This window comes from Engystomops pustulosus, chromosome 4, assembly GCF_040894005.1.
Source record: "Engystomops pustulosus chromosome 4, aEngPut4.maternal, whole genome shotgun sequence".
In the NCBI taxonomy this organism is placed as follows: Eukaryota; Metazoa; Chordata; class Amphibia; order Anura; family Leptodactylidae; genus Engystomops; species Engystomops pustulosus.
Window position 1 is genome coordinate 5,205,617 of NC_092414.1, and position 144,179 is coordinate 5,349,795.

The following is a 144,179-nucleotide window of genomic DNA, read 5'->3' on the forward strand; positions in this document are numbered from 1 at the left end:
CAGGCTCCTGACCAGATGCCAAACTCATCCCAGTTCTTTTTAGGAACTGCCACCAATTCGCCATACCTGTTCAGCCAGGTCATAATATCCATGCATGAAAGTGACTCATAACATGTTAAAACGGTCACTTTCTTGACCTCATTTTGACAGGACACCGCTTGCACAGCGAAATCCAGCCAGCCGGGCTCATTGCGCCCCAGCTCATAATTTGACCAAAAGAGCTCAAGGCCCTCCGGCCGAACAAAGCTGATGTCAAAAATGGGGGTGCCATAGGGATGTATCAAGGCAAAGATGTCAAATGCCTTGAAGTTCATCTTCAGAAGGAGCTCTACTACTTTTGCCCTCGGAGGGCACTCATCACCGCCCCTCCAGCAAAGACGAATCACGGCCGACCCCTGGCTTGAGACAGTCCCATTCAGTCCAGCATCCATTTTTTGTCCTCCAGGAGGATCGGGTTCCTTTGCCCTATCTACCCCTTCACACAGCGGCAACCGCTTAGCAGCTGCCACAGGTTCCAGGGCAGCCGGAGCACTCACAGCGGGCTCTAGTGCCAGGCCGCCCCCCCCTCTCACTAAGGGACGGACCTGAACACCAGAACCAGAACATGCCGCGCCCGCCGCCGGGCCGCCCTCACTGTTCGGCCTCATTGCCGATGTCTGCCCCACGCCACCTTTGCTACCACAAGCAGAGATGACGTCTGTTGCCATTAGCGATGCCACAGGTTTTATCTTCACACTCCCTTGCTCAGGGTCCACAACAGAACTCGAGCTGGGCCGGGAAGTGGGACTCGCACAACGGGCCTTCCCTGCCGCTGGCGGGGGGTGCACAGGGTGGGGTACATACTCCAGTCTCGCCTCCTCTCTGGCCGAGAACTTCTTAGCCTTGATCCTCATTTTCGTCTCCGGTCCCAGATCATCACCAAACGCCAAGTTCTCCATATGGACCGGAGACTCGAGGAGGCAAATCTGCGTCATCAGCCTCCCACCCTGGCCGCTGGTGTCATCGTCCCCCTCACCGGCCTTATGCACCCACCAGTCCTGGTCACCCCCGTGAGCACTAAGCTGTGAGGCTGCTCCAGAAGGAGCGCTGCTGGGTCCTGCCACCTCACCTCCACCTGGGGCCTTTCGGCGTCCTCTGCTCTCTGGCTGCGACCCGCGTGGAGCTGCACTGCTGCGACTCCTCTCCGATCTTCTGACCGCTGCTGGCTTGGCCGGTTGTTGTGTCTCTCCAGCTCCCGCCGGCCTAGTCCGGGAACTGGAGGCCTTGGACTGGCGTCCGCTACTCGTTCCCAGGACCTGCACTCTCCCTGGGGAGAAAATACAGGCCCCGGCTGCTCTGGGATCTCCTGGATCTCACTCACACACAGAGCACCTGGAGCAATCAGAACCAGAACCACACCCACAGGCTGAGCACTTCCTTCTCCTGTATAGATGGGCAGTGCACAGTACTACTTCTCCTGTATATATATACAGTGCACAGTACTACTTCTCCTGTATATATATACAGTGCACAGTACTACTTCTCCTGTATATATGTACAGTGCACAGTACTACTTCTCCTGTATATATATACAGTGCACAGTACTACTTCTCCTGTATATATGTACAGTGCACAGTACTACTTCTCCTGTATATATACAGTGCACAGTACTACTTCTCCTGTATATATGGGCAGTGCACAGTACTACTTCTCCTGTATATATATATACAGTGCACAGTACTACTTCTCCTGTATATATATACAGTGCACAGTACTACTTCTCCTGTATATATATACAGTGCACAGTACTACTTCTCCTGTATATATATACAGTGCACAGTACTACTTCTCCTGTATATATGTACAGTGCACAGTACTACTTCTCCTGTATATATATACAGTGCACAGTACAACTTCTCCTGTATATATGTACAGTGCACAGTACTACTTCTCCTGTATATATACAGTGCACAGTACTACTTCTCCTGTATATATGGGCAGTGCACAGTACTACTTCTCCTGTATATATGGACAGTGCACAGTACTACTTCTCCTGTATATATATACAGTGCACAGTACTACTTCTCCTGTATATATACACAGGGCACAGTACTACTTCTCCTGTATATATACAGTGCACAGTACTACTTCTCCTGTATATATATACAGTGCACAGTACTACTTCACCTGTATATATATACAGTGCACAGTACTACTTCTCCTGTATATATGTACAGTGCACAGTACTACTTCTCCTGTATATATACAGTGCACAGTACTACTTCTCCTGTATATATACAGTGCACAGTACTACTTCTCCTGTATATATGGACAGTGCACAGTACTACTTCTCCTGTATATATACACAGTGCACAGTACTACTTCTCCTGTATATATACACAGGGCACAGTACTACTTCTCCTGTATATATACAGTGCACAGTACTACTTCTCCTGTATATATACAGTGCACAGTACTACTTCTCCTGTATATACACAGTGCACAGTACTACTTCTCCTGTATATACACAGTGCACAGTACTACTTCTCCTGTTTATATGGGCAGTGCACAGTACTACTTCTCCTGTATATATACAGTGCACAGTACTACTTCTCCTGTATATATATACACTGCACAGTACTACTTCTCCTGTATATATACAGTGCACAGTACTACTTCTCCTGTATATATACAGTGCACAGTACTACTTCTCCTCTATACGTGCACAGTACTACTTCTCCTGTATACGTGCACAGTACCACTCCCCTGGCTCTGGATGTGAGCAGTCGCTGGTCTGTGTTAGTTTCGTTTCTCGGCTCAGCTGCTGCGGCTCCTCCTCTCTGCTCGGATCTGTGTCTGGTCTCTGATTCGTTGCAGTGTTCTCTTTCCCTACAACTGAACAACAAACGTCCTTTACTGGAGACTCCGGAGCCCCGGGAACATGTCGGACCCCACAGTCACCGCTTTTGTGACCAAGATCTTGTGCTCACATGGAGGACGACTGTCCAAGGATCTTCTGTCCGGATATCTGGATCTTTCCCGGGAGCAGATTGAGCAGATCCTGGAGGATGAGCCCCAGAAGTTCCCTGTGGTTGGGGATCTGGTTCTGGCCCGGAGTCCAATAAGGATCTGCCCCAAATATCTGAAGAATGAACCTGAGGATGAGTGCGACAAACTGCACCTATGTAGATTCTATATGCGGGGCAAGTGTAAAAGGTCAGTTACATGAAGGTAATGTATAGAGCAGGAGGAGGAGGAGGGTGACCCGGGAGTAATGTACAGAGAAGGAGGAGGTGACCCGGGAGTAATGTACAGAGCAGGAGGAGGAGGAGGGTGACCAGGGAGTAATGTACAGAGCAGGAGGAGGAGGAGGAGGGTGACCCAGGAGTAATGTACAGAGCAGGAGGAGGAGGAGGTGGGTGACACGGGAGTGATGTACAGAGCAGGAGGAGGAGGAGGGGGGTGACCCGGGAGTAATGTAAAGAGCAGGAGGAGGAGGAGGTGACCGGGAAGAAATGTACAGAGCAGGGGGAGGAGGGTGACCCGGGAGTAATGTACAGAGCAGGAGGAGGAGGAGGAGGGTGACCCGGGAGTAATGTACAGAGCAGGAGGAGGAGGAGGGTGACCCGGGAGTAATGTACAGAGCAGGAGGAGGAGGAGGAGGGTGACCCGGGAGTAATGTACAGAGCAGGAGGAGGAGGAGGAGGGTGACCCAGGAGTAATGTACAGAGCAGGAGGAGGAGGAGGGGGGTGACCCGGGAGTAATGTAAAGAGCAGGAGGAGGAGGAGGTGACCGGGAGAAATGTACAGAGCAGGGGGAGGAGGGTGACCCGGGAGTAATGTATAAAGCAAGAGGAGGAGGGTGACCCGGGAGTAATGTGAGTCCATAATTTTGGGTAACACTGGGTCCGGTCAGTCCTATGTCTCGGGTAACACTGTGGCCGGTCAGTCCATAGTTTCGGGTAACATTGTGGCCGGTTGTTCCAATGTCTCGGGTAGAGCAGGAGGAGGAGGAGGGTGACCCGGGAGTAATGTACAGAGAAGGAGGAGGAGGAGGTGACCCGGGAGTAATGTACAGAGCAGGAGGAGGAGGAGGGTGACCAGGGAGTAATGTACAGAGCAGGAGGAGGAGGGTGACCCAGGAGTAATGTACAGAGCAGGAGGAGGAGGAGGTGGGTGACACGGGAGTGATGTACAGAGCAGGAGGAGGAGGAGGAGGGTGACCCGGGAGTAATGTGAGTCCATAATTTGGGTCCGGTCAGTCCTATGTCTCGGGTAACACTGTGGCCGGTCAGTCCATAGTTTCGGGTAACATTGTGGCCGGTTGTTCCAATGTCTCGGGTAACACTGGGGCTGGTCAGTCCATAGTTTCGGGTAACATTGGGGCCGGTGACTCCATAGTTTCAGGTAACACTGGGGCCGGTCAATCCATAGTTTCAGGTAACACTGGGGCCGTTTAGTCCATAGTTTCAGGTCACACTGGGGCTGGTATGTCCATAGTTTCGGTTAATGCAGGGGCTGGTCAGTCCAATGTCTCGGGTATTTCTTGGGTAATACTGGGGCTGGTATGTCCATAGTTTCGGGTAACATTGGGACCGGTGAGTCCATAGTTTCGGGTAACACTGGGGCTGGTGTGTCCATAGTTTTGGGTAACACTAGGGCCAGTGAGTCCTTAGTTTCGGTTAACATTGGGGCCGGTCAGTCCAATGTCTCGGGTAACACTGGGGCCAGTCAATCCATAGTTTTGGGTAACAGTGGATCCGGTTATTCCAATGTTTCGGGTATCACTGAGGCCGGTCAGTCCATAGTTTCGGGTAAAACTGGGGCCGGTCAGTCCACAGTTTAGGGTAACACTGGGGCCGGTGAGCCCATAGTTTCGGGTAACACTGGGGTCAGTGAGTCCATAGCTTTGGATAACACTGGGGCTGGTCAGTCCAATGTCTCGGCTAACACTGGGGCCGGTCAGTCCAATGTCTCGAGTAACACTGGGGCCGGTCAGTCCAATGTCTCTGGTAACACCGGGGCCGGTCAGTCCAATGTCTCGGGTAACACTGGGGCCGGTCAGTCCATTGTCTCGGGTAACACTGGGGCCGGTCAGTCAAATGTCTCAGGTAACACTGTGGCTGGTAAGTCCGATTTCTTAGGTAACACTGGGGCCGGTGAGTCCATACTTTTAGGTAACACAGAGCCACGGGGCTTTGGTTATTCCAATGTCTCGAGTGACACAGGGGCCAGTGAGTCCATAGTTTTGGGTAACACTAGGGCCGGTCCAATGTCTCGGGTAACACTAGGGCCGGTCAGTCAAATGTCTCGGGTAACACTGGGGCTGTCAGTCCATAGTTTCGGGTAACACAGGGGCCGGTGAGTCCATAGTTTCGGGTAATACAGGGGCCGGTCAGTCCATCGTTTCGGGTGACACTGGGGCCGTTGAGTCCATAGTTTTGGGCTACACTGGGGCCAGTGAATCCATAGTTTTGGGTAACACTGGGGCCGGTCAGTTTAATGTCTCGGATTAGACTGGGGCCGGTGAGTACAATATCTTGGGTAACACTGGGGCCGGTCAGTCTTATTTCCTGGGTAACACTGGGGCCGGTCAGTCCATAGTTTCGGGTAACATTGGTGCCGGTTATTCTATAGTTTCGGGTAACACTGGTGCCGGTGAGGCCATAGCTACGGGTAACATTGAAGCTGGTTATTCCAACGTCTCTAGTAACACTGGGGCCAGTGAGTCCATAGTTTTGGGTAACACTGGTGCCAGTCAGTCCAATGTCTCGTGTAACACTAGGGCCGGTCAGTCCAATGTCTCGGGTCACACTGGGGCCAGTCAGTTCAATGTCTCGGGTAACACTGGGGCTGGACAGTCCTATTTCTTGGGTAACACTGGGTCCGCTCAGTCCATAGATTCGCGTAACATTGGGGCCGGTCAGTTCAATGTCTCGGGTAACACTGGAGCCAGTCATTCCATAGTTTCGGGTAACACTGGAGCTGGTGAGTCCATAGTTTCGGGTAACAATGGGGTCGATGAGTCCATAGTTTCGGGTAACACTGGGGCCGGTGAGTCCATAGTTTCGGGTAACACTGGGGCCAGTCAGTCCATAGTTTCGGGTAACACTGGAGCTGGTGAGTTCATAGTTTTGGGTAACACTGGGGCTGGTCAGTCCATAGTTTTGGGTAACATTGGGGCCGGTCAGTCCATAGTTTTAAGTAACACTGGGGCCGGTGAGTCCATAGTTTCAGGTAACACTGGGGCCGGTGTGTCCATAGTTTCGGGTAACACTGGGGCCTTTCAATCCATAGTTTCGGGTAACACTGGGGCTTGTGAGTCCGTAGTTTCGGGTAACACTGTGGCCGGTGTGTCCATAGTTTAGGGTAACACTGGGGCTGGTGAGTCCATAGTTTTGGGTAACACTGGGGCCGTTCACTCCATAGTTTTGGGTAACAACAGGGCCAGTGAGTCCATAGTTTCGGATAACACTGGGGCCGGTAAGTCCATAGTTTCGGGTAACACTGGGGCCAGTCAGTCCAATGTCTCGGGTAACACTGGGGCCGGTGAGTGCATAGTTTCGGGTAACACTGGGGCCAATTATTCCAATGTCTCAAGTAACACTGGGGCTGGTGAGTCCATAGTTTCGGGTAACATTGGGGCCGGTGAGTCCATAGTTTTGGGTAACACTGGGGCCGGTCAGTCCATAGTTTTGGGTAACACTGGGGCCATTGAGTGCATAGTTTCCGGAAACACTAAGGCCGTTCAGTCCATAGTTTCGTGTAACACTGGGGCCAGTGAGTCCATAGTTTCGGGTAACACTGGGGCCGGTCAGTCCAATGTCTTGGGTAACACTGGGGCCTGTGAGTCCAATGTCTCAGGTAACACTGGGGCAGGTTAGTCCTATTTCTTGGGCAACACTGGGCCGGTCAGTCCAATGTCTCGGGTAACACTGGGGCCAGTCAGTCCTATTTCTTGGCCGTTCAGTCCATAATTTCGCGTAACATTGGGGCCGGTGATTCCATAATTTCGGGTACACTGGGGCCGGTCAGTCCACAGTTTCGAGTAACACTGGGCCGGTCAGTCCTTAGTTTCGAGTAGCACTGGGGCCGGTGAGCCATAGCTTTGGTTAACAGTGGAGCTGGTGAGCCCATAGCTTCGGGTAACAGTGGGGCCGGTTATTCCAATGTCTTGAGTAACACTGGGGCCGGTGAGTCTATTGTTTTGGGTAACACTGGGGATGGTGAGTCCAATGTCTCGGGTAACACTGGGGCCGGTCAGTCCATATTTTTGGGTAACACTGGGGTCGGTCAGTCCTTAGTTTCGGGTAACACTGGGGCCAGTGAGCCATAGCTTCAGTTAACAGTGGAGCTGGTGAGCCCATAGCTTCGGGTAACAGTGGGGCCGGTTATTCCAATGTCTTGAGTAACACTGGGGCCGGTGAGTCTATTGTTTTGGATAACACTGGGGACGGTGAGTCCAATGTCTCGGGTAACACTGGGGCTGGTCAGTCCATATTTTTGGGTAACACTGGGGCTAGTGAGTCCATAGTTTCCGGGAGCACTGGGGCAGGTCAGTCCAATGTCTCGGGTAACACTGGGGCTGGTCAGTCCATTTTCTTTGGTAACTCTGGGGCTGGTCAGTCCATAGTTTTGGGTATCACTGGGGTGCATCATTCCATAGTTTCGGGTAACACTGGGGCCAGTGAGTCCATAGTTTCGGGTAACACTGGGGCCGGTGAGTCCATAGTTTCGGGTAACACTGGGGCCGGTCAGTCCATAGTTTCGGGTAACACTGGGGCCGGTGAGTCCATAGTTTTGGGTAACACTGGGGCCGTTCACTCCATAGTTTCGGGTAACAATGGGGCCGGTGAGTCCATAGTTTCGGATAACACTGGGGCCAGTGAGTCCATAGTTTCAGGCAACACTGGGGCCAGTCAGTCCAATGTCTCAGGTAACATTGTGGCCGGTGAGTCCATAGTTTCGGGTAACATTGGGGCCGGTGAGTCCATAGTTTCGGGTAACACTGTGGCCGGTGAGTCCATAGTTTCGGGTAACATTGGGGCCGGTGAGTCCTTGTTTCGGGTAACACTGGGGCCGGTCAGTCCATAGTTTTGGGTAACACTGGGGCCATTGAGTGCATAGTTTCGGGTAACACTAAAACCGTTCAGTCCATAGTTTCGTGTAACACTGGGGCCAGTGAGTCCATAGTTTCGGGTAACACTGGGGCCGGTCAGTCCAATGTCTCGGGTAACATTGGGGCCGGTGATTCCATAGTTTCGGGTACACTGGGGCCGGTCAGTCCACAGTTTCGAGTAACACTGGGGCCGGTCAGTCCTTAGTTTCGGGTAACACTGGGGCCGGTGAGCCATAGCTTCAGTTAACAGTGGAGCTGGTGAGCCCATAGCTTCGGGTAACAGTGGGGCCGGTTATTCCAATGTCTTGAGTAACACTGGGGCCGGTGAGTCTATTGTTTTGGGTAACACTGGGGATGGTGAGTCCAATGTCTCGGTAACACTGGGGCTGGTCAGTCCATATTTTTGGGTAACACTGGGGCTAGTGAGTCCATAGTTTCAGGGAGCACTGGGGCCGGTCAGTCCAATGTCTCGGGTAACACTGGAGCCAGTCAGTCCAATGTCTCGGGTAACACTGGGGCTGGACAGTCCATTTTCTTTGGTAACTCTGGGGCTGGTGAGTCCATAGTTTCGGGTATCACTGGGGTCCATCAGTCCATAGTTTCGGGTAACACTGGGGCCAGTGAGTCCATAGTTTCGGGTAACACTGGGGCCGGTGAGTCCATAGTTTCGGGTAACACTGGGGCCGGTCAGTCCATAGTTTCGGGTAACACTGGGGCCGGTGAGTCCATAGTTTTGGGTAACACTGGGGCCGCTCACTACATTGTTTTGGGTAACAATTGGGCCGGTGAGTCCATAGTTTCGGATAACACTGGGGCCAGTGAGTCCATAGATTCGGGCAACACTGGGGCCAGTCAGTCCAATGTCTCGGGTAACATTGTGGCCGGTGAGTCCATAGTTTCGGGTAACATTGGGGCCGGTGAGTCCATAGTTTCGGGTAACACTGGGGCCGGTGAGTCCATAGTTTTGGGTAACATTGGGGCCGGTGAGTCCATAGTTTCGGGTAACACTGGGGCCGGTCAGTCCATAGTTTCGGGTAACACTGCGGCCATTGAGTGCATAGTTTCGGGAAACACTAAGGCCGTTCAGTCCATAGTTTTGTGTAACACTGGGGCCAGTGAGTCCATAGTTTCGGGTAACACTGGGGCCGGTCAGTCCAATGTCTTGGGTAACACTGGGGCCGGTGAGTCCAATGTTTCGGATAACACTGGGGCAGGTTAGTCCTATTTCTTGGGTAACACTGGGGCCGGAGAGTCCATAGTTTCGGGCAACATAGGGCCAGTCAGTCCAATGTCTCGGGTAACACTGGGGCCGGTGAGTACAATGTCTCGGGTAACACTGGGGCCAGTCAGTCCTATTTCTTGGGTAACACTTGGGCCGTTCAGTCCATAATTTCGGGTAACATTGGGGCCGGTGATTCCATAGTTTCGGGTACACTGGGGCCGGTCAGTCCACAGTTTCGAGTAACACTGGGGCCGGTCAGTCCTTAGTTTCGGGTAACAATGGGGCCGGTTAGCCATAGCTTCAGTTAACAGTGGAGCTGGTGAGCCCATAGCTTCGGGTAACAGTGGGGCCGGTTATTCCAATGTCTTGAGTAACACTGGGGCCGGTGAGTCTATTGTTTTGGGTAACACTGGGGACGGTGAGTCCAATGTCTCGGGTAACACTGGGGCTGGTCAGTCCATATTTTTGGGTAACACTGGGGCTAGTGAGTCCATAGTTTCAGGGAGCACTGGGGCCGGTCAGTCCAATGTGTCGGGTAACACTGGAGCCAGTCAGTCCAATGTCTCGGGTAACACTGGGGCTGGTCAGTCCATTTTCTTTGGTATCTCTGGGGCTGGTGAGTCCATAGTTTCGGGTATCACTGGGGTCCATCAGTCCATAGTTTCGGGTAACTTTGGGGCCGGTGAGTCCATAGTTTTGGGTAACACTGGGGCCGGTCAGTCCATAGTTTTGGGTAACACTGGGGCCATTGAGTGCATACTTTCGGGAAACACTAAGGCCGTTCAGTCCATAGTTTCGTGTAACACTGGGGCCAGTGAGTCCATAGTTTCGGGTAACACTGGGGCCGGTCAGTCCAATGTCTTGGGTAACACTGGGGCCTGTGAGTCCAATGTCTCAGGTAACACTGGGGCAGGTTAGTCCTATTTCTTGGGCAACACTGGGCCGGTCAGTCCAATGTCTCGGGTAACACTGGGGCCAGTCAGTCCTATTTCTTGGGTAACACTTGGGCCGTTAAGTCCATAATTTCGCGTAACATTGGGGCCGGTGATTCCATAATTTCGGGTACACTGGGGCCGGTCAGTCCACAGTTTCGAGTAACACTGGGCCATTCAGTCCTTAGTTTCGGGTAGCACTGGGGCCGGTGAGCCATAGCTTTGGTTAACAGTGGAGCTGGTGAGCCCATAGCTTCGGGTAACAGTGGGGCCGGTTATTCCAATGTCTTGAGTAACACTGGGGCCGGTGAGTCTATTGTTTTGGGTAACACTGGGGATGGTGAGTCCAATGTCTCGGGTAACACTGGGGCCGGTCAGTCCATATTTTTGGGTAACACTGGGGTCGGTCAGTCCTTAGTTTCGGGTAACACTGGGGCCGGTGAGCCATAGCTTCAGTTAACAGTGGAGCTGGTGAGCCCATAGCTTCGGGTAACAGTGGGGCCGGTTATTCCAATGTCTTGAGTAACACTGGGGCCGGTGAGTCTATTGTTTTGGATAACACTGGGGACGGTGAGTCCAATGTCTCGGGTAACACTGGGGCTGGTCAGTCCATATTTTTGGGTAGCACTGGGGCTAGTGAGTCCATAGTTTCAGGGAGCACTGGGGCAGGTCAGTCCAATGTCTCGTGTAACACTGGAGCCAGTCAGTCCAATGTCTCGGGTAACACTGGGGCTGGTCAGTCCATTTTCTTTGGTAACTCTGGGGCTGCTCAGTCCATAGTTTTGGGTATCACTGGGGTGCATCAGTCCATAGTTTCGGGTAACACTGGGGCCAGTGAGTCCATAGCTTCGGGTAACACTGGGGCCGGTGAGTCCATAGTTTTGGGTAACACTGGGGCCGTTCACTCCATAGTTTCGGGTAACAATGGGGCCGGTGAGTCCATAGTTTCGGATAACACTGGGGCCAGTGAGTCCATAGTTTCGGGCAACACTGGGGCCAGTCAGTCCAATGTCTCGGGTAACATTGTGGCCGGTGAGTCCATAGTTTCGGGTAACATTGGGGCCGGTGAGTCCATAGTTTCGGGTAACACTGGGGCCGGTGAGTCCATAGTTTCGGGTAACATTGGGGCCGGTGGTCCATTGTTTCGGGTAACACTGGGGCCGGTCAGTCCATAGTTTTGGGTAACACTGGGGCCATTGAGTGCATAGTTTCGGGTAACACTAAAGCCGTTCAGTTCATAGTTTCGTGTAACACTGGGGCCAGTGAGTCCATAGTTTCGGGTAACACTGGGGCCGGTAAGTCCAATGTCTTGGGTAACACTGGGGCCGGTGAGTCCAATGTTTCGGATAACACTGGGGCAGGTTAGTCCTATTTCTTGGGTAACACTTGGGCCGTTCAGTCCATAATTTCGGGTAACATTGGGGCCGGTGATTCCATAGTTTCGGGTACACTGGGGCCGGTCAGTCCACAGTTTCGAGTAACACTGGGGCCGGTCAGTCCTTAGTTTCGGGTAACACTGGGGCCGGTGAGCCATAGCTTCAGTTAACAGTGGAGCTGGTGAGCCCATAGCTTCGGGTAACAGTGGGGCCGGTTATTCTAATGTCTTGAGTAACACTGGGGCCGGTGAGTCTATTGTTTTGGGTAACACTGGGGACGGTGAGTCCAATGTCTCGGGTAACACTGGGGCTGGTCAGTCCATATTTTTGGGTAACACTGGGGCTAGTGAGTCCATAGTTTCAGGGAGCACTGGGGCCGGTCAGTCCAATGTCTCGGGTAACACTGGAGCCAGTCAGTCCAATGTCTCGGGTAACACTGGGGCTGGTCAGTCCATTTTCTTTGGTATCTCTGGGGCTGGTGAGTCCATAGTTTCGGGTATCACTGGGGTCCATCAGTCCATAGTTTGGGGTAACATTGGGGCCGGTGAGTCCATAGTTTTGGGTAACACTGGGGCCGGTCAGTCCATAGTTTTGGGTAACACTGGGGCCATTGAGTGCATACTTTCGGGAAACACTAAGGCCGTTCAGTCCATAGTTTCGTGTAACACTGGGGCCAGTGAGTCCATAGTTTCGGGTAACACTGGGGCCGGTCAGTCCAATGTCTTGGGTAACACTGGGGCCTGTGAGTCCAATGTCTCAGGTAACACTGGGGCAGGTTAGTCCTATTTCTTGGGCAACACTGGGCCGGTCAGTCCAATGTCTCTGGTAACACTGGGGCCAGTCAGTCCTATTTCTTGGGTAACACTTGGGCCGTTAAGTCCATAATTTCGCGTAACATTGGGGCCGGTGATTCCATAATTTCGGGTACACTGGGGCCGGTCAGTCCACAGTTTCGAGTAACACTGGGCCATTCAGTCCTTAGTTTCGGGTAGCACTGGGGCCGGTGAGCCATAGCTTTGGTTAACAGTGGAGCTGGTGAGCCCATAGCTTCGGGTAACAGTGGGGCCGGTTATTCCAATGTCTTGAGTAACACTGGGGCCGGTGAGTCTATTGTTTTGGGTAACACTGGGGATGGTGAGTCCAATGTCTCGGGTAACACTGGGGCCGGTCAGTCCATATTTTTGGGTAACACTGGGGTCGGTCAGTCCTTAGTTTCGGGTAACACTGGGGCCGGTGAGCCATAGCTTCAGTTAACAGTGGAGCTGGTGAGCCCATAGCTTCGGGTAACAGTGGGGCCGGTTATTCCAATGTCTTGAGTAACACTGGGGCCGGTGAGTCTATTGTTTTGGATAACACTGGGGACGGTGAGTCCAATGTCTCGGGTAACACTGGGGCTGGTCAGTCCATATTTTTGGGTAGCACTGGGGCTAGTGAGTCCATAGTTTCAGGGAGCACTGGGGCAGGTCAGTCCAATGTCTCGTGTAACACTGGAGCCAGTCAGTCCAATGTCTCGGGTAACACTGGGGCTGGTCAGTCCATTTTCTTTGGTAACTCTGGGGCTGCTCAGTCCATAGTTTTGGGTATCACTGGGGTGCATCAGTCCATAGTTTCGGGTAACACTGGGGCCAGTGAGTCCATAGCTTCGGGTAACACTGGGGCCGGTGAGTCCATAGTTTTGGGTAACACTGGGGCCGTTCACTCCATAGTTTCGGGTAACAATGGGGCCGGTGAGTCCATAGTTTCGGATAACACTGGGGCCAGTGAGTCCATAGTTTCGGGCAACACTGGGGCCAGTCAGTCCAATGTCTCGGGTAACATTGTGGCCGGTGAGTCCATAGTTTCGGGTAACATTGGGGCCGGTGAGTCCATAGTTTCGGGTAACACTGGGGCCGGTGAGTCCATAGTTTCGGGTAACATTGGGGCCGGTGGTCCATTGTTTCGGGTAACACTGGGGCCGGTCAGTCCATAGTTTTGGGTAACACTGGGGCCATTGAGTGCATAGTTTCGGGTAACACTAAAGCCGTTCAGTTCATAGTTTCGTGTAACACTGGGGCCAGTGAGTCCATAGTTTCGGGTAACACTGGGGCCGGTAAGTCCAATGTCTTGGGTAACACTGGGGCCGGTGAGTCCAATGTTTCGGATAACACTGGGGCAGGTTAGTCCTATTTCTTGGGTAACACTTGGGCCGTTCAGTCCATAATTTCGGGTAACATTGGGGCCGGTGATTCCATAGTTTCGGGTACACTGGGGCCGGTCAGTCCACAGTTTCGAGTAACACTGGGGCCGGTCAGTCCTTAGTTTCGGGTAACACTGGGGCCGGTGAGCCATAGCTTCAGTTAACAGTGGAGCTGGTGAGCCCATAGCTTCGGGTAACAGTGGGGCCGGTTATTCTAATGTCTTGAGTAACACTGGGGCCGGTGAGTCTATTGTTTTGGGTAACACTGGGGACGGTGAGTCCAATGTCTCGGGTAACACTGGGGCTGGTCAGTCCATATTTTTGGGTAACACTGGGGCTAGTGAGTCCATAGTTTCAGGGAGCACTGGGGCCGGTCAGTCCAATGTCTCGGGTAACACTGGAGCCAGTCAGTCCAATGTGTCGGGTAACACTGGGGCTGGACAGTCCATTTTCTTTGGTAACTCTGGGGCCGGTGAGTCCATAGTTTCGGGTATCACTGGGGTCCATCAGTCCATAGTTTCGGGTAACACTGGGGCCATTGAGTCCATAGTTTCGGGTAACACTAAGGCCGTTCAGTCCATAGTTTCGTGTAACACTGGGGCCAGTGAGTCCATAGTTTTGGGTAACACTGGGGCCGGTCAGTCCAATGTCTTGGGTAACACTAGGTCCGGTGAGTCCAATGTTTCGGATAACAGTGGGGCAAGTTAGTCCTATTTCTTGGGTAACACTGGGGCCGGAGAGTCCATAGTTTCGGGCAACACTGGGCCGGTCAGTCCAATGTCTCGGGTAACACTGGGGCCGGTGAGTACAATGTCTCGGGTAACACTGGGTCCAGTCAGTCCTATTTCTTGGGTAACACTTGGGCCGTTCAGTCCATAATTTCGGGTAACATTGGGGCCGGTGATTCCATAGTTTCGGGTACAGTGGGGCCGGTCAGTCCACAGTTTCGAGTAACACTGGGGCCGGACAGTCCTTTGTTTCGGGAAACACTGGGGTCGGTGAGCCATAGCTTCGGTTAACAGTGGAGCTGGTGAGCCCATAGCTTCGGGAAACAGTGGGGCCGGTTATTCCAATGTCTCGAGTAACACTGGGGCCGGTGAGTCTATTGTTTTGGGTAACACTGGGGACGGTGAGTCTAATGTCTCGGGTAACACTGGGGCTGGTCAGTCCTATTTCTTGGGTAACGCTGGGGCCGGTGAGTCCATAGTTTCGGGTAACACTGGGGTCGGTCAGTCCATATTTTTGGGTAACACTGGGGCTAGTGAGTCCATAGTTTCAGGGAGCACTGGGGCCGGTCAGTCCAATGTCTCGGGTAACACTGGAGCCAGTCATTCCAATGTCTTTGGTAACACTGGGGCTGGTCAGTCCATTTTCTTTGGTAACTCTGGGGCTGGTGAGTCCATGGTTTCGGGTATCACTGGGGTCCATCAGTCCATAGTTTCGGGTAACACTGGGGCCAGTGAGTCCATAGTTTCGGGTAACACTGGGGCCGGTGAGTCCATAGTTTCGGGAAACACTGCGGCCGGTCAGTCCATAGTTTAGGGTAACATTGGGGAAAGTCAGTCCAATGTCTCGGGTAACACTGGGGCCGGTCAGTCCATAGTTTTGGGTAACATTGGGGAAAGTCAGTCCATAGTTTTGGGTAACACTGGGGCCGTTCAGTCCATTGTTTCGGGTAACATTGGGGCCGTTCAGTCCATAGTTTCGGGTAACACTGGGGCCGGTGAGTCAATAGTTTTGGGTAGCACTGGGGCTGGTGAGTCCATAGTTTCGGGTAACATTGTGGCCGGTGAGTCCATAGTTTCGGGTAACATTGGGGCCGGTGAGTCCATAGTTTCCGGTAACACTGGGTCTGGTCAGTCCAATGTCTCGGGTAACACTGGGGCCGGTCAGTCCATAGTTTTGGGTAACATTGGAGAAATTAAGTCCAATGTCTCGGGTAACACTGGGGCTGGTGAGTCCATAGTTTCGGGTAACACTGGGGCCGGTCAGTCCATAGTTTCGGGTAACACTGGGGCCGGTGAGTCCATAGTTTCGGGTAACACTAGGGCCATTGAGTGCATAGTTTTGGGTAACACTGGGTCCGTTCAGTCCATAGTTTCATGTAACACTGGGGCCGGTGAGTGCATAGTTTTGAGTAACACTGGGGCCGGTAAGTCCATAGTTTCGTGTAACACTGGGGCTGGTGAGTCCATAGTTTCGGGTAACACTGGGGCCGTTCAGTCCATAGTTTTGGGTAACACTGGGGCCGTTCACTCCATAGTTTTGGGTAACAATGGGGCCAGTAAGTCCATAGTTTTGGATAACACTGGGGCCAGTCAGTCCATAGTTTCGGGCAACACTGGGGCCAGTCAGTCCAATGTCTCGGGTAACATTGTGGCCGGTGAGTCCATAGTTTCGGGTAACATTGGGGCCGGTGAGTCCATAGTTTCGGGTAACACTGGGGCCGGTGAGTCCATAGTTTCGGGTAACATTGGGGCCGGTGAGTCCATAGTTTCGGGTAACACTGGGGCCGGTCAGTCCATAGTTTCGGGTAACACTGGGGCCATTGAGTGCATAGTTTCGGGAAACACTAAGGCCGTTCAGTCCATAGTTTCGTGTAACACTGGGGCCAGTGAGTCCATAGTTTCGGGTAACACTGGGGCCGGTCAGTCCAATGTCTTGGGTAACACTGGGGCCGGTGAGTCCAATGTTTCGGATAACACTGGGGCAGGTTAGTCCTATTTCTTGGGTAACACTGGGGCCGGAGAGTCCATAGTTTCGGGCAACACTGGGCCAGTCAGTCCAATGTCTCGGGTAACACTGGGGCCGGTGAGTACAATGTCTCGGGTAACACTGGGGCCAGTCAGTCCTATTTCTTGGGTAACACTTGGGCCGTTCAGTCCATAATTTCGGGTAACATTGGGGCCGGTGATTCCATAGTTTCGGGTACACTGGGGCCGGTCAGTCCACAGTTTCGAGTAACACTGGGGCCGGTCAGTCCTTAGTTTCGGGTAACACTGGGGCCGGTGAGCCATAGCTTCAGTTAACAGTGGAGCTGGTGAGCCCATAGCTTCGGGTAACAGTGGGGCCGGTTATTCCAATGTCTTGAGTAACACTGGGGCCGGTGAGTCTATTGTTTTGGGTAACACTGGGGCCAATCAGTCCAATGTGTCGGGTAACACTGGAGCCAGTCAGTCCAATGTCTCGGGTAACACTGGGGCTGGTCAGTCCATTTTCTTTGGTATCTCTGGGGCTGGTGAGTCCATAGTTTCGGGTATCACTGGGGTCCATCAGTCCATAGTTTCGGGTAACACTGGGGCCGGTGAGTAAATAGTTTCGGGTAACACTGGGGCCGGTCAGTCCATAGTTTCGGGTAACACTGGGGCCGGTGAGTCCATAGTTTTGGGTAACACTGGGGCCGTTCACTCCATAGTTTCGGGTAACAATAGGGCCGGTGAGTCCACAGTTTCGGATAACACTGGGGCCAGTGAGTCCATAGTTTCGGGCAACACTGGGGCCAGTCAGTCCAATGTCTCGGGTAACATTGTGGCCGGTGAGTCCATAGTTTCAGGTAACATTGGGGCCGTTGAGTCCATAGTTTCGGGTAACACTGGGGCCGGTGAGTCCATAGTTTCGGGTAACATTGGGGCCGGTGAGTCCATAGTTTCGGGTAACACTGGGGCCGGTCAGTCCATAGTTTCGGGTAACACTGGGGCCATTGAGTGCATAGTTTCGGGTAACACTAAGGCCGTTCAGTCCATAGTTTCGTGTAACACTGGGGCCAGTGAGTCCATAGTTTTGGGTAACACTGGGGCCGGTCAGTCCAATGTCTTGGGTAACACTGGGGCCGGTGAGTCCAATGTTTCAGATAACACTGGGGCAGGTTAGTCCTATTTCTTGGGTAACACTGGGGCCGGAGAGTCCATAGTTTCGGGCAACACTGGGCCGGTCAGTCCAATGTCTCGGGTAACACTGGGTCCAGTCAGTCCTATTTCTTGGGTAACACTTGGGCCGTTCAGTCCATAATTTCGGGTAACATTGGGGCCGGTGATTCCATAGTTTCGGGTACAGTGGGGCCGGTCAGTCCACAGTTTCGAGTAACACTGGGGCCGGACAGTCCTTAGTTTCGGGTAACACTGGGGCCGGTGAGCCATAGCTTCGGTTAACAGTGGAGCTGGTGAGCCCATAGCTTCGGGAAACAGTGGGGCCGGTTATTCCAATGTCTCGAGTAACACTGGGGCCGGTGAGTCTATTGTTTTGGGTAACACTGGGGACGGTGAGTCTAATGTCTCGGGTAACACTGGGGCTGGTCAGTCCTATTTCTTGGGTAACGCTGGGGCCGGTGAGTCCATAGTTTCGGGTAACACTGGGGTCGGTCAGTCCATATTTTTGGGTAACACTGGGGCTAGTGAGTCCATAGTTTCAGGGAGCACTGGGGCCGGTCAGTCCAATGTCTCGGGTAACACTGGAGCCAGTCATTCCGATGTCTTGGGTAACACTGGGGCTGGTCAGTCCATTTTCTTTGGTAACTCTGGGGCTGGTGAGTCCATGGTTTCGGGTATCACTGGGGTCCATCAGTCCATAGTTTCGGGTAACACTGGGGCCAGTGAGTCCATAGTTTCGGGTAACACTGGGGCCGGTGAGTCCATAGTTTCGGGAAACACTGCGGCCGGTCAGTCCATAGTTTAGGGTAACATTGGGGAAAGTCAGTCCAATGTCTCGGGTAACACTGGGGCCGGTCAGTCCATAGTTTTGGGTAACATTGGGGAAAGTCAGTCCATAGTTTCGGGTAACACTGGGGCCGGTGAGTCCATAGTTTTGGGTAACACTAGGGCCGTTCAGTCCATTGTTTCGGGTAACATTGGGGCCGGTGAGTCAATAGTTTTGGGTAGCACTGGGGCTGGTGAGTCCATAGTTTCGGGTAACATTGTGGCCGGTGAGTCCATAGTTTCGGGTAACATTGGGGCCGGTGAGTCCATAGTTTCGGGTAACACTGGGTCTGGTCAGTCCAATGTCTCGGGTAACACTGGGGCCGGTCAGTCCATAGTTTTGGGTAACATTGGAGAAATTAAGTCCAATGTCTCGGGTAACACTGGGGCCGGATGAGTCCATAGTTTCGGGTAACACTGGGGCCGGTCAGTCCATAGTTTCGGGTAACACTGGGGCCGGTGAGTCCATAGTTTTGGGTAACACTAGGGCCATTGAGTGCATAGTTTTGGGTAACACTGGGTCCGTTCAGTCCATAGTTTCATGTAACACTGGGGCCGGTAAGTCCATAGTTTCGTGTAACACTGGGGCTGGTGAGTCCATAGTTTCGGGTAACACTGGGGCCGTTCAGTCCATAGTTTTGGGTAACACTGGGGCCGTTCACTCCATAGTTTTGGGTAACAATGGGGCCGGTGAGTCCATAGTTTCGGATAACACTGGGGCCAGTGAGTCCATAGTTTCGGGCAACACTGGGGCCAGTCAGTCCAATGTCTCGGGTAACATTGTGGCCGGTGAGTCCATAGTTTCGGGTAACATTGGGGCCGGTGAGTCCATAGTTTCGGGTAACACTGGGGCCGGTGAGTCCATAGTTTTGGGTAACATTGGGGCCGGTGAGTCCATAGTTTCCAGCAACACTGGGTCTGGTCAGTCCAATGTCTCGGGTAACACTGGGGCCGGTAAGTCCATAGTTTCGGGTAACACTGGGGCCGGTGAGTCCATATTTTCGGGTAACACCGGGGCCGGTGAGTCTGATGTCTCATTGTAGTTATCTCTTTACTATTAGTCACTGATTCCGTATTTGTTGTTGCTGCTGATAAGATTAACCTGTTCCTGACTGGGGCACACACTGGATTCAGAGATAATTTTTATTTTTTCACTTTTTTGATTTCTCTCATCTGCAGGTTCTGCCATGAAGTTTTTTCTTGCACTTTTCTTTTTTTTCTGGGTCCTAAGTGTTAGGGTCCAGTTATTTCATACTGTAATTACTACATACTAATAACTGCACCAAGTACAGAAGCAAAGGCTGAGATACATCCGCTCCACCATATCACATATTTCTTCTGTTTCAGGTGTCAGTTCTCCCATGACTTTTCATCCAATCACAACCACAATGTACTAAAAGCCAATGAGATCAATGGACTGAACGAAGAAGAGGTGAAAGTTCTCCTGCTCCAGAATGACCACCAACTGCTGCCAGAGGTAAGTACTACCAAACACAGCAATGAAAATACTGCCCCCTATGTACAGGAATATAACTACTATAATACTGCCCCCTATGTACAGGAATATAACTACTATAATACTGCTCCCTATGTACAGGAATATAACTACTATAATACTCCGCCCTATGTACAGGAATATAACTACTATAATACTGCCCCTATGTACAGGAATATAACTACTATAATACTGTCCCCTATGTACAGGAATATAACTACTATAATACTGCCCCCTATGTACAGGAATATAACTACTATAATACTGCCCCCTATGTACAGGAATATAACTACTATAATACTGCCCCCTATGTACAAGAATATAACTACTATAATACTGCCCCCTATGTACAGGAATATAACTACTATAATACTGCCCCCTATGTACACCAATATAACTACTATAATACTGCCCCCTATGTACAGGAATATAACTACTATAATACTGTCCCCTATGTACAGGAATATAACTACTATAATACTGCCCCTATGTACAGGGATATAACTACTGTAATACTGCCCCCTATGTACAGGAATATAACTACTATAATACTGCCCCCTATGTACAGGGATATAACTACTATAATACTGCCCCCTATGTACAAGAATATAACTACTATAATACTGCCCCCTATGTACAGGAATATAACTACTATAATACTGCCCCCTATGTACAGGAATATAACTACTATAATACTGCCTCCTATGTACAAGAATATAACTACTATAATACTGCCCCCTATGTACAGGAATATAACTACTATAATACGGCCCCCTATGTACAGGAATATAACTACTATAATACTGCCCCTATGTACAGGAATATAACTACTATAATACTGCCCCCTATGTACAAGAATATAACTACTATAATACTGCCCCCTATGTACAGGAATATAACTACTATAATACTGCCCCCCTATGTACAGGGATATAACTACTATAATACTGCCCCCTATGTACAGGAATATAACTACTATAATACTGCCCCCTATGTACAGGAATATAACTACTATAATACTGCCCCCTATGTACAGGAATATAACTCCTATAATACTGCCCCCTCTGTACAGGAATATAACTACTATAATACTGCCCCCTATGTACAAGAATATAACTACTATAATACTGCCCCCTATGTACAGGAATATAACTACTATAATACTGCCCCCTATGTACAGGAATATAACTACTACAATACTGCCCCCTATGTACAGGAATATAACTACTACAATACTGCCCCCTATGTACAAGAATATAACTACTATAATACTGCCCCCTATGTACAGGAATATAACTACTATAATACTGCCCCCTATGTACAGGAATATAACTACTACAATACTGCCCCCTATGTACAGGAATATAACTACTACAATACTGCCCCCTATGTACAAGAATATAACTACTATAATACTGCCCCCTATGTACAGGAATATAACTACTATAATACTGCCCCCTATGTACAGGAATATAACTACTATAATACTGCCCCCTATGTACAAGAATATAACTACTATAATACTGCCCCCTATGTACAGGAATATAACTACTATAATACTGCCCCCTATGTACAAGAATATAACTACTATAATACTGCCCCCTATGTACAGGGATATAACTACTATAATACTGTCCCCTATGTACAGGAATATAACTACTATAATACTGCCCCCTATGTACAAGAATATAACTACTATAATACTGCCCCCTATGTACAGGAATATAACTACTATAATACTGCCCCCTATGTACAAGAATATAACTACTATAATACTGCCCCCTATGTACAGGGATATAACTACTATAATACTGCCCCCTATGTACAGGAATATAACTACTATAATACTGCCCCCTATGTACAGGAATATAACTACTATAATACTGCCCCCTATGTACAAGAATATAACTACTATAATACTGCCTCCTATGTACAAGAATATAACTACTATAATACTGCCCCCTATGTACAGGAATATAACTACTATAATACTGCCCCCTATGTACAGGAATATAACTGCTATAATACTGCCCCCTATGTACAAGAATATAACTACTATAATACTGCCCCTTATGTACAGGAATATAACTACTATAATACTGCCCCCTATGTACAGGAATATAACTACTATAATACCGCCCCCTATGTACAGGAATATAACTACTATAATACTGCCCCCTATGTACAGGAATATAACTACTATAATACTGCTCCCTATGTACAGGAATATAACTACTATAATACTGCCCCCTATGTACAGGAATATAACTACTATAATACTGCCCCCTATGTACAGGAATATAACTACTATAATACTGCCCCCTATGTACAAGAATATAACTACTATAATACTGCCTCCTATGTACAGGAATATAACTACTATAATACTGCCCCCTATGTACAGGAATATAACTACTATAATACTGCCTCCTATGTACAAGAATATAACTACTATAATACAGCCCCCTATGTACAAGAATATAACTACTATAATACTTCCCCCTATGTACAGGAATATAACTACTATAATACTGCCCCCTGTGTACAGTGATATAACTACTATAATACAGCCCCCTATGTACAAGAATATAACTACTATAATACTTCCCCCTATGTACAGGAATATAACTACTATAATACTGCCCCCTGTGTACAGTGATATAACTACTATAATACTGCCCCCTATGTACAGGGATATAACTACTATAATACTGCCCCCTATGTACAGGAATATAACTACTATAATACTGCCCCCTATGTACAAGAATATAACTACTATAATACTGCCCCCTATGTACAGGAATATAACTACTATAATACTGCCCCCTATGTACAGGAATATAACTACTATAATACTGCCCCCTATGTACAAGAATATAACTACTATAATACTGCCCCCTATGTACAAGCATATAACTACTATAATACTGCCCCCTATGTACAGGAATATAACTACTATAATACTACCCCCTATGTACAAGAATATAACTACTATAATACTGCCCCCTATGTACAGGAATATAACTACTATAATACTGCCCCCTATGTACAAGAATATAACTACTATAATACTGCCCCCTATGTACAAGAATATAACTACTATAATACTGCCCCCTATGTACAGGAATATAACTACTATAATACTGCCCCCTATGTACAGGAATATAACTACTATAATACTGCCCCCTATGTACAAGAATATAACTACTATAATACTGCCCCCTATGTACAGGAATATAACTACTATAATACTGCCCCCTATGTACAAGAATATAACTACTATAATACTGCCCCCTATGTACAAGAATATAACTACTATAATACTGCTCCCTATATACAGGAATATAACTACTATAATACTGCTCCCTATGTACAGGAATATAACTACTATAATACTGCCCCCTATGTACAGGAATATACCTACTATAATACTGCCCCCTATGTACAGGAATATAACTACTATAATACTGCCCCCTATGTACAGGAATATAACTACTATAATACTGCCCCCTATGTACAGGAATATAACTACTATAATACTGCCCCCTATGTACAGGAATATAACTACTATAATACTGCCCCCTATGTACAAGAATATAACTACTATAATACTGCCCCCTATGTACAGGGATATAACTACTATAATACTGTCCCCTATGTACAGGAATATAACTACTATAATACTGCCCCCTATGTACAAGAATATAACTACTATAATACCGCCCCCTATGTACAAGAATATAACTACTATAATACTGCCCCCTATGTACAGGAATATAACTACTATAATACTGTCCCCTATGTACAGGAATATAACTACTATAATACTGCCCCCTATGTACAGGAATATAACTACTATAATACTGCCTCCTATGTACAGGAATATAACTACTATAATACTGCCTCCTATGTACAAGAATATAACTACTATAATACTGCCCCCTATGTACAAGAATATAACTACTATAATACTGCCCCCTATGTACAGGAATATAACTACTATAATACTGCCCCCTATGTACAGGAATATAACTACTATAATACTGCCCCCTATGTACAGGAATATAACTACTATAATACTGCCCCTATACATAGTAATATACTGTTACGTTGCCTCCTGTAGGTGTGTAGGAGTTATGTACGTGACATGTGTGATGGCGGTGATGGTTGCCGGCGGTTACATGTTTGCGGTTTCTTCATGCGTGGAGAGTGTAATCGTCGCTCCTGTAATCGTTCTCACAATCTTCTGGAATCCGCTTCTAGTTTGTTGATCCGCAGCTTTTGTATTCCGGAGATTTCTGTACAGAACTTCCAGATGATTTGTACAGTGATACATAATGAACGTCTCCAGACATTGAGGGACGAGGGAAATAGGAAATACGAGAAGGGGAACCCTGGAGAAATGAAGGGTCAGGGGAGAGGAAGACCCCGGAATAGAAGGAGAGGAGACTCTCAGGACCAATCCCGGAACAGGAGCCGAGGAAGACAAGAAGATGAAGCAGGTATGGACTCAGCATATATTGAAGCATTATATTGTATTCATGTAAAGGGCAGCTCCTCCAAGAGTAGAAGGTCCTCAAGTAGACCTTAAGAGGTCATCAGAGAAACCTGTTAGCCGTCGTGATGACTCCTGGTCATAGTTGTCTTCTCCATTCTATGTTTTACTAAAATACAATGAATTTTAGGGTCCAATTTCCGAGGCAGATCAAGCAGCCGTCCAATGTCAAGGAATGGGGAGAGTGACGACGATGATGGCCAGGAAGAACCTCAGAAATCTCGGCTTGAGAAGTTGATGGACGACTGGTTCGATGTTGGCCCTGCCCAGTCAGATGACAGAGGAGCTTCTGACCTGGACTGGATGGCCAGAAAGGCCCGTGTTCTCCAGCCCTTCAGGTCTTCTGAAATGCACCACCCAACATCAACTGTATCTGCATCCAAACCTACACACCCGGCATCTTCATCCAAAGTGTCTCCTCATCAAGGTACTGCTCACCCCAAGTATCTATTGCTGTGAAAAATGTGTATGACCCCTTATGAATCCATAATTTCATCCACAGGGATCCCAGAAGATCTCTCACTTTCTTCAGCCGCCACTCTGCCTTCCACTCCACCAGTGGACTCTGGTTTAGTTAAGGTCCAACCAAGACAATCTACTGGAGGCCCTAGACCAGTAACACTGCCAATGAAAGGTCCATCACTGTCTGAATCTATAAAGCCAGTGTTCTCTCCAGCCATGAACCTATCCACGCTTCCATCCGCACCATCTACAAGATCAAGTAACGTTCCTGATCTTCAAGGGAAATCAGTGACCACCTCACGTGTAAGCCCACCCACCGGCAAAACAGCTGCCACCATCCAACCAGTTACCACCCCAACACCAAGTCCTTGCAGTGCTTCATCAGGATTGTATAGCAGATTGGATGACTATCCTGTGAAATCTCCTAAACATGTGGCCACCCTCAATCTGAGCCCACCCACTTCCACCATCAACCGAATACCCTCCTGGATGGCAAGTTCTTCCATTGCTAATCCGACATCTTATACCAGATATGTTGACTCTTTTACAAAAGATCAGTTTGCGTCTTCTGAGAAGTCAGTGACCACCCCGACCCCAGGCCAGTATAGCATAAGGTCAGTGACCACCTCACGTGTAAGCCCACCCACCGGTATAACAGCTGCCACCATCCAACCAGTTACCACCCCAACACCAAGTCCTTGCAGTGCTTCATCAGGATTGTATAGCAGATTGGATGATTATCCTGTGAAATCTCCTAAACATGTGGCCACCCCCACTCTGAGCCCATCCACTTCCACCATCAAACCGATACCCTCCTCTATGGCAAGTTCTTCCATTGCTAATCCGACATCTTATACCAGATATGTTGACTCTTTTACAAGAGATAAATTTGCTTCTTCTGAGAAATCAATGACCACCCCGACCCCAGGCCAGTATAGCATAAGGTCAGTGACCACCCCAACCCCAGGCCAGTATAGCATAAGGTCAGTGACCACCGCACCTACAAGCCCATCCAATGCTCAACCAATTGCCACCATCAAACCAGTGACATCCACTGCAGCAAACACATTCAGTGCTTCATCACAATTATACTCCTACCGATTGGTGGATTCTCCTAGACAAGGTTCATCAGTTTCTCAGATAAAACCAGTTCATCCCTCCATCTGCTCCCAACCTGTACCTGATGATAAACCTTCAAAGTCTGATTTTCTGGCTGTGGATGGAGCGACCAGTGCATCACCAAAGACCAGTAAGTACATGTTGTATATAGTGTGCACCTCACAGTACAGAACTCATAAGGAAGTCCCACACGGGTCCATTGTGTCATGACCATCACTTTTGCTTATAACTTGCCTTGCACATATGAGTAATATTCCCCAGTTAAAGGGGTTTTCTCATACTTACAACCAGATCTACAAGTGTCCAATCAGTAAGATGCTGAGATGTTGTCTTCCTCTCCACGTGGCAGCTGAGACTAAATCAAGTTCATCCCTTGGTCATTTCTGGTTGTCATCTCCTGTGTCACAGTTGCCATGTTGTACATGGCGTCATCATCACCGGTAGATCGTATTACTGCTAGACAAGGTCATGCCTCATAGTTAGATAACCCTAGCTCATACTTGATGGATGGGTTACATGTCCTTAGCACAAATCTGTGGAACATCATCAAAAAAATTGTAAGAACAATCCAGATTCCACATCGTTCTGCAAATCATGGGCCACCAAGACAGATATGAGGGTCATGTGAGGGCATTTTACCACATAGACCTCTCTAGATCTCTTCCCTCGTCATAGGGTCCAGGATGGACACCGTTGACGTGGTCAGGTGAAGGGGATGAGTTGTTGATGACATCATATGATGTTCTTTTTGTGTTTTCTCCTCCAGCGGAGCAGAACAAAGATCCAATGATCTGTCTTTCTCATCTATGGAAATACTGCAAGTTAGGAGGTAAGTGTGTCCCCGGGAAGTGATTCTGAGCAGGAAGGTCTTGCTCACTCCATTGGTTGGCTTTCTATAGTAATGTCCGGTTCTCCTTTATGCGCAGAGTCTTGCCCGGACATGCATTACTACCTGCCGTACCGTTGGCAGATCTACAAGGGCTCTAAATGGGAAGACCTTTCCAATATGGAGGAGATTGAGAAACACTACAGCGACCCAAAGGTTGACAGGTACGGGTCATCCAGAACTTTGTATTAGGAGTCACTGTCTACTCATTACACTTCTGTGACTACTACGCCCTAAGTGTTGACTGAAGCTTTATCTTGGGTGGGGACAATCATCAGCCAACTCCTCCTTCTCCTAATCTGCAGGTCCTTATTGATTGACTTTCTGACTATGACATCTGGCCTGCACCGCGTCCGTCGCCTCTCCACCACGTCATCAGTCATGAAGCCGCCGGATTATGTTCTAACCACCGAGTGGCTGTGGTACTGGCAGGATGAACATGGCGCCTGGACAGAGTACAGAAACTCTGTAAGTTGGCATCTAGTCATGGGTGATCACAGGGTGCAGAGGTTCTGGTCACTCGAGCTGGAGATACTCTGCCCCATATAATGGGACTCAATATATTTTGCGCCTATAGAATGTAAAACACATGAGCCTCTCCGTGTCGTCCTCGGACCTGGAGAACGTGTATCTCGCCGATCCCACCGCGGTCATCACCTTCAATGTTGGCATCCAGGACTATGAACTCAACTTCCAAGGTACGGCATGGACAATGGAGGGATAAGTAGCAATGTGGGGTCCAGGACATATCAGAAAGCCTCTCAAGGGGAGGCCAAAGTAGACGTTCCTTTAAGATCTGGACAAAACCCCCCATAGGAGAGTGATGTGAACCTATCCCAAGATGTCAGGTCCCCCCATAACTATTGTCTTATTTTCAGAGATGAAGCAAAGAAGCCTTCTGTTCAAGGCAGAGAAAAAAGTGCGGAGAAGACCAAAGTTTCTGAGATGTGAAGATGTGAAGTTACTGAGGGGAAGGTAAGAGTGTGAGATTGCTGTTCCTGATCTGGTACCAGGTGGCGTTGGTCACATTTTCACCCTACAACATTTTGATTTTTTTCAGCACAAACCCATCAGTGGCAAAGCCGAGCAAAGAGGAAAAAAACCCCTGTGTCCTCTGCTGAGAGCCCGGGGGAGGAAACCCAACATGGCTCCCGAAAACCGCTGTGATTATGCCAAAAATTCCGAAGTTTCCTTGTGGGGCCTGACCACATGATTAGGAACATGCAACAAATAGGGGGGAATGTATCTATAGTGTATCTAAATGTCTTGCATGGACCCCCTGTCATAGGCCAGCGAGCACATATCCCATCCACACCAGCAGGGGGCTCAGCAGGGTGGAAAGGATGAGGCTCTTCAGGGGGATGAGCCGGGAGCTCTGCAGGAGGCTCTGCAGGAGGGTCAGCAGGAGGATCAGCAGGAGGATCAGCAGGAGGCTCTCCAGGAGAGTCAGCAGGAGGCTCTCCAGGAGGGTCAGCAGGAGGCTCTGTAGGAGAGTTAGCAGGAGGCTCTGCAGGAGGCTCTTCAGGAGGCTCTTTGGGAAGCTCAGCAGGAGGGTCAGCAGGAGGGTCTGCAGGAGGGTCTGCAGGACGGTCAGCAGGGTGCTTATGAGGGGGTGAAGCAGGCGCTCAGTGGGGAGCTCAGCATGTAACCCGACAAGGGGCTTAGAAGCAGGCTCATGGAGCTTAGCAGGGGCTCAGCAGGGGTCAGCGGGGAGCTCAGCACGTAACCCAACAAGGGGCTTAGGAGCAGGCTCATGGAGCTTAGCAGGGGCTCAGCAGGGGTCAGCGGGGAGCTCAGCACGTAACCCAACAAGGGGCTTAGGAGCAGGCTCATGGAGCTTAGCAGGGGCTCAGCAGGGGTCAGCGGGGAGCTCAGCACGTAACCCAACAAGGGGCTTAGGAGCAGGCTCATGGAGCTTAGCAGGGGCTCAGCAGGGGTCAGCGGGGAGCTCAGCACGTAACCCAACAAGGGGCTTAGGAGCAGGCTCATGGAGCTTAGCAGGGGCTCAGCAGGGGTCAGTGGGGAGCTCAGAAGGGGGACAGTGGGGATTTCAGCAGAGGATCTGTGGGGGGCTTAGGAGGAAGCTCGGCAGGGGGATCTGCAGGGAGCTGAGCAGGGGAGCTCTGCAGGGGGCTCTGAAGGCAGCTTAGGAGCAGGCTCAGCAGGAGATCAGTGGGGAGCTCTGCACGGAGTTTAGGAAGAGGCTCCGTAGGGGATCAGCAGGGAGCTCAGCATAGGAAACTGCATGGAGTTTAGGACAAGGTTTAGCAGGGGGTCAGCAGGAAGCTCAGCAGGGGGTCAGCGGGGAGCTCAGAATGGGGTCAGTGGGAAGTTTAGCAAGTGATCTGCAGGGGGCTTAGGAGGAGTCTTAGCAGGGGATCTGCAGGAGGCTCTGCAGGGAGTTTAGGAGGAGGCTCTGCAGGGGGTCAGTGGGGAGCTCTGCAGGGGACTCAGCGGGAGGTCATAAGAAATTTAAGTGGGGAGCTCCTGGGCCATTCCGCCTGGATTATTAAACACCCCCGTAGACTGACGCTGCTGGTTAGGAAGCTGCTGTATTACATCTTAGGAGATGTAGTATATGATATTGTGCTGCGACTGGAGACATGGCACATCCCCATGCACGCTGCGCTGGCCCTGAACACGAGGTGGCCGTAAGAAGAGATGTAACTGCAGAACGGTGAATGCAGCTCTACGTGTTACTGTATTGTCGTATATTCTCCCTCCGCGCTATAGATCTGGTGTTGGGGGTTGTGTTCTTTATCTGTAATGTCCTGGGGTGTAAAAGACGTCTCATCCTGGAGGTGAGGATTAGTGATGTCATCAGCGATGGTGCCATCATGTGATTGGGGTCTCCTGCTGGATCCCTTACACTACACTCCAGTGGGCACCAGGCAGCTCCCGGTTCTGCTCTAGCGCCTCCTCTGGCTGGGGGGGTTTTCTGCTCTCGTATGTCTGGACCCTGGTCCAACTTTTGTGATTATCGCCCTCCTGATCCCCATCAAGTCCCAGACAGGGAACAGGAGGGAACAGTCTGAATATGTACAAGGAATCAGGATTCGCTTGGAATCAGTAACTTGTGAAATATCGTCCAGCGCCGGCTCCTTGTGTGGGGTCTGTGTGGAAATGACAGAAGATGAAGGAGATTTATGGATTCCTCTTCCAGAGGAGCTGACAATCTACTTCCTTTTTCTCACACTCTACTAGGGACAATGTCGTAAATGGAAGGTATCGGCTCTGGGCCCTGCTTGGCTTTATAGGCACGAGCCATGACCTGTACCATGGGGGGCACTGACCTGCCCCTCCACATGAGGCTACGGATGGGTTTATAGGCGGGAGCCATGACCTGTACCATGGGGGGCACTGACCTGCCCCTCCACATGAGGCTTCGGATGGTTTTATAGACAGGAGCCATGACCTGTACCATGGGGGGCACTGACCTGCCCCTCCACATGAGGCTTCGGATGGGTTTATAGGCAGGAGCCATGACCTGTACCATGGGGGGCACTGACCTGCCCCTCCACATGAGGCTTCGGATGGGTTTATAGGCAGGAGCCATGACCTATACCATGGGGGGCACTGACCTGCCCCTCCACATGAGGCTCCGGATGGGTTTATAGGCAGGAGCCATGACCTGTACCATGGGGGGCACTGACCTGCCCCTCCACATGAGGCTTCGGATGGGTTTATAGACGGGAGCCATGACCTGTACCATGGGGGGCACTGACCTGCCCCTCCACATGAGGCTTCGGATGGGTTTATAGGCGGGAGCCATGACCTGTACCATGGGGGACACTGACCTGCCCCTCCACATGAGGCTTCGGATGGGTTTATAGACGGGAGCCATGACCTGTACCATGGGGGACACTGACCTGCCCCTACACATGAGGCTTTGGATGGGTTTATAGGCGGGAGGCATGACCTGTACCATGGGGGACACTGACCTGCCCCTACACATGAGGCTTCGGATGGGTTTATAGGCGGGAGGCATGACCTGTACCATGGGGGGCACTGACCTGCCCCTCCACATGAGGCTCCGGATGGGTTTATAGGCGGGAGCCATGACCTGTACCATGGGGGGCACTGACCTGCCCCTCCACATGATGGGGGGGCGTCTTCCTTGTCATGTATGATACATGTTGTAGCTTGTATTCTGCTAAACACTGGAAATGAATAAAGATTTCCAATGAGACAGACGCCAATGCCTATTACTATATGCGGACGGGACTTCCTTGGACGTGACGGGCTCTGAAGGTGTTGACTCATTGGGATCTGGGGCATCAGATAAATAATAACTCACATGATAAATTCAGGAGCTTCTCTCGTGTAACCAGTGATCCCAACACAAAGGGGTCAGAACGGCCAAGACGGTAACATTTCATTGATACGAACAATCTGCATCTCTCTGTCCAATGATGGGGGTAATGTTTTTACTTGCGTCATACTTAGCAGTCAACTATCCCTCATCAAGGGGTAGACTAGCTAAAAGTAGCAGGATCATGGAACAGACTGAAGACACAGAGACAGTGGGTCCTGAGACTAAACACCCTTTCCAGCTGTCCCTGCCTACTTACCCAGCCCAACCTATGTAAACACAATAAGGTCTTATGATCAGTGATCACAGCAATTCCACCCCTATAAGTTTATTCTCCTCCATCTTGCAGCTAAGTGCAATGAGAAGGACACTTTGACCCCCAAGTGCAACTATTTACATTCGAAAATACAAGACTATGCAACCCCAACCATGGAAGACCAAAGAACCCATCTGACCTGCATGGATATCTAAGGAGTCTTGAAACTATCTCTACCCCCTTCCCGGCCTTACAGGAAAGTAGGAATGAGGATTCAAGTTTAACCAAATCCAGGCCTAGATCCGAGATCAATACAAAATCACTAAAATTAGCAGCAGAATCACTCAGAGCCTGTCCAGACACAGACTTATTTCCAAGGCACAAAGAAACTGGCATTTTGGGCATTGCCTCAGAAGATACCCCCGAGTTTCCAGCAATGACTTTGGTGCTGAGCAGCCCATCAACTAGCAGGCAGCCCCTTAGCCACCACAGGCGAGTCCTCTATGGGCACGACATGTGACTCTGCACTATAATAGCAGGTTTACACATCCAGACACCACTACACACAGGAGACAGGGCTAGGGAGAGGTGGCTGCTCCTCATAAGGTGAGTCAGAAATCAATGATTGCCCTTTTCAGGGTACTGAGGGAGAGAAGGGTGCTGTGATTAGGGACAGGTGGAAATCTAAAATAATTGCCCTTTTTAGGGCACTGTGAAGAGCTGCCATTTGTTGTGGGCGGCACGGTGGCGGAGTGAGTAGCACATCTGCCTTGCAGCACTGGAGTCCTGGGTTCGAATCCCACCCAGGTCAACATCTGCAAAGAGTTTGTTCTCTCCGTGTTTGCGTGGGTTTCCTCCGGGTACTCCGGTTTCCTCCCACACTCCAAAAAACATACTGATAGGTTGTTTAGATTGTGAGCCCCATGGGGACTGGGACCGATTTGAAATGCTTTGTGCAGCGCTGCGTAATCTGTGTGCGCTATATAAATAAAGAATTATTATTATTATAGCGCAGGATCAGACTTATTGCTATCAGCATTTAGTACAACATTCAGTAATTTCTTAAAAGCCCCATCTCAGTATAGTTTGCAGTTCCAGCAACATTTAGCAAATCTTTAATTGGCAATCTCAGTATGTTTGTGTTTACAGAAAAATCTTAAAAGCGCTGCCACAATAAACTTTACAGTTCCAGCAGAACCTTAAAGGACCGGTCACAGTACAGTTTGCAGTTCCAGCAGAATCTTAAAGGACCGGTCACAGTACAGTTTGCAGTTCCAGCATAATGCAGTTTTAAGTTAAAATACCAGTCTTAGACCTATTTGTGTCAGTGTAACTTCACACTACCAGTTTTACAAGTATTTGCGTCAGAGCTAACTTAATCTATCACTTTGCATCACACAGTGCTACATGGTAGTGCCGGTGCTGTTATCTCACCTATATACTCACACGGTCCTGCAGGTTTTTTACATGAGGAAAGTAGGAATTAAGGGACAGGGATGTGGCTGTGCTGCTGGTGCTGCAGGGAGAGGACGTGTTCCATCTCTGGCTGCCCTAGGTTCCTCTGGTGCAGGTAGGTGCCAGGGTATGAGGTGTGTACTGTAGGCCCCAATAGGCCACAAAGTTGTGGCACTGGTCAATTACATGACAGACGGTGCAGCAACTTACCGCCTTCATCGTCAGTTGGAAATGCAGAACCTCCACATCACCCCCTTCAAAATAGCAAATCTGAATAAGCCACAAGTCATGCAGTGGTCCGTCCTGCTGTACGATGATTCTCCTAGCTGGGAATCTGTGGTCCATCCACCTACTCCGGAAATAGCGATCCAAGATTCCCAATAACTTGTATTGGAGGATGAGGATGTAGTGGGTGGTGGACAGTCAGAAGAGACCTATGATGACGATGACACACAACTGCCAATGGCTGTGGATTTCTGCGATGAGCAGATGGAGAAGAAGGACAGTGGTGAAGACTCAGTAATTGAAGAAGCGAGGGCTGATGATGAGGTCCTAGACCCGACACGGGTAGAAGTAAGTGATACTTTACAGAAAGCGGTGGTGCTCAGGAAGCCACTGTCACAATTTACACAGAAGCAGGAAACCATGTAGATAGAGCAGCAAGAACTAGGGAAACGAGGAAGGGAAAACTGTCCCGTACTGTAAGGCTAAGCTAGTCCTTGCATGTGGGTGATAGGCAGCTTCCCAACAGGTACTGAGGTCTGGTAAACTAAATTTGGGCTCTACTAGCGAAAAGATTGCTGCAAGAAACTTGGAGAATTAGCAATCCCAGCATGCACACAGACACACAACCGAGACGGAATACAGGTAGGAGGGCAATAGGGAGGACAGGAATAACGGGAAACAACCATAACAGATACACAAGGCACCTATAATTACATAAACCCAGACAAAGAACAGACAGGAAAGTGGTGAGTGACTAATGGAGAACAGACAGGAAAGTGGTGAGAGACTACAAGAGAACAGACAGGAAAGTGGTGAGTGACTACAAGAGAACAGACAGGAAAGCGGTGAGTGACTACAAAAGAACAGACAGGAAAGTGGTGAGTGACTACAAGAGAACAGACAGGAAAGTGATAAGTGACTACAAGAGAACAGACAGGAAAGTGGTGACTACAAGAGAACAGACAGGAAAGTGGTGACTACAAGAGAACAGACAGGAAAGTGGTGACTACAAGAGAACAGACAGGAAAGTGGTGACTACAAGAGAACAGACAGGAAAGTGGTGAGTGACTACAAGAGAACAGACAGGAAAGTGGTGAGTGACTACAAGAGAACAGACAGGAAAGTGGTGAGAGACTACAAGAGAACAGACAGGAAAGTGGTGACTACAAGAGAACAGACAGGAAAGTGGTGACTACAAGAGAACAGACAGGAAAGTGGTGAGTGACTACAAGAGAACAGACAGGAAAGTGGTGAGAGACTACAAGAGAACAGACAGGAAAGTGGCGAGTGACTACAAGAGAACAGACAGGAAAGTGGTGAGTGACTACAAGAGAACAGACAGGAAAGTGGTGAGTGACTACAAGAGAACAGACAGGAAAGTGGTGAGAGACTACAAGAGAACAGACAGGAAAGTGGTGAGTGACTACAAGAGAACAGAGAGGAAAGTGGTGAGTGACTACAAGAGAACAGACAGGAAAGTGGTGAGTGACTACAAGAGAACAGAGAGGAAAGTGGTGAGTGACTACAAGAGAACAGACAGGAAAGTGGTGAGTGACTACAAGAGAACAGACAGGAAAGTGGTGAGAGACTACAAGAGAACAGACAGGAAAGTGGTGAGAGACTACAAGAGAACAGACAGGAAAGTGGTGAGAGACTACAAGAGAACAGACAGGAAAGTGGCGAGTGACTACAAGAGAACAGACAGGAAAGTGGTGAGTGACTACAAGAGAACAGACAGGAAAGTGGTGAGAGACTACAAGAGAACAGACAGGAAAGTGGCGAGTGACTACAAGAGAACAGACAGGAAAGTGGTGAGTGACTACAAGAGAACACACAGGAAAGTGGTGAGTGACTACAAGAGAACAGACAGGAAAGTGGTGAGAGACTACAAGAGAACAGACAGGAAAGTGGCGAGTGACTACAAGAGAACAGAGAGGAAAGTGGTGAGTGACTACAAGAGAACAGACAGGAAAGTGGTGAGTGACTACAAGAGAACAGACAGGAAAGTGGTGACTACAAGAGAACAGACAGGAAAGTGGCGAGTGACTACAAGAGAACAGACAGGAAAGTGGTGAGTGACTACAAGAGAACAGACAGGAAAGTGGTGAGAGACTACAAGAGAACAGACAGGAAAGTGGCGAGTGACTACAAGAGAACAGACAGGAAAGTGGTGAGTGACTACAAGAGAACAGACAGGAAAGTGGTGAGAGACTACAAGAGAACAGACAGGAAAGTGGTGAGTGACTGCAAGAGAACAGACAGGAAAGTGGTGAGTAACTACAAGAGAACAGACAGGAAAGTGGTGAGTGACTACAAGAGAACACACAGAAAAGTGGTGAGTGACTACAAGAGAACAGACAGGAAAGTGGTGAGAGACTACAAGAGAACAGACAGGAAAGTGGTGAGTGACTGCAAGAGAACAGACAGGAAAGTGGTGAGTAACTACAAGAGAACAGACAGGAAAGTAATGAGTGACTACAAGAGAACACACAGGAAAGTGGCGAGTGACTACAAGAGAACAGACAGGAAAGTGGTGAGTGACTACAAGAGAACAGAAAGGAAAGTGGTGAGTGACTACAAGAGAACAGACAGGAAAGTGGTGAGAGACTACAAGAGAACAGACAGGAAAGTGGTGAGTGACTACAAGAGAACAGACAGGAAAGTGGTGAGAGACTACAAGAGAACAGACAGGAAAGTGGTGAGTGACTACAAGAGAACAGAGAGGAAAGTGGTGAGTGACTACAGGAGAACAGACAGGAAAGTGGTGAGAGACTACAAGAGAACAGACAGGAAAGTGGTGAGAGACTACAAGAGAACAGACAGGAAAGTGGTGAGTGACTGCAAGAAAACAGACAGGAAAGTGGTGAGTAACTACAAGAGAACAGACAGGAAAGTGGTGAGTGACTAAAAGTGGCGAGTGACTACAAGAGAACAGACAGGAAAGTGGTGAGTGACTACAAGAGAACAGAGAGGAAAGTGGTGAGTGACTACAAGAGAACAGACAGGAAAGTGGTGAGTGACTACAAGAGAACAGAGAGGAAAGTGGTGAGAGACTACAAGAGAACAGGCGGGAAAGTGGTGAGTGACTACAAGAGAACAGACAGGAAAGTGGTGAGTGACTACAAGAGAACAGACAGGAAAGTGGTGAGTGACTACAGGAGAACAGACAGGAAAGTGATGAGAGACTACAAGAGAACAGACTGGAAAGTGGCGAGTGACTACAAGAGAACAGACGGGAAAGTGGCGAGTGACTACAAGAGAACAGACAAGAAAGTGGTGAGTGACTACAAGAGAACAGACAGGAAAGCGGTGAGAGACTACAAGAGAACAGACAGGAAAGTGGTGAGAGACTTCAAGAGAACAGACAGGAAAGTGGTGAGTGACTACAAGAGAACAGAAAGGAAAGTGGTGAGTGACTACAAGAGAACAGACAGGAAAGTGATGAGTGACTACAAGAGAACAGACAGGAAAGTTGTAAGTGACTACAAGAGAACAGACAGGAAAGTGGTGAGTGACTAATGGAGAACAGACAGGAAAGTGGTGAGTGACTACAAGAGAACAGACTGGAAAGTGGTGAGAGACTACAAGAGAACAGACAGGAAAGTGGTGAGAGACTACAAGAGAACAGACAGGAAAGTGGTGAGAGACTACAAGAGAACAGACAGGAAAGTGGTGAGAGACTTCAAGAGAACAGACAGGAAAGTGATGAGAGACTACAAGAGAACAGACAGGAAAGTGGTGAGTGACTACAAGAGAACAGACAGGAAAGTGGTGAGTGACTACAAGAGAACAGAAAGGAAAGTGGTGAGTGACTACAAGAGAACAGACAGGAAAGTGGTGAGAGACTACAAGAGAACAGACAGGAAAGTGGTGAGAGACTTCAAGAGAACAGACAGGAAAGTGATGAGAGACTACAAGAGAACAGACAGGAAAGTGGTGAGTGACTACAAGAGAACAGACAGGAAAGTGGTGAGTGACTACAAGAGAACAGAAAGGAAAGTGGTGAGTGACTACAAGAGAACAGAAAGGAAAGTGATAAGTGACTACAGGAGAACAGACAGGAAAGTGGTGAGAGACTACAAGAGAACAGACTGGAAAGTGGTGAGAGACTACAAGAGACCAGACAGGAAAGTGGTGAGTGACTACAAGAGAACAGACAGGAAAGTGATGAGTGACTACAAGAGAACAGACAGGAAAGTGGTGAGAGACTACAAGAGAACAGACAGGAAAGTGGTGAGAGACTTCAAGAGAACAGACAGGAAAGTGGTGAGTGACTACAAGAGAACAGACAGGAAAGTGATAAGTGACTACAGGAGAACAGACAGGAAAGTGGTGAGAGACTACAAGAGAACAGACAGGAAAGTGGTGAGAGACTACAAGAGAACAGACAGGAAAGTGGTGAGAGACTTCAAGAGAACAGACAGGTAAGTGGTGAGTGACTACAAGAGAACAGAAAGGAAAGTGGTGAGTGACTACAAGAGAACAGACAGGAAAGTGATGAGTGACTACAAGAGAACAGACAGGAAAGTTGTAAGTGACTACAAGAGAACAGACAGGAAAGTGGTGAGTGACTAATGGAGAACAGACAGGAAAGTGGTGAGTGACTACAAGAGAACAGACTGGAAAGTGGTGAGAGACTACAAGAGACCAGACAGGAAAGTGGTGAGTGACTACAAGAGAACAGACAGGAAAGTGATGAGTGACTACAAGAGAACAGACAGGAAAGTGGTGAGTGACTACAAGAGAACAGACAGGAAAGTGATAAGTGACTACAGGAGAACAGACAGGAAAGTGGTGAGTGACTACAAGAGAACAGACAGGAAAGTGGAGAGAGACTACAAGAGAACAGACAGGAAAGTGATGAGAGACTACAAGAGAACAGACAGGAAAGTGGTGAGTGACTACAAGAGAACAGACAGGAAAGTGGTGAGTGACTACAAGAGAACAGAAAGGAAAGTGGTGAGTGACTACAAGAGAACAGAAAGGAAAGTGATAAGTGACTACAGGAGAACAGACAGGAAAGTGGTGAGAGACTACAAGAGAACAGACTGGAAAGTGGTGAGAGACTACAAGAGACCAGACAGGAAAGTGGTGAGTGACTACAAGAGAACAGACAGGAAAGTGATGAGTGACTACAAGAGAACAGACAGGAAAGTGGTGAGAGACTACAAGAGAACAGACAGGAAAGTGGTGAGAGACTTCAAGAGAACAGACAGGAAAGTGGTGAGTGACTACAAGAGAACAGACAGGAAAGTGATAAGTGACTACAGGAGAACAGACAGGAAAGTGGTGAGAGACTACAAGAGAACAGACAGGAAAGTGGTGAGAGACTACAAGAGAACAGACAGGAAAGTGGTGAGAGACTTCAAGAGAACAGACAGGTAAGTGGTGAGTGACTACAAGAGAACAGAAAGGAAAGTGGTGAGTGACTACAAGAGAACAGACAGGAAAGTGATGAGTGACTACAAGAGAACAGACAGGAAAGTTGTAAGTGACTACAAGAGAACAGACAGGAAAGTGGTGAGTGACTAATGGAGAACAGACAGGAAAGTGGTGAGTGACTACAAGAGAACAGACTGGAAAGTGGTGAGAGACTACAAGAGACCAGACAGGAAAGTGGTGAGTGACTACAAGAGAACAGACAGGAAAGTGATGAGTGACTACAAGAGAACAGACAGGAAAGTGGTGAGTGACTACAAGAGAACAGACAGGAAAGTGATAAGTGACTACAGGAGAACAGACAGGAAAGTGGTGAGTGACTACAAGAGAACAGACAGGAAAGTGGAGAGAGACTACAAGAGAACAGACAGGAAAGTGATGAGAGACTACAAGAGAACAGACAGGAAAGTGGTGAGTGACTGCAAGAGAACAGACAGGAAAGTGGTGAGAGACTACAAGAGAACAGACAGGAAAGTGATGAGAGACTAAAAGAGAACAGACAGGAAAGTGGTGAGAGACTAAAAGAGAACAGACAGGAAAGTGGTGAGAGACTACAAGAGAACAGACAGGAAAGTGGTGAGAGACTACAAGAGAACAGACAGGAAAGTGGCGAGTGACTACAAGAGAACAGAGAGGAAAGTGGTGAGTGACTACAAGAGAACAGACAGGAAAGTGGTGAGTGAATACAAGAGAACAGACAGGAAAGTGGTGAGAGACTACAAGAGAACAGACAGGAAAGTGGTGAGTGACTACAAGAGAACAGAGAGGAAAGTGGTGAGTGACTACAAGAGAACAGACAGGAAAGTGGTGAGTGACTACAAGAGAACAGAGAGGAAAGTGGTGAGTGACTACAAGAAAACAGACAGGAAAGTGGAGAGTGACTACAAGAGAACAGACAGGAAAGTGGTGACTACAAGAGAACAGACAGGAAAGTGGCGAGTGACTACAAGAGAACAGACAGGAAAGTGGTGAGTGACTACAAGAGAACAGACAGGAAAGTGGTGAGAGACTACAAGAGAACAGACAGGAAAGTGGCGAGTGACTACAAGAGAACAGACAGGAAAGTGGTGAGTGACTACAAGAGAACACACAGGAAAGTGGTGAGTGACTACAAGAGAACAGACAGGAAAGTGGTGAGAGACTACAAGAGAACAGACAGGAAAGTGGCGAGTGACTACAAGAGAACAGAGAGGAAAGTGGTGAGTGACTACAAGAGAACAGACAGGAAAGTGGTGAGTGACTACAAGAGAACAGACAGGAAAGTGGTGACTACAAGAGAACAGACAGGAAAGTGGCGAATGACTACAAGAGAACAGACAGGAAAGTGGTGAGTGACAACAAGAGAACAGACAGGAAAGTGGTGAGAGACTACAAGAGAACAGACAGGAAAGTGGCGAGTGACTACAAGAGAACAGACAGGAAAGTGGTGAGTGACTACAAGAGAACAGACAGGAAAGTGGTGAGAGACTACAAGAGAACAGACAGGAAAGTGGTGAGTGACTGCAAGAGAACAGACAGGAAAGTGGTGAGTAACTACAAGAGAACAGACAGGAAAGTGGTGAGTGACTACAAGAGAACACACAGAAAAGTGGTGAGTGACTACAAGAGAACAGACAGGAAAGTGGTGAGAGACTACAAGAGAACAGACAGGAAAGTGGTGAGTGACTGCAAGAGAACAGACAGGAAAGTGGTGAGTAACTACAAGAGAACAGACAGGAAAGTGGTGAGTGACTACAAGAGAACACACAGGAAAGTGGCGAGTGACTACAAGAGAACAGACAGGAAAGTGGTGAGTGACTACAAGAGAACAGAGAGGAAAGTGGTGAGTGACTACAGGAGAACAGACAGGAAAGTGGTGAGAGACTACAAGAGAACAGACAGGAAAGTGGTGAGAGACTACAAGAGAACAGACAGGAAAGTGGTGAGTGACTGCAAGAAAACAGACAGGAAAGTGGTGAGTAACTACAAGAGAACAGACAGGAAAGTGGTGAGTGACTAAAAGTGGCGAGTGACTACAAGAGAACAGACAGGAAAGTGGTGAGTGACTACAAGAGAACAGAGAGGAAAGTGGTGAGTGACTACAAGAGAACAGACAGGAAAGTGGTGAGTGACTACAAGAGAACAGAGAGGAAAGTGGTGAGAGACTACAAGAGAACAGGCGGGAAAGTGGTGAGTGACTACAAGAGAACAGACAGGAAAGCGGTGAGAGACTACAAGAGAACAGACAGGAAAGTGGTGAGAGACTTCAAGAGAACAGACAGGAAAGTGGTGAGTGACTACAAGAGAACAGAAAGGAAAGTGGTGAGTGACTACAAGAGAACAGACAGGAAAGTGATGAGTGACTACAAGAGAACAGACAGGAAAGTTGTAAGTGACTACAAGAGAACAGACAGGAAAGTGGTGAGTGACTAATGGAGAACAGACAGGAAAGTGGTGAGTGACTACAAGAGAACAAACTGGAAAGTGGTGAGAGACTACAAGAGAACAGACAGGAAAGTGGTGAGAGACTACAAGAGAACAGACAGGAAAGTGGTGAGAGACTACAAGAGAACAGACAGGAAAGTGGTGAGAGACTTCAAGAGAACAGACAGGAAAGTGATGAGAGACTACAAGAGAACAGACAGGAAAGTGGTGAGTGACTACAAGAGAACAGACAGGAAAGTGGTGAGTGACTACAAGAGAACAGAAAGGAAAGTGGTGAGTGACTACAAGAGAACAGACAGGAAAGTGGTGAGAGACTACAAGAGAACAGACAGGAAAGTGGTGAGAGACTTCAAGAGAACAGACAGGAAAGTGATGAGAGACTACAAGAGAACAGACAGGAAAGTGGTGAGTGACTACAAGAGAACAGACAGGAAAGTGGTGAGTGACTACAAGAGAACAGAAAGGAAAGTGGTGAGTGACTACAAGAGAACAGAAAGGAAAGTGATAAGTGACTACAGGAGAACAGACAGGAAAGTGGTGAGAGACTACAAGAGAACAGACTGGAAAGTGGTGAGAGACTACAGGAGACCAGACAGGAAAGTGGTGAGTGACTACAAGAGAACAGACAGGAAAGTGATGAGTGACTACAAGAGAACAGACAGGAAAGTGGTGAGAGACTACAAGAGAACAGACAGGAAAGTGGTGAGAGACTTCAAGAGAACAGACAGGAAAGTGGTGAGTGACTACAAGAGAACAGACAGGAAAGTGATAAGTGACTACAGGAGAACAGACAGGAAAGTGGTGAGAGACTACAAGAGAACAGACAGGAAAGTGGTGAGTGACTACAAGAGAACAGACAGGAAAGTGGTGAGTGACTACAAGAGAACAGACAGGAAAGTGGTGAGAGACTACAAGAGAACAGACAGGAAAGTGGTGAGAGACTTCAAGAGAACAGACAGGTAAGTGGTGAGTGACTACAAGAGAACAGAAAGGAAAGTGGTGAGTGACTACAAGAGAACAGACAGGAAAGTGATGAGTGACTACAAGAGAACAGACAGGAAAGTTGTAAGTGACTACAAGAGAACAGACAGGAAAGTGGTGAGTGACTAATGGAGAACAGACAGGAAAGTGGTGAGTGACTACAAGAGAACAGACTGGAAAGTGGTGAGAGACTACAAGAGACCAGACAGGAAAGTGGTGAGTGACTACAAGAGAACAGACAGGAAAGTGATGAGTGACTACAAGAGAACAGACAGGAAAGTGGTGAGTGACTACAAGAGAACAGACAGGAAAGTGATAAGTGACTACAGGAGAACAGACAGGAAAGTGGTGAGTGACTACAAGAGAACAGACAGGAAAGTGGAGAGAGACTACAAGAGAACAGACAGGAAAGTGATGAGAGACTACAAGAGAACAGACAGGAAAGTGGTGAGTGACTACAAGAGAACAGACAGGAAAGTGGTGAGAGACTAAAAGAGAACAGACAGGAAAGTGGTGAGAGACTAAAAGAGAACAGACAGGAAAGTGGTGAGTGACTACAAGAGAACAGACAGGAAAGTGGTGAGAGACTACAAGAGAACAGACAGGAAAGTGGTGAGAGACTTCAAGAGAACAGACAGGAAAGTGGTGAGTGACTACAAGAGAACAGACAAGAAAGTGGTGAGTGACTACAAGAGAACAGACAGGAAAGTGGTGAGAGACTACAAGAGACCAGACAGGAAAGTGGTGAGTGACTACAAGAGAACAGACAGGAAAGTGGTGAGTGACTACAAGAGACCAGACAGGAAAGTGGTGAGAGACTACAAGAGAACAGACAGGAAAGTGGTGAGTGACTACAAGAGAACAGACAGGAAAGTGGTGACTACAAGAGAAGAGACAGGAGAGTGGTGAGAGACTACAAGAGAACAGACAGGAAAGTGATGAGAGACTACAAGAGAACAGACAGGAAAGTGGTGAGAGACTTCAAGAGAACAGACAGGAAAGTGGTGAGAGACTACAAGAGAACAGACAAGAAAGTGGTGAGTGACTACAAGAGAACAGACAGGAAAGTGGTGAGTGACTACAAGAGAACAGACAGGAAAGTGGTGAGAGACTACAAGAGAACAGACAGGAAAGTGATGAGAGACTACAAGAGAACAGACAGGAAAGTGGTGAGTGACTACAAGAGAACAGACAGGAAAGTGGTGAGAGACTACAAGAGAACAGACAGAAAAGTGGTGAGTGACTACAAGAGAACAGACAGGAAAGTGGTGAGAGACTTCAAGAGAACAGACAGGAAAGTGGTGAGTGACTACAAGAGAACAGACAGGAAAGTGGTGAGTGACTACAAGAGAACAGACAGGAAAGTGGTGAGTGACTACAAGAGAACAGACAGGAAAGTGGTGAGAGACTACAAGAGAACAGACAGGAAAGTGATGAGAGACTACAAGAGAACAGACAGGAAAGTGGTGAGTGACTACAAGAGAACAGACAGGAAAGTGGTGAGAGACTACAAGAGAACAGACAGGAAAGTGGTGAGTGACTACAAGAGAACAGACAGGAAAGTGGTGAGTGACTACAAGAGAACAGACAGGAAAGTGGTGAGAGACTACAAGAGAACAGACAGGAAAGTGGAGTGTGAATACATGAGAACAGATAAACTTCACAGAATTTCTCACTATAGACAAAATAACAAGCTACTAGGAATGTAAACGTTCCTACAGGACAGATCCAGAGATTCGCTGCAGATACAACAATACCTGGCAATAACTGAATGACAAAAACAGCCTGCAGGGTACCCCCGACTGGATAGGGAGGGTGCACTCTGACTGGGGGTGTCCAGGAGTTGCACTTAAGAATTTTTGAGGCGTTTGCACTTTAAGGGGTGTAGTGCTCAGTTGTTGGGTTCTCCTCCCCCTCCCTGATGTTTCCCCTCCCCTTGGGTTTATAAGCTGGCGCCTGGGCGTGCTGCTTCCTCTTGCCCGCGTCACCGGTGAAGCTGTCCCTCCCTCCCTCCCTACAGTTACTGTTTGGTGTTTTTGATGTCTCTCTTTTGTATTCCATACTGTGAAGTCACAGCTGGCGGTAAAAAAGGAAGAGATTGGTGGAGATTTGAGAGATGGAACGAGATTTGCCCGGAAGACGCAGTGTTGGCCGGGAGTCCGGCCGAGCAAACCGCTTCGGGCAGCTGCGGTTTTGGCACCAGAATGAACATCATAACAGTGCCATTTAAGTTTTGGAGTTTTGTTAAATTGTTAAAATAAATAGCTGTGACCTTTTTACACCCAACAGGAAGCCTCATTGCCTTTTATTCTGGTGGGGATGTTTGTTAGAGTTTATAACTCTGTTTTATATTACGGGTCTGTTTTAAAGTGCCTTATGGGGAAATTTAATGTGTTCAAGTTTACTACCTCCCAGTCTATCATGGAGCCCGGCCGCTCCTCATAGGATGATACAAATTACCACAGCTGAAACCTAAACACCCCAGCAGGTAATGCAGAAATACCAATAACAAAACTTCACAGGAGGGGGAGACTGCACAGGAGGAGGAGACTGCACAGGAGGAGGACACTGCACAGGAGGTGGACACTGCACAGGAGGAGGACACTGCACAGGAGGAGGACACTGCACAGGAGGAGGAGACTGCACAGGAGGAGGAGACTGCACAGGAGGAGGACACTGCACAGGAGGTGGACACTGCACAGGAGGAGGACACTGCACAGGAGGAGGACACTGCACAGGAGGAGGACACTGCACAGGGGGAGGACACTGCACAGAGGGAGGACACTGCACAGGAGGAGGAGACTGCACAGGAGGAGGACACTGCACAGGAGGTGGACACTGCACAGGAGGAGGACACTGCACAGGAGGAGGACACTGCACAGGGGGAGGACACTGCACAGGAGGCGGAGACTGCACAGGAGGCGGAGACTGCACAGGAGGAGGACACTGCACAGGGGGAGGACACTGCACAGGAGGAGGACACTGCACAGGAGGAGGACACTGCACAGAGGGAGGACACTGCACAGGAGGAGGAGACTGCACAGGAGGAGGAGACTGCACAGGCGGAGGAGACTGCACAGGAGGCGGAGACTGCACAGGAGGCGGAGACTGCACAGGAGGAGGAGACTGCACAGGAGGAGGAGACTGCACAGAACGAGGAGACTGCACAGAAGGAGGAGACTGCACAGGAGGAGGAGACTGCACAGGAGGAGGAGACTGCACAGGAGGAGGACACTTCACAGGAGGAGGAGACTGCACAGGAGGAGGAGACTGCACAGAAGGAGGAGACTGCACAGGAGGAGGAGACTGCACATAGTCCAGACTAAACTACTTTTGAGAAGTCAGTGCCATTATACACAGCATTGACACTTAAATGCGCACCTTTGGGGTCATTTACTAAGGGCCCGATTCCCGTTTTCCCGACATGTTTACCCGAATATTTCCGATTTGCGCTGATTTTCCCTGTATTGCCCCGGGTTTTTAGCGCACGCGATCAGATTGTGCCGCATTGGCGCCAGCATGCACACAACGGAAATTGGGTCACATTTACTTACCCGGTCCATTTGCGATCCAGCGGCGCGTTCTCAGTCGAGGATTCGGGTCTGCTGGGATTCACTAAGGTAGTGCGCCCGATGTCTACCAGGTGTCGCTGCTGCGCTGAAGTCTGTCGGAGTTCAATGGAGTTCCCCATCTGTTGCTGGGTGCAGGTAAACGCGTGTCAAGCGACACTTTTTTTTTAATTCCGCAACTTTTCCGAATCCGTCAGGTTTTCCGCCGGCCACACCCCTGATTTCTGTCGTGTGCATGCTGGCGCCGATGCGGCACAATCTGATCGCTTGCACCAAAAACCCAGGGAAATTCGGCACAAATCGTAAAAATTTGGGAAACCCGACGAAATAAAGCAATTCGGGCCCTTAGTAAATGACCCCCATTATATAAACAAAATATACTTGGTGGGCATAGATGCACTAATGTGATCAGTGATGTATACGTTTATCATTGTTACTTATATAAATGACTTGTATTTGGTGATGAGTTTTGGCCGCTGAGTTTGCACTGGGTTTCACTACACAATGGGGCAGATTTACTTACCCGGTCCATTCGCGTTCGAGCGGCGCTTTCTCTGCGCTGGATTCGGGTCCGGCCGGGATTCATTAAGGTAGTTCCTCAGCCGTCCACCAGGTGAAAAGCATTGGAACGCGCTGGAGTTCACCGGCTCGGGCTGAGTGAAGGTAAGTGCAAGCTCCGCAACAGATTTTTTGTTTTAAATGCGGCGGTTTTTCCGAATCCGTCCGGTTTTCGTTCGCCAGCGCGTTCCTCCTATGGAGGAGCTCTAGCTTCTCTATGGGAAGGAAAAGGGTCAGGGTTTTGGTCTAATTGGATCCGGATGAATCCCTGGATCACATGGTACCAAACATGACCCATTTGCTATGTTCCCATTCAGATATTTATATCTCTGTGTCCAAGAAGGCTAGAACCTATTTAGTCACAGCCACACGATATCCTGGCTATGCAGATTCCAGAACTATATCTGGTTTTGGGCTGAGATGGTCCATAACTAACATATTGGGACTTTTATGACCCTTTGTCTGAAAGTGTAAGGAAGCCTCGGTGCCTCGGAGCCTGGGTGCCTGGGTGCCTGGGCGTCTCAGGAAATGTATCATCCATTGTTACTAAAGTTCTGTACACGACTATGTTCTTGCAGAAAATGATTGGCCGTCGTAAAGATAAATACAGGGGAATTTCCAGATTATTGGTGAAGTTTCACTTTCTACATCGTATAAGGTGAGATTGTTCCACCCAGAACATGTGACGTGAAAACTTCTGGAGCGAGAGGAAGCAAAGAGAACAGCGAAACCATGAGATACTGAGCTGCTCTGACTTATTCCTCGGCAACTGAGAAGTTGGTCCTCAGTAATGGACAGAGCAGGAGGTAAGTGACCCGGGAGTAATGTACAGAGCAGGAGGAGGAGGAGGAGGGTGACCCGGGAGTAATGTACTGAGCAGGAGGAGGAGGAGGGTGACCCGGGAGTAATGTACAGAGCAGGAGGAGGAGGAGGGTGACCCGGGAGTAATGTACAGAGCAGGAGGAGGAGGGTGACCCGGGAGTAATGTACAGAGCAGGAGGAGGAGGAGGAGGGTGACCCGGGAGTAATGTACAGAGCAGGAGGAGGAGGAGGAGGGTGACCCGGGAGTAATGTACAGAGCAGGAGGAGGAGGGTGACCCGGGAGTAATGTACAGAGCAGGAGGAGGAGGGTGACCCGGGAGTAATGTACAGAGCAGGAGGAGGAGGAAGGTGACCCGGGAGTAATGTACAGAGCAGGAGGAGGAGGAGGAGGGTGACCCGGGAGTAATGTACAGAGCAGGAGGAGGAGGGTGACCCGGGAGTAATGTACAGAGCAGGAGGAGGAGGAGGAGGGTGACCCGGGAGTAATGTACAGAGCAGGAGGAGGAGGAGGGTGACCCAGGAGTAATGTACAGAGCAGGAGGAGGAGGGTGACCCGGGAGTAATGTACAGAGCAGGAGGAGGAGGAGGAGGGTGACCCGGGAGTAATGTACAGAGCAGGAGGAGGAGGAGGGTGACCCGGGAGTAATGTACAGAGCAGGAGGAGGAGGAGGAGGGTGACCCGGGAGTAATGTACAGAGCAGGAGGAGGAGGGTGACCCGGGAGTAATGTACAGAGCAGGAGGAGGAGGGTGACCCGGGAGTAATGTACAGAGCAGGAGGAGCAGGAGGAGGGTGACCCGGGAGTAATGTACAGAGCAGGAGGAGGAGGAGACCCGGGAGTAATGTACAGAGCAGGAGGAGGAGGAGACCCGGGAGTAATGTACAGAGCAGGAGGAGGAGGGTGACCCGGGAGTAATGTACAGAGCAGGAGGAGGAGGAGGAGGGTGACCCGGGAGTAATGTACAGAGCAGGAGGAGGAGGGTGACCCGGGAGTAATGTACAGAGCAGGAGGAGGAGGAGGGTGACCCGGGAGTAATGTACAGAGCAGGAGGAGAAGGAGGGTGACCCGGGAGTAATGTACAGAGCAGGAGGAGGAGGAAGGTGACCCGGGAGTAATGTACAGAGCAGGAGGAGGAGGAGGAGGGTGACCCGGGAGTAATGTACAGAGCAGGAGGAGGAGGAGGAGGGTGACCCGGGAGTAATGTACAGAGCAGGAGGAGGAGGGTGACCCGGGAGTAATGTACAGAGCAGGAGGAGGAGGGTGACCTGGGAGTAATGTACAGAGCAGGAGGAGGAGCAGGAGGGTGACCCGGGAGTAATGTACAGAGCAGGAGGAGGAGGAAGGTGACCCGGGAGTAATGTACAGAGCAGGAGGAGGAGGAGGAGGGTGACCCGGGAGTAATGTACAGAGCAGGAGGAGGAGGGTGACCCGGGAGTAATGTACAGAGCAGGAGGAGGAGGAGGTGACCCGGGAGTAATGTACAGAGCAGGAGGAGGAGGGTGACCCGGGAGTAATGTACAGAGCAGGAGGAGGAGGAGCAGGAGGGTGACCCGGGAGTAATGTACAGAGCAGGAGGAGGAGGGTGACCCGGGAGTATTGTACAGAGCAGGAGGAGGAGGAGGAGGGTGACCCGGGAGTAATGTACAGAGCAGGAGGAGGAGGAGGGTGACCCGGGAGTAATGTACAGAGCAGGAGGAGGAGGGTGACCCGGGAGTAATGTACAGAGCAGGAGGAGGAGCAGGAGGGTGACCCGGGAGTAATGTACAGAGCAGCAGGAGGAGGGCGACCCGGGAGTAATGTACAGAGCAGGAGGAGGAGGGTGACCTGGGAGTAATGTACAGAGCAGGAGGAGGAGGAGGAGGGTGACCAGGGAGTAATGTACAGAGCAGGAGGAGGAGGGTGACCTGGGAGTAATGTACAGAGCAGGAGGAGGAGGAGGAGGGTGACCAGGGAGTAATGTACAGAGCAGGAGGAGGAGGAGGAGGAGGGTGACCTGGGAGTAATGTACAGAGCAGGAGGAGGAGGAGGAGGGTGACCCGGGAGTAATGTACAGAGCAGGAGGAGGAGGGTGACCCGGGAGTAATGTACAGAGCAGGAGGAGGAGGAGGAGGGTGACCCAGGAGTAATGTATAGAGCAGGAGGAGGAGGAGGAGGGTGACCCGGGAGTAATGTACAGAGCAGGAGGAGGAGGAGGGTGACCCGGGAGTAATGTACAGAGCAGGAGGAGGAGGAGGGTGACCCGGGAGTAATGTACAGAGCAGGAAGAGGAGGAGGGTGACCCGGGAGTAATGTACAGAGCAGGAGGAGGAGGAGGAGGGTGACCTGGGAGTAATGTACAGAGCAGGAGGAGGAGGAGGAGGGTGACCTGGGAGTAATGTACAGAGCAGGAGGAGGAGGAGGGTGACCCGGGAGTAATGTACAGAGCAGGAGGAGGAGGAGGAGGGTGACCCGGGAGTAATGTACAGAGCAGGAGGAGGAGGAGGAGGAGGGTGACCCGGGAGTAATGTACAAAGCAGGAGGAGGAGGTGGGTGACCCGGGAGTAATGTACAGTGCAGGAGGAGGGTGACCCAGGAGTAATGTACAGAGCAGGAGGAGGAGGAGGAGGAGGGTGACCTGGGTGTAATGTACAGAGCAGGAGGAGGGTGACCCGGGAGTAATGTACAGAGCAGGAGGAGGAGGAGGAGGGTGACCCGGGAGTAATGTACAGAGCAGGAGGAGGAGGGTGACCCGGGAGTAATGTACAGAGCAGGAGGAGGAGGAGGAGGGTGACCCAGGAGTAATGTATAGAGCAGGAGGAGGAGGAGGAGGGTGACCTGGGAGTAATGTACAGAGCAGGAGGAGGAGGAGGAGGGTGACCCGGGAGTAATGTACAGAGCAGGAGGAGGAGGAGCGTGACCCAGGAGTAATGTACAGAGCAGGAGGAGGAGGGTGACCTGGGAGTAATGTACAGAGCAGGAGGAGGAGGAGGAGGGTGACCCGGGAGTAATGTACAGAGCAGGAGGAGGAGGGTGACCCGGGAGTAATGTACAGAGCAGGAGGAGGAGGAGGAGGGTGACCCGGGAGTAATGTACAGAGCAGGAGGAGGAGGAGGTGACCCGAGAGTAATGTACAGAGCAGGAGGAGGAGGTGGGTGACCCGAGAGTAATGTACAGAGCAGGAGGAGGAAGAGGGTGACCCGGGAGTAATGTACAGAGCAGGAGGAGGAGGAGGGTGACCCGGGAGTAATGTACAGAGCAGGAGGAGGAGGGTGACCCGGGAGTAATGTACAGAGCAGGAGGAGGAGGAGGAGGGTGACCCGGGAGTAATGTACAGAGCAGGAGGAGGAGGGTGACCCGGGAGTAATGTACAGTGCAGGAGGAGGAGGGTGACCCGGGAGTAATGTACAGGCCAGGAGGAGGAGGGTGACCCGGGAGTAATGTACAGAGCAGGAGGAGGAGGAGGTGACCCGGGAGTAATGTACAGAGCAGGAGGAGGAGGAGGAGGGTGACCCGGGAGTAATGTACAGAGCAGGAGGGGGAGGAGGAGGGTGACCCGGGAGTAATGTACAGAGCAGGAGGAGGAGGAGGTGACCCGGGAGTAATGTACAGAGCAGGAGGAGGAGGGTGACCCGGGAGTAATGTACAGAGCAGGAGGAGGAGGAGGTGACCCGGGAGTAATGTACAGAGCAGGAGGAGGAGGGTGACCCGGGAGTAATGTACAGAGCAGGAGGATGAGGAGGAGGGTGACCCGGGAGTAATGTACAGAGCAGGAGGAGGAGGGTGACCCGGGAGTAATGTACAGAGCAGGAGGATGAGGAGGAGGGTGACCCGGGAGTAATGTACAGAGCAGGAGGAGGAGGAGGGTGACCCGGGAGTAATGTATAGAGCAGGAGGAGGAGGAGGGTGACCCGGGAGTAATGTACAGAGCAGGAGGAGGAGGAGGTGACCCGGGAGTAATGTACAGAGCAGGAGGAGGAGGAGGTGACCCGGGAGTAATGTACAGAGCAGGAGGAGGAGGGTGACCCGGGAGTAATGTACAGAGCAGGAGGAGGAGGAGGAGGGTGACCCGGGAGTAATGTACAGAGCAGGAGGCGGAGGGTGACCTGGGAGTAATGTACAGAGCAGGAGGAGGAGGGTGACCCTGGTGTACGGCTGTATGGCTCAGATGTAGGTGGTTCTTCTCATCGGTGACCTTGGTATCTGACTGCTGTGATATAAATACCATAAGACAAAGGTCACATTTGGTGCTCGGGTGGAGGTTGATGTTATTGCCTTTTTCTATGACTCATATTTCTCGTTCTTATGGACAAACCTTTAATTATTCTTCTCCTGGAGGGTCGGTGGTTACTTTTAGTTTCATTTTGAGATCTTCGTTGGTTCCGAGCTGCAATTTATGGAAATATTGGATCCCCTGCCCCTGACTGAGAAGTTGTGTCTTTAGGGGTTGGAAGCTGTGGGTTCCCATTCACCTTCATCACCAGTAGGGGGCATCACACTTCTGGCCACCATGGAAAAACAGCTGATTGTTGGGGGAGGGGTGTTGGTCCTCAATGATTAGGTATTGATGGTCTCTGGTCGGCCCCTTTTATGGTCATTTTGCTATTTTTCAGTGTCTGTCTGTCCGGAGATCTGTCTGTCTAATGTTTGGAAGCAATGCACGCTGGGAAGTAAGTGACCCCCGGAGAACGCTTGGTGTCGTTAGTGGTTGGGTTTGGGTTGTGACTGATAATGCAGAGTTCTCCTCTCTTTGAAGAGTCCTGCCCGGACATGCATTACCACCTTCCGTATCGCTGGCAGATCCACAAAGGAACCGACTGGGAAGATGTTACCAACATGGAGGAGATTGAGAAAACTTACTGTGACCCAAAGGAAGACAGGTATGGGTCATCCAGAACCGCACAACTAATTGTAAAGTGTGTAATGTAATCTCCTGATGTTGGTCATATTAGTTTGATGGGCGAAGGATAGGACATTCACCTCTGACTGGGGGGAGTTTGATTCACAAGTGGTGACTTTTGAGGTTCTTCTCAATTCAGTAGATCCAGTCCAAAAAATATCTTCTGAAAGTGCCACAATTGCCTAGAAAATGACTACGCTGCACATTGAGGCTACATTGTATCAAACACAGGACCTTATCCTTCAGACCTTATCGGCCAATGAACTCCTGTAAGTCCTCATGGAGCTCCTGAGATGTTTATCATTCGGTGAGTATCTCGAGGACTCTGGGTGTAAGGACTCTTTCTGCATCTGAAGGAGTCTCTGCCTTCAAGGTTACTTGTACTTCTTCAGCTTGTCTTCTGTGGGACCACCAGAGGATCCTTTAGTACTCCGGTGGGCCAGTCCGACGCTGCTGTGGTGATCAGTTACAGGGAATTCCAAAGGAAGGGTCCAATGATTATGTTTGGACCATTGAGTGGCATCAGAAAGATGGATTTGACACCTGTAAACCATATAGACCATCCGAAGTTGCAAAACTCAACTGTGATGAACATATATACATTGTCCTGTTCGTCACGCCACCCGTATCCCTTACTTCCCCACAGCCTCATCCTGATTAGCCGAATTGAGCTGGTGCATTGAACATTTGCATAGTAACATACGCATAATAACCACAATGTTAACGCATGTGTTAACGTTGCATTTACATGCGCTTTGTAAACACAAATGTTGACAGTAATGTAATTTGGCAAATCCCCTCAGCTGTTGTCATGTGTTTTGAAACGCAATCAAAATGCAATGTGCGACCTCATGCAAAAATGTAAGAGTTTAGAAAAATTTTTAAACATTTAAAGCCTGTGAAATTATTCCAATTTACATGTTCAAACAGGGTCCAGGAAAAAAATCCTTCCTTTGGACCTGGTGCAGATTTGCGCCTAAAAAAAAATCACAAAAATAAGCAAAAAAAAAGTGATACACAAGTGAAGAGTCGCGCGGAACATCTGGAAAATAAAGATACATAAGGCACAAGGTGCAGACCGAGGTGCACTGGGAAAAACGCCATCAAAAGTCGCAAAGCCGAAAAAAGTCGCAAGAATGACACAACAGCAGAACCCATATGTTGGTTAGGGACAGTTATGGAGTTATAGTCCAGGGGATTGTATAGATATGAATAACTAGGTTCTGGCATGCTTGGGTCCAGAGATAAAAAAATTTCAGGCATATGAGTCAGGTTTGGTATCAATGTGATCCAGGGATTCACCCGGATCCAATGATACCAGAACCCTAACCCTACGACTTTAAACTCTGTGACTTCTCCAAGGTTCTGGACTTAATACCAAGTAGGAGGGTCCTATGAGCCCTCCTGGGGGTGTGCAGGGGTGTGTCTGCACCTAATATAAGCAGAACACCCCTGATGCTTTCGTCTTTCACCTTGGGGAAATCTTACCATCACCAAGTGCTGGGAAGATCTTAAGTGTATGGTGTATCCCTCAGGTGTGGACTTTAAGATAACCTACTACTTTTCGCAGGTCCTCATCGATTGACTTTCTGAGCATGAGATCCGGCCGGCACCGCGTCCGTCGTCTCTCCACTGCATCGTCAGCCGTGAAGCCTCCTGAATATGTTCTGACCACCGAGTGGATGTGGTTCTGGAAGGGTGAAGGTGGGGTCTGGATTGAGTATGGACACCCCGTAAGTTGGTGAAGGTCACATGACATATGAGAGGGACTCTAAAGGGTCCTGCAGCCTGAGGAAGCTACAATAACACAGGAAAGTTGCAGGGGGATCGATGGATTTAATTCTCTTTCCATCATTGTCTTTCTATCCAGAATGTGAAAGGAGTGAGATCCACCACAACATCTTCAGACCTTGAGTTAGTCTACATCATCAACGCCAATGCTGTCATTCCCTTTAATGCTGGTGACCAGTACTATACAATTAACTTCCAAGGTATTGTATGGGGAATGTGGTGGGGATAACATACGGGAACCACCAGGGGCGTAACCTGAGGGGGTGGGGGTACAGAGTGTGTAGTCATGACCGGGCCCACTGACTAGGGGGCCCATATGTTGTGCATTTCTTATATGAGAAGACTAGTGGTATAAACCGTACATTATAATTGGGGGCACACAATCTGCACTGGGAACCGACAGCTTCAAGTTACGCGACTGGAAAACAAACGTTCCTTATTATCCTAAAAGATGCCGGATTTCCAGGAATACCGCCAGGAGATGTCCGGTCCCACATGACAAATGTTTATTGTTTCAGAAATGAACCAGAGAAACATTTTGTTTGGAACAAAGCGAGACGTGCGCCGGAGGCCGAAATATCTGAGTCCTGAAGATGTGAAATCACAGAGAGGAAGGTATCAGATTTATTGAGTGTTACAGATCTTGTTATGGACACCCAAATATTTCCTCTAATTTCTTCCTAATTGTCTCTCTGTTTCCCTCTCGTCTAGACTTCTGTAACTCCCTACCAAGTGTTCATCCATTCATTAAATTCTCTCCTACTCCAAATTTAGCAGCCAGATTTTTCATTCAGACCAAAAGCTACACGGAGGCCTCCAGTCTGTGCCAGTCGCTGCACTAGCTCTGGTCACCCTCATCCACAAAGCTCTGCACAATGCTACACCTCCCTGTATCTGATCACCCTCATCCACAAAGCTCTGTACAATGCTGCACTTCCCTGTATCTGATCACTCTCATCCACAAAGCTCTGCACAATGCTACACCTCCCTGTATCTGATCACTCTCATCCACAAAGCTCTGTACAATGCTGCACCTCCATGTATCTGATCACCCTCATCCACAAAGCTCTGCACAATGCTGCACCTCCCTGTATCTAATCACCCTCATCCACAAAGCTCTGCACAATGCTGCACCTCCCTGTATCTAATCACCCTCATCCACAAAGCTCTGCACAATGCTGCACCTCCCTGTATCTGATCACCCTCATCCACAAAGCTCTGCACAATGCTGCACCTCCCTGTATCTGATCACCCTCATCCACAAAGCTCTGCACAATGCTGTACCTCCCTGGATCTGGTCACCCTCATCCACAAAGCTCTGCACAATGCTGCACCTCCCTATATCTGGTCACCCTCATCCACAAAGCTCTGCACAATGCTGCACCTCCCTGGATCTGATCACCCTCATCCACAAAGCTCTGCACAATGCTGCACCTCCCTGGATCTGATCACCCTAATCCACAAAGCTCTGCACAATGCTGCACCTCCCTGTATCTGATCACCCTCATCCACAAAGCTCTGCACAATGCTGCACCTCCCTGTATCTGATCACCCTCATGCACAAAGCTCTGCACGATGCTGCACCTCCCTATCTCTCTTCTCTCATCTCTTTGCTCTGCCAGTGATCTAAGATTATTCTCTTCTTTATTTCGAACCAAATACTCCCGTCTCCAGGACTTCTCTTGAGCTGCACCAATTCTCTGGAATGCTCTACCCCGGACTATCAGATTAATACCCAACTACAAAGGTTTCAAACATACCCCAGAAACCCATCTCTTCCAACAGATCTATCACTTTCCGTAAATTCATGGAACTTTGACTCTCTTATCACTGACCAGCCCAGTGTACTATGCCCCATGTTATCCCGCACACACCAGATACCAGTATACAGACTCCTCTGCAGTCCTGTGCACCCTGGACTCTGTATATAAGATAGAGACTGATGATATGTGGCCTTAAGTATGGCTGTAAGGCAACAAGCACTATCATCTCCTATGTCACCCCTAGACTGTAAGCTCTTGGGAGCAGGGACCTTACTGCTATTGTCTCTTATGACCATGTTATTATTATGTAATGTCTTATGTATCTGTATATGATCCCAATAATCTGCGGAATATGATTGTATCTAACAGTCTCACACAATGTAATACAAAGAGAAGATGAAAAGATGTTATCAACCACAACAGTCATAGAGGAGACACTGACCCCCATATCTGTCATTACAGGACCCGTCCAACTGCTAAAGGCAATGAAAAAAGCAAACTAGGAGACAAGGTGAGAATAATCTACTGCCCCCTATGTACAGGAATATAACTACTATAATACTGCCCCCTATGTACAGGAATATAACTACTATAATACTGCCCCCTATGTACAGGGATATAACTACTATAATACTGCCCCCTATGTACAAGAATATAACTACTATAATACTGCCCCTATGTACAAGAATATAACTACTATAATACTGCCCCCTATGTACAGGAATATAACTACTATAATACTGCCCCCTATGTACAGGGATATAACTACTATAATACTGCCCCCTATGTACAGGAGTATAACTACTATAATACTGCCCCCTATGTACAGGAATATAACTACTATAATACTGCCCCCTATGTACAAGAATATAACTACTATAATACTGCCCCTATGTACAAGAATATAACTACTATAATACTGCCCCCTATGTACAGGAATATAACTACTATAATACTGCCCCCTATGTACAGGAATATAACTACTATAATACTGCCCCCTATGTACAGGGATATAACTACTATAATACTGCCCCCTATGTACAGGAGTATAACTACTATAATACTGCCCCCTATGTACAGGAATATAACTACTATAATACTGCCCCCTATGTACAAGAATATAACTACTATAATACTGCCCCTATGTACAAGAATATAACTACTATAATACTGCCCCCTATGTACAGGAATATAACTACTATAATACTGTCCCCTATGTACAGGAATATAACTACTATAATACTGCCCCCTATGTACAAGAATATAACTACTATAATACTGCCCCCTATGTACAGGAATACAACTACTATAATACTACCCCCTATGTACAGGAATATAACTACTATAATACTGCCCCCTATGTACAGGAATATAACTACTATAATACTGCCCCTATGTACAAGAATATAACTACTATAATACTGCCCCCTATGTACAGGAATATAACTACTATAATACTGCCCTCTGTGTACAGGAATATAACTACTATAATACTGCCCCCTATGTACAAGAATATAACTACTATAATACTGCTCCCTATGTACAGGAATATAACTACTATAATACTGCCCCCTATGTACAGGAATATAACTACTATAATACTGCCCCCTATGTACAGGAATATAACTACTATAATACTGCCCCCTATGTACAGGAATATAACTACTATAATACTGCCCCCTATGTACAGGAATATAACTACTATAATACTGCCCCCTATGTACAGGAATATAACTACTATAATACTGCCCCCTATGTACAAGAATATAACTACTATAATACTGCCCCCTATGTACAGGAATATAACTACTATAATACTGCCTCCTATGTATAAGAATATAACTACTATAATACTGCCCCCTATGTACAGGAATATAACTACTATATTACTACCCCCTATGTACAGGAATATAACTACTATAATACTGCCCCCTATGTACAGGGATATAACTACTATAATACTGTCCCCTATGTACAGGAATATAACTACTATAATACTGCCCCCTATGTACAAGAATATAACTACTATAATACTGCCCCCTATGTACAGGAATATAACTACTATAATACTGCCCTCTATGTACAGGAATATAACTACTATAATACTGCCCCTATGTACAAGAATATAACTACTATAATACTGCCCCCTATGTACAGGAATATAACTACTATAGTACTGCCCCCTATGTACAAGAATATAACTACTATAATACTGCTTCTATGTACAAGAATATAACTACTATAATACTGCCCCATATGTACAGGAATATAACTACTATAATACTGCCCCTATGTACTAGAATATAACTACTATAATACTGCCCCCTATATACAGGAATATAACTACTATAGTACTGCCCCCTATGTACAAGAATATAACTACTATACTACTGCCCCCTATGTACAGGAATATAACTACTATAATACTGCCCCCTATGTACAGGAATATAACTACTATAATACTGCCCCCTATGTACAGGAATATAACTACTATAATACTGCCCCCTATGTACAGGAATATAACTACTATAATACTGCCCCCTATGTATAGGAATATAACTACTATAATACTGCCCCCTATGTACAAGAATATAACTACTATAATACTGCCCCCTATGCACAGGAATATAACTACTATAATACTGCCCCCTATGCACAGGAATATAACTACTATAATACTGCCCCCTATGTACAGGAATATAACTACTATAATACTGCCCCCTATGTACAGGGATAACACTACTATAATACTGCCCCCTATGTACAGGGATAACACTACTATAATACTGCCCCCTATGTACAGGAATATAACTACTATAATACTGCCCCCTATGTACAGGAATATAACTACTATAATACTGCCCCCTATGTACAAGAATATAACTACTATAATACTGCCCCCCATGTACAAGAATATAACTACTATAATACTGCCCCCTATGTACAGGAATATAACTACTATAATACTGCCCCCTATGTACAGGAATATAACTACTATAATACTGCCCCCTATGTACAGGAATATAACTACTATAATACTGCCCCCTATGTACAGGAATATAACTACTATAATACTGCCCCCTATGTATAAGAATATAGCTACTATAATACTGCCCCCTATGTACATGAATATAACTACTATAATACTGCCCCCTATGTACAAGGATATAACTACTATAATACTGCCCCCTATGTACAAGAATATAACTACTATAATACTGCCCCCTATGTACAGGAATATAACTACTATAATACTGCCCCCTATGTACAGGAATATAACTACTATAATACTGCCCCCTATGTACAGGAATATAACTACTATAATACTGCCCCCTATGTACAGGAATATAACTACTATAATACTGCCCCCTATGTATAAGAATATAACTACTATAATACTGCCCCCTATGTACAAGAATATAACTACTATAATACTGCCCCCTATGTACAAGGATATAACTACTATAATACTGCTCCCTATGTACAGGAATATAACTACTATAATACTGCCCCCTATGTACAAGAATATAACTACTATAATACTGCCCCTATGTACAGGAATATAACTACTATAATACTGCCCCCTATGTACAGGAATATAACTACTATAATACTGCCCCCTATGTACAGGAATATAACTACTATAATACTGCCCCCTATGTACAGGAATATAACTACTATAATACTGCCCCCTATGTACAGGAATATAACTACTATAATACTGCCCCTATGTACAGGAATATAACTACTATAATACTGCCCCCTATGTACAAGAATATAACTACTATAATACTGCCCCCTATGTACAAGGATATAACTACTATAATACTGCCCCCTATGTACAAGAATATAACTACTATAATACTGCCCCCCATGTACAAGAATATAACTACTATAATACTGCCCCCTATGTACAAGAATATAACTACTATAATACTGCCCCCTATGTACAAGAATATAACTACTATAATACTGCCCCCTATGTACAAGAATATAACTACTATAATACTGCCCCCCTATGTACAGGAATATAACTACTATAATACTGCCCCCTATGTACAGGAATATAACTACTATAATACTGCCCCCCTATGTACAGGAATATAACTACTATAATACTGCCCCCTATGTACAGGAATATAACTACTATAATACTGCCCCCTATGTACAAGAATATAACTACTATAATACTGCCCCTATGTACAGGAATATAACTACTATAATACTGCCCCCTATGTACAGGAATATAACTACTATAATACTGCCCCCTATGTACAAGAATATAACTACTATAATACTGCCCTCTATGTACAGGAATATAACTACTATAATACTGCCCCCTATGTACAGGAATATAACTACTATAATACTGCCCCCTATGTACAGGAATATAACTACTATAATACTGCCCCTATGTACAGGGATATAACTACTATAACACTTACTGTAATATATAATATGACTCTCCTTTATGTCCCACAGACTTGTGTGGATTTTCTCGGTGATCGGGGTAAGTGTTGCTGGTCTTCCATTCAGATCTATGGAGATGCTGCGGCTTTTTCAGTCCGTGGTATCTGAGGGGTTAGTGATCAGTGATTGGAGTTTTCCCCCTATGACTGTTACATGCGCTCGGCTCCCAGGATCTGCACCCGTCTCATTATTGTGGTATCTATCGGCTTTACAATTCTCCCATCTGTATCTCACATTGGTAGCAATGGCAACATATGTTCTTTTTACATATTTCTCTCTCACTAAGTATAAGGCACTTGAGTGAGTTCATGGACTCTCAGCTGGCAAGTCGGCCAGCCGAGCATCACCATCTCCAACATTCTCCTTCTGCCAGCTGTGACTTGATGAAACACAAAACATTAAAACAATATCATAGGAAAACGTCATATGAACAGACGAGAGGGACCGGAGGGGCCGGAGGGGGGGACTACTTGAGCCTTTATAGTAGTTGACGAGAAGCTTAACAAACTGTTATTACTTGCAGGGTCACATTCCTGGAGGAGACTTTTTGTTAATGATGATGATGATGATGACGTTTATGATCTTTTGAAGATGCTAGAAAATGTTTTGGATCAGTATGAGGCAGATAGCAGAGGGGCTTCAGGGGGAGCACTGGTGACATCTTCTGCTGGACCAGGCTGGCCAGGTAACCTTCACATAGATGGTCCATCCAATCCCCCTGACCATAACCCATCCTCTGCTCCATCAGCCACCACCTGCAGGACCACTTATTGCATGACAGGTCCATCTGCTCTTCCATCCTTCAGATTTCCAATCTTTATTTTCAGTGTCTCCACATGGACAACCCCTTTAAATAATGTTTCCATTCACTGTCAGGCTGTAGGATAAATGTCCTCTAGAAGTGACTTTGGACGGATGAAGATGTTCAGAATTTTTTTGTATGTTTTGTTTTTCAGCGGTTGACAAATTCCCAGAGATCTGTCTATCAAATCTTTTGAAACAGTGCAAGTCAGGAAGTAAGTGACCCCCTGAGATGTGAGGCTGGAGCTCTGCTTGGGTTTGGATAGTGGCTGATGTGCTGGTAATACGGGTTTCTCTGTTATGACAGACCGTTGCCCGGACATCCATCACGACCTTCCGTACCGTTGGCAGATCTACAAGGGAACCGGCTGGGAAGACGTTCCAAACATGGAGCAGATAGAGAAAAGCTACTGCAGCCCACAGGAGGACAGGTGCGGCCCATCCAGAACCAGCCATTAGATTGTAATGATTGAAGGGGAATTCCACCTAAGTGATCAGACGTGGTGGACCTTTATGTATAGGACATCAGTGTTATCGGACCGTGTGTGAGGTTGCTCTACTTTTGTGCTTGTCTCTGAAGCAGAACCTTCCCAACTCCTTCCATTCTACATCCGCAGGTCTCCACCGATTGACTTTCTGACTATGAGATCCGGCCCACACCGCGTCCGTCGTCTCTCCACCGCATCATCCGTCATGAAGGCGTCAGATTGTGTTCTGACCACGGAGTGGTTGTGGTACTGGAGGGATGAACATGGCGTCTGGAGACAATATGGGGAATCTGTAAGTAGCTCTTGGCCAAAAATAGCTCCTTGTCCTTCATAGAAGATAAATACAACAACTTATATGCAAACTTTGGGGCAAATGTTCTAGGACCTGCTTTTGGGCGTAAGGAAACACAATAAATGTTATGTTTTTCCACCTTTTTAGAATGTGAAGAACATGAGATCCTCTACAACATCTGCAGATCTTGAGAAGATGTATCTCGCTGACCCCACCGCAGTCAGATCTTTCACTGCTGGCGGCCAGAAGTACAACATCAACTTTGGTGGTATGGAGGAAATACCAATAAATGTCTAGCTGTGACCTTCTGTGTTCTGGATTCTTCTGTCTTGTCACGTGTTCCTCTGTTCTGGTTTGAGCCTTGTTGATGGATCTTTGTGACTTGCCTTGTTACCCGTTTAGTCGGTCCTGGTTTGAGCCTTGTTGTTGGATCTCTGTGACTTGCCTTGTTACCCGTTTAGTCAGTCCTAGTTTGAGCCTGGTCGATGGATCTCTGTGACTTGCCTTGTTACCTGTTTAGTCGGTCCTGGTTTGAGCCTTGTTGATGGATCTCTGTCAGTTGCCTTGTTACTCGTTTAGTCGGTCCTGGTTTGAGCCTTGTTGACGGATCCCTGTGACTTGCCTTGTTACCCGTTTAGTCGGTCCTGGTTTGAGCCTTGTTGATGGATCTCTGTGACTTGCCTTGTTACCCGTTTAGTCGGTCCTGGTTTGAGCCTTGTTGATGGATCTCTGTGACTTGCCTTGTTACCCGTTTAGTCGGGCCTGGATTGAGCCTTGTTGATGGATCTCTGTGACTTGCCTTGTTACCCGTTTAGTTGGTCCTGGTTTGAGCCTTGTTGATGGATCTCTGTGACCTGCATTGTTACCCGTTTAGTCGGTCCTGGTTTGAGCCTTGTCGATGGATCTCTGTGACTTGCCTTGTTACCCGTTTAGTCGGTCCTGGTTTGAGCCTTGTCCTTAGATCTTTGTGACTTGCCTTGTTACCCGTTTAGTCGGTCCTGGTATGAGCCCTGTTGATGGATCTCTGTGACTTGCCTTGTTACGCGTTTAGTCGGTCCTGGTTTGAGCCTTGTCGATGGATCCCTGTGACTTGCCTTGTTACCCGTTTAGTCGGTCCTGGTTTGAGCCTTGTTCTTAGATCTTTGTGACTTGCCTTGTTACCCGTTTAGTCGGTCCTGGTTTGAGCCTTGTTGATGGATCTCTGTGACTTGCCTTGTTACCCGTTTAGTCGGTCCTGGTTTGAGCCTTGTTGATGGATCTCTGTGACTTGCCTTGTTACCCGTTTAGTCGGTCCTGGTTTGAGCCTTGTCGATGGATCTTTGTGACTTGCCTTGTTACCCGTTTAGTCGGTCCTGGTTTGAGCCTTGTCGATGGATCTTTGTGACTTGCCTTGTTACCCGTTTAGTCGGTCCTGGTTTGAGCCTTGTTGATGGTCTCTGTGACTTGCCTTGTTACCCGTTTAGTCGGTCCTGGTTTGAGCCTTGTTGATGGATCTCTGTGACTTGCCTTGTTACCCGTTTAGTCAGTCCTGGTTTGAGCCTGGTCGAAGGGTCTCTGTGACTTGCCTTGTTACCTGTTTAGTCGGTCCTGGTTTGAGCCTTGTTGATGGATCCCTGTGACTTGCCTTGTTACCCGTTTAGTCGGTCCTGGTTTGAGCCTTGTTGATGGATCTCTGTGACTTGCCTTGTTACCTGTTTAGTCGGTCCTGGTTTGAGCCTTGTTGATGGATCCCTGTGACTTGCCTTGTTACCCGTTTAGTCGGTCCTGGTTTGAGCCTTGTCGATGGATCTTTGTGACCTGCCTTGTTACCCGTTTAGTCGGTCCTGGTTTGAGCCTTATTGTTGGATCTCTGTGACTTGCCTTGTTACCCGTTTAGTTGGTCCTGTTTTGAGCCTTGTCGATGGATCTCTGTGACTTGCCTTGTTACCCGTTTAGTCGGTCCTGGTTTGAGCCTTGTCGATGGATCTCTGTGGCTTGCCTTGTTACCCGTTTAGTCGGTTCTGGTTTGAGCCTTGTCGATGAATCTCTGTGACCTGCCTTGTTACCCATTTATTCGGTCCTGGTTTGAGCCTTGTCGATGAATCTCTGTGACCTGCCTTGTTACCCGTTTATTCGGTCCTGGTTTGAGCCTTGTCGATGGATCTTTGTGACTTGCCTTGTTACCCGTTTAGTCGGTCCTGGTTTGAGCCTTGTTGATGGATCTCTGTGACTTGCCTTGTTACCCGTTTAGTCGGTCCTGGTTTGAGCCTTGTCGATGAATCTCTGTGACCTGCCTTGTTACCCGTTTAGTCGGTCCTGGTTTGAGCCTTGTTCTTAGATCTTTGTGACTTGCCTTATTACCCGTTTAGTCAGTCCTGGTTTGAGCCTTGTCGATGAATCTCTGTGACTTGCCTTGTCACCCGTTTAGTCGGTCCTGGTTTGAGCCTTGTTGATGGATCTCTGTGACTTGCCTTGTTACGCTTTTAGTCAGTCCTTGTTTGAGCCTTGTTCTTAGATCTTTGTGACTTGCCTTGTTACCCGTTTAGTCGGTCCTTGTTTGAGCCTTGTTGTTGGATCTCTGTGACTTGCCTTGTTACCCGTTTAGTCGGTCCTGGTTTTAGCCTTGTTGATGGATCTCTGTGACTTGCCTTGTTACCCGTTTAGTCGGTCCTGGTTTGAGCCTTGTTGATGGATCTCTGTGACTTGCCTTGTTACGCTTTTAGTCAGTCCTGGTTTGAGCCTGGTCGATGGATCTCTGTGACTTGCCTTGTTACCCGTTTAGTTGGTCCTGGTTTGAGCCTTGTTGATGGATCTCTGTGACTTGCCTTGTTACCCGTTTAGTCGGTCCTGGTTTGAGCCTTGTTGATGGATCTCTGTGACTTGCCTTGTTACCCGTTTAGTCGGTCCTGGTTTGAGCCTTGTCGATGGATCTTTGTGACTTGCCTTGTTACCCGTTTAGTCGGTCCTGGTTTGAGCCTTGTTGATGGATCTCTGTGACTTGCTTTGTTACCCGTTTAGTCAGTCCTGGTTTGAGCCTTATTGTTGGATCTCTGTGACTTGCCTTGTTACCCGTTTAGTCGGTCCTGGTTTGAGCCTTGTTGATGGATCTCTGTGACTTGCCTTGTTACCCGTTTAGTCGGTCCTGGTTTGAGCCTTGTTGATGGATCTCTGTGACTTGCCTTGTTACCCGTTTAGTCGGTCCTGGTTTGAGCCTTGTTGATAGATCTCTGTGACTTGCCTTGTTACTAGAGATGAGCGAACATGCTCGTCCGAGCTTGATGCTCGTTCGAGCATTAAGGTACTCGAGACGGCTCGTTGCTCGGACGAGTATTTCCCCTGCTCGAGATCGAGCATTTAATTAAAAAAACACAGTGAAGAACAATGAAGAATAGAATAAAAACAGTGAACACAGTGAACACAGGATCATTTAAGTGAAAAACACAGTGAAGAACACAGTGAAGAATAGATTACAGATGTTCGGCACATCTGCTTACTTGTCGGAAGATACGCGCGGAACGGTGCGAACAAAATAGTATGTGAAGAACAATATATATGTGTGAAGAAGACATTGCAGAACACGGTGAGCAGGACGGAGACACAAGGGAGCAGCACAGAGACACCGGGGAGCAGCACAGAGACATCGGGCAGCGGCACGGAGACATCGGGGAGCGGCACGGAGACATCGGGGCACGGAGACATCGGGGCACGGAGACATATGGGCACGGAGACATATGGGCACGGAGACATCGGGGCACGGAGACATCGGGGCACGGAGACATCGGGGCACGGAGACATCGGGGCACGGAGACATATGGGCACGGAGACATCGGGGCACGGAGACATATGGGCACGGAGACATATGGGCACGGAGACATATGGGCACGGAGACATCGGGGCACGGAGACATATGGGCACGGAGACATCGGGGCACGGAGACATATGGGCACGGAGACATCGGGGCACGGAGACATCGGGGCACGGAGACATAGGGGCACGGAGACATATGGGCACGGAGACATCGGGGCACGGAGACATATGGGCACGGAGACATCGGGGCACGGAGACATATGGGCACGGAGACATATGGGCACGGAGACATATGGGCACGGAGACATATGGGCACGAAGACATATGGGCACGGAGACATATGGGCACGGAGACATCGGGGCACGGAGACATCGGGGCACGGAGACATCGGGGCACGGAGACATATGGGCACGGAGACATCGGGGCACGGAGACATCGGGGCACGGAGACATCGGGGCACGGAGACATCGGGGCACGGAGACATATGGGCACGGAGACATCGGGGCACGGAGACATATGGGCACGGAGACATATGGGCACGGAGACATATGGGCACGGAGACATATGGGCACGGAGACATCGGGGCACGGAGACATATGGGCACGGAGACATCGGGGCACGGAGACATATGGGCACGGAGACATCGGGGCACGGAGACATATGGGCACGGAGACATCGGGGCACGGAGACATATGGGCACGGAGACATCGGGGCACGGAGACATATGGGCACGGAGACATATGGGCACGGAGACATATGGGCACGGAGACATATGGGCACGAAGACATATGGGCACGGAGACATATGGGCACGGAGACATCGGGGCACGGAGACATCGGGGCACGGAGACATCGGGGCACGGAGACATATGGGCACGGAGACATCGGGGCACGGAGACATCGGGGCACGGAGACATCGGGGCACGGAGACATATGGGCACGGAGACATCGGGGCACGGAGACATATGGGCACGGAGACATATGGGCACGGAGACATATGGGCACGGAGACATCGGGGCACGGAGACATATGGGCACGGAGACATCGGGGCACGGAGACATATGGGCACGGAGACATATGGGCACGGAGACATATGGGCACGGAGACATATGGGCACGAAGACATATGGGCACGGAGACATATGGGCACGGAGACATCGGGGCACGGAGACATCGGGGCACGGAGACATATGGGCACGGAGACATCGGGGCACGGAGACATCGGGGCACGGAGACATATGGGCACGGAGACATCGGGGCACGGAGACATATGGGCACGGAGACATATGGGCACGGAGACATATGGGCACGGAGACATCGGGGCACGGAGACATATGGGCACGGAGACATCGGGGCACGGAGACATATGGGCACGGAGACATATGGGCACGGAGATATATGGGCACGGAGACATATGGGCACGGAGACATATGGGCACGGAGACATTTGGGCACGGAGACATAGGGGCACGGAGACATCGGGGCACGGAGACATCGGGGCACGGAGACATATGGGCACGGAGACATCGGGGCACGGAGACATCGGGGCACGGAGACATCGGGGCACGGAGACATATGGGCACGGAGACATCGGGGCACGGAGACATATGGGCACGGAGACATATGGGCACGGAGACATATGGGCACGGAGACATCGGGGCACGGAGACATATGGGCACGGAGACATCGGGGCACGGAGACATATGGGCACGGAGACATATGGGCACGGAGATATATGGGCACGGAGACATATGGGCACGGAGACATATGGGCACGGAGACATTTGGGCACGGAGACATAGGGGCACGGAGACATCGGGACACGGAGACATCGGGCAGCGGCACGGAGACATCGGGGAGACTTCAGTGGAAGAAGAACAGCGGATCCCGGGACAGCGTATCTCCCGACAAGTAAGCAGATGTGCAGAACATCTGCAATCTATTCTTCACTGTGTTTTTCACTTAAATGATCCTGTGTTCACTGTTTTTATTCTATTCTTCACTGTTCTTCACATCTGATAACTTGTCGGGAGATAATATACGCGCGGAACAGTGAAGAATAGATTGCAGATGTTTGCATACATCTGCTAACTTATCAGAAGACATTCTTTTTCAATTAATTAACACATTTTATTCCCGAACCATGGTCCCTTTGAAAAATGCTCGAGTCTCCCATTGACTTCAATGGGGCTCGTTATTCGAGACGAGCACTCGAGCATCTGGAAAAGTTCGTCTCGAATAACGAGCACTCGAGCATTTTAGTGCTCGCTCATCTCTACTTGTTACCCGTTTAGTCAGTCCTGGTTTGAGCCTGGTCGATGGATCTCTGTGACTTGCCTTGTTACCTGTTTAGCCGGGCCTGGTTTGAGCCTTGTTGATGGATCTCTGTGACTTGCCTTGTTACCCGTTTAGTCGGTCCAGGTTTTAGCCTTGTCCTTAGATCTTTGTGACTTGCCTTGTTACCCGTTTAGTCGGTCCTGGTTTGAGCCTTGTCGATGGATCCCTGTGACTTGCCTTGTTACCCGTTTAGTCGGTCCTGGTTTGAGCCTTGTCGATGGATCCCTGTGACTTGCCTTGTTACCCGTTTAGTCGGTCCTGGTTTGAGCCTTGTTGATGGATCTCTGTTACTTGCCTTGTTACCCGTTTAGTCGGTCCTGGTTTGAGCCTTGTCGATGGATCCCTGTGACTTGCCTTGTTACCCGTTTAGTCGGTCCTGGTTTGAGCCTTGTCGATGGATCTCTGTGACTTGCCTTGTTACCCGTTTAGTCGGTCTTGGTTTGAGCCTTGTTGACGGATCTCTGTGACTTGCCTTGCTACCCGTTTAGTCGGTCCTGGTTTGAGCCTTGTTGATGGGTCTCTGTGACTTGCCTTGTTACCCGTTTAGTCGGTCCTGGTTTGAGCCTTGTTGATGGATCTCTGTGACCTGCCTTGTTACCCGTTTAGTTGGTCCTGGTTTGAGCCTTGTTGATGGATCTCTGTGACCTGCCTTGTTACCCGTTTAGTTGGTCCTGGTTTGAGCCTTGTTGATGGATCTCTGTGACTTGCCTTGTTACGCTTTTAGTCAGTCCTGGTTTGAGCCTGGTCGATGGATCTCTGTGACTTGCCTTGTTACCCGTTTAGTCGGTCCTTGTTTGAGCCTTGTTGTTGGATCTCTGTGACTTGCCTTGTTACCCGTTTAGTCAGTCCTGGTTTGAGCCTTGTCGATGGATCTTTGTGACTTGCCTTGTTACCCGTTTAGTCGGTCCTGGTTTGAGCCTTGTTGATGGATCTCTGTGACTTGCCTTGTTACGCTTTTAGTCAGTCCTGGTTTGAGCCTGGTCGATGGATCTCTGTGACTTGCCTTGTTACCCGTTTAGTTGGTCCTGGTTTGAGCCTTGTTGATGGATCTCTGTGACTTGCCTTGTTACCCGTTTAGTCGGTCCTGGTTTGAGCCTTGTTGATGGATCTCTGTGACTTGCCTTGTTACCCGTTTAGTCGGTCCTGGTTTGAGCCTTGTCGATGGATCTTTGTGACTTGCCTTGTTACCCGTTTAGTCGGTCCTGGTTTGAGCCTTGTTGATGGATCTCTGTGACTTGCCTTGTTACCCGTTTAGTCAGTCCTGGTTTGAGCCTGGTCGATGGATCTCTGTGACTTGCCTTGTTACCTGTTTAGCCGGGCCTGGTTTGAGCCTTGTTGATGGATCTCTGTGACTTGCCTTGTTACCCGTTTAGTCGGTCCAGGTTTGAGCCTTGTCCTTAGATCTTTGTGACTTGCCTTGTTACCCGTTTAGTCGGTCCTGGTTTGAGCCTTGTCGATGGATCCCTGTGACTTGCCTTGTTACCCGTTTAGTCGGTCCTGGTTTGAGCCTTGTCGATGGATCCCTGTGACTTGCCTTGTTACCCGTTTAGTCGGTCCTGGTTTGAGCCTTGTTGATGGATCTCTGTGACTTGCCTTGTTACCCGTTTAGTCGGTCCTGGTTTGAGCCTTGTTGATGGATCTCTGTGACTTGCCTTGTTACCCGTTTAGTCGGTCCTGGTTTGAGCCTTGTCGATGGATCTCTGTGACTTGCCTTGTTACCCGTTTAGTCGGTCCTGGTTTGAGCCTTGTTGATGGATCTCTGTGACTTGCCTTGTTACCCGTTTAGTCAGTCCTGGTTTGAGCCTGGTCGATGGATCTCTGTGACCTGCCTTGTTACCCGTTTAGTTGGTCCTGGTTTGAGCCTTGTCGATGGATTTCTTTCACTTGCCTTGGACTACCATTACCTGCCTTGATACCTATTTTTCTTCCTGATTGTAGGGACACGTATCAATGCAATTCCTTTCTTTTTCTTTTTTCTTTGTGCAACTTTTTGTGAGACTTTTCACAGTTTGTGACTTTGTAGGTGCAGAATCAAGCAGCGCACCAGTGTTAGCTGCCTCAAGGATTTCATGCCGCGCCAGATTTTGTAGCCCAGATGTTTGTTCAAGTTGTGCGACTTTTGGGCTCTGAAATTGTTCCATTCTTACTCCTAATATGTCCCAAAACAGAGCATGATAGACCCAGACTTACTTTTGCAGCTACTATTTGGGACTAAGTTGCAAACTTAAGATACATTGACATGACTTACGTAGCCAACTTCAGGAACCTGAAAAAGTGGCAGGCGAAGAACTAATTGCCCCTATGTCGATATCTGCCTGTCTAGTGCTTTGACCAGGTGACCTCTTGCAACGAGGTCCAGTTACCCGCTTGTAAAGATTGATTACCAGGGGATCGCACCATTGGGGATGTCCAAATCTGTGTGGTGACTTTGGTGGGTACATACCTGTGGTTTCAAAGCCTCTTTAATAGGTTAATGTGGAATATCATGAGGATGAAGATGATACCAGCAAAATGTTATGTTTCCATTTACCATTTCTCTGTTGTTTCAGCAATGAAGCAGAAGAACGTTCTGTTTGCAACGGAGAGAGACGTGCGCCGAAGACCAAAATTCCGCAGCCGTTCAGATACAGAGTCACTGAAAGGAGGGTAAAAGCTTCCGATTATTATTCCAGATAGATAAATCCTAAGCATAAGAGGGAGAGACAAGCTCTTCCAGCTTTCGGGAGGGACATTGGCACGTGGTGGCCGGTGACGTTTATTGTTTACGGTGAATGTGTCGGAGCGACAATGTCAGGCGGGTGTCAGACCCAATGGATAACTTACAACTTTAGTCCTAGAAAACCCCATTAAACATTTCATTTGTTTTTAGCACAAGATCAGAAGCTGCTCAGTCCTCCATGAAATCACAATCATCCCCTCCGAAGACTGACACCTACCCGAGCACATGGGATGTCACCTCCCTCCCGGAGACCGGATGTAAGGTAATGTATAGCGTCCCTATGACATGCAGGCACTAGACATGGGACATGAATGGAAGGTCTTACCTTCTCCTCTTCCTTCATCTTTAGAAAGTTCTGGTCTCTGGCAAATCCAGTGAGTTCTCAGAAATTACCCGCCTCTTCACCAAGACAGTCACCGGGCACGTGGTGAAGAACATGTGGCGTCTCCAGAACCCATTTTTGTGGCAGTTGTTCCACTTGTAGGTCATCTCATCATCCTTACATTAATATGTTATGCATGAAAGGACGTATAGACCAAGGAGCCAGGGCAGCAGTCTCATCAGCTCTTGGGAGGCTCCGGCCTTAGACAATGATCAGATCCTTACACAATGCTCTTACTTTTGGTGTCCCCCATTCTGCACAGTGTATAGAAGCTGCCTTCTCAAAATCCAAATTCGGATCAGGACCCAGGCAGCACTGCTTAGATCCGCACTTATTGCATATTTGATGAAAAAAGAATTAGTAAATTAGAAAAAAGCTAGAAGAGCCGGATCAGCTATCAATGCAGTAACAGATCTAGAGAGAAACAGAAGAGAAGTAGACCAGAAACATTTGTGTCAAGAGTATTTGCCGTCACTATAGATGTTCAGATCCTACAGAGAGGATCCCATATTGGTTATGGTGACCCCAACTCCCTTTACTATGGGTTGTGTGAACCTACAGAGATGATCCCTCAGTTTAGGGTGATCCACCTCCCTCTACTATGAGTTATATGAGCCTACAGAGAGGATCCCCGAGGTTATGGTGGCCTTGTATGGGTTGTGTGAACCTAATGGTGACTCCACCTCCCTCTACTATGGATGGTGAGATCCTACAGAGAGGACCCTCAGGTTATGGGGGTCTCAGCTCCTGTCGCTCTGTGTGAGGACTCTTTAAGGCCTTAGTTTTCTAATGTTGTTTCTTGTGTTTAAGGCAAAGGGAACAGATGAAAAAACTCAACGAGGGAAAAGATGTGAAGGAAATCCGGGTTTTCCACGGCACAGAGGAATCCCACATCGATGCCATCTGTGATCAGAATTTCGACTGGCGCATCTGTGGCACAAATGGGACTCTGTATGGAAAAGGTAGGTTCATACTCCCAGGTAGGTCCCATCATCTACAGAGAAGATCTGATGGTAGAAAGAGTATCTACAAATGGACTACAAATATGTAACCTTGATCCATGGGCCATAAAGACTAAATAGTGGCACATCCTAGATGTGGATCTAAAGAGTGCAACTACAACTCCCAACAGACATTATGGACTATCCTATTGACCTGTCCACATTCTCCCCACAGGAAGTTACTTTGCCCGAGACGCCTCGTACTCCCATATCTACTCCATGCCATCTACAACTGGGACCCGGATGATGTTCGTGGCTCGTGTGCTGGTGGGAGACTACGTGGTGGGAGACCCCAGTATGAAGCGTCCACCCCCGAGACCCGGCAGCAGCAGCAGATACTACGACTCTTGTGTGGACGACGCCACCGATCCCTCCATCTATGTGGTGTTCGAGAAGCATCAGATCTACCCCGAGTATCTACTGGAATACGAGGTGAAGAAAGTGGAATCCAGGCCGGAGAAACTCGTAAATGAAGGACGGACATTATGTGTTATCAGCTGAGACCCCAAATGAAGGACAAACACAAAGTTTACATTGCGTAAACACACACGTTAACGGTTGCATCTTGTAAACACAAATGTTAACAGCAATTTAATTCTACATATCTCTCTTCCGCTGTTGCGTTGCGTTAAACGTCACGTGTAAACGCACCCTTAAAGGTGTGACCGGTGTTAGGTGTCCAGCATGACGACACGCTCATTTCTTTATGCACTAATCCGAACACCATGTTTGCTTCTAAAATGATTTTTTTTTAAATATGTAAATTTTTACAGGACCTCCTGTAACAGGACTTAGGAGCCGGCCAGTGATGTCAGAGCCGGGCCGAGAGCAGGAGGTCCTTTAACAGGACCTAGGAGCCGGCCAGTGATGTCAGAGCCGGGTCGGGAGCAGGAGGTCCTGTAACAGGACCTAGGAGCCGGCCAGTGATGTCAGAGCCGGGCTGGGAGCAGCAGGTCCTGTAACAGGACCTAGGAGCCGGCCAGTGATGTCAGAGCCGGGCCGAGAGCAGGAGGTCCTTTAACAGGACCTAGGAGCCGGCCAGTGATGTCAGAGCCGGGCCGGGAGCAGGAGGTCCTGTAACAGGACCTAGGAGCAGGTCAGTGATGTCAGAGCCGGGCCGGGAGCAGGAGGTCCTGTAACAGGACCTAGGAGCCGGCCAGTGATGTCAGAGCCGGGCCGGGAGCAGGAGGTCCTGTAACAGGACCTAGGAGCAGGTCAGTGATGTCAGAGCCGGGCTGGGAGCAGGAGGTCCTGTAACAGGACCTAGGAGCCGGCCAGTGATGTCAGAGCCGGGAGCAGGAGGTCCTGTAACAGGACCTAGGAGCCGGCCAGTGATGTCAGAGCCGGGCCCGGAGCAGCAGGTCCACTAACAGGTCCTAGGAGCCGGCCAGTGATGTCAGAGCCGGGAGCAGGAGGTCCTCTAACAGGACGTAGGAGCCGGCCAGTGATGTCAGAGCCGGGCCGGGAGCAGCAGGTCCTCTAACAGGACCCAGGAGCCGGCCAATGATGTCAGAGCCGGGAGCAGGAGGTCCTGTAACACGACCTAGGAGCCGGCCAGTAATGTCAGAGCCGGGCCGGGAGCAGCAGGTCCTCTAACAGGACCTAGGAGCCGGCCAGTAATGTCAGAGCTGGGCCAGGAGCAAGAGGTCCTGTAACAGGACCTAGGAGCCGGCCAGTAATGTCTGAGCCGGGCCAGGAGCAAGAGGTCCTGTAACAGGACCTAGGAGCCGGCCAGTGATGTCAGAGCCGGGCCGGGTGCAGCAGGTCCTCTAACAGATCCTAGGAGCCGGCCAGTGATGTCAGAGCCGGGAGCAGGAGGTCCTCTAACAGGACGTAGGAGCCGGCCAGTGATGTCAGAGCCGGGCCGGGAGCAGCAGGTCCTCTAACAGGACCCAGGAGCCGGCCAATGATGTCAGAGCCGGGAGCAGGAGGTCCTGTAACAAGACCTAGGAGCCGGCCAGTAATGTCAGAGCCGGGAGCAGGAGGTCCTGTAACAGGACCTAGGAGCCGGCCAGTGATGTCAGAGCCGGGAGCAGGAGGTCCTGTAACAGGACCTAGGAGCCGGCCAGTGATGTCAGAGCCGGGAGCAGGAGGTCCTGTAACAGGACCTAGGAGCCGGCCAGTGATGTCAGAGCCGGGAGCAGCAGGTCCTCTAACAGGTCCTAGGAGCCGGCCAGTGATGTCAGAGCCGGGAGCAGGAGGTCCTCTAGCAGGACCTAGGAGCCGGCCAGTGATGTCAGAGCCGGGCCGGGAGCAGCAGGTCCTCTAACAGGACCTAGGAGCCGGCCTTTGATGTCAGAGCCGGGAGCAGGAGGTCCTGTAACACGACCTAGGAGCCGGCCAGTAATGTCAGAGCTGGGAGCAGGAGGTCCTGTAACAGGACCTAGAAGCCGGCCAGTGATGTCAGAGCCGGGCCTGGAGCAGCAGATCCTCTAACAGGTCCTAGGAGCCGGCTAGTGATGTCAGAGCCGGGAGCAGGAGGTCATATAACAGGACCTTGGAGCCGGCCAGTGATGTCAGAGCCGGGAGCAGGAGGTCCTGTAACAGGACCTAGGAGCCGGCCAGTAATGTCAGAGCCGGGAGCAAGAGGTCCTGTAACAGGACCTAGGAGCCGGCCAGTGATGTCAGAGCCGGGCCAGGAGCAGGAGGTCCTGTAACAGGACCTAGGAGCCAGCCAGTGATATCAGAGCCGGGAGCAGGAGGTCCTGTAACAGGACCTAGGAGCCGGCCAGTGATGTCAGAGCCGGGAGCAGGAGGTCCTCTAACAGGACGTAGGAGCCGGCCAGTGATGTCAGAGCCGGGCCGGGAGCAGCAGGTCCTCTAACAGGACCCAGGAGCCGGCCAATGATGTCAGAGCCGGGAGCAGGAGGTCCTGTAACACGACCTAGGAGCCGGCCAGTAATGTCAGAGCCGGGAGCAGGAGGTCCTGTAACAGGACCTAGGAGCCGGCCAGTGATGTCAGAGCCGGGAGCAGGAGGTCCTGTAACAGGACCTAGGAGCCGGCCAGTGATGTCAGAGCCGGGAGCAGGAGGTCCTGTAACAGGACCTAGGAGCCGGCCAGTGATGTCAGAGCCGGGAGCAGCAGGTCCTCTAACAGGTCCTAGGAGCCGGCCAGTGATGTCAGAGCCAGGAGCAGGAGGTCCTCTAGCAGGACCTAGGAGCCGGCCAGTGATGTCAGAGCCGGGCCGGGAGCAGCAGGTCCTCTAACAGGACCCAGGAGCCGGCCAATGATGTCAGAGCCGGGAGCAGGAGGTCCTGTAACAAGACCTAGGAGCCGGCCAGTAATGTCAGAGCCGGGAGCAGGAGGTCCTGTAACAGGACCTAGGAGCCGGCCAGTGATGTCAGAGCCGGGAGCAGGAGGTCCTGTAACAGGACCTAGGAGCCGGCCAGTGATGTCAGAGCCGGGAGCAGGAGGTCCTGTAACAGGACCTAGGAGCCGGCCAGTGATGTCAGAGCCGGGAGCAGCAGGTCCTCTAACAGGTCCTAGGAGCCGGCCAGTGATGTCAGAGCCGGGAGCAGGAGGTCCTCTAGCAGGACCTAGGAGCCGGCCAGTGATGTCAGAGCCGGGCCGGGAGCAGCAGGTCCTCTAACAGGACCTAGGAGCCGGCCTTTGATGTCAGAGCCGGGAGCAGGAGGTCCTGTAACACGACCTAGGAGCCGGCCAGTAATGTCAGAGCTGGGAGCAGGAGGTCCTGTAACAGGACCTAGAAGCCGGCCAGTGATGTCAGAGCCGGGCCTGGAGCAGCAGATCCTCTAACAGGTCCTAGGAGCCGGCTAGTGATGTCAGAGCCGGGAGCAGGAGGTCATATAACAGGACCTTGGAGCCGGCCAGTGATGTCAGAGCCGGGAGCAGGAGGTCCTGTAACAGGACCTAGGAGCCGGCCAGTAATGTCAGAGCCGGGAGCAAGAGGTCCTGTAACAGGACCTAGGAGCCGGCCCGTGATGTCAGAGCCGGGCCAGGAGCAGGAGGTCCTGTAACAGGACCTAGGAGCCAGCCAGTGATATCAGAGCCGGGAGCAGGAGGTCCTGTAACAGGACCTAGGAGCCGGTCAGTGATGTCAGAGCCGGGAGCAGGAGGTCCTGTAACACGACCTAGGAGCCGGCCAGTGATGTCAGAGCCGGGAGCAGGAGGTCCTGTAACACGACCTAGGAGCCGGCCAGTGATGTCAGAGCCGGGAGCAGGAGGTCCTGTAACACGACCTAGGAGCCGGCCAGTGATGTCAGAGCCGGGAGCAGGAGGTCCTGTCCTGTGCAGACATTAAGACCTGGGGAATTCGAGAGGAGCTCAGGTGACGTCAGTCTGAGAGTCTCCGGCTCATTTACATATTTGTTAAAAGTCATTTAGCCTCATATATGCTGTTCGGATAAGTTTGGATTCGGATCAAGCGCGTCATGCGGGACATCTACCAGCACTCAGACAGACGGTGGAGGTCCTATAATCACTGCTATAATATAATCACTGCCATAATAACGAGCCTTGGACACATGGTCCTGCGCAGTCCGGATGCGGCTGTATTGTAGCTTAGGGCTGGTGTAATGGAGACCACAAGGCCCATTATATTGTGTGGGGTCCATTAGGGGGGACTCACAGAGTAATTAGATTGTACCCAATACCTATACTATACAGGAGGACCATGCAGGGGTAGGTGGACAGGTTTGGGGTGGTCTCCTGCTCCCTGCGTCCTATGTCCTAATTACCGGATTTTTCTTTTACAATACAAGTTCTTCCAGAACCGCAGAACCGGATCCCATATGATGGTGGGAGGAGCTGCCCACCTAATCTGCCACATATTTTATAGTTTGGATTCTGCCATATACAATAAATCACAGAATTATAAAGATTTTACATCAGAAAGATTCTATGGCTTGAATTTATAGATGTTTCACAATGCATCATGGGCAGGTCCCCAACATACTAATCAGGGGTGGGGTCACAATATTCTAAGCAGGGGAGTGGTTCCAACATTCTAATCAGGGGTAGGGTTTCAACATTCTGATTAGGGGTGGGATCACAACATTCTAAGCAGGGGTGAGGTCACAACATTCCAATCAGGGGTGGGGTCACAATATCCTAAGCAGGGGAGTGGTTCCAACATTCTGATCAGGGGTGGGGTTTCAACATTCTAATTAGGGGTGGGATCACAACATTCTAAGCTGGGGAGGGGTTCCAATATTCTAATCAGGGAAAAGGTTCCAGCATTCTGATCAGGGGTGGGGTCACAGCATTCTCAGAAGGGGAGGGGTTTCAACATTCTGATCAGGGGTGGGGTCACAACATTCTGAGAATGGGAGGGGTTCCAACATTCTAATCAGGGGTGGGGTTTCAACATTCTAATTATGGGTGGGATCACTACATTCTAATCAGAGGTGGGGTCACAATGTTCTAAGCAGGGGAGTGGTTACAACATTCTAATCAGGGGTGGGGTTTCAACATTCTAATTAGGGGTGGGATCACAACATTCTAAGCAGGGGATGGGTTCCAACATTCTAATCAGGGAACAGGTTCCAGCATTCTAATCAGCATTTTAATCAGGAAACAGGTTCCAGCATTCTGATCAGGGGAGGGGTCACAACATTCTAAGAATGGGAGGGGTTCCAACATTCTAAGAATGGGAGGGGTTCCAACATTCTGATCAGGGTTGGGGTCACAACATTCTTAAAAGGGGAGGGGTTCCAACATTCTGATCAGGGGTGGGGTTCCAACATTCTAATCAGGAAACAGGATCTAGCATTCTAATTATGGGAGGGATCACAACATTTTAATCAGGAAACAGGTTCCAGCATTCTGATCAGGGGTGGGGTCACAACATTCTAAGAATGGGAGGGTTTCCAACATTCTGATCAGGGGTGGGGTTACAACATTCTAAGAATGGGAGGGGTTCCAACATTCTGATCAGGGGTGGGGTTACAACATTCTAAGAATGGGAGGGGTTCCAACATTCTGATCAGGGGATTGGGTTACAACATTCTAAGAATGGGAGGGGTTCCAACATTCTGATCAGGGGTGGGGTTTCAACATTCTAATTAGGGGTGGGATCACAACATTCTAAGCAGGGGAGGGGTTCCAACATTCTAATCAGGGAAAAGGTTCCAGCATTCTGATCAGGGGTGGGGGGTCACAGCATTCTCAGAAGGGGAGGGGTTTCAACATTCTGATCAGGGGTGGGGTCGCAACATTCTAAGAATGGGAGGGGTTCCAACATTCTAATTAGGGGTGGGGTTTCAACATTCTAATTAGGGGTGGGATCACTACATTCTAATCAGAGGTGGGGGTCACAATATTCTAAGCAGGGGAGTGGTTCCAACATTATAATCAGGTATGGGGTTTCAACATTCTAATTAGGGGTGGGATCACAACATTCTAAGCAGGGGAGTGGTTCCAACATTCTAATCAGGAAACAGGATCTAGCATTCTAATTATGGGAGGGATCACAACATTTTAATCAGGAAACAGGTTCCAGAATTCTGATCAGTGGTGGGGTCACAACATTCTAAGAATAGGAGGGGTTCCAACATTTTGATCAGGGGTGGGGTTACAACATTCTTAGAATGGGAGGGGTTCCAACATTCTGATCAGGGGTGGGGTTACAACATTTTAAGAATGGGAGGGGTTCCAACATTCTGATCAGGGAACAGGATCCAGCATTCTAATTATGAGAGGGATCACAACATTTTAATCAGGAAACAGGTTCCAACATTCTGATCAGGGGTGGGGTCACAACATTCTAAAAATGGGAGGGGTTCCAACATTCTGATCAGGGGTGGGGTCAGAACATTCTAAGAATGGGAGGGGTTCCAACATTTTGATCAGGGGTGGGGTTACAACATTCTAAGAATGGGAGGGGTTCCAACATTCTGATCAGGGGTGGGGTTACAACATTTTAAGAATGGGAGGGGTTCCAACATTCTAAACAGGGAACAGGATCTAGCATTCTAATTATGGGAGGGATCACAACATTTTAATCAGGAAACAGGTTCCAACATTCTGATCAGGGGTGGGGTCACAACATTCTAAAAATGGGAGGGGTTCCAACATTCTGATCAGGGGTGGGATCACAACATTCTAAGCAGGGGTGAGGTCACAACATTCCAATCAGGGGTGGGGTCACAATATCCTAAGCAGGGGAGTGGTTCCAACATTCTGATCAGGGGTGGGGTTTCAACATTCTAATTAGGGGTGGGATCACAACATTCTAAGCTGGGGAGGGGTTCCAATATTCTAATCAGGGAAAAGGTTCCAGCATTCTGATCAGGGGTGGGGTCACAGCATTCTCAGAAGGGGAGGGGTTTCAACATTCTGATCAGGGGTGGGGTCACAACATTCTGAGAATGGGAGGGGTTCCAACATTCTAATCAGGGGTGGGGTTTCAACATTCTAATTATGGGTGGGATCACTACATTCTAATCAGAGGTGGGGTCACAATGTTCTAAGCAGGGGAGTGGTTACAACATTCTAATCAGGGGTGGGGTTTCAACATTCTAATTAGGGGTGGGATCACAACATTCTAAGCAGGGGATGGGTTCCAACATTCTAATCAGGGAACAGGTTCCAGTATTCTAATCAGCATTTTAATCAGGAAACAGGTTCCAGCATTCTGATCAGGGGAGGGGTCACAACATTCTAAGAATGGGAGGGGTTCCAACATTCTAAGAATGGGAGGGGTTCCAACATTCTGATCAGGGTTGGGGTCACAACATTCTTAAAAGGGGAGGGGTTCCAACATTCTGATCAGGGGTGGGGTTCCAACATTCTAATCAGGAAACAGGATCTAGCATTCTAATTATGGGAGGGATCACAACATTTTAATCAGGAAACAGGTTCCAGCATTCTGATCAGGGGTGGGGTCACAACATTCTAAGAATGGGAGGGTTTCCAACATTCTGATCAGGGGTGGGGTTACAACATTCTAAGAATGGGAGGGGTTCCAACATTCTGATCAGGGGTGGGGTTACAACATTCTAAGAATGGGAGGGGTTCCAACATTCTGATCAGGGGATTGGGTTACAACATTCTAAGAATGGGAGGGGTTCCAACATTCTGATCAGGGGTGGGGTTTCAACATTCTAATTAGGGGTGGGATCACAACATTCTAAGCAGGGGAGGGGTTCCAACATTCTAATCAGGGAAAAGGTTCCAGCATTCTGATCAGGGGTGGGGGGTCACAGCATTCTCAGTAGGGGAGGGGTTTCAACATTCTGATCAGGGGTGGGGTCGCAACATTCTAAGAATGGGAGGGGTTCCAACATTCTAATTAGGGGTGGGGTTTCAACATTCTAATTAGGGGTGGGATCACTACATTCTAATCAGAGGTGGGGGTCACAATATTCTAAGCAGGGGAGTGGTTCCAACATTCTAATCAGGAAACAGGATCTAGCATTCTAATTATGGGAGGGATCACAACATTTTAATCAGGAAACAGGTTCCAGAATTCTGATCAGTGGTGGGGTCACAACATTCTAAGAATAGGAGGGGTTCCAACATTTTGATCAGGGGTGGGGTTACAACATTCTTAGAATGGGAGGGGTTCCAACATTCTGATCAGGGGTGGGGTTACAACATTTTAAGAATGGGAGGGGTTCCAACATTCTGATCAGGGAACAGGATCCAGCATTCTAATTATGAGAGGGATCACAACATTTTAATCAGGAAACAGGTTCCAACATTCTGATCAGGGGTGGGGTCACAACATTCTAAAAATGGGAGGGGTTCCAACATTCTGATCAGGGGTGGGGTCAGAACATTCTAAGAATGGGAGGGGTTCCAACATTTTGATCAGGGGTGGGGTTACAACATTCTAAGAATGGGAGGGGTTCCAACATTCTGATCAGGGGTGGGGTTACAACATTTTAAGAATGGGAGGGGTTCCAACATTCTGATCAGGGAACAGGATCTAGCATTCTAATTATGGGAGGGATCACAACATTTTAATCAGGAAACAGGTTCCAACATTCTGATCAGGGGTGGGGTCACAACATTCTAAAAATGGGAGGGGTTCCAACATTCTGATCAGGGGTGGGGTCAGAACATTCTAAGAATGGGAGGGGTTCCAGCATTCTGATCAGGGGTGGGGTCACAACATTCTAAGAATGGGAGGGGTTCCAGCATTCTGATCAGGGGTGGGGTTACAACATTCTAAGAATGGGAAGGGTTCCAACATTCTGATCATGGGTGGGGTTACAACATTCTAAGAATGGGAAGGGTTCCAACATTCTGATCAGGGGTGGGGTCACAACATTTTAAGAATGGGAGGGGTTCCAACATTCTGATCATGGGTGGGGTTACAACATTCTAAGAATGGGAAGGGTTCCAACATTCTGATCAGGGGTGGGGTCACAACATTCTAAGAATGGGAGGGGTTCCAGCATTCTGATCAGTGGTGGGTCATAACATTATGATCTGGGAATGTGAATGCAGTGTGGATGTCCAACCAGAACTGAACTGTGTTGGAGGTGAAGTAAATGAATGAGACAGAATTAATTCTATCATGTCATGTAATTTAGCAAGTAGGAAGAAGTTTGGAGAGTAAATCATTACTTTACGAGGGAATCGGGTGTGTACAAGGTTAAGGCTGTGTCCACACGTTCAGTTTTTCAGATGCAGTTTTTGATGTCCATACCAGGAGTGGAGTGAAAGAAGAGATGCAGCATCTCCCAGTGATATGTTCTCCCCCATTATGACCCACACCTGCATTTGGCTTCAAAATCTGCAACTGAAAAACTGAACATGTGGACGCGCCCTAAGGTAGCAATAAAAGGGCAGCCGACTGAAATAGACCACCTGGGTTACATCGGTTTCATTTCTCCTCACCGGTTTCTTTAAAGGGGTTTTCCCACAAATCAAGTTAGGCCCTATTCACAGAGACCCCCACCGATCCCGAAAATTAGGGGTCCGATGGGGTCGCCCCAGCACTGCTCTGACAGAGGGCACCACTTTCGTTTTTGGGGCACCTTTAACATGGGGCATGTGCCTTAATTCTGTCAGACTTTGCATGATAAATGTGGTGCACTGTCCAACAAAGGACCGGACGCCCCCTTCAGTGTAGAAATTTGTGTCGTTCGAGAAATAGTGCAGCTGTCACGCCCCTTCCTCGGGACGACGTGCTCTACTGAAAGGGGAACATAAAATAACTAATGTTTTCTCCATAATCCTCCTTCCTACCACACCATGATAGCGCTGCTGATAATCCTCCTTCCTACCACACCATGATAGCGCTGCTGATAATCCTCCTTCCTACCACACCATGATAGCGCTGCTGATAATCCTCCTTCCTACCACACCATGATAGCGCTGCTGATAATCCTCCTTCCTACCACACCATGATAGCGCTGCTGATAATCCTCCTTCCTACCACACCATGATAGCGCTGCTGATAATCCTCCTTCCTACCACACCATGATAGCGCTGCTGATAATCCTCCTTCCTACCACACCATGATAGCGCTGCTGATAATCCTCCTTCCTACCACACCATGATAGCGCTGCTGATAATCCTCCTTCCTACCACACCATGATAGCGCTGCTGATAATCCTCCTTCCTACCACACCATGATAGCGCTGCTGATAATCCTCCTTCCTACCACACCATGATAGCGCTGCTGATAATCCTCCTTCCTACCACACCATGATAGCGCTGCTGATAATCCTCCTTCCTACCACACCATGATAGCGCTGCTGATAATCCTCCTTCCTACCACACCATGATAGCGCTGCTGATAATCCTCCTTCCTACCACACCATCATAGCGCTGCTGATAATCCTCCTTCCTACCACACCATGATAGTGCTGCTGATAATCCTCTTTCCTACCACACCATGATAGCGCTGCTGATAATCCTCCTTCCTACCACACCATGATAGCGCTGCTGATAATCCTCCTTCCTACCACACCATGATAGCGCTGCTGATAATCCTCCTTCCTACCACACCATGATAGTGCTGCTGATAATCCTCCTTCCTACCACACCATGATAGCGCTGCTGATAATCCTCCTTCCTACCACACCATGATAGCGCTGCTGATAATCCTCCTTCCTACCACACCATCATAGCGCTGCTGAGGGCTATGTGGAGGCTTCTCCTCTGCTCGGACACAGGGACCTGCTCTGTAGCTCTAGGTCCAGGAGCTGAGGATTCCCCATAATACTTGTTAGGGTTAAGGATCAGTGAACCCCCTAGACTGCCGCGGGAGATGGTACCTGGTCTTTACCAGAGCCCGCTGCAAAGCGGGATGGACTTTCTGCGGCAGGGAGCCACCAGGTCGTTCCACAGGTGCGACTAACCCGCGGTGGCAGCCAAGGCCGCTGTATAGAATCGGCGTTCAGGCTCACGGTCAGGTACAGGCAGGTAGTCAGGGCTGGAGGCAGAGATGCAGAGGTCAGAGTTCAGGTCCGGGGTCGGCAACAAGAGATCAAGAGAAGGGAAAAACAAGCGCAAGGAAGCTTTCTCTAACGCTAAGAGCACAAAGATCCGGCAGGGAATCCTGGGAACAGCCAGCCTTTAAGGAAACCCAGAAGTGCCAGCGCCAATCAGAGGTGCGTTGGCCCTTTAAATCCTAGAGTGCTGGCGTGCGTCGTAGGAAGTGGGGACACGCGCGGGCCAGGCTGGACGGGAGCAGGAGCATGGAGAGGTGAGTTAGGAGCTGGGGCAGCGCCATGGAGGGGGCACGGATGTTTCTGCGATCCGTGACATGGATCGTGGGGGAGCACCCGTGACAATCCTCCTTCCTACCACACCATGATAGTGCTACTGAGGGCTATCCGGAGGCTTCTCCTCTGCTGGGATTCATCCGTAGACCACAAATGACAGAGTTGTGCCAGCAGACCCAGAGTCCAAGGAGTTATAGGAAAACTCAGCCCGAGGAAGCGATTCAGTCCAGTTATCTTGACGGGCAGAAACAAAGTGGCGAAGGGTAACAGCCCAAAATCTGATTCACCCTTTCTACTTGACCGTTCGACTGAGGGTGGTACGCAGATTAATTTGCAGCTGGTTACACAAGAAACTCCAGAGCTTGGACACAAACTGGACCCCTCGGTCAGACACGATGTGCAGCTGAAGTCCATGCAGCCGGAAGATATGTTTGAAGAACAAATTGGCAAGGCTTGGAGAAGACGGAACACCTGGAAGGGGGGAAAAACTGGTTCGTCACCACCCAGATGATGGTATTGCCAGAGGAGAGAGGCAAACAGTAATAAAGTCCATTGCCACGTGGGACCACAGGCGACCGGGTATCGGCAACGGAAGTAACAGTCCAGCTGGTTTGAGACAAGAGGCTTTGTTACGGGCACAGGATCCCACAAAGTCCCGGACATCTTTGACCAGGTCTGGCCACCAGTAGTAGCGGGAGATGAGGACCACGGAACGTTCACCCCTGGGTGCCCAGCCAAACGAGAAGAATGTCCCCAAGACAGAATCCTCTTCCGGAGAGCAGGTCTAACATACGTGTTACTGGGAGGTAGCTGCCGAAGGTCCACCGGAGCTGCAACAAAAGGTTGTTCAGGAGAGAAGATATGCCGAGGGTCTGGCTCTTCTCCCACAACATCCGGAGACGTCAGGGCAGGTAGAGGTGACGCCATGCAGCGTGAGAGGCATTCTGATCCCCAACACAGGACCTCCCCGGGCTCCCAGTTGAGGACCGAGGTGGGAAGTTGCAGCCATGGGGCATTTTTATTTATTTTTTTAATTTGGAAGAATTTACTGTTATCATTAGGAGGTTTTTCCAATAAAATGTGATTGACGGGCGATAACTAATTATCCTGGAAAATTTAGGAAAATCAGAGAGAAATGTCATTTGCATAATCATGTGGACCGTGGTGTAGATTATATACTGAAACAAAGGGAAGAAAATTTGAAATTATGAAATTTTTTTTTCGTTTTACTTGTTTTTTTGTTTTACTTTTTAACGATACATTGAGAAAATGCTTGTAAACCTAATAAAAGACTGATTTTCTTTGTTCGAGAATAAATGTGGATAAATGTGGACGACTCCCGAAGATAAACCCCCGACCAGAGCAGAAGACCCTGAGTAACTATCTACACTGACACTACCTGCTACTTCTACACTGCTGTCTCTGCTGTACCGGCCTGAGCCACTGGGGGGCAGCAGAGAGACGTGTAGAAGGGTGAGCGCAGCTCCGTATGTGACTAGAGCTCTTGTAGCCTCATAGAGCGGCGCAGGGTCATGAATCTGGCGCCCCCCTGCGATGCTCGGGGAGAGTCACCATCTTTTTTTTGGTTCACCTTTACCATAGAACGTGCGACATAATTCCATAATAAACCTGGTGCACGGTCCGACGCTGCACCGGACGCCCCTTTACGTGCAGAATCTGGTGGTTCGCGCAGACACTTTATATATACACTGCTCAGAAACATGCAGGCAACACTCACATGACTCCTCCTAGATCTGAATGAGTGAAATATTCTCATTGGATACTTTGTTCTGTACAGTTGAATTTGCTTGAATTTGCAAAAAAAATCACTAAATAATCATCAATGGAAATCAAATGTATTAACCACTGGAGGCCTGGACCTGGAGACACCCACAAAATGAACGTGTAAAAACGCACTACAGGCTGATCCAACTTAGATGTAATCAGTGGCGGAACAAGAATCCCGTGGGCCCCGATGCGAACTTAGAATCGGGGCCCCCTGATACCTAAACACTCGCTGCTGGCCCTATCCTGCACATTATACTTTAAAATACACATATTTCATATATACACTCCACAGACATAAGCACACATACACTATATCTGCATAACGAGCATAAACACAGGGGGTCATCTACTAAGGGCCCGATTCGCGTTTTCCCGGCGTGTTACCCGAATATTTCCGATTTGCGCCGATTTTCTCTGAATTGCCCAGGGATTTTGGTGCACACGATCGGATTGTGGCGCATTGGCGCTGGCATGCACGCGACGGAAATCGGGGGCGTTGCCGAACGAAAACCCGACGAATTTGGAAAAACCGCCGCATTTAAAAAAAAAAAAGTGTCGCGGAGCTTGCACTTACCTTCACCAGTAGGCCGGTGAACTTCAGTGCGTTCCGGGGAACTTCAGCGCAGCAGTGCCACCTGGTGGACGTCAGAGGAACTGCCTTAGTGAATCCCGGCCGGGCCCGAATCCAGCGCAGAGAACGCGCCGCTGGATCGCGAATGGACCGGGTAATTAGATGTGCTCCAAAGTACACATATATTGGGGCAGATTTACTTACCCGGTCCATTCGCGATCCTGCGCACGGGTTCTCCAACGCTGATTCGTGTCTTCCGGCGATTCACTAAGGTCATGCGTCCGATGTCCACCAGGTGTCACTGCTGCGCTGAAGTCCACCGAGGTCCGCCGGAGTTCACCAAGCTAGGCCGGGTGCAGGTAAGCGTGTGTCAAGCGACACATTTTTTTTTTTTTAATTCAGCCGTTTTTCTGAGTCCGTCGGGTTTTCCAATGGCCAGGCCCCCCCCTCCCCCCCCCCCCCCAATTTCCGTCGCGTGCATGCCGGCACCGATGCACCACAATCTGATCGCAATTCATCACAAATTGGTAATTTTCGGGAAACCCGGTGAAAAAAACGCGATTCGGGCCCTTAGTAAATGACCCCATAGACATCACTTACTGTATACTCAGTCGTAGCTCCGGAGCTCTTTGATCTGATCTGTCCTGGTCTTTATATTGGCGGCTCCTCACAGATGACAATTCTTCCCCATCAGTTCCAGAACTTTGATAACTTTCTCCGGCCGTAACTTATTGCTACAGAATTCACCACGAGACGTCTTCAGCTCCAGGCAGCACATCGTAGAACTGCGCCCCTAAAAACACCACAGTCACTTACAGTATAATGTCACAAGGATAAAAACTATGTCCTAATTACATACATGCAAAGACCCAAGGCTGTCTGATCTACAGTAACCCTTCTATTACAATGTGCGATCTGCACATTGTTATAGATGATGGGGCACATTTACTTACCCGGCCCATTCGCGATCCAGCGGCGCGTTCTCTGCACAGGATTCGGGTCCGGCTGGGATTTAAGATGGTAGTTCCTCCGCCGTCCACCAGGTGGCGCTGCAGCACCGATAATAGTCTTAACGCCCCGGAATGCACCATCCCATAGAAGGTGAAGGTGAGCGCTCCCCAAGCGACACATTTTCGGTTTTTAAATGCGGCGGTTTTTCCGAATACGTCGGGTTTTCGTTCGGCCACGCCCCCCCCATTTCTGTCGCGCGCATGCCGGCCCCGATGCGCCACAATCCGATCGCGTGCGCCAAAAACCCGGGGCAATTCATGTACAAGCGGCGCAAATCGGAAATATTCGGGTAACACGTCGGGAAAACGCGAATCGGGCCCTTAGTAAATGACCCCCGATGTGTAAAATCCAAATCCAAATATGTTATACTGTAGTATGGCAATACATGAAAGGATCAATCAGACAACCTAGGGTTAAAGTACCCTAGAGGATCTGAAAAATAGTAAAATAATAAAATCAAATAAAAAAGATACCTAAAAATTTAAATCCCCCCCCCCTTTCCCTAGAATTGATATAAATATAAATAAACAGTAAAAATCATAAACACATTAGATATTGCAGCGTCCAGATTTATCAAAATATTGTAACGTTTTTTTTTCCCGTGCGTTTAACCCTGTAATGAAAAATAGCGCCCAAAGACGAAAATACCACTTTTTTGCCATTTTGAAAAATATAAAAAATTCAATAAGTGATCAAAAGGTTGCACAGTCCTAAAAATAGAAGCACTGAAAACGTCATCAAAAGTCACATAAAATGACACCACGCACAGCTCCGTACACTGAAGTATATCCTCCTGCTGCTGATTGTTTCCCCCATGAGTATTAATTCTGACCATGCCCTCCTCCTGTTATAACAAGATGATGGGGCTCAGTGTTGTGTGTGTATCCTCCATGTGCCGGTATGTCCCCCCTACAACTCCTGGGCATGCTCCTGATTAGGCTCAGTATTGTGTGTATCCTCCATGTGCCGGTATTTCCCCCCTACAACTCCTGGGCATGCTCCTGATGAGGCTCAGTATTGTGTGTATCCTCCATGTGCCGGTATGCCCTCCCTACAACACCTCGGCATGCTCCTGATGAGGTCAGTATTGTGTGTGGCCTCCACGTGCCTGTATGCCCTCCCTACAACACCTCGGCATGCTCCTGATGAGGTCAGTATTGTGTGTGTCCTCCACGTTCCTGTATGCCCTCCCTACAACACCTTGGCATGCTCCTGATGAGGTCAGTATTGTGTGTGGCCTCCACGTGCCTGTATGACCTCCCTACAACACCTCGGCATGCTCCTGATGAGGCTCAGTATTGTGTGTGGCCTCCACGTGCCTGTATGTCCTCCCTACAACACCTCGGCATGCTCCTGATGAGGCTCAGTATTGTGTGTGTAGCCTCCACGTGCCTGTATGACCTCCCTACAACACCTCGGCATGCTCCTGATGAGGTCAGTATTGTGTGTGTAGCCTCCACGTGCCTGTATGACCTCCCTACAACACCTGGGCATGCTCCTGATGAGGTCAGTATTGTGTGTGTCCTCCACGTGCCTGTATGACCTCCCTACAACACCTCGGCATGCTCCTGATGAAGCTCAGTATTGTGTGTGTGGCCTCCATGTGCCTGTATGACCTCCCTACAACACCTCGGCATGCTCCTGATGAGGCTCAGTATTGTGTGTGTAGCCTCCACGTGCCTGTTTAACCTCCCTACAACACCTCGGCATGCTCCTGATGAGGCTCAGTATTGTGTATGGCCTCCACGTGCCTGTATGACCTCCCTACAACACCTCAGCATGCTCCTGATGAGCTCAGTATTGTGTGTGTCCTCCACGTGCCTGTATGTCCTCCCTACAACACCTCGGCATGCTCCTGATGAGGCTCAGTATTGTGTGTGGCCTCCACGTGCCTGTATGTTCTCCCTACAACACCTCGGCATGCTCCTGATGAGGCTCAGTATTGTGTGTGGCCTCCACGTGCCTGTATGACCTCCCTACAACACCTCGACATGCTCCTGATGAGGTAGTATTGTGTGTGTAGCCTCTACGTGCCTGTATGACCTCCCTACAACACCTCGGCATGCTGCTGATGAGGTCAGTATTGTGTGTGTAGCCTCCACGTGCCTGTATGACCTCCCTACAACACCTCGGCATGCTCCTGATGATCTCAGTAGTGTGTGTGGCCTCCACGTGCCTGTTTAACCTCCCTACAACACCTCGGCATGCTGCTGATGAGGCTTAGTGTTGTGTGTGGCCTCCAGTGCCTGTTTAACCTCCCTACAACACCTCGGCATGCTGCTGATGAGCTCAGTATTGTGTGTGTCCTCCACGTGCCTGTATGACCTCCCTACAACACCTCGACATGCTCCTGATGAGGTCAGTATTGTGTGTGTAGCCTCCACGTGCCTGTATGACCTCCCTACAACACCTGGGCATGCTCCTGATGAGGTCAGTATTGTGTGTGTAGCCTCCACGTGCCTGTATGACCTCCCTACAATACCTCGGCATGCTCCTGATGAGGTCAGTATTGTGTGTGTAGCCTCCACGTGCCTGTATGACCTCCCTACAACACCTCGGCATGCTGCTGATGAGGTCAGTATTGTGTGTGTAGCCTCCACGTGCCTGTATGACCTCCCTACAACACCTCGGCATGCTCCTGATGAGGCTCAGTGTTGTGTGTGGCCTCCACGTGCCTGTGTGACCTCCCTACAACACCTGGGCAGCTCCTGATGAGGCTCAGTATTGTGTGTGGCCTCCACGTGCCTGTATGACCTCCCTACAACACCTGGGAAGCTCCTGATGAGGCTCAGTATTGTGTGTGTGGCCTCCACGTGCCTGTATGACCTCCCTACAACACCTCGGCATGCTCCTGATGAGGCTCAGTATTGTGTGTGTGGCCTCCACGTGCCTGTATGACCTCCCTACAACACCTGGGCATGCCCCTGATGAGGCTCAGTATTGTTTGTGGCCTCCACGTGCCTGTATGACATCCCTACAACACCTCGGCATGCTCCTGATGAGGCTCAGTATTGTGTGTGTAGCCTCCATGTGCCTGTATGACCTCCCTACAACACCTCGGCATGCTCCTGATGAGGCTCAGTATTGTGTGTGTAGCCTCCACGTGCCTGTATGACCTCCCTACAACACCTGGGCATGCTCCTAATGAGGCTCAGTAATGTGTGTGGCCTCCACGTGCCTGTATTACCTCCCTACAACACCTCGGCATGCTCCTGATGAGGCTCAGTTTTGTGTGTGTCCTCCACGTGCCGGTATGACCTCCCTACAACACCTCGGCATGCTCCTGAAAAGGCTCAGTATTGTGTGTGTGGCCTCCACGTGCCTGTATGACCTCCCTACAACACCTCGGCATGCTCCTGATGAAGCTCAGTATTGTGTGTGTGTCCTCCACGTGCCGGTATGACCTCCCTACAACACCTCGGCATGCTCCTGATGAGGCTCAGTATTGTGTGTGTGGCCTCCACGTGCCTGTATAACCTCCCTACAACACCTCGGCATGCTCCTGATGAGGCTCAGTATTGTGGTGGCCTCCACGTGCCTGTATGATCTCCCTACAACACCTCGGCATGCTCCTGATGAGGCTCAGTATTGTGTGTGGCCTCCACGTGCCTTGATAACCTCCCTACAACACCTTGGCATGCTCCTGATGAGGCTCAGTGTTGTGTCTGTGGCCTCCACGTGCCTGTATGACCTCCCTACAACACCTCAGCATGCTCCTGATGAGGCTCAGTATTGTGTGTGTGGCCTCCACGTGCCTGTATGACCTCCCTACAACACGTCGGCATGCTCCTGATGAGGCTCAGTATTGTGTGTGTGGCCTCCACGTGCCTGTATGACCTCCCTACAACACCTCGGCATGCTCCTGATGAGGCTCAGTTTTGTGTCTGTCCTCCACGTGCCGGTATGACCTCCCTACAACACCTCGGCATGCTCCTGATGAGGCTCAGTATTGTGTGTGTGGCCTCCACGTGCCTGTATGACCTCCCTACAACACCTCGGCATGCTCCTGATGAGGCTCAGTATTGTGTGTGTGGCCTCCACGTGCCTGTATGACCTCCCTACAACGCCTCGGCATGCTCCTGATGAGGTCAGTATTGTGTGTGTGTCCTCCACGTGCCGGTATGACCTCCCTACAACACCTCGGCATGCTCCTGATGAGGCTCAGTATTGTGTGTGTGGCCTCCACGTGCCTGTATGACCTCCCTACAACACCTGGGCATGCTCCTGATGAGGCTCAGTATTGTTTGTGGCCTCCACGTGCCTGTATGACATCCCTACAACACCTCGGCATGCTCCTGATGAGGCTCAGTATTGTGTGTGTAGCCTCCATGTGCCTGTATGACCTCCCTACAACACCTCGGCATGCTCCTGATGAGGCTCAGTATTGAGTGTGTAGCCTCCACGTGCCTGTATGACCTTCCTACAACACCTGGGCATGCTCCTGATGAGGCTCAGTGTTGTGTGTGTGGCCTCCACGTGCCTGTATGACCTCCCTACAACACCTGGGCATGCTCCTAATGAGGCTCAGTTTTGTGTGTGTCCTTCACGTGCCGGTATGACCTCCCTACAACACCTCGGCATGCTCCTGATGAGGCTCAGTATTGTGTGAGTGGCCTCCACGTGCCGGTATGACCTCCCTACAACACCTCGGCATGCTCCTGATGAGGCTCAGTATTGTGTGAGTGGCCTCCACGTGCCTGTATAACCTCCCTACAACACCTCGGCATGCTCCTGATGAGGCTCAGTATTGTGAGTGGCCTCCACGTGCCTGTATGACCTCCCTACAACACCTCGGCATGCTCCTGATGAGGCTCAGTATTGTGTGTGTAGCCTCCACGTGCCTGTATGACCTCCCTTTAACACCTGGGCATGCTCCTGATGAGGCTCAGTGTTGTGTGTGTGGCCTCCACGTGCCTGTATGACCTCCCTACAACACCTGGGCATGCTCCTATTGAGGCTCAGTAATGTGTGTGGCCTCCACGTGCCTGTATTACCTCCCTACAACACCTCGGCATGCTCCTGATGAGGCTCAGTTTTGTGTGTGTCCTCCACGTGCCGGTATGACCTCCCTACAACACCTCGGCATGCTCCTGATGAGGCTCAGTATTGTGTGTGTGACCTCCACGTGCCTGTATAACCTCCCTACAACACCTCGGCATGCTCCTGATGAGGCTCAGTATTGTGTGTGTCCTCCACGTGCCTGTTTAACCTCCCTACAACACCTCGGCATGCTCCTGATGAGGCTCAGTATTGTGTGTGGCCTCCACGTGCCTGTATAACCTCCCTACAACACCTCGGCATGCTCCTGATGAGGCTCAGTGTTGTGTGTGTGGCCTCCACGTGCCTGTATGACCTCCCTACAACATCTCAGCATGCTCCTGATGAGGCTCAGTATTGTGTGTGGCCTCCACGTGCCTGTATGACCTCCCTACAACACCTCGGCATGCTCCTGATGAGGCTCAGTATTGTGTGTGTGGCCTCCACGTGCCTGTATGACCTCCCTACAACACCTCGGCATGCTCCTGATGAGGCTCAGTTTTGTGTGTGTCCTCCACGTGCCGGTATGACCTCCCTACAACACCTCGGCATGCTCCTGATGAGGTCAGTATTGTGTGTGTAGCCTCCACGTGCATGTATGACCTCCCTACAATACCTCGACATGCTCCTGATGAGGTCAGTATTGTGTGTGTAGCCTCCACGTGCCTGTATGACCTCCCTACAACATCTCGGCATGCTGCTGATGAGGTCAGTATTGTGTGTGTAGCCTCCACGTGCCTGTATGACCTCCCTACAACACCTGGGCATGCTCCTGATGAGGCTCAGTGTTGTGTGTGTGGCCTCCACGTGCCTGTGTGACCTCCCTACAACACCTGGGCAGCTCCTGATGAGGCTCAGTATTGTGTGTGGCCTCCACGTGCCTGTATGACCTCCCTACAACACCTGGGAAGCTCCTGATGAGGCTCAGTATTGTGTGTGTGGCCTCCACGTGCCTGTATGACCTCCCTACAACACCTCGGCATGCTCCTGATGAGGCTCAGTATTGTGTGTGTGGCCTCCACGTGCCTGTATGACCTCCCTACAACACCTGGGCATGCCCCTGATGAGGCTCAGTATTGTTTGTGGCCTCCACGTGCCTGTATGACATCCCTACAACACCTCGGCATGCTCCTGATGAGGCTCAGTATTGTGTGTGTAGCCTCCATGTGCCTGTATGACCTCCCTACAACACCTCGGCATGCTCCTGATGAGGCTCAGTATTGTGTGTGTAGCCTCCACGTGCCTGTATGACCTCCCTACAACACCTGGGCATGCTCCTAATGAGGCTCAGTAATGTGTGTGGCCTCCACGTGCCTGTATTACCTCCCTACAACACCTCAGCATGCTCCTGATGAGGCTCAGTTTTGTGTGTGGCCTCCACGTGCCGGTATGACCTCCCTACAACACCTCGGCATGCTCCTGATGAGGCTCAGTATTGTGTGTGTGGCCTCCACGTGCCTGTATGACCTCCCTACAACACCTGGGCATGCTCCTGATGAAGCTCAGTATTGTGTGTGTGTCCTCCACGTGCCGGTATGACCTCCCTACAACACCTCGGCATGCTCCTGATGAGGCTCAGTATTGTGTGTGTGGCCTCCACGTGCCTGTATAACCTCCCTACAACACCTCGGCATGCTCCTGATGAGGCTCAGTATTGTGGTGGCCTCCACGTGCCTGTATGATCTCCCTACAACACCTCGGCATGCTCCTGATGAGGCTCAGTATTGTGTGTGGCCTCCACGTGCCTTGATAACCTCCCTACAACACCTTGGCATGCTCCTAATGAGGCTCAGTGTTGTGTCTGTGGCCTCCACGTGCCTGTATGACCTCCCTACAACACCTCAGCATGCTCCTGATGAGGCTCAGTATTGTGTGTGGCCTCCACGTGCCTGTATGACCTCCCTACAACACGTCGGCATGCTCCTGATGAGGCTCAGTATTGTGTGTGTGGCCTCCACGTGCCTGTATGACCTCCCTACAACACCTCGGCATGCTCCTGATGAGGCTCAGTTTTGTGTCTGTCCTCCACGTGCCGGTATGACCTCCCTACAACACCTCGGCATGCTCCTGATGAGGCTCAGTATTGTGTGTGTGGCCTCCACGTGCCTGTATGACCTCCCTACAACACCTCGGCATGCTCCTGATGAGGCTCAGTTTTGTGTGTGTCCTCCACGTGCCTGTATGACATCCCTACAACACCTCGGCAGCTCCTGATGAGACTCAGTATTGTGTGTGTGGCCTCCACGTGCCTGTATGTCCTTCCTACAACACCTCGGCATGCTCCTAATGAGGCTCAGTATTGTGTGTGTGGCCTCCACGTGCCTGTATGACCTCCCTACAACACCTGGGCATGCTCCTGATGAGGCTCAGTATTGTGTGTGGCCTCCACGTGCCTGTATGTCCTCCCTACAACACCTCGGCATGCTCCTGATGAGGCTCAGTATTGTGTGTGGCCTCCACGTGCCTGTATGACCTCCCTACAACACCTCGGCATGCTCCTGATGAGGCTCAGTATTGTGTGTGTGGCCTCCACGTGCCTGTATGACCTCCCTACAACGCCTCGGCATGCTCCTGATGCGGTCAGTATTGTGTGTGTGGCCTCCACGTGCCTGTATGACCTCCCTACAACACCTGGGCATGCTCCTGATGAGGCTCAGTATTGTTTGTGGCCTCCACGTGCCTGTATGACATCCCTACAACACCTCGGCATGCTCCTGATGAGGCTCAGTATTGTGTGTGTAGCCTCCATGTGCCTGTATGACCTCCCTACAACACCTCGGCATGCTCCTGATGAGGCTCAGTATTGTGTGTGTAGCCTCCACGTGCCTGTATGACCTTCCTACAACACCTGGGCATGCTCCTGATGAGGCTCAGTGTTGTGTGTGTGGCCTCCACGTGCCTGTATGACCTCCCTACAACACCTGGGCATGCTCCTAATGAGGCTCAGTAATGTGTGTGGCCTCCACGTGCCTGTATGACCTCCCTACAACACCTCGGCATGCTCCTGATGAGGCTCAGTTTTGTGTGTGTCCTCCACGTGCCGGTATGACCTCCCTACAACACCTCGGCATGCTCCTGATGAGGCTCAGTATTGTGTGAGTGGCCTCCACGTGCCTGTATAACCTCCCTACAACACCTCGGCATGCTCCTGATGAGGCTCAGTATTGTGAGTGGCCTCCACGTGCCTGTATGACCTCCCTACAACACCTCGGCATGCTCCTGATGAGGCTCAGTATTGTGTGTGTAGCCTCCACGTGCCTGTATGACCTCCCTTTAACACCTGGGCATGCTCCTGATGAGGCTCAGTGTTGTGTGTGTGGCCTCCACGTGCCTGTATGACCTCCCTACAACACCTGGGCATGCTCCTAATGAGGCTCAGTAATGTGTGTGGCCTCCACGTGCCTGTATTACCTCCCTACAACACCTCGGCATGCTCCTGATGAGGCTCAGTTTTGTGTGTGTCCTCCACGTGCCGGTATGACCTCCCTACAACACCTCGGCATGCTCCTGATGAGGCTCAGTATTGTGTGTGTGACCTCCACGTGCCTGTATAACCTCCCTACAACACCTCGGCATGCTCCTGATGAGGCTCAGTATTGTGTGTGTCCTCCACGTGCCTGTTTAACCTCCCTACAACACCTCGGCATGCTCCTGATGAGGCTCAGTATTGTGTGTGGCCTCCACGTGCCTGTATAACCTCCCTACAACACCTCGGCATGCTCCTGATGAGGCTCAGTGTTGTGTGTGTGGCCTCCACGTGCCTGTATGACCTCCCTACAACATCTCAGCATGCTCCTGATGAGGCTCAGTATTGTGTGTGGCCTCCACGTGCCTGTATGACCTCCCTACAACACCTCGGCATGCTCCTGATGAGGCTCAGTATTGTGTGTGTGGCCTCCACGTGCCTGTATGACCTCCCTACAACACCTCGGCATGCTCCTGATGAGGCTCAGTATTGTGTGTGGCCTCCACGTGCCTGTATAACCTCCCTACAACACCTCAGCATGCTCCTGATGAGGCTCAGTGTTGTGTGTGTGGCCTCCACGTGCCTGTATGACCTCCCTACAACATCTCAGCATGCTCCTGATGAGGCTCAGTATTGTGTGTGGCCTCCACGTGCCTGTATGACCTCCCTACAACACCTCGGCATGCTCCTGATGAGGCTCAGTATTGTGTGTGTGGCCTCCACGTGCCTGTATGACCTCCCTACAACACCTCGGCATGCTCCTGATGAGGCTCAGTTTTGTGTGTGTCCTCCACGTGCCGGTATGACCTCCCTACAACACCTCGGCATGCTCCTGATGAGGCTCAGTATTGTGTGTGTGTGGCCTCCACGTGCCTGTATGACCTCCCTACAATACCTCGGCATGCTCCTGATGAGGCTCAGTTTTGTGTGTGTCCTCCATGTGCCTGTATGACCTCCCTACAACACCTCGGCATGCTCCTGATGAGGCTCAGTTTTGTGTGTGTCCTCCATGTGCCTGTATGACATCCCTACAACACCTCGGCAGCTCCTGATGAGGCTCAGTATTGTGTGTGTGGCCTCCACGTGCCTGTATGTCCTTCCTACAACACCTCGGCATGCTCCTGATGAGGCTCAGTATTGTGTGTGGCCTCCACGTGCCTGTATGACCTCCCTACAACACCTGGGCATGCTCCTGATGAGGCTCAGTATTGTGTGTGGCCTCCAAGTGCCTGTATGACCTCCCTACAACACCTCGGTATGCTCCTGATGAGGCTCAGTATTGTGTGTGTGGCCTCCACGTGCCTGTATGACCTCCCTACAACGCCTCGGCATGCTCCTGATGAGGTCAGTATTGTGTGTGTAGCCTCCATGTGCCGGTATGACCTCCCTACAACACCTCAGCATGCTCCTGATGAGGCTCAGTAGTGTGTGTGGCCTCCACGTGCCTGTATGACATCCCTACAACACCTCGTCAGCTCTTGATGAGGCTCAGTATTGTGTGTGTGGCCTCCACGTGCCTGTTTGCCCTCCCTACAACACCTCGGCATGCTCCTGATGAGGCTCAGTATTGTGTGTGGCCTCCACGTGCCTGTATGTCATCCATATAACACCTCGGCATGCTCCTGATGAGGCTCAGTATTGTGTGTGGCCTCCACGTGCCTGTATGTTCTCCCTACAACACCTCAGCATGCTCCTGATGAGGCTCAGTATTGTGTGTGGCCTCCACGTGCCTGTATGTCATCCATATAATACCTTGGCATGCTCCTGATGAGGCTCAGTAGTGTGTGTGGCCTCCACGTGCCTGTATGACCTCCCTAAAACACCTCAGCATGCTCCTGATGAGGCTCAGTATTGTGTGTGTGTGTGGCCTCCACGTGCCTGTATGCCCTCCCTACAATGCCTCGGCATGCTCCCGATGAGGCTCAGTATTGTGTGTGGCCTCCACGTGCCTGTATGCCCTCCCTACAATGCCTCGGCATGCTCCTGATGAGGCTCAGTATTGTGTGTGTCCTCCATGTGCCTGTATGTCCTTCCTACAACACCTCGGCATGCTCCTGATGAGGCTGAGTATTGTGTGTGACCACCACGTGCCTGTATGTCCTTCTTACAACGCCTCTGCATGCTCCTAATGAGGCACAGTATTGTGTGTGGCCTCCTTGTAACTGTATGCCCTACAATGCCTCGGCATTCTCCTGATGAGGTTCAGTAGTGTGTGGCCTCTATATGCCTGTATGACCTCCCAACTACATCTCACCATGCTCCTGATGAGATCAGTATTGTGTGTGGCCTCCACGTGCCTGTATGTCCTCCCTACAATGCCTCGGCATGCTCCTGATGAGGCTCAGTATTGTGTGTGTCCTCCAGGTGCCTGTATGACCTCCCTACAATGCCTCGGCATGCTCCTGATGAGGCTGAGTATTGTGTGTGTCCTCCATGTGCCTGTATGTCATCCATATAACACCTCGGCATGCTCCTGATGACTCAGTATTGTGTGTGGCCTCCATGTGCCTGTATGTCCTCCCTACAATGCCTCGGCATGCTGCTGATGAGGCTCAGTATTGTGTGTGGCCTCCACGTGCCTGTATGACCTCTCTACAACACCTCGGCATGCTCCTGAGGCTCAGTATTGTGTGTGGCCTCCACGTGCCTGTATGACCTCCCTACAATGCCTCGGCATGCTCCTGAGGCTCAGTATTGTGTGTGGCCTCCACGTGCCTGTATGACCTCCCTACAACACCTCGGCATGCTCCTGATGAGGCTCAGTATTGTGTGTGGCCTCCACGTGCCTGTATGACCTCTCTACAACACCTCGGCATGCTCCTGAGGCTCAGTATTGTGTGTGGCCTCCACGTGCCTGTATGACCTCCCTACAATGCCTCGGCATGCTCCTGAGGCTCAGTATTGTGTGTGGCCTCCACGTGCCTGTATGACCTCCCTACAACACCTCGGCATGCTCCTGATGAGGCTCAGTATTGTGTGTGGCCTCCACGTGCCTGTATGCCCTCCCTACAACACCTCGGCATGCTCCTGATGAGGCTCAGTATTGTGTGTGGCCTCCACGTGCCTGTATGCCCTCCCTACAACACCTCGGCATGCTCCTGATGAGGCTCAGTATTGTGTGTGGCCTCCACGTGCCTGTATGACCTTCCTACAACTCCTCGGCATGCTCCTGTTGAGGCTCAGTATTGTGTGAGGCCTCCACATGGACCGCTGATGCTGAAGGATGTTGCAGGCAGCAGTCACTCTTCACGGTGTCTCCAGACTCTGTCATGTCCGTCACATGTGCTCTGTGTGAACCTGCTCTTATCCAGTGGTGAATCTGCCAATCCTAATGCTCTCTGGCAAATGCCAAGCGTCCAGCACGGTGTTGGTCTGTGAGCACAACCCCCATCTGTGACATCAGACCCTCAGAACATCCTCATGGAGTCGGTTTCTAACCGTAGTTGCAGACACATGGACATTAGTGGCTGCTGGGGGTGATTTTGCAGGGCTCAGACAGTGCTCCTCCTGTTCCTCCTTGCACAAAGGTGGAGGTAGCGCTCCCACTGCTGGGTTGTTGCGCTCCTACGGCCCCCTGTACGTCTCCTGGTGTACTGGCCTGTCTCCTGGTATCTGCTCCACCTCTACGTCTCCTGGTGTACTGGCCTGTCTCCTGCTATCTCCTCCACATCTCCTGGTGTATTGGCCTGTCTCCTGGTATCTGCTCCACCTCTACGTCTCCTAGTGTATTGGCCTATCTCCTGGTATCTCCTCCATGCCTCCTGATGTACCGGCCTGTCTCCTGGTATCTCCTCCATGCCTCCTGGTGTACTGGCCTGTCTCCTGGTATCTCCTCCATGTCTCCTGGTGCACTGGCCTGTCTCCTGGTATCTCCTCCTCCATGTCTCCTGGTGTATTGGCCTGTCTCCTGGTATCTCCTCCATGTCTCCTGGTGTATTGGCCTGTCTCCTGGTATCTCCTCCATGTCTCCTGGTGTACTGGTCTGTCTCCTGGTATCTCCTCCACATCTCCTGATGTACCCGCCTGTCTCCTGGTATCTCCTCCATGTCTCCTGGTGTACTGGCCTGTCTCCTGGTATCTCCTCCACATCTCCTGGTGTACCGGCCTGTCTCCTGGTATCTCCTCCATGTCTCCTGATGTACTGGCCTGTCTCCTGGTATCTCCTCCATGTCTCCTGGTGTACTGGCCTGTCTCCTGGTATCTCCTCCATGTCTCCTGGTATACTGGTCTGTCTCCTGGTATCTCCTCCACATCTCCTGATGTACCGGCCTGTCTCCTGGTATCTCCTCCATGTCTCCTGTTGTACTGGCCTGTCTCCTGGTATCTCCTCCACATCTCCTGGTGTACCGACCTGTCTCCTGGTATCTCCTCCATGTCTCCTGGGGTACTGGCCTGTCTCCTGGTATCTCCTCCATGTCTCCTGATGTACTGGCCTGTCTCCTGGTATCTCCTCCATGTCTCCTGGTGTACTGGCCTGTCTCCTGGTATCTCCTCCATGTCTCCTGGTGTACTGGTCTGTCTCCTGGTATCTCCTCCACATCTCCTGATGTACCCGCCTGTCTCCTGGTATCTCCTCCATGTCTCCTGGTGTACTGGCCTGTCTCCTGGTATCTCCTCCACATCTCCTGGTGTACCGGCCTGTCTCCTGGTATCTCCTCCATGTCTCCTGATGTACTGGCCTGTCTCCTTGTATCTCCTCCATGTCTCCTGGTGTACTGGCCTGTCTCCTGGTATCTCCTCCATGTCTCCTGGTATACTGGTCTGTCTCCTGGTATCTCCTCCACATCTCCTGATGTACCGGCCTGTCTCCTGGTATCTCCTCCATGTCTCCTGTTGTACTGGCCTGTCTCCTGGTATCTCCTCCACATCTCCTGGTGTACCGACCTGTCTCCTGGTATCTCCTCCATGTCTCCTGGGGTACTGGCCTGTCTTCTGGTATCTCCTCCATGTCTCCTGGTGTACTGGCCTGTCTCCTGGTATCTCCTCCACATCTCCTGATGTACCGGCCTGTCTCCTGGTATCTCCTCCACATCTCCTGATGTACCGGCCTGTCTCCTGGTATCTCCTCCATGTCTCCTGGTGTACTGGCCTGTCTCCTGGTATCTCCTCCACGTCTCCTGATGTACCGGCCTGTCTCCTGGTATCTCCTCCATGTCTCCTGGTGTACTGGCCTATCTCCTGGTATCTCCTCCATGTCTCCTGGTGTACTGGTCTGTCTCCTGGTATCTCCTCCATGTCTCCTGGTGTACTGGCCTGTCTCCTGGTATCTCCTCCATGTCTCCTGGTGTACTGGCCTGTCTCCTGGTATCTCCCCCATGTCTCCTGGTGTACTGGCCTGTCTCCTGGTATCTCCTCCATGTGTCCTGGTGTACTGGCCTGTCTCCTGGTATCTCCTCCATGTCTCCTGGTATCTCCTCCATGTGTCCTGGTGTACTGGCCTGTCTCCTGGTATCTCCTCCATGTCTCCTGGTGTACTGGCCTGTCTCCCGGTATCTCCTCCATGTCTCCTGGTGTACTGGCCTGTCTCCTGGTATCTCCTCCTCCATGTCTCCTGGTGTACTGGCCTGTCTCCTGGTATCTCCTCCATGTCTCCTGGTGTACTGGCCTGTCTCCTGGTATCTCCTCCATGTCTCCTGGTGTACTGGCCTGTCTCCTGGTATCTCCTCCATGTGTCCTGGTGTACTGACCTATCTCCCGGTATCTCCTCCATGTCTCCTGGTGTACTGGCCTGTCTCCTGGTATCTTCTCCTCCATGTCTCCTGGTGTACTGGCCTGTCTCCTGGTATCTCCTCCTCCATGTCTCCTGGGGTACTGGCCTGTCTCCAGGTATCTCCTCCATGTCTCCTGGTGTATTGGCCTGTCTCCTGGTATCTCCTTCACATTTCCTGATGTACCGGCCTGTCTCATGGTATCTCCTCCATGTCTCCTGGTGTACTGGCCTGTCTCCTGGTATCTCTTCCATGCCTCCTGGTGTATTGGCCTGTCTCCTGGTATCTCCTCCATGTCTCCTGGTGTACTGGCCTGTCTCCTGGTATCTCCTCCATGTCTCCTGGTGTACTGGCCTGTCTCCTGGTATCTCCTCCATGTCTCCTGGTGTACTGGCCTGTCTCCTGGTATCTCCTCCATGTCTCCTGGTGTACTGGCCTGTCTCCTGGTATCTCCTCCATGTCTCCTGATGTACTGGCCTGTCTCCTGGTATCTCCTCCATGTCTCCTGGTGTACTGGCCTGTCTCCTGGTATCTCCTCCATGTCTCCTGGTGTACTGGCCTGTCTCCTGGTATCTCCTCCATGTCTCCTGGTGTACTGGCCTTTCTCCTGGTATCTCCTCCATGTCTCCTGGTGTACTGGCCTGTCTCCTGGTATCTCCTCCATGTCTCCTGGTGTACTGGCCTGTCTCCTGGTATCTCCTCCATGTCTCCTGGTGTACTGGCCTGTCTCCTGGTATCTCCTCCATGTCTCCTGATGTACTGGCCTGTCTCCTGGTATCTCCTCCATGTCTCCTGGTGTACTGGCCTGTCTCCTGGTATCTCCTCCATGTCTCCTGGTGTACTGGCCTGTCTCCTGGTATCTCCTCCATGTCTCCTGGTGTACTGGCCTGTCTCTTGGTATCTCCTCCATGTCTCCTGGTGTACTGGCCTGTCTCCTGGTATCTCCTCCATGTCTCCTGATGTACTGGCCTGTCTCCTGGTATCTCCTCCATGTCTCCTGGTGTACTGGCCTGTCTCCTGGTAGCGCCTCCAGCCTCAGGACACTATGTTGACAGACACAGCTAACCTCCTGGCCACAGCTGGTATTCATGTGCCATCCTGGATGAGCTGCATTACCTGATCCACTTGTGTGGGTTGTATAGTCCGTCTCTTGCCACCACCAGTGTGAAAGCACCAACATTCAACACTGACCCGAACATCAGCCAGAAAGCACCGGTACTGAGAAGTGGTCTGTGGTCCCCACCTGCAGGACCGCTCCATTACTGAGTGTATGTCTTGCTAATTGCCTGTGAAATGGATTGTCGATCAGTGCGACAGTCTGATCTCACAGAAGTTTGATTTACTTGGATATCGTGTGGTTTACGTGTCCCCTTTATATTTGGGAGCAGCGTATGATATGTACAAACACGTTGGGGGTCATTTACTAAAGGCCAGATTCGCGTTTTCTCAACGTGTTACCCGAATATTTCCGATTTGCGCCGATTGTACCTGAATTGCCCCGGGTTTTTGGCGCACGCGATCGAATTGTGGCGCATCGGCGCCGGCATGCGCGCGACAGAAATCGGGGGGCGTGGCCGAACGAAAACCCGACGTATTCGGAAAAACCGCCGCATTTAAAAAAAAAATTGTGTCGCGAAAATTTCACTCACCTTCATCCTGGATAGGCCGGTGTATTTCGAGGCATTCCAGCGGACTTCAGCGCAGCAGCGCCACCTGGTGGACGGCGGAGGAACTGCTTTGATGAATCTCGGCCGGACCCGAATCCAGCGCAGAGAACGCGCCGCTGGATCGCGAACGGACCGGGTAAGTAAATGTGCCCCGTTGTGTTCAGACAGACAGAAAACTGGGGCAAAGACTTCAATAAATCCGGACCTTAGATATGGTCCTAAGGAATGTAACGTCTCTACTACACGGACCCCCGCAGTATCAGGACCCCCGGATACCCTGCTCCACCCTAGCGCCTCCTTCTAGCAGATACCCCGTCCTGCTCTGATACTGCCCCCTGTGGTATCTCACTAGTAACTGGGACCCTCTGATACTGCCCCCTGTGGTATCTCACTAGTAACTGGGACCCTCTGATACTGCCCCCTGTGGTATCTCACTAGTAACTGGGACCCTCTGATACTGCCCCCTGTGGTATCTCACTAGTAACTGGGACCCTCTGATACTGCCCCCTGTGGTATCTCACTAGTAACTGGGACCCTCTGATACTGCCCCCTGTGGTATCTCACTAGTAACTGGGACCCTCTGATACTGCCCCCTGTGGTATCTCACTAGTAACTGGGACCCTCTGATACTGCCCCCTGTGGTATCTCACTAGTAACTGGGACCCTCTGATACTGCCCCCTGTGGTATCTCACTAGTAACTGGGACCCTCTGATACTGCCCCCTGTGGTATCTCACTAGTAACTGGGACCCTCTGATACTGCCCCCTGTGGTATCTCACTAGTAACTGGGACCCTCTGATACTGCCCCCTGTGGTATCTCACTAGTAACTGGGACCCTCTGATACTGCCCCCTGTGGTATCTCACTAGTAACTGGGACCCTCTGATACTGCCCCCTGTGGTATCTCACTAGTAACTGGGACCCTCTGATACTGCCCCCTGTGGTATCTCACTAGTAACTGGGACCCTCTGATACTGCCCCCTGTGGTACCTCACTAGTAACTGGGACCCTCTGATACTGCCCCCTGTGGTATCTCACTAGTAACTGGGACCCTCTGATACTGCCCCCTGTGGTATCTCACTAGTAACTGGGACCCTCTGATACTGCCCCCTGTGGTATCTCACTAGTAACTGGGACCCTCTGATATTGCCCCCTGTGGTATCTCACTAGTAACTGGGACCCTCTGATACTGCCCCCTGTGGTACCTCACTAGTAACTGGGACCCTCTGATACTGCCCCCTGTGGTACCTCACTAGTAACTGGGACCCTCTGATACTGCCCCCTGTGGTATCTCACTAGTAACTGGGACCCTCTGATACTGCCCCCTGTGATACCTCACTAGTAACTGGGACCCTCTGATACTGCCCCCTGTGGTACCTCACTAGTAACTGGGACCCTCTGATACTGCCCCCTGTGGTACCTCACTAGTAACTGGGACCCTCTGATACTGCCCCCTGTGGTATCTCACTAGTAACTGGGACCCTCTGATACTGCCCCCTGTGGTATCTCACTAGTAACTGGGACCCTCTGATACTGCCCCCTGTGGTACCTCACTAGTAACTGGGACCCTCTGATACTGCCCCCTGTGGTATCTCACTAGTAACTGGGACCCTCTGATACTGCCCCCTGTGGTATCTCACTAGTAACTGTGACCCTCTGATACTGCCCCCTGTGGTATCTCACTAGTAACTGGGACCCTCTGATACTGCCCCCTGTGGTATCTCACTAGTAACTGGGACCCTCTGATACTGCCCCCTGTGGTACCTCACTAGTAACTGGGACCCTCTGATACTGCTCCCTGTGGTATCTCACTAGTAACTGGGACCCTCTGATACTGCCCCCTGTGGTATCTCACTAGTAACTGGGACCCTCTGATACTGCCCCCTGTGGTATCTCACTAGTAACTGGGACCCTCTGATACTGCCCCCTGTGGTATCTCACTAGTAACTGGGACCCTCTGATACTGCCCCCTGTGGTATCTCACTAGTAACTGGGACCCTCTGATACTGCCCCCTGTGGTACCTCACTAGTAACTGGGACCCTCTGATACTGCCCCCTGTGGTATCTCACTAGTAACTGGGACCCTCTGATACTGCCCCCTGTGGTATCTCACTAGTAACTGGGACCCTCTGATACTGCCCCCTGTGGTATCTCACTAGTAACTGGGACCCTCTGATACTGCCCCCTGTGGTATCTCACTAGTAACTGGGACCCTCTGATACTGCCCCCTGTGGTATCTCACTAGTAACTGGGACCCTCTGATACTGCCCCCTGTGGTACCTCACTAGTAACTGGGACCCTCTGATACTGCCCCCTGTGGTATCTCACTAGTAACTGGGACCCTCTGATACTGCCCCCTGTGGTATCTCACTAGTAACTGGGACCCTCTGATACTGCCCCCTGTGGTATCTCACTAGTAACTGGGACCCTCTGATACTGCCCCCTGTGGTATCTCACTAGTAACTGGGACCCTCTGATACTGCCCCCTGTGGTATCTCTGTGCAGACCCCTATCCCCATACAGTCACATAGTAAGGATCACCTGATATTCCTCCTTGTTCATGCCTTCAGAATGTCATCCCTTCCTCCCCCAGGATATCACCCCCTCCTCCCCCAGGATATCACCCCCTCCTCCCCCAGGATGTCACCCCCTTCCTCCTCCTCCCCCAGGATATCACCCCCTCCTCCCCCAGGATATCACCCCTTTCCTCCTCCTCCCCCAGGATGTCACCCCCTTCCTCCTCCTCCCCCCAGGATATCACCCCCTCCTCCCCCAGGATATCACCCCCTCCTCCCCCAGGATGTCACCCCCTTCCTCCTCCTCCCCCAGGATATCACCCCCTCCTCCCCCAGGATATCACCCCTTTCCTCCTCCTCCCCCAGGATGTCACCCCCTTCCTCCTCCTCCCCCAGGATATCACCCCCTCCTCCCCCCAGGATATCACCCCCTCCTCCCCCAGGATGTCACCCCCTCCTCCCTCTCCCCCAGGATGTCACCCCCTCCTCCCCCAGGATGTCACGCCCTCCTCCCCCAGGATGTCACCCCCTCCTCCCCCAGGATGTCACCCCCTCCTCCCTCTCCCCCAGGATGTCACCCCCTCCTCCCCCAGGATGTCACGCCCTCCTCCCCCCAGGATGTCACCCCCTTCCTCCCTCTCCCCCAGGATGTCACCCCCTTCCTCCCCCTCCCCCAGGATGTCACCCCCTTCCTCCCTCTCCCCCAGGATATCACCCCCTTCCTCCCTCTCCCCCAGGATGTCGCCCCTTCCTCCCTCTCCCCCAGGATGTCACCCCCTTCCTCCCTCTCCCCCAGGATATCACCCCCTCCTCCCCCCAGGATGTCACCCCCTCCTCCCCCAGGATGTCACCCCCTCCTCCCCCCAGGATGTCACCCCCTTCTCCCTCTCCCCCAGGATGTCACCCCCTCCTCCCCCAGGATGTCACCCCCTTCCTCCCCCTCCCCCAGGATGTCACCCCCTTCCTCCCCCTCCCCCAGGATGTCACCCCCTCCTCCCTCTCCCCCAGGATATCACCCCCTCCTCCCCCAGGATATCACCCCCTCCTCCCCCAGGATGTCACCCCCTTCCTCCCCCAGGATGTCATCCCCTCCTCCCCCCAGGATGTCACCCCCTTCCTCCCCCAGGATATCACCCCCTCCTCCCCCCAGGATGTCACCCCCTTCCTCCCCCAGGATGTCACCCCCTCCTCCCCCCAGGATATCACCCCCTCCTCCCCCAGGATGTCACCCCCTTCCTCCCCCTCCCCCAGGATATCACCCCCTCCTCCCCCCAGGATGTCACCCCCTTCCTCCCCCAGGATGTCACCCCCTCCTCCCCCCAGGATATCACCCCCTCCTCCCCCAGGATGTCACCCCCTTCCTCCCCCCAGGATATCACCCCCTCCTCCCCCAGGATGTCACCCCCTTCCTCCCCCCAGGATGTCACCCCCTTCCTCTCCCAGGATATCACCCCCTCCTCCCCCCAGGATATCACCCCCTCCTCCCCCCAGGATATCACCCCCTCCCTCCCCCAGGATATCACCCCCTCCTCCCCCCAGGATATCACCCCCTCCCTCCCCCAGGATATCACCCCCTCCCTCCCCCAGGATATCATCCCCTCCTCCCCCAGGATATCATCCCCTCCTCCCCCAGGATGTCACCCCCTTCCTCCCCCTCCCCCAGGATATCACCCCCTCCTCCCCCCAGGATATCACCCCCTCCCTCCCCCAGGATGTCACCCCCTCCTCCCCCAGGATATCACCCCCTTTCTCCCCCAGGATGTCACCCCCTTCCTCCCCCAGGATGTCACCCCCTCCTCCCCCAGGATATCACCCCCTCCTCGCCCCAGGATGTCACCCCCTTCCTCCCTCTCCCCCAGGATGTCACCCCCTCCTCCCCCAGGATATCACCCCCTCCTCGCCCCAGGATGTCACCCCCTTCCTCCCTCTCCCCCAGGATGTCACCCCCTCCTCCCCCAGGATATCACCCCCTCCTCGCCCCAGGATGTCACCCCCTCCTCGCCCCAGGATGTCACCCCCTCCTCGCCCCAGGATGTCACCCCCTTCCTCCCTCTCCCCCAGGATATCACCCCCCCCCCTCCTCCCCCAGGACATCACCCCCTCCTCCCCCAGGATGTCACCCCCTCCTCCCCCAGGATGTCACCCCCTTCCTCCCCCAGGATGTCACCCCCTTCCTCCTCCTCCCCCAGGCTGTCACCCCCTTCCTCCTCCTCCCCCAGGATGTCACCCCCTTCCTCCTCCTCCCCCAGGATGTCACCCCCTTCCTCCCCCAGGATGTCACCCCCTTCCTCCCCCAGGATGTCACCCCCTTCCTCCTCCAGGATGTCACCCCCTTCCTCCCCCAGGATGTCACCCCCTTCCTCCTCCTCCCCCAGGCTGTCACCCCCTCCTCCCCCAGGATGTCACCCCCTCCTCCCCCCAGGATGTCACCCCCTCCTCCCCCCAGGATGTCACCCCCTTCCTCCCCCTCCCCCAGGATGTCACCCCCTCCTCTCCCAGGATATCACCCCCTTCCTCCTCCAGGCTGTCACCCCTTCCTCCCCCAGGATGTCACCCCCTTCCTCCTCCTCCCCCAGGCTGTCACCCCCTTCCTCCCCCAGGATGTCACCCCCTTCCTCCTCCTCCCCCAGGCTGTCACCCCCTTCCTCCCCCAGGATGTCACCCCCTTCCTCCCCCTCCCCCAGGATGTCACCCCCTTCCTCCCCCTCCCCCAGGATGTCACCCCCTTCCTCCTCCTCCCCCAGGCTGTCACCCCCTTCCTCCCCCAGGATGTCACCCCCTTCCTCCCCCTCCCCCAGGATGTCACCCCCTTCCTCCCCCTCCCCCAGGATGTCACCCCCTTCCTCCCCCTCCCCCAGGATGTCACCCCCTTCCTCCTCCTCCCCCAGGCTGTCACCCCTTCCTCCCCCAGGATATCCCCCCCCTCCTCCCCCAGGATGTCACCCCCTTCCTCCCCCAGGCTGTCACCCCCTTTTCCCTCTCTGTCTCCTGCCAGTGCAGCCGTTTCCCTGTCCTCCTCCTCCTCCCCCTCTCCTCCTCCTCCTCTCTCCTCCTTCTTCCTCATTTCCCCTGCCTCTCGGTGACATTTCCGGGTAGCTCTTCCTGTCTCCTCCCGTGTAGCAGCTGCAGGGGGTGAGTGATACATTGTTGCTGTCGCCCGGTTCCGGGTGCTGCGGGCCCTTTAAGAGGCAGAGCCGCTGCTGGGAATACACGTCAGTTTCAGGACTTGCACTCAGAGATCAATGAGGAGGAGGAAGGAGGGGGCGCTCACTTCTGCCTGCACTTCTCTCTTCCAGGAAGGAACCCCCCAAAGAGCCCTGCACCCCAACTCCTGCAGCCGGGCAGCCATGTGCTAACTTGTGGGAGTCCCAGGGGCCATGGCACCCGGGAAGTGCCCCCCCTGATCAGCGCAGGCCATGGCTTCTACACCCTTCTCCATCAAGGTAAGTGCCCGCTGCTGCTCGCAGGTGTCAGCCAGAGGGGGGCTCCTCATGGCACATGGTCCTGGGGGAGGGGGAGGTGTTCCCTATATTTACTATAATCTCCTCCGTGACGTCAGGCTGGAACTTCAGGGAAACGTAAACTTCGGCTTCCTCAGGAGAAGTGTAATAGGGAGCTGGAGCGTAATAGTGCTCGACGTCCTGGGGGCCGGAGTGTAATAGTAATCAACATCTCGGGAGCTGGCATGTAATAGGGATCAACATCCTGGGGGGCTGGAGTGTAATAGGGATCAACATCCTGGGGGGCTGGAGTGTAATAGGGGGCTGGAGTGTAATAGGGATCAACATCCTGGGGGGCTGGCATGTAATAGGGATCAACATCCTGGGGGGCTGGAGTGTAATAGATCAACGTCCCGGGAGCTGGAGTGTAATAGGGGGCTGGAGTGTAATAGATCAACGTCCCGGGAGCTGGAGTGTAATAGGGGGCTGGAGTGTAATAGTGATCAACGTCCCAGGAGCTGTAGTGTAATAGGGGGCCGGAGTATAATAGTGATCAACGTCCTGGTGGCCGGAATGTAATAGGGGGCTGGAGTGTAATAGGGGGCTGGAGTGTAATAGGGGGCTGGAGTGTAATAGGGGGCTGGAGTGTAATAGGGGGCTGGAGTGTAATAGGGATCAATGTCCCGGGCGCTGGAGTGTAATAGGGGGCTGGAGTGTAATAGGGGGCTGGAGTGTAATAGGGGGCTGGAGTGTAATAGGGGGCTGGAGTGTAATAGGGGGCTGGAGTGTAATAGTGATCAACGTCCCAGGAGCTGTAGTGTAATAGGGGGCCGGAGTATAATAGTGATCAACGTCCTGGTGGCCGGAATGTAATAGGGGGCTGGAGTGTAATAGTGATCAGCGTCCCGGGCGCTGGAGTGTAATAGGGGGCTGGAGTGTAATAGGGGGCTGGAGTGTAATAGGGGGCTGGAGTGTAATAGTGATCAGCGTCCCGGGCGCTGGAGTGTAATAGGGGGCTGGAGTGTAATAGGGGGCTGGAGTGTAATAGTGATCAACGTCCTGGGGGGCTGGAGCGTAATAGTGATCAATGTCCTGGGGGTCTGGAGTGTAATAGGGATCAACGTCCTGGGGGTCTGGAGTGTAATAGTGATCATGGTCCCAGGACCTGAAGTGTAATAGGGGGCTGGAGTGTAATATGGATCAACGTCCTGGGGGGCTGGAGCGTAATAGGGGGCTGTAGTGTAATAGGGATCAACGTCCTGGGGGGCTGTAGTGTAATAGGGATCAATGTCCTGGGGCCGGAGTGTAATAGGGGGCTGTAGTGTAATAGTGATCAACGTCCTGGTGGCCGGAATGTAATAGGGGGCTGTAGTGTAATAGGGATCAATGTCCCGGGAGCTGGAGTGTAATAGGGGGCTGGAGTGTAATAGTGATCAGCGTCCCGGGCGCTGGAGTGTAATAGGGGGCTGGAGTGTAATAGGGATCAACGTCCTGGTGGCCGGAATGTAATAGGGGGCTGGAGTGTAATAGGGATCAACGTCCTGGTGGCAGGAATGTAATAGGGGGCTGGAGTGTAATAGTGATCAGCGTCCCGGGCGCTGGAGTGTAATAGGGGGCTGGAGTATAATAGTGATCAACGTCCCAGGACCTGGAGTGTAATAGGGGGCTGGAGTGTAATATGGATCAACGTCCTGGGGGGCTGGAGCGTAATAGTGATCAACGTCCTGGGGGGCTGTAGTGTAATAGGGATCAATGTCCTGGGGGGCTGTAGTGTAATAGGGATCAACGTCCTGGGGGGCTGTAGTGTAATAGGGATCAATGTCCTGGGGGGCTGGAGTGTAATAGGGATCAACGTCCTGGGGGGCCGGAGTGTAATGGGTGGCTGGAGTGTAATAGTGATCATGGTCCCAGGACCTGAAGTGTAATAGGGGGCTGGAGTGTAATATGGATCAACGTCCTGGGGGGCTGGAGCGTAATAGGGGGCTGGAGTGTAATAGGGATCAACGTCCTGGGGGGCCGGAGTGTAATAGGGATCAACGTCCTGGGGGCCGGAGTATAATAGGGGGCTGGAGTGTAATAGGGATCAACGTCCTGGGGGCCGGAGTATAATAGGGGGCTGGAGTGTAATAGTGATCAATGTCCTTGGGGGCCGGAGTGTAATAGTGATCAACGTCCCGGGAGCTGAAGTGTAATAGGAGGCTGGAGTGTAATAGTGATCAACGTCCCGGGAGCTGAAGTGTAATAGGAGGCTGGAGTGTAATAGTGATCAACGTCCCGGGAGCTGGAGCGTAATAGGGATCAATGTCCTGGGGGGCTGGAGCATAATAGTGATCAACATCCCGGGAGCCGGAGTGTAATAGGGGGCTGGAGTGTAATAGGGATCGACGTCCCCAGGGCTGGAACGTTTAGTAGTAATCGACGTCCCGTGAGCGGAGTGTAATAGGGGGCTGGAGTGTAATAGGGGGCCGGAGCGTGATAAGTGAATGTAACGCTCTATCAAGAAATCCTCCATCTTTACCTTTGTTTATGAAATGAGCGAATGAACGGTTTTTCTTGTCACATGATCCATATATGGTAAGTCCTACGCGGCCGTACAACGTATAGGGTGACGGCTCCCACAATCCCGCAGTGTTTCCTGTGGTCGGAGGGTTGTACTCATCCTTCTGGTTCGTGTAAATGTGGCTTTGGTTTGAGGGTCCGGTGTCGGAGGGGGGTGAAGTGTCGCCTTGTTTTGATAACTTTGTTTATGTTTTTTACTCCATTGTTTTGGTTTTGCGTTTCGTGCGAACCCGTCAGCGTGCAGGGTGTCCGCATATGATGCGCCTTGAGCGGAAAAGATCCCGATCCGAGATGAGAGTTCTGGATCCGGAACAAGTTGTTGATGGTTCCCAGCTGACGGGGCAGGAGCCTCACACCGTACACAATGTAGCGTCGCCAAATCGCCGCCATCCCTATAATTGGATTTCTGTGTTGGTGAAATTGAAGAGATGCTCTGCAGTGGGGGCTGCAGAATGTCTCACCTGTGCTGTGAACGGTCAGCGCCGCATCCCGTGCCAACTTCCCTGCCGTGACTCTCATCTCCCAGAATGCCCAGTAGTCGCTCCGCGCCAAATTGTTGCTTTTTTGTTTTGTTTTTTTTTTCCCTTTGGCACAAGTATCGACCGGCTACGTCACAGTTTCCGCGATGGTCAGGAAAGCTGGGTGACTGCTGATAGTGTCAGTCTGCGCCCGGGTCACACCTGTCCTATCTGCAGGTTCCCCTCTCATCCAGCCCCGCGCTCCCCCGTGTTATAAAGCCGCGAGTGATGTCGCTGTCTAACCTCCGAGAGTCTGCCCCATGCCCGATCCTGGGAATTGTATCTTCTGTGTTTACTGAGGAGATTGTAACGAAGCCGCTCCTCCGAGGTCACATGACTGAGCGATATCTGATGGGGCTCGTCTTATCGGACATTCATGAAGATTTTCCTGCAGGCGAGGCCAAAACCATGAGAAGGAGTATGATCCTGTACATAGGGGGCAGTATTATAGTAGTTATATTCATAGGGGGCAGTATTATAGTAGTTATATTCTTGTACATAGGGGGCAGTATTATAGTAGTTATATTCCTGTACATAGGGGGCAGTATTATAGTAGTTATATTCCTGTACATAGGGGGCAGTATTATAGTAGTTATATTCCTGTACATAGGGGCAGTATTATAGTAGTTATATTCTTGTACATAGGGGCAGTATTATAGTAGTTATATTCCTGTACATAGGGGCAGTATTATAGTAGTTATATTCCTGTACATAGGGGGCAGTATTATAGTAGTTATATTCTTGTACATAGGGGGCAGTATTATAGTAGTTATATTCCAGTACATAGGAGGCAGTATTATAGTAGTTATATTCTTGTACATAGGGGGTAGTATTATAGTAGTTATATTCTTGTACATAGGGGGCAGTATTATAGTAGTTATATTCCTGTACATAGGGGGCAGTATTATAGTAGTTATATTCCTGTACATAGGGGGCAGTATTATAGTAGTTATATTCTTGTACATAGGGGGCAGTATTATAGTAGTTATATTCTTGTACATAGGGGGCAGTATTATAGTAGTTATATTCCTGTACATAGGGGGCAGTATTATAGTAGTTATATTCCTGTACATAGGGGGCAGTATTATAGTAGTTATATCCCTGTACATAGGGAGCAGTATTATAGTAGTTATATTCCTGTATATAGGGGGCAGTATTATAGTAGTTATATTCCTGTACATAGGGGGCAGTATTATAGTAGTTATATTCCTGTACATAGGGGGCAGTATTATAGTAGTTATATTCCTGTACATAGGGGGCAGTATTATAGTAGTTATATTCCTGTACATAGGGGGCAGTATTATAGTAGTTATATTCCTGTACATAGGGGGCAGTATTATAGTAGTTATATTCCTGTACATAGGGGGCAGTATTATAGTAGTTATATTCCTGTACATAGGGGGCAGTATTATAGTAGTTATATTCCTGTACATAGGGGGCAGTATTATAGTAGTTATATTCCTGTACATAGGGGGCAGTATTATAGTAGTTATATTCCTGTACATAGGGGGCAGTATTATAGTAGTTATATCCCTGTACATAGGGGGCAGTATTATAGTAGTTATATTCCTGTACATAGGGGGCAGTATTATAGTAGTTATATTCTTGTACATAGGGGGCAGTATTATAGTAGTTATATTCCTGTACATAGGGGGCAGTATTATAGTAGTTATATTCCTGTACATAGGGGGCAGTATTATAGTAGTTATATTCTTGTACATAGGGGGCAGTATTATAGTAGTTATATTCTTGTACATAGGGGGCAGTATTATAGTAGTTATATTCCTGTACATAGGGGGCAGTATTATAGTAGTTATATTCTTGTACATAGGGGGCAGTATTATAGTAGTTATATTCTTGTACATAGGGGGCAGTATTATAGTAGTTATATTCCAGTACATAGGAGGCAGTATTATAGTAGTTATATTCTTGTACATAGGGGGTAGTATTATAGTAGTTATATTCTTGTACATAGGGGGCAGTATTATAGTAGTTATATTCCTGTACATAGGGGGCAGTATTATAGTAGTTATATTCCTGTACATAGGGGGCAGTATTATAGTAGTTATATTCTTGTACATAGGGGGCAGTATTATAGTAGTTATATTCTTGTACATAGGGGGCAGTATTATAGTAGTTATATTCCTGTACATAGGGGGCAGTATTATAGTAGTTATATTCCTGTACATAGGGGGCAGTATTATAGTAGTTATATCCCTGTACATAGGGAGCAGTATTATAGTAGTTATATTCCTGTATATAGGGGGCAGTATTATAGTAGTTATATTCCTGTACATAGGGGGCAGTATTATAGTAGTTATATTCCTGTACATAGGGGGCAGTATTATAGTAGTTATATTCCTGTACATAGGGGGCAGTATTATAGTAGTTATATTCCTGTACATAGGGGGCAGTATTATAGTAGTTATATTCCTGTACATAGGGGGCAGTATTATAGTAGTTATATTCCTGTACATAGGGGGCAGTATTATAGTAGTTATATTCCTGTACATAGGGGGCAGTATTATAGTAGTTATATTCCTGTACATAGGGGGCAGTATTATAGTAGTTATATTCCTGTACATAGGGGGCAGTATTATAGTAGTTATATTCCTGTACATAGGGGGCAGTATTATAGTAGTTATATCCCTGTACATAGGGGGCAGTATTATAGTAGTTATATTCCTGTACATAGGGGGCAGTATTATAGTAGTTATATTCTTGTACATAGGGGGCAGTATTATAGTAGTTATATTCCTGTACATAGGGGGCAGTATTATAGTAGTTATATTCCTGTACATAGGGGGCAGTATTATAGTAGTTATATTCTTGTACATAGGGGGCAGTATTATAGTAGTTATATTCTTGTACATAGGGGGCAGTATTATAGTAGTTATATTCCTGTACATAGGGGGCAGTATTATAGTAGTTATATTCCTGTACATAGGGGGCAGTATTATAGTAGTTATATTCCTGTACATAGGGAGCAGTATTATAGTAGTTATATTCCTGTATATAGGGGGCAGTATTATAGTAGTTATATTCCTGTACATAGGGGGCAGTATTATAGTAGTTATATTCCTGTACATAGGGGGCAGTATTATAGTAGTTATATTCCTGTACATAGGGGGCAGTATTATAGTAGTTATATTCCTGTACATAGGGGGCAGTATTATAGTAGTTATATTCCTGTACATAGGGGCAGTATTATAGTAGTTATATTCCTGTACATAGGGGGCAGTATTATAGTAGTTATATTCCTGTACATAGGGGGCAGTATTATAGTAGTTATATTCCTGTACATAGTGGGCAGTATTATAGTAGTTATATTCCTGTACATAGGGGGCAGTATTATAGTAGTTATATTCCTGTACATAGGGGGCAGTATTATAGTAGTTATATTCCTGTACATAGGGGGCAGTATTATAGTAGTTATATTCTTGTACATAGGGAGCAGTATTATAGTAGTTATATTCCTGTACATAGGGGGCAGTATTATAGTAGTTATATTCCTGTACATAGGGACGGTATTACAGTAGTTATATTCCTGTACATAGGGAGCAGTATTATAGTAGTTATATTCTTGTACATAGGGAGCAGTATTATAGTAGTTATATTCCTGTACATAGGGGGCAGTATTATAGTAGTTATATTCTTGTGCATAGGGGCAGTATTATAGTAGTTATATTCTTGTGCATAGGGGGCAGTATTATAGTAGTTATATTCCTGTACATAGGGGGCAGTATTATAGTAGTTATATTCCTGTACATAGGGGGCAGTATTATAGTAGTTATATTCTTGTACATAGGGGCAGTATTATAGTAGTTATATTCTGTACATAGGGGGCAGTATTATAGTAGTTATATTCTTGTACACAGGGGCAGTATTATAGTAGTTATATTCTTGTACATAGGGGGCAGTATTATAGTAGTTATATTCTTGTACATAGGGGCAGTATTATAGTAGTTATATTCTTGTACATAGGGGGCAGTATTATAGTAGTTATATTCCTGTACATAGGGGGCAGTATTATAGTAGTTATATTCCTGTACATAGGAGGCAGTATTATAGTAGTTATATTCCTGTACATAGGGGGCAGTATTATAGTAGTTATATTTCTTGTACATAGGGGGCAGTATTATAGTAGTTATATTCCTGTACATAGGGGGCAGTATTATAGTAGTTATATTCCTGTACATAGGGGGCAGTATTATAGTAGTTACATTCCTGTACATAGGGGGCAGTATTATAGTAGTTATATTCCTGTACATAGGGGCAGTATTATAGTAGTTATATTCCTGTACATAGGAGGCAGTATTATAGTAGTTATATTCCTGTACATAGGGGGCAGTATTATAGTAGTTATATTCCTGTACATAGGGGGCAGTATTATAGTAGTTATATTCTTGTACATAGGGGGCAGTATTATAGTAGTTATATTCCTGTACATAGGAGGCAGTATTATAGTAGTTATATTCTTGTACACAGGGGGCAGTCTTATAGTAGTTATATTCTTGTACATAGGGGGCAGTATTATAGTAGTTATATTCCTTGTACATAGGAGGCAGTATTATAGTAGTTATATTCTTGTACATAGGGGGCAGTATTATAGTAGTTATATTCCTGTACATAGGGGGCAGTATTATAGTAGTTTATTCCTTGTACATAGGGGGCAGTATATAGTAATATATTCTTGTACATAGGGGGCCAGTATTATAGTAGTTATATTCTTGTACATAGGGGGCAGTATTATAGTAGTTATATTCCTGTACATAGGGGGCAGTATTATAGTAGTTATATTCTGTACATAGGGGGCAGTATTATAGTAGTTATATTCCTGTACATAGGGGCAGTATTATAGTAGTTATATTCCTGTACATAGGGGGCAGTATTATAGTAATTATATTCTTGTACATAGGGGGCAGTATTATAGTAGTTATATTCTTGTACATAGGGGGCAGTATTATAGTAGTTATATCCTTGTACATAGGGGGCAGTATTATAGTAGTTATATTCTGTACATAGGGCGCAGTATTATAGTAGTTATATTCTTGTACATAGGGGCAGTATTATAGTAGTTATATTCCTGTACCATAGGGGGCAGTATTATAGTAGTTATATTCCTGTACATAGGGAGCAGTATTATAGTAGTTATATTCCCTGTACATAGGGGGCAGTATTATAGTAGTTATATTCCCTGTACATAGGGGGCAGTATTATAGTAGTTATATTCCTGTACATAGGGGCAGTATTATAGTAGTTATATTCCTGTACATAGGGAGGCAGTATTATAGTAGTTATATTCCTGTACATAGGAGGCAGTATTATAGTAGTTATATTCCTGTACATAGGGGGCAGTATTATAGTAGTTATATTCCTGTACATAGGGGGGCAGTATTATAGTAGTTATATTCCTGTACATAGGGGGGCAGTATTATAGTAGTTATATTCCTGTACATAGGGGGCAGTATTATAGTAGTTATATTCCTGTACATAGGAGGCAGTATTATAGTAGTATATTCCTGTACATAGGGGGCAGTATTATAGTAGTTATATTCCTGTACATAGGGGCAGTATTATAGTAGTTATATTCTTGTACTAGGGGGCAGTATTATAGTAGTTATATTCTGTACATAGGAGGCAGTATTATAGTAGTTATATTCCTGTACATAGGGGGCAGTATTATAGTAGTTATATTCCTGTACATAGGGGCAAGTATTATAGTAGTTATATTCTTGTACATAGGGGCAGTATTATAGTAGTTATATTCTTGTACATAGGGGCAGTATTATAGTAGTTATATTCTTGTACACAGGGGGCAGTATTATAGTAGTTATATTCTTGTACATAGGAGGCAGTATTATAGTAGTTATATTCCTGTACATAGGGGGCATTTATAGTAGTTATATTCTGTACATAGGGGGCAGTATTATAGTAGTTATATTCTTGTACATAGGGGGCAGTATTATAGTAGTTATATTCTTGTACATAGGGGCAGTATTATAGTAGTTATATTCCTGTACATAGGGGCAGTATTATAGTAGTTATATTCTTGTACATAGGGGGCAGTATTATAGTAGTTATATTCTTGTACATAGGGGCAGTATATAGTAGTTATTTCTTGTAACACAGGGGGCAGTATTATAGTAGTTATATTCTTGTACATAGGGGGCAGTATTTGTGGTGACCTCTCCTGTCCCTTGCACATGATGTGCTGCAGATTCTCTCCCATTGTCTCGCTCTCTTGCTCTCGGTGATGGGAGGATCTTCAGGTGTGACATCCATTGGTCTGTTGACAAAAAAAGAAATCCTGTTTGTTGGGGAATTTCCAATTTTGCCCTGAGCAGGTTTTACAGAACTGATTCCAGAAATCTGTTGTTGTCTGAATGTTGTCAGTAAGGAAAAGGTTAAACTTTATTGTGGATTTTATTTCCTTTTTTAACACTTAGTTGCACGGATTGGACGTTCCTTCTATGAGGGGATTCCCAGTAATGGGGGAGGGTTGTACTAAGGTTCTTATAAGTGTAATCCTGCAGTACCGCTTGTCACCACTATTGTGTAGGTCTAGCAGCCCCTATTGTGATGTAGTATTAGCGCAGCGCCCCCTGTGGTTAGTGGCTTCTATCTCTATGGAATGAATGGATTTCTGGGACTTGTTGTTCATCTCCGTCTGGTTCTGTCGGGTTCTATCACTTCCAGTCTCCTCTTCCACGTTGCTCGCGCTCGGTCTGACCAGTTCGGTCGGTTTGGTGACTTCCCTTCTCCGTTGGGCCGGATCCAAATCCTAGGAGAGATTCGCAGACTCTCCCAAATGTATGGAAAGCCCTTAACCCCTCTGCTGCCGGGAGACATCTCGCACCGTGATTGGAGGAGGACGGGGAAGGAGACATGAGGAAGAAGAAGACAGAAAGAGAAACTGGGAAGGGAAACTGTCGGCAGGCGAGCGGCCGGAGCCGGGTGAGAGGCGGGTGGGAGGGTCACAGGGTGACAGGAAGGAACCGGGGACATGAGGAGACTCGCAGGACAGAGGAGGAAATGGGTAAGAACAGGTGACTGCAGGAAGGGGTTAAACAGAAGTCACTGGAGACTTCCCTAAAGTGCCTCAGCAAGAAAGGGTTAAACCGGATGGTGGGGTGGGGGAGGTTCTGCAGCAGCTGTGATAAGGAGGAGTCTGGGTACAGTCAGAGTGAGGCGCCCCATAAACCTGGAGGTAACAATGTTACAGGGTAATAGGGAAGGGTCCGGGGGACGCTGTGCATGGGTGCAGGTGGGGGATGCCAGGGTGCAGTACAGAGGCCGTATCACCGTATCCATGTGTAGACACAGGAGAGGATCAGATACACGGCTCAGCAGGCAGTATCACACGGGAGAGGATTAGATACACAGCTCAGCAGGCAGTATCACACGGGAGAGGATGAGATACACGGCTCAGCAGCCAGTATCACACGGGAGAGGATGAGATACACGGCTCAGCAGCCAGTATCACACGGGAGAGGATGAGATACACGGATCAGCAGGCAGTATCACACGGGAGAGGATGAGATACACGGATCAGCAGGCAGTATCACACGGGAGAGGATGAGATACACGGATCAGCAGGCAGTATCACACGGGAGAGGATGAGATACACGGATCAGCAGGCAGTATCACACGGGAGAGGATGAGATACACGGATCAGCAGGCAGTATCACACGGGAGAGGATGAGATACACGGATCAGCAGGCAGTATCACACGGGAGAGGATGAGATACACGGATCAGCAGGCAGTATCACACGGGAGAGGATGAGATACACGGATCAGCAGACAGTATCACACGGGAGAGGATGAGATACACGGATCAGCAGACAGTATCACACGGGAGAGGATTAGATACACGGATCAGCAGACAGTATCACACGGGAGAGGATTAGATACACGGATCAGCAGACAGTATCACACGGGAGAGGATTAGATACACGGATCAGCAGACAGTATCACACGGGAGAGGATTAGATACACGGATCAGCAGACAGTATCACACGGGAGAGGATTAGATACACGGATCAGCAGACAGTATCACACGGGAGAGGATTAGATACACGGATCAGCAGACAGTATCACACGGGAGAGGATTAGATACACGGATCAGCAGACAGTATCACACGGGAGAGGATTAGATACACGGATCAGCAGACAGTATCACACGGGAGAGGATTAGATACACGGATCAGCAGACAGTATCACACGGGAGAGGATTAGATACACGGATCAGCAGACAGTATCACACGGGAGAGGATTAGATACACGGATCAGCAGACAGTATCACACGGGAGAGGATTAGATACACGGATCAGCAGACAGTATCACACGGGAGAGGATGAGATACACGGATCAGCAGACAGTATCACACGGGAGAGGATGAGATACACGGATCAGCAGACAGTATCACACGGGAGAGGATGAGATACACGGATCAGCAGACAGTATCACACGGGAGAGGATGAGATACACGGATCAGCAGACAGTATCACACGGGAGAGGATGAGATACACGGATCAGCAGACAGTATCACACGGGAGAGGATGAGATACACGGATCAGCAGACAGTATCACACGGGAGAGGATGAGATACACGGATCAGCAGACAGTATCACACGGGAGAGGATGAGATACACGGATCAGCAGACAGTATCACACGGGAGAGGATGAGATACACGGATCAGCAGACAGTATCACACGGGAGAGGATTAGATACACGGATCAGCAGACAGTATCACACGGGAGAGGATTAGATACACGGATCAGCAGACAGTATCACACGGGAGAGGATTAGATACACGGATCAGCAGACAGTATCACACGGGAGAGGATTAGATACACGGATCAGCAGACAGTATCACACGGGAGAGGATTAGATACACGGATCAGCAGACAGTATCACACGGGAGAGGATTAGATACACGGATCAGCAGACAGTATCACACGGGAGAGGATTAGATACACGGATCAGCAGACAGTATCACACGGGAGAGGATTAGATACACGGATCAGCAGACAGTATCACACGGGAGAGGATTAGATACACGGATCAGCAGACAGTATCACACGGGAGAGGATTAGATACACGGATCAGCAGACAGTATCACACGGGAGAGGATTAGATACACGGATCAGCAGACAGTATCACACGGGAGAGGATTAGATACACGGATCAGCAGACAGTATCACACGGGAGAGGATTAGATACACGGATCAGCAGACAGTATCACACGGGAGAGGATTAGATACACGGATCAGCAGACAGTATCACACGGGAGAGGATTAGATACACGGATCAGCAGACAGTATCACACGGGAGAGGATTAGATACACGGATCAGCAGACAGTATCACACGGGAGAGGATTAGATACACGGATCAGCAGACAGTATCACACGGGAGAGGATTAGATACACGGATCAGCAGACAGTATCACACGGGAGAGGATTAGATACACGGATCAGCAGACAGTATCACACGGGAGAGGATTAGATACACGGATCAGCAGACAGTATCACACGGGAGAGGATTAGATACACGGATCAGCAGACAGTATCACACGGGAGAGGATTAGATACACGGATCAGCAGACAGTATCACACGGGAGAGGATTAGATACACGGATCAGCAGACAGTATCACACGGGAGAGGATTAGATACACGGATCAGCAGACAGTATCACACGGGAGAGGATTAGATACACGGATCAGCAGACAGTATCACACGGGAGAGGATTAGATACACGGATCAGCAGACAGTATCACACGGGAGAGGATTAGATACACGGATCAGCAGACAGTATCACACGGGAGAGGATTAGATACACGGATCAGCAGACAGTATCACACGGGAGAGGATTAGATACACGGATCAGCAGACAGTATCACACGGGAGAGGATTAGATACACGGATCAGCAGACAGTATCACACGGGAGAGGATTAGATACACGGATCAGCAGACAGTATCACACGGGAGAGGATTAGATACACGGATCAGCAGACAGTATCACACGGGAGAGGATTAGATACACGGCTCAGCAGACAGTATCACACGGGAGAGGATTAGATACACGGCTCAGCAGACAGTATCACACGGGAGAGGATTAGATACACGGCTCAGCAGACAGTATCACACGGGAGAGGATTAGATACACGGCTCAGCAGACAGTATCACACGGGAGAGGATTAGATACACGGCTCAGCAGACAGTATCACACGGGAGAGGATTAGATACACGGCTCAGCAGACAGTATCACACGGGAGAGGATTAGATACACGGCTCAGCAGACAGTATCACACGGGAGAGGATTAGATACACGGATCAGCAGACAGTATCACACGGGAGAGGATTAGATACATGGCTCAGGTGTTGCAGTGGATTATTTTCTGTGGTTTCTGGGGATTTGAATAGTGAATTATTTTCCTATAACTTATATTCTTAGTGTTGTGCAGGTGATGGCGGCTTCCCGGGGAGTTACATGTCTCCTTCCTTCCGTGTCTCCTCTGCAATGTGAGGAAAATGACAGGAAATTAATACTGAACAGCAGCCAGTCGGCCAACTCCATTTTTATTGTTATCTGCTGGAAGATGAGAGCAGTGATGTGATTGGTTGCTGTGATCCTTGATGTGAGCGATGATCTGATAGGCTACTAGGACTCCACAGCCACCAATCACATTGTAGCTTTCACCTATGTTCTTTGGTTTGTGAGATGAAAGCTGTGAGCTTATTAGTTGGTATAAGCCGCCAATTTCTATTGGTCTGAATTGGTTTTTTAGCTATTGGCTATCATGGAGCCAATCCCGTGACTGCTTTCATGTTCCAGGCTTTAATTCTAAGATGGAAGGCTGAAGCTGATTGGTAGAATATTCTGTGTGTGTTATTTTACTTGTCACTAATGTCTCTTCTCTCTCTTACAGCAGGAACAGAGTTTATACTCTCCCCCAGAAAGCCCCGGACAGAACTGCACCAGCGCCTCCCCCCTCCATGTCTCCCTCCAGCGCAACTACAGGATGGAAGACGACGCCGTCAAGTTACCAGGACACCTACGTATGTTATATCACCTATATATATATACAGTACCCTACATATCACACTATACATCTCAGCGGCACACTATAATAGAGTGTACATGTCGGCGATGGTCCGGCTGCTGGTACCGCTCTTGCATTGTGCCGCCACCCCCTTACATATATAAACCCGCTCTGTACAGTCATGCAGAAAATATCCAGCGGTTGTATCCGGAACGTCTCGCAGCTGAACTGTAGAGAAAGGGGAATTTTCGAGTAAGAGAAATTGTGCAATTTCATGGGAAGCGTTTTACTACAAAGGAACAAACTCCACTTAGCTCTACAGATATTTATAAATCACATGATCTACAGGCAGGGGGCGGGGCTGTGACTACCTCTCACACAGGATATACAGGCAGGGGGCGGGGCTGTGACTACCTCTCACACAGGATATACAGGCAGGGGGCGGGGCTGTGACTACCTCTCACACAGGATATACAGGCAGGGGGCGGGGCTGTGACTACCTCTCACACAGGATATACAGGCAGGGGGCGGGGCTGTGACTACCTCTCACACAGGATATACAGGCAGGGGGCGGGGCTGTGACTACCTCTCACACAGGATATACAGGCAGGGGGTGGGGCTGTGACTACCTCTCACACAGGATATACAGGCAGGGGGCGGGGCTGTGACTACCTCTCACACAGGATATACAGGCAGGGGGCGGGGCTGTGACTACCTCTCACACAGGATATACAGGCAGGGGGCGGGGCTGTGACTACCTCTCACACAGGATATACAGGCAGGGGGCGGGGCTGTGACTACCTCTCACACAGGATATACAGGCAGGGGGCGGGGCTGTGACTACCTCTCACACAGGATATACAGGCAGGGGGCAGGGCTGTGACTACCTCTCACACAGGATATACAGGCAGGGGGCGGGGATGTGACTACCATCACACAGGATATACAGGCAGGGGGCGGGGCTGTGACTACCTCTCACACAGGATATACAGGCAGGGGGCGGGGCTGTGACTACCTCTCACACAGGATATACAGGCAGGGGGCGGGCCTGTGACTACCTCTCACACAGGATATACAGGCAGGGGGCGGGGCTGTGACTACCTCTCACACAGGATATACAGGCAGGGGGCGGGGCTGTGACTACCTCTCACACAGGATATACAGGCAGGGGGCGGGGCTGTGACTACCTCTCACACAGGATATACAGGCAGGGGGCGGGGCTGTGACTACCTCTCACACAGGATATACAGGCAGGGGGCGGGGCTGTGACTACCTCTCACACAGGATATACAGGCAGGGGGCGGGGCTACCTCTCACACACAGGATATACAGGCAGGGGGCGGGGCTGTGACTACCTCTCATTTACAAGTTTTGTAGACGCGGTCTCTAAACCATTGGAGAGATAACGAGGGTCCGGGGGATGTGATTTGTGGGGATTGGCTCTAATTACATGGAGTACAAAGGTTTCTATTCCAAAGGTTGTGCAGACAGCATTTCATTACAGGGTATAAGTGCAGGCGCTGGAGGGCAGATTTAGGAGCTGGTTCTGTCTATAAATGGTTAATACCTCTCCCCCCCCTCCCACCCTCTCCTCTTCTGTGGCTGTTGCCCCCCTCCTCCTCCTCGTCCTCCTCCTCCTCCTCCTCCTCTGGTGTTGTTGCCCCCCTCCCCCCTCCTCCTTGCTTCTTCTTGGCTTCTTCTTTCTCCTTGAGGGAAATTTCCTCCTCCTCCTCTGTGGCTGTTGCCCCCTCCCCCTCCTCCTCCTCTGGTGTTGTTGCTCCTCCTCCCTCCTCTGTGGCTGTTGCCCCCCTCCTCCTCCTCCTCTGGTGTTGTTGCCCCCCTTCCTCCTCTGTGGCTGTTGCCCCCCTCCCTCCTCCTCCTCCTCCTCCTCTTGTGTTGTTGCCCCCCTCCTCCTCCTCCTCTGGTGTTGTTGCTCCTCCTCCCTCCTCTGTGGCTGTTGCCCCCCTCCTCCTCCTCCTCTGGTGTTGTTGCCCCCCTTCCTCCTCTGTGGCTGTTGCCCCCCTCCCTCCTCCTCCTCCTCCTCTGGTGTTGTTGCCCCCCTCCTCCTCCTCCTCCTCCTCTGGTGTTGTTGCCCCCCTCCTCCTCCTCCTCCTCCTCTGGTGTTGTTGCCCCCCCTCCTCCTCCTCCTCTGTGGCTGTTGCCCCCCGCCCTCCTCCTCCTCCTCCTCCTCCTCCTCCTCGCTCTTCCTCCGGCTTCTTCTTTCTCCATGAGGGAAATTTCCTATTTGTGAAGGTGAAGTGGAAGGAATTCTCTGCGTGGGACGAGGAGGTTTCCTGCCGCGCACTTTCTGGATGGGACTTGCGTTTCCTAAAGAGGGAGTGACGAATATTCCCCCCTCCAGGGACCACCGCCACCTACTGCCACTTAACCCCTGCACCTCCCAATGTGTGACAAACCCTCAGCTGTGACAATATTTGCTACAATGTATCTGGGGCATGAGCTGTGTAAGTTTCTCCTATTGATAGTTTGCTACAATGTATCGGTGCAGGTAAGTATTTCCGGGGAAATCAGATTCTACAGTGCGTCATCTTTCGTTAAAGGGGTTGTCCACGGTGGTGAAAATACAGTTGTTTTCCTCCAGAAATGGCGCCATCTCTGTCTGTGGTCATGTCTGGTATTGCAGGTAGAGAGCAGCGTCTCTACAGTGACTGGAGACTGAGCTGTAATACTCTACATCACCTGCAGGCGGGGGTGGCGCTGTTTTTGGAAGGAAAAAAACACGTTTCCTTTTAAGTTTTATTTCCATAACAAAAATTTACAACTTTTTGTGTTTTTATTAGTCACTGCTGTCAGTGAATAGACTCCTCCTCAAAGGGGGTGTCACATGACGGGGGAGGAGCTGCTGATTGGTGGATGGTCCGATCGTCACAAGATGAACATTCACCCTGATACATTGTAACAAACTCTCATGATAAGAGAGATGGGTAGCGGAGCACCAGGACTGAGACTTTGTAACAAACCCTCTGCTGTGAGGAGGAATCATGTAGAGCGCGTTCCCTGGATTCCTCCTCGGTGTCGCTCGCGCTGCCTGCGCCGCCTCTGATAACGACTCGCGGCTGCGACTGTTTGACCGCAGGAAATTTCCTTCCCAAATACAAGAACTTCCTGGAGAGATGAGAGGAGGAGCCGCCAGTGCGGGGGAGGAAGTTAACTCTTTATTTGTCCCTGGAGAGATGCATAATCAGACCCCACACTGCTGTGCTCTGTGCTCTGTGCTCTCTGCAGCCAGTGTTATGTATTGTCCCTGGAGAGATGTGTAATCAGACCTCACACTGCTGTGCTCTGTGCTCTCTGCAGCCATTGTTATGTACTGTCCCTGGAGAGATGTGTAATCAGACCTCACACTGCTGTGCTCTGTGCTCTCTGCAGCCAGTGTTATGTATTGTCCCTGGGGAGATGTGTAATCAGACCTCACACTGCTGTGCTCTGTGCTCTCTGCAGCCAGTGTTATGTATTGTCCCTGGAGAGATGTGTAATCAGACCTCACACTGCTGTGCTCTGTGCTCTCTGCAGCCAGTGTTATGTATTGTCCCTGGAGAGATGTGTAATCAGACCTCACACTGCTGTGCTCTGTGCTCTCTGCAGCCAGTGTTATGTATTGTCCCTGGAGAGATGTGTAATCAGACCTCACACTGCTGTGCTCTGTGCTCTCTGCAGCCAGTGTTATGTATTGTCCCTGGAGAGATGTGTAATCAGACATCACACTGCTGTGCCCTGTGCACTCTGCAGCCTGTGAGGTCTGATTACACATCTCTCCTGGGACAGTACATAGCACTGGCTGCAGAGAGCACAGAGCACAGCAGTGTGAGGTCTGATTACACATCTCTCCAGGGACAATACATAACACTGGCTGCAGAGAGCACAGAGCACAGCAGTGTGAGGTCTGATTACACATCTCTCCAGGGACAATACATAACACTGGCTGCAGAGAGCACAGAGCACAGCAGTGTGAGGTCTGATTACACATCTCTCCAGGGACATTACATAACACTGGCTGCAGAGAGCACAGAGCACAGCAGTGTGAGGTCTGATTACACATCTCCAGGGACAATACATAACACTGGCTGCAGAGAGCACAGAGCACAGCAGTGTGAGGTCTGATTACCCATCTCTCCAGGGACAATACATAACACTGGCTGCAGAGAGCACAGAGCACAGCAGTGTGAGGTCTGATTACACATCTCTCCAGGGACAATACATAACACTGGCTGCAGAGAGCACAGAGCACAGCAGTGTGAGGTCTGATTACACATCTCTCCAGGGACATTACATAACACTGGCTGCAGAGAGCACAGAACACAGCAGTGTGAGGTCTGATTACACATCTCTCCAGGGACAGTACATAACACTGGCTGCAACGAGCACAGAGCACAGCAGTGTGAGGTCTGATTACATATCTCTCCAGGCATAATACATAACACTGGCTGCAGAGAGCACAGAGCACAGCAGTGTGAGGTCTGATTACACATCTCTCCAGGGACAATACATAACCCTGGCTGCAGAGAGCACAGAGCACAGCAGTGTGAGGTCTGATTACACATCTCTCCAGGGACATTACATAACACTGGCTGCAGAGAGCACAGAGCACAGCAGTGTGAGGTCTGATTACACATGTCTCCAGGGACAATACATAACACTGGCTGCAGAGAGCACAGAGCATAGCAGTGTGAGGTCTGATTACACATCTCTCCAGGGACAATACATAATACTGGCTGCAGAGAGCACAGAGCACAGCAGTGTGAGGTCTGATTACATATCACTCCAGGGACAGTACATAGCACTGGCTGCAGAGAGCACAGAGCACAGCAGTGTGAGGTCTGATTACACATCTCTCCAGGGACAATACATAACACTGGCTGCAGAAAGCACAGAGCACAGCAGTGTGAGGTCTGATTACACATTTCTCCAGGGACAATACATAGCACTGGCTGCAGAGAGCACAGAGCACAGCAGTGTGAGGTCTGATTACACATCTCTCCAGGGACATTACATAACACTGGCTGCAGGGAGCACAGAGCACAGCAGTGTGAGGTGTGATTACACATCTCTCCAGGGACATTACATAACACTGGCTGCAGAGAGCACAGAGCACAGCAGTGTGAGGTCTGATTACACATCTCTCCAGGGACAATACATAACACTGGCTGCAGAGAGCACAGAGCACAGCAGTGTGAGGTCTGATTGCACATCTCTCCAGGGACAATACATAACACTGGCTGCAGAGAGCACAGCAGTGTGAGGTCTGATTACACATCTCTCCAGGGACATTACATAACACTGGCTGCAGAGAGCACAGAGCACAGCAGTGTGAGGTCTGATTACACATGTCTCCAGGGACAATACATAACACTGGCTGCAGAGAGCACAGAGCACAGCAGTGTGAGGTCTGATTACACATCTCTCCAGGGACGATACATAACACTGGCTGCAGAGAGCACAGCAGTGTGAGGTCTGATTACACATCTCTCCAGGGACAGTACATAGCACTGGCTGCAGAGAGCACAGAGCACAGCAGTGTGAGGTCTGATTACATATCACTCCAGGGACAGTACATAGCACTGGCTGCAGAGAGCACAGAGCACAGCAGTGTGAGGTCTGATTACACATCTCTCCAGGCACAATACATGACACTGGCTGCAGAGAGCACAGAGCACAGCAGTGTGAGGTCTGATTACACATCTCTCCAGGGACAGTACATAACACTGCCTGCAGAGAGCACAGAGCACAGCAGTGTGAGGTCTGATTACACATCTCTCCAGGGACAATACATAACACTGGCTGCAGAGAGCACAGAGCACAGCAGTGTGAGGTCTGATTACACATCTCTCCAGGGACAATACATAACACTGGCTGCAGAGAGCACAGAGCACAGCAGTGTGAGGTCTGATTACACATCTCTCCAGGGACAATACATAACACTGGCTGCAGAGAGCACAGAGCACAGCAGTGTGAGGTCTGATTACACATCTCTCCAGGGACAATACATAACACTGGCTGCAGAGAGCACAGAGTACAGCAGTGTGAGGTCTGATTACACATCTCTCCAGGCACAATACATAACACTGGCTGCAGAGAGCACAGAGCACAGCAGTGTGAGGTCTGATTACACATCTCTCCAGGGACAATACATAACACTGGCTGCAGAGAATACAGAGCACAGCAGTGTGAGGTGTGATTACACATCTCTCCAGGGACAATACATAACACTGGCTGCAGAGAGCACAGAGCACAGCAGTGTGAGGTCTGATTACACATCTCTCCAGGGACAATACATAACACTGGCTGCAGAGAGCACAGAGCACAGCAGTGTGAGGTCTGATTACACATCTCTCCAGGGACAGTACATAACACTGGCTGCAGAGAGCACAGAGCACAGCAGTGTGAGGTCTGATTACACATCTCTCCAGGGACAATACATAACACAGGCTGCAGAGAGCACAGAGTACAGCAGTGTGAGGTCTGATTACACATCTCTCCAGGGACAATACATAACACTGGCTGCAGAGAGCACAGAGTACAGCAGTGTGAGGTCTGATTACACATCTCTCCAGGCACAATACATAACACTGGCTGCAGAGAGCACAGAGCACAGCAGTGTGAGGTCTGATTACACATCTCTCCAGGGACAATACATAACACTGGCTGCAGAGAGCACAGAGCACAGCAGTGTGAGGTCTGATTACACATCTCTCTATGGACAATACATAACACTGGCTGCAGAGAGCACAGAGTACAGCAGTGTGAGGTCTGATTACACATCTCTCCAGGGACAATACATAACACTGGCTGCAGAGAGCACAGAGCACAGCAGTGTGAGTACAATGAGTAGTCTTGCGGTCCGGTCTTTCCTGAGCTGTGATTGGTTGGTGTCCCGGCAGGTCTCCCACCCTCGCACTGGTCGCGGGAGGACGTGTCCCAGTGGCTGCGCTGGGCGGAGGGCGAGTTCTCTTTGCATCCTATAGAGAGCAGCAGCTTTGAGATGAACGGCAAGGCCCTCCTGCTCCTCACCAAGGAGGACTTCCGCTACCGCTGCCCGCACTCAGGTAGGTGGAGCAGTGTGATGTGGGGTGCCCCCTAGTGGTGCCCCCCTGTATAACCCGTCTGTGTGTGGCAGGTGACGTCTTGTACGAGGTTCTGCAGCACATCCTGCGCCAGAGGAAGCCCCGGCCGCTGCCCCCCGCCGTGTACCACACTGGAAACTCCTTCCATGGTCACCCCGACATCAGCCTCCACCACAACCACCACGACGGTCAGTATCCCAGACCTTCATGAACCAGGAGGCTCAGGATGAGCTCTTATCTTCATAGATTTTTGTCCTTTTCTTTGCAGATCACATCCAGCACAGACCCCCCCGGACGCCCTTGGACGTCCCCCCGCAGAACACGCCCACCATAGAGCTGCGCCACCGGTCTGCTATGGACTCGCCCATCTCCACCAATCACCACCCGTCTCCGGATCCCGAGTCCCGCCCCCTGCGCTCCCCACTGGACAGCGGCCTGCGCCGCCCCTCCCCCGCCGAGCGGCTGCACCGCCTGCAGAGCGAGAGCAACCACCACAACCAGGAGGCCTACCCGCTGTCCGTGTCCCCCGCCGAGGCCAACCACAACGACGCCCACTCCAAAGCCAGCAGCCCCCGGCAGGAAGCCCCCCGGGTCATCCAGCTCATGCCCAGCCCCATCATGCACCCGCTGCTCCTCAACACCCGCCACGAGTTCAAGCAGCCGCGCATGGGGGGCGCCGAGGACGGGCAGCCGCAGCGCGAGGGCAAACCCATGAACTTATCTCACCGCGAGGAGATGGCGTACGGCCACGTCATCCTGCCCATCTCACCCCACGAGGAGCAGACCATCCCCATGGGCAGGATAGCGGGTACGACCTGGGGTCCTGCCGTCTGTGGGGTGACTGTGGGGGTCCTGCCGTCTGTGGGGTGACTGTGGGGGTCCTGCCGTCTGTGGGGTGACTGTGGGGGTCCTGCCGTCTGTGGGGTGACTGTGGGGGTCCTGCCGTCTGTGGGGTGACTGTGGGGGTCCTGCCGTCTGTGGGGGTCCTGCCGTCTGTGGGGTGACTGTGGGGGTCCTGCCGTCTGTGGGGTGATATTACAGTTGGTGGGATAATGGGGTGACTTGTTGTGCTGTGCAGGGTGTTAGTTCACACAGTGGGGTGTCTGTTTAGAAGATGGGGGTCATTGTATATAACTTGGGGTGATGCAGACAGTGGGGTGAGGGGTAAATAGGTGGGGTACACTGTTTGAGATGTTATTGCAGATGTTGGACTGATGGGGTAACTGGTCATAGGATTTGGGGTGCAGTGCTCTTCAGAGGGGAAGTGTGACCTGCAGTACATAACCTGGCATATAGGGGTTCATTCAGATAGTGGGGTGATGCGGTAATATGTGGGTGCCGTGTAGGGTGTTGGGTTTGTTATGTGGGTCCATATAGATATCTGGGTGATGTGGGGTGTTGCGGACCATGTGATCTGGAGTAAGGTCTATGGAAGCCCCAGGAATAGGGGTTATTGGGTAATATGTTGGGGAGCGCTGAGTGTGGGGGTTCAGTAATGTGTGAGCGATGTGATTGTGGGGTAACATGGGTGACTCCAGACTGTATCTTATGGGGTTATTATTTGGGTGCTCTGTATAGGAGGGTGTTGATACCAATGGGGTAACATAATATGGGGTGCAGGATGTTGTGACCCCATCACCCCCCATGACTGACGCCATGTCTCCCCTCCCCCGCAGACTGCCGGCTGCTCTGGGATTACGTCTATCAGCTCCTGTCCGACACCAGATACGAGAACTTCATCCGCTGGGAGGACAAGGAGTCCATGGTTTTCCGCATCATGGACCCCAACGGTTTGGCGCGACTATGGGGGAACCACAAGGTGAGTCCATCGTATCCGTCCTCTGTGTCTATGGTCACCCCCTCACCGGTGCTAATCCTCCCCTCCATACACAGAACCGAACAAACATGACCTACGAGAAGATGTCCCGGGCTCTGCGCCACTACTACAAGCTCAACATCATCCGCAAGGAACCCGGCCAGAGACTGCTCTTCAGGTAACACTGGTGCACCCTCACATTAGAAGGAGCACCTTCTAATGGACACCATGTCACATGACCACGAGGGGATCCGGAGGATGGAACGTTCCGGAGCCTCCTGGACGTTATAAGGAGAGTCTTCCCATTAGAGGATATGTGTCAGTCCGAGGGGGGCCTCTCTGTATATGGGTGCAATCTCTACCTGGGTTAGGGGACCTGCAGTCACACTCTTGGGTTAGGAGACCTGCAGTCACACTCTTGGGTTAGGAGACCTGCAGTCACACTCTTGGGTCAGGAGACCTGCAGTCACACTCTTGGGTTAGGAGACCTGCACTCGCACTCTTGGGTTAGGAGACCTGCACTCGCACTCTTGGGTTAGGAGACCTGCGGTCACACTCTTGGGTTAGGAGACCTGCAGTCAGTCTCAGGATTCCCCTCCATCAGAGGTCGGGTCACTGGACCTGTGGTCAGACTTGGAATATCCTTCCATCAGAGGTGGAGAGGTAGACTGATAATGTGTAGTGGCCCTATGGACAGATTTGGGATTCTCCCCCACTTGAAATTGCTTCAGGAGATATTTTTGACAGGAAAGGACACCCCACCATCTGAGGTTGGATCAGTAGACCTGCGGTCACACCAAGACATTGCTTCCTCGGAGGTTGGGTCAGTAGACCTGCGGTCACACCAAGACATTGCTTCCTCGGAGGTTGGGTCAGTAGACCTGCGGTCACACCAAGACATTGCTTCCTCGGAGGTTGGGTCAGTAGACCTGCGGTCACACCAAGACATTGCTTCCTCGGAGGTTGGGTCAGTAGACCTGCGGTCACACCAAGACATTGCTTCCTCGGAGGTTGGGTCAGTAGACCTGCGGTCACACCAAGACATTGCTTCCTCGGAGGTTGGGTCAGTAGACCTGCGGTCACACCAAGACATTGCTTCCTCGGAGGTTGGGTCAGTAGACCTGCGGTCACACCAAGACATTGCTTCCTCGGAGGTTGGGTCAGTAGACCTGCGGTCACACCAAGACATTGCTTCCTCGGAGGTTGGGTCAGTAGACCTGCGGTCACACCAAGACATTGCTTCCTCGGAGGTTGGGTCAGTAGACCTGCGGTCACACCAAGACATTGCTTCCTCGGAGGTTGGGTCAGTAGACTTGCCCTCTGGCTCAGGATACTTCTCCATCTAAAGTTATGTCTGTAGACCTGGGGTCAGGCTGGGACACTCCACCATCTAATGTTGGGTCAGTAGATTTGCACTTGGGCTTCGAATACTCCTCTAATATTGGTTAAGTTTGACTACCACAGCACGCCATCTGCCGTTAGGTCTGAAGACCCGGGTTCTTGCTGGGATAATAGACTATGAGGTCCATCCAGGACACCTGAAGTTGGGTCAGTAGACTTTTGGTCAGACCAGTATACTCCTTCATTCCACCACGGACGTGTGGTCAGACTTGGGATTCTCCTCCAGCTGAGTTTGGATCAGGAGACCAGTGGTTGGCCCAACATATTCCTCAATCTCAGATTAGATCAGGAGAACTTTGGCAGATGAGGACACCCCCCCCCCTTATCATAGGTTGGATCAGAGTCTGGATATTCTTGCCCAATACATCTGGTTGGGCCAGTAGACTCCTTATTCTGAGGTTGGGCCAGTAGACTCCTTAATCTGAGGTTGGGCCAGTAGACTCCTTAATCTGAGGTTGGGCCAGTAGACTCCTTAATCTGAGGTTGGGCCAGTAGACTCCTTAATCTGAGGTTGGGCCAGTAGACTCCTTAATCTGAGGTTGGGCCAGTAGACTCCTTAATCTGAGGTTGGGCCAGTAGACTCCTTAATCTGAGGTTGGGCCAGTGGATTTATGGTCAGACTTAATCCTCCACTGTGCTTATTCTGTAGGTTCATGAAGACGCCGGATGAGATTATGAGCGGCAGGACGGATCGGCTGGAACATCTGGAATCTCAGGAGCTGGACGAGCAGATGTATCAGGAGGACGACTGCTGAGCCGCCATCTTGTCTTCTGGGACTGGAACTGTATATTTTCCCCCGGGGCACCAGGGGGCTCCACCTGCGCACCACTCATAATGGACTTCTATGGTGACCAATGGGAGCGTACTGGCGTCATGTGACCGCACACTGGTACTGTGAGGGCGGCGTTGTGTGCGGCGCCTGCGCCATGACTAGTCGATAGGTTTTTATGTCCGATATTTTTATTGTATTTGCACTGGAGAAAGACGTCGCACCGCACCTGGGAGGACTCGCACCAGGCCGGGGTGGCTTCCAGGGCCTTAGGGACTCGCACCGCACCTGGGAGGACTCGCACTGGGCCGGGGTGGCTTCCAGGGCCTTAGGGACTCGCACCGCGCCTGGGAGGACTCGCACCGCACCTGGGAGGACTCGCACTGGGCCGGTGTGGCTTGCAGGGCCTTAGGGACTCGCACCGCGCCTGGGAGGACTCGCGGGAATCGCACCGGGCCGGGGTGGCTTCCAGGGCCTTAGGGACTCGCACCGCGCCTGGGAGGACTCGCACCGCACCTGGGAGGACTCGCACTGAGCCGGTGTGGCTTGCAGGGCCTTAGGGACTCGCACCGCGCCTGGGAGGACTCGCGGGAATCGCACCGGGCCGGGGTGGCTTCCAGGGCCTTAGGGACTCGTACCGCGCCTGGGAGGACTCGCACTGGGCCGGGGTGGCTTCCAGGGCCTTAGGGACTCGCACCGCGCCTGGGAGGACTCGCACTGGGCCGGGGTGGCTTCCAGGGCCTTAGGGACTCGCACCGCGCCTGGGAGGACTCGCACTGGGCCGGGGTGGCTTCCAGGGCCTTAGGGACTCGCACCGCGCCTGGGAGGACTCGCACTGGGCCGGGGTGGCTTCCAGGGCCTTAGGGACTCGCACCGCGCCTGGGAGGACTCGCACTGGGCCGGGGTGGCTTCCAGGGCCTTAGGGACTCGCACCGCGCCTGGGAGGACTCGCACTGGGCCGGGGTGGCTTCCAGGGCCTTAGGGACTCGCACCGCGCCTGGGAGGACTCGCACTGGGCCGGGGTGGCTTCCAGGGCCTTAGGGACTCGCACCGCGCCTGGGAGGACTCGCGGGAATCGCACCGGACCGGGGTGGCTTGCAGGGCCTGAGGGACTCCCACTGTGCTTGGGGAGACTCGCTGGGGACTCATGCCGTGCCAGGAGAGACTTGCACTGTACCTGGCTGTGCTCGTGGGGACTCGCATCGTTCCGGGGGAGGCTAGCAGGGCCTGGGAGGGTTTGCAGGGTCCGGGGGCTCGCACTGTACCCGGGGAGGGTTTGCAGGGTCCGGGGGCCTCGCACTGTACCCGGGGAGGGTTTGCAGGGTCCCGGGGGCTCGCACTGTACCCGGGGAGGGTTTGCAGGGTCCCGGGGGCTCGCACTGTACCCGGGGAGGGTTTGCAGGGTCCCGGGGGCTCGCACTGTACCGGGGGCGGGTTTGCAGGGTCCCCGGGTGGCTCGCACTGTACCGGGGGCGGGTTTGCAGGGTCCCGGGGGCCTCGCACTGTACCCGGGGAGGGTTTGCAGGGTCCCGGGGGCCTCGCACTGTACCCGGGGAGGGTTTGCAGCGTCCGGGGGCCTCGCACTGTACCGGGGGCGGGTTTGCAGCGTCCGGGGGCCTCGCACTGTACCGGGGGCGGGTTTGCAGCGTCCGGGGGCCTCGCACTGTACCCGGGGAGGGTTTGCAGGGTCCGGGGGCCTCGCACTGTACCGGGGGCGGGTTTGCAGGGTCCCCGGGTGGCTCGCACTGTACCGGGGGCGGGTTTGCAGCATCCGGGGGCCTCGCACTGTACCCGGGGACGGGTTTGCAGGGTCCCGGGGGCGGGTTTGCAGGGTTCCCGGGGGGCTCGCACTGTACCCGGGGGCGGATTGAAACAAAAACTTTCTTCAATCTTTTGTAAAATTTGTAAATTGCACTAGTGTCATTATCTCGTCACTCTCTCGCGGTGCCGCCCCCTGCAGGGCGCAGCTCCTCCCTGATGATGTCATCGCATCCCGCCTGCAGCGCAGCATCACTTCCTGTTTACACTCGCCGCTTGTTTATTTTTCAACGTATGGAAAAACCATAATGTAGGCGGGAGCGATGCTCTGCGGAGAAGAGATGATTGTTTTTTTGGGGGGGGGTTCTGTTTTATTTTTGTTTTTATCTTTTAGGGATTTTTTTAAAAGCTGATTTGTGGTTTAAAGGACAAAAAAAAAAATCTGAAACATGATTCACAGTGCCACTAATACTGTGTGCGAGTCTGATTTATGGTCTGCAGCCAATCCCTCACTAGAGAGCAGCGGTGCCATCACTGAGAATACAGCCTATCCCTCACTAGAGAGCAGCGGTGCTATCACTGAGAATACAGCCTATCCATCACTAGAGAGCAGAGGTGCCATCACTGAGAATACAGCCTATCCATCACTAGAGAGCAGCGATGTCATCACTGAGAATACAGCCTATCCATCACTAGAGAGCAGCGGTGTCATCACTGAGAATACAGCCTATCCATCACTAGAGAGCAGCGATGTCATCACTGAGAATACAGCCTATCCATCACTGAGAATACAGCCTATCCATCACTAGAGAGCAGCGGTGCCATCACTGAGAATACAGCCTATCCATCACTAGAGAGCAGCGGTGCCATCACTGAGAATACAGCCTATCCCTCACTAGAGAGCAGCGGTGCCATCACTGAGAATACAGCCTATCCATCACTAGAGAGCAGCGGCGCCATCACTGAGAATACAGCCTATCCATCACTAGAGAGCAGCGGCGCCATCACTGAGAATTCAGCCTATCCATCACTAGAGAGCAGCGGTGCCATCACTGAGAATACAGCCTATCCATCACTAGAGAGCAGCGGTGCCATCACTGAGAATACAGCCTATCCATCACTAGAGAGCAGCGGTGCCATCACTGAGAATACAGCCTATCCATCACTAGAGAGCAGCGGTGTCATCACTGAGAATACAGCCTATCCATCACTAGAGAGCAGCGGCGCCATCACTGAGAATACAGCCTATCCATCACTAGAGAGCAGCGGTGCCATCACTGAGAATACAGCCTATCCATCACTAGAGAGCAGCGGTGCCATCACTGAGAATACAGCCTATCCATCACTAGAGAGCAGCGGTGCCATCACTGAGAATACAGCCTATCCCTCACTAGAGAGCAGCGGTGCCATCACTGAGAATACAGCCTATCCCTCACTAGAGAGCAGCGGTGCCATCACTGAGAATACAGCCCATCCATCACTAGAGAGCAGCGGTGTCATCACTGAGAATACAGCCCATCCATCACTAGAGAGCAACGGTGCCATCACTGAGAATACAGCCTATCCATCACTAGAGAGCAGCGGTGCCATCACTGAGAATACAGCCTATCCATCACTAGAGAGCAGCGGTGCCATCACTGAGAATACAGCCTATCCCTCACTAGAGAGCAGCGGTGCCATCACTGAGAATACAGCCTATCCATCACTAGAGAGCAGCGGCGCCATCACTGAGAATTCAGCCTATCCATCACTAGAGAGCAGCGGCGCCATCACTGAGAATACAGCCTATCCATCACTAGAGAGCAGCGGTGCCATCACTGAGAATACAGCCTATCCATCACTAGAGAGCAGCGGTGCCATCACTGAGAATACAGCCTATCCATCACTAGAGAGCAGCGGTGCCATCACTGAGAATACAGCCGATCCATCACTAGAGAGCAGCGGTGCCATCACTGAGAATACAGCCTATCCATCACTAGAGAGCAGCGGTGCCATCACTGAGAATACAGCCTATCCCTCACTAGAGAGCAGCGGTGCCATCACTGAGAATACAGCCTATCACTAGAGAGCAGCGGTGCCATCACTGAGAATACAGCCTATCCATCACTAGAGAGCAGCGGCGCCATCACTGAGAATACAGCCTATCCATCACTAGAGAGCTGCGGTGCCATCACTGAGAATACAGCCTATCCATCACTAGAGAACAGCTATGTCATCACTGAGAATACAGCCTATCCATCACTAGAGAGCAGCGGTGCCATCACTGAGAATACAGCCTATCCATCACTAGAGAGCAGCGGTGCCATCACTGAGAATACAGCCTATCCATCACTAGAGAGCAGCGGTGCCATCACTGAGAATACAGCCTATCACTAGAGAGCAGCGGTGCCATCACTGAGAATACAGCCTATCCATCACTAGAGAGCAGCGGTGCCATCACTGAGAATACAGCCTATCCATCACTAGAGAGCAGCGGTGCCATCACTGAGAATACAGCCTATCACTAGAGAGCAGCGGTGCCATCACTGAGAATACAGCCTATCCATCACTAGAGAGCAGCGGTGTCATCACCGAGAATACAGCCTATCCATCACTAGAGAGCAGCGGTGCCATCACTGAGAATACAGCCTATCCATCACTAGAGAGCAGCGGTACCATCACTGAGAATACAGCCTATCCATCACTAGAGAGCAGCGGCGTCATCACTGAGAATACAGCCTATCCATCACTAGAGAGCAGCGGCGCCATCACTGAGAATACAGCCTATCCATCACTAGAGAGCAGCGGCGCCATCACTGAGAATACAGCCTATCCATCACTAGAGAGCAGCGGTGCCATCACTGAGAATACAACCTATCCATCACTAGAGAGCAGCGGTTCCATCACTGAGAATACAACCTATCCATCACTAGAGAGCAGCGGTGCCATCACTGAGAATACAGCCTACCCATCACTAGAGAGCAGCAGTGCCATCACTGAGAATACAGCCTATCCATCACTAGAGAGCAGCGGTGCCATCACTGAGAATACAGCCTATCCATCACTAGAGAGCAGCGGTGCCATCACTGAGAATACAGCCTATCCATCACTAGAGAGCAGCGGTGCCATCACTGAGAATACAGCCTATCCATCACTAGAGAGCAGGGGCGCCATCACTGAGAATATAGCCTATCCATCACTAGAGAGCAGCGGCGCCATCACTGAGAATTCAGCCTATCCATCACTAGAGAGCAGGGGCGCCATCACTGAGAATACAGCCTATCCATCACTAGAGAGCAGCGGCGCCATCACTGAGAATACAGCCTATGCCTCACTAGAGAGCAGCGGCGCCATCACTGAGAATACAGCCTATCCATCACTAGAGAGCAGCGGCGCCATCACTGAGAATACAGCCTATGCCTCACTAGAGAGCAGCGGTGCCATCACTGAGAATACAGCCTATCCATCACTAGAGAGCAGCAGCTCCATCACTGAGAATACAGCCTATCCATCACTAGAGAGCAGCGGTGCCATCACTGAGAATACAGCCGATCCATCACTAGAGAGCAGCGGTGCCATCACTGAGAATACAGCCTATCCATCACTAGAGAGCAGCGGTGCCATCACTGAGAATACAGCCTATCCCTCACTAGAGAGCAGCGGTGACATCACTGAGAATACAGCCTATCCCTCACTAGAGAGCAGCGGTGCCATCACTGAGAATACAGCCTATCACTAGAGAGCAGCGGTGCCATCACTGAGAATACAGCCTATCCATCACTAGAGAGCAGCGGCGCCATCACTGAGAATACAGCCTATCCATCACTAGAGAGCTGCGGTGCCATCACTGAGAATACAGCCTATCCATCACTAGAGAACAGCTATGTCATCACTGAGAATACAGCCTATCCATCACTAGAGAGCAGCGGTGCCATCACTGAGAATACAGCCTATCCATCACTAGAGAGCAGCGGTGCCATCACTGAGAATACAGCCTATCCATCACTAGAGAGCAGCGGTGCCATCACTGAGAATACAGCCTATCACTAGAGAGCAGCGGTGCCATCACTGAGAATACAGCCTATCCATCACTAGAGAGCAGCGGTGTCATCACCGAGAATACAGCCTATCCATCACTAGAGAGCAGCGGTGCCATCACTGAGAATACAGCCTATCCATCACTAGAGAGCAGCGGTACCATCACTGAGAATACAGCCTATCCATCACTAGAGAGCAGCGGTGTCATCACTGAGAATACAGCCTATCCATCACTAGAGAGCAGCGGCGCCATCACTGAGAATACAGCCTATCCATCACTAGAGAGCAGCGGCGCCATCACTGAGAATACAGCCTATCCATCACTAGAGAGCAGCGGTGCCATCACTGAGAATACAACCTATCCATCACTAGAGAGCAGCGGTTCCATCACTGAGAATACAACCTATCCATCACTAGAGAGCAGCGGTGCCATCACTGAGAATACAGCCTACCCATCACTAGAGAGCAGCGGTGCCATCACTGAGAATACAGCCTATCCATCACTAGAGAGCAGCGGTGCCATCACTGAGAATACAGCCTATCCATCACTAGAGAGCAGCGGTGCCATCACTGAGAATACAGCCTATCCATCACTAGAGAGCAGCGGTGCCATCACTGAGAATACAGCCTATCCATCACTAGAGAGCAGCGGTGCCATCACTGAGAATACAGCCTATCCATCACTAGAGAGCAGCGGTGCCATCACTGAGAATACAGCCTATCCATCACTAGAGAGCAGCGGTGCCATCACTGAGAATACAGCCTATCCATTACTAGAGAGCAGCGGCGTCATCACTGAGAATACAGCCTGTCCATCGCTAGAGAGCAGCGGTGTCATCACTGAGAATACAGCCTATCCATCACTAGAGAGCAGCGGTGCCATCACTGAGAATACAGCCTATCCATCACTAGAGAGCAGCGGCGCCATCACTGAGAATACAGCCTATCCATCACTAGGGAGCAGCGGTGCCATCACTGAGAATACAGCCTATCCATCACTAGAGATCAGCGGCTCCATCACTGAGAATACAGCCTATCCATCACTAGAGAGCAGCGGCGCCATCACTGAGAATACAGCCTGTCCATCACTAGAGAGCAGCGGCGCCATCACTGAGAATACAGCCTATCCATCACTAGAGAGCAGCGGCTCCATCACTGAGAATACAGCCTATCCATCACTAGAGAGCAGCGGCGCCATCACTGAGAATACAGCCTATCCATCACTAGAGAGCAGCGGCGCCATCACTGAGAATACAGCCTATCCATCACTAGAGAGCAGCGGTGCCATCACTGAGAATACAGCCTATCCATCACTAGAGAGCAGCGGTGTCATCACTGAGAATACAGCCTATCCATCACTAGAGAGCAGCGGTGCCATCACTGAGAATACAGCCTATCCATCACTAGAGAGCAGCGGTGCCATCACTGAGAATACAGCCTATCCATCACTAGAGAGCAGCGGTGCCATCACTGAGAATACAGCCTATCCATCACTAGAGAGCAGCGGTGTCATCACTGAGAATACAGCCTATCCATCACTAGAGAGCAGCGGTGCCATCACTGAGAATACAGCCTATCCATCACTAGAGAGCAGCGGTGTCATCACTGAGAATACAGCCTATCCATCACTAGAGAGCAGCGGTGCCATCACTGAGAATACAGCCTATCCATCACTAGAGAGCAGCGGTGCCATCACTGAGAATACAGCCTGTCCATCACTAGAGAGCAGCGGTACCATCACTGAGAATACAGCCTATCCATCACTAGAGAGCAGCGGTGCCATCACTGAGAATACAGCCTATCCATCACTAGAGAGCAGCGGTGCCATCACTGAGAATACAGCCTATCCATCACTAGAGAGCAGCGGTGCCATCACTGAGAATACAGCCTATCCATCACTAGAGAGCAGCGGTGCCATCACTGAGAATACAGCCTACCCATCACTAGAGAGCAGCGGTGCCATCACTGAGAATACAGCCTATCCATCACTAGAGAGCAGCGGTGCCATCACTGAGAATACAGCCTATCCATCACTAGAGAGCAGCGGCGTCATCACTGAGAATACAGCCTATCCATCACTAGAGAGCAGCGGTGCCATCACTGAGAATACAGCCTATCCATCACTAGAGAGCAGCGGTGCCATCACTGAGAATACAGCCTATCCATCACTAGAGAGCAGCGGCGCCATCACTGAGAATACAGCCTATCCATCACTAGAGAGCAGCGGTGCCATCACTGAGAATACAGCCTATCCATCACTAGAGAGCAGCGGCGCCATCACTGAGAATACAGCCTATCCATCACTAGAGAGCAGCGGTGCCATCACTGAGAATACAGCCTATCCATCACTAGAGAGCAGCGGTGCCATCACTGAGAATACAGCCTATCCATCACTAGAGAGCAGCGGTGCCATCACTGAGAATACAGCCTATCCATCACTAGAGAGCAGCGGTGTCATCACTGAGAATACAGCCTGTCCATCACTAGAGAGCAGCGGTGCCATCACTGAGAATACAGCCTATCCATCACTAGAGAGCAGCGGCGCCATCACTGAGAATACAGCCTATCCATCACTAGAGAGCAGCGGTGCCATCACTGAGAATACAGCCTATCACTAGAGAGCAGCGGTGTCATCACTGAGAATACAGCCTATCCATCACTGAGAATACAGCCTATCCATCACTAGAGAGCAGCGGCACCATCACTGAGAATACAGCCTATCCATCACTAGAGAGGAGCGGTGCCATCACTGAGAATACAGCCTATCCCTCACTAGAGAGCAGCGGTTCCATCACTGAGAATACAGCCTATCCATCACTAGAGAGCAGCGGCGCCATCACTGAGAATACAGCCTATCCATCACTAGAGATCAGCGGCGCCATCACTGAGAATACAGCCTATCCATCACTAGAGAGCAGCGGCGCCATCACTGAGAATACAGCCTATCCATCACTAGAGAGCAGCGGTGCCATCACTGAGAATACAGCCTATCCATCACTAGAGAGCAGCGGCGCCATCACTGAGAATACAGCCTATCCATCACTAGAGAGCAGCGGCGCCATCACTGAGAATACAGCCTATCCATCACTAGAGAGCAGCGGCGCCATCACTGAGAATACAGCCTATCCATCACTAGAGAGCAGCGGCGCCATCACTGAGAATACAGCCTATCCATCACTAGAGAGCAGCGGCGCCATCACTGAGAATACAGCCTATCCATCACTAGAGAGCAGCGGCGCCATCACTGAGAATACAGCCTGTCCATCACTAGAGAGCAGCGGCGCCATCACTGAGAATACAGCCTATCCCTCACTAGAGAGCAGCGGCGCCATCACTGAGAATACAGCCTATCCATCACTAGAGAGCAGCGGCTCCATCACTGAGAATACAGCCGATCCATCACTAGAGAGCAGCGGTGCCATCACTGAGAATACAGCCGATCCATCACTAGAGAGCAGCGGTGCCATCACTGAGAATACAGCCTGTCCATCACTAGAGAGCAGCGGTGCCATCACTGAGAATACAGCCTATCCATCACTAGAGAGCAGCGGTGCCATCACTGAGAATACAGCCTGTCCATCACTAGAGAGCAGCGGTGCCATCACTGAGAATACAGCCTATCCATCACTGAGAATACAGCCTATCCATCACTAGAGAGCAGCGGCACCATCACTGAGAATACAGCCTATCCATCACTAGAGAGGAGCGGTGCCATCACTGAGAATACAGCCTATCCATCACTAGAGAGCAGCGGCGTCATCACTGAGAATACAGCCTATCCATCACTAGAGAGCAGCGGCGCCATCACTGAGAATACAGCCTATCCATCACTAGAGAGCAGCGGTGCCATCACTGAGAATACAGCCTATCCATCACTAGAGAGCAGCGGCGCCATCACTGAGAATACAGCCTATCCATCACTAGAGAGCAGCGGTGCCATCACTGAGAATACAGCCTATCCATCACTAAAGAGCAGCGGCGCCATCACTGAGAATACAGCCTATCCATCACTAGAGAGCAGCGGCGCCATCACTGAGAATACAGCCTATCCATTACTAGAGAGCAGCGGCGCCATCACTGAGAATACAGCCTATCCATCACTAGAGAGCAGCGGCGTCATCACTGAGAATACAGCCTATCCATCACTAGAGAGCAGCGGTGCCATCACTGAGAATACAGCCTATCCATCACTAGAGAGCAGCGGTGCCATCACTGAGAATACAGCCTATCCATCACAGGAGAGTAGCGGTGCCATCACTGAGAATACAGCCTATCCCTCACTAGAGAGCAGCGGTGCCATCACTGAGAATACAGCCTATCCATCACTAGAGAGTAGCGGTGCCATCACTGAGAATACAGCCTATCCATCACTAGAGAGTAGCGGTGCCATCACTGAGAATACAGCCTATCCATCACTAGAGAGCAGCGGCGCCATCACTGAGAATACAGCCTATCCATCACTAGAGAGCAGCGGTGCCATCACTGAGAATACAGCCTATCCATCACTAGAGAGCAGCGGCGCCATCACTGAGAATACAGCCTATCCATCACTAGAGAGCAGCGGTGCCATGAGAATACAGCCTATCCATCACTAGAGAGCAGCGGTGC

The 144,179-nt window shown here is 50.4% G+C and overlaps 2 protein-coding genes across 4 annotated transcripts; both read left to right on the top strand.

Annotated features, from left to right (window-relative positions):
• Nucleotides 1-2,697: 2,697 nt before the first annotated feature.
• LOC140125858 (uncharacterized) lies at nt 2,698-73,677 on the top strand. Its single transcript, XM_072144734.1, has 28 exons — nt 2,698-3,195; nt 19,843-19,972; nt 24,114-24,492; nt 24,676-24,972; nt 25,048-26,256; nt 26,893-26,955; nt 27,053-27,176; nt 27,318-27,480; nt 27,590-27,710; nt 27,891-27,987; nt 28,073-28,119; nt 51,643-51,699; nt 51,786-51,909; nt 53,500-53,662; nt 53,800-53,920; nt 54,239-54,335; nt 55,946-55,994; nt 59,966-59,993; nt 60,477-60,638; nt 60,910-60,969; nt 61,062-61,185; nt 61,372-61,534; nt 61,682-61,802; nt 70,203-70,299; nt 70,523-70,634; nt 70,722-70,852; nt 71,565-71,716; nt 71,931-73,677. Exons 1-28 carry the CDS (start codon nt 2,921-2,923, stop codon nt 72,254-72,256), a joined length of 4,992 nt encoding a protein of 1,663 aa, XP_072000835.1. The 5' UTR covers nt 2,698-2,920; the 3' UTR covers nt 72,257-73,677.
• A 34,483-nt stretch (nt 73,678-108,160) lies between these two features.
• ETV6 (ETS variant transcription factor 6) lies at nt 108,161-136,023 on the top strand. Of its 3 annotated transcripts, XM_072144860.1 has the most exons (9): nt 108,161-108,293; nt 108,458-108,604; nt 122,614-122,743; nt 129,627-129,791; nt 129,863-129,997; nt 130,078-130,617; nt 131,486-131,628; nt 131,703-131,803; nt 133,676-136,023. In XM_072144860.1, the coding sequence occupies exons 2-9, from the start codon at nt 108,578-108,580 to the stop codon at nt 133,779-133,781; spliced, it is 1,347 nt and encodes a 448-aa protein (XP_072000961.1). In that variant the 5' UTR covers nt 108,161-108,293; nt 108,458-108,577; the 3' UTR covers nt 133,782-136,023. The 3 variants fall into 3 exon arrangements, with proteins under 3 accessions (XP_072000961.1, XP_072000963.1, XP_072000960.1); XM_072144862.1 differs by lacking the exon at nt 108,161-108,293 and having other exon boundaries at nt 108,380-108,604; nt 122,617-122,743; XM_072144859.1 differs by lacking the exons at nt 108,161-108,293; nt 108,458-108,604 and adding an exon at nt 118,576-118,717.
• Nucleotides 136,024-144,179: the final 8,156 nt, after the last annotated feature.

Bases quoted from the DNA above. Each gene is read 5' to 3' on its own strand.
- LOC140125858 (XM_072144734.1), top strand. From the start codon at position 2,921: ATGTCGGACCCCACAGTCACCGCTTTTGTGACCAAGATCTTGTGCTCA. The intron at 54,336-55,945 runs GTATCAGATTTA...CTGTCATTACAG, and splicing joins GTGAAATCACAGAGAGGAAG to GACCCGTCCAACTGCTAAAG. The intron at 61,535-61,681 runs GTAAGTAGCTCT...CCACCTTTTTAG, and splicing joins GGAGACAATATGGGGAATCT to AATGTGAAGAACATGAGATC.
- ETV6 (XM_072144859.1), top strand. From the start codon at position 118,685: ATGAGGAGACTCGCAGGACAGAGGAGGAAATGG. The intron at 118,718-122,613 runs GTAAGAACAGGT...TCTCTCTTACAG, and splicing joins CAGGACAGAGGAGGAAATGG to CAGGAACAGAGTTTATACTC. The intron at 122,744-129,626 runs GTATGTTATATC...GTGTCCCGGCAG, and splicing joins CAAGTTACCAGGACACCTAC to GTCTCCCACCCTCGCACTGG.